At 45.5% G+C, this 141,974-nt stretch overlaps 3 protein-coding genes across 6 annotated transcripts in view; all 3 read left to right on the top strand.

Annotated features, from left to right (window-relative positions):
* The first annotated feature begins 43,739 nt into the window (after positions 1-43,739).
* LOC120021052 (spectrin beta chain, non-erythrocytic 1-like) lies at positions 43,740-109,694 on the top strand. Its single transcript, XM_038964702.1, has 38 exons — positions 43,740-43,848; positions 79,696-79,847; positions 80,131-80,304; positions 80,762-80,853; positions 81,025-81,105; positions 81,850-81,965; positions 82,473-82,585; positions 82,703-82,890; positions 83,020-83,137; positions 83,304-83,462; positions 83,888-84,190; positions 88,811-88,964; positions 89,122-89,516; positions 89,663-89,926; positions 90,249-90,460; positions 90,747-90,884; positions 91,009-91,228; positions 91,423-91,959; positions 92,051-92,344; positions 92,505-92,651; positions 92,751-93,014; positions 93,171-93,401; positions 93,517-93,606; positions 93,724-94,017; positions 94,193-94,323; positions 95,369-95,573; positions 96,380-96,754; positions 97,013-97,257; positions 97,404-97,542; positions 97,750-97,834; positions 98,132-98,328; positions 99,431-99,546; positions 99,655-99,730; positions 103,975-104,064; positions 105,036-105,211; positions 105,509-105,703; positions 105,829-105,871; positions 105,962-109,694. Exons 1-38 carry the CDS (start codon positions 43,740-43,742, stop codon positions 106,178-106,180), a joined length of 7,137 nt encoding a protein of 2,378 aa, XP_038820630.1. The 3' UTR covers positions 106,181-109,694.
* Positions 109,695-125,690: 15,996 nt separating this feature from the next.
* LOC120021662 (cdc42 effector protein 2-like) lies at positions 125,691-133,077 on the top strand. Its single transcript, XM_038965481.1, has 2 exons — positions 125,691-126,154; positions 131,639-133,077. Exon 2 carries the CDS (start codon positions 131,970-131,972, stop codon positions 132,729-132,731), a length of 762 nt encoding a protein of 253 aa, XP_038821409.1. The 5' UTR covers positions 125,691-126,154; positions 131,639-131,969; the 3' UTR covers positions 132,732-133,077.
* An 8,289-nt stretch (positions 133,078-141,366) lies between these two features.
* The window catches only part of LOC120021377 (zinc finger protein ubi-d4-like), a 9,813-nt gene continuing 9,205 nt past the window's right edge, over positions 141,367-141,974 (top strand). For all 4 annotated transcript variants that reach the window (XM_038965122.1, XM_038965121.1, XM_038965120.1 and 1 more), the window contains exon 1: positions 141,367-141,422. In XM_038965122.1, coding sequence (XP_038821050.1) covers positions 141,391-141,422 — 32 coding nt within the window. In that variant the 5' untranslated portion in view covers positions 141,367-141,390. The remainder of the gene's footprint in view (positions 141,423-141,974) is intronic.

The following is a 141,974-nucleotide window of genomic DNA, read 5'->3' as shown; positions in this document are numbered from 1 at the left end:
ATGTACCGCACCGGGCTAAGCACACGTACAGGAGACACCGTGCGCTCTTCCGCATAACACGGTGTCTGCCCGTACTCTCGCTCTCCACGATAAGCCCGGGAAGTTGGCGCAGGTCTCCTACCTGACTTCGCCACACTCTCCTTTAGCGCCCCCCAAGAAATGTTTCTGTCACGGCTGTCTTCCTCTTCTTCCTCTGAAGAGGTGTAACAAGGATCGGACCAATACGCAGCGTGGTAGGTATCCATGTTTTAATATAGAAAACGGAACTATGAACACCAATACAAAACAATAAATGTGAACAAACCGTAACAGTCCCGTGTGGCACAAACACTGACACAGGAAACAATCACCCACAAAATACCCAAAAAACATGGCTGCCTAAATATGGTTCCCAATCAGAGACAACGATAAACACCTGCCTCTAATTGAGAACCAATCTAGGCAACCATAGACTTACATAAACACCTATAATGAACACAACCCCATAACTCTACAAAAAAAACCTAGACAGTACAAACACCCTAGACGAGACAAAAACACACAAACCACCCTCGTCACACCCTGACCTAACCAAAATAATGAAGAGAACAAAGATAACTAAGGCCAGGGCGTGACAAACACAGTGAATGTACTCAGCTACACCTACCACTCCTACACAAACACAGTGAATGTACTCAGCTACACCTACCACTCCTACACAAACACAGTGAATGTACTCAGCTACACCCACCACTCCTAGACAAACACACTGTCTGTACTCAGCTACACCCACCACTCCTACACAAACACAGTGAATGTACTCAGCTACACCCACCACTCCTAGACAAACACACTGTCTGTACTCAGCTACACCCACCACTCCTACACAAACACAGTGAATGTACTCAGCTACACCCACCACTCCTACACAAGCACAATGTCTGTTACACAATAGAACACCAACACTAACTAGTACACCTGCTGTTCACACACATCTTCCCTATACAGTACACTGTTGAGTATTCTAACTTACCCTCTAACATTACATGCTGAGTGCACATCCTAAGGCCAGTACCCAAAACCCTCAGCAAGACCACTTACATAAACAAAACAAGCCGACACGCCCATTCATAACCACAATAGACACTACGTGACAGAAGTCGCAGTTCCTGGTTTTCATCAGTTTGAGCATTGTATTGCAGAGGAACACTAAGCACCTAGGTTGTAAGGAACATACACAAAGGTGCAGTGAATAGAGATGAATGGTTGGGATGGTGAACTTCAGACTGGAAGATAACATAGGAAGGCAGTGCTGCAGCAACAACTTGTTGAGCTCTATTCTACTGTATCTCAAAAACATGCCCTGGCATAAGAACACATGAGATGTTCATTGTGGGTGTTGTCCTGGAAACAAGAGCTTGCAGAGGGTGCGTGGAGACGAATGGATCGGTTTAGTTTATCAGGTTCTATTCTACGACGGGCTGATTCTCCTGTGGCCTGATTTAATCATTGCCTCCCTCCACCCACAAGTGTAACAATGCTCTCAAATCAGGTCATATCCTGGCGAGATCTCTACTACATCCTCACTCTGAAACGGGTTCTCTCTCCGGGCACTTTTTTTCACTGCTGAGCCCAAAAGGAGAGCAATCAGGTTAATTATGTGATGGCAACTGGTATATGGACTAAAATGAGAGCATGCATTGTTTGTTGGAAAGCTTGCTTAGTCATCTCAGTTCTTGGTCAAATGTAATTGTTTCATGGCACAGGAAACTAGGATTCAGGCAAATTTTGGCCCTGTGTCTTTTTTTATTTTATATTTTTATATTTAAATGTTCTGGTCCTGGAGCTAAATCCTTAGTTCTGTCATAAACCAGGATGAATTCACACTGGCCTCAAAAGGAAAACTGAGAGTAAAGGTCTGTTCTGTCCCCTTCAATTGTCAGCTATACACATGCACCTGACTGATCACATGATTGCACCCAAATACCCATCATGCACCTCTAAGATTAAGCTGCCTATTGAGCCATATTGGCAATTAGGGAATTAAATGAAGTGATTTATTTTTTTTAACCTTTATTTAACTCGGTAAGTCAGTTAAGAACAAATTCTTATTTTCAATGACGGCCTAGGAACAGTGGGTTAACTGCCTTGTTCAGGGGGCAGAACGACAGATGTTTTACCTTGTCAGCTCAGGGATTTGATCTTGAAACCTTTCGGTTACAAGTCCAACGCTCTAACCACTAGGCTACCTGCCGCCCCAATGAGGTGAAGATAGTGTTTGTTGCAATTTTTTGTGTACTGTATAAAGAAAGTATCTGTGACATATCCACATCAGATCACTGAAGATGGTAAACAAGCAGCTGAATCCTGCCCACACAGCCCAGACCCCATTGAAGGTGACCTAGTTGCAGTCTATGCAGGGAGGGGTCATAAGAGATGTCGGGAGGAGAACCTTCCCAAATACTGTCCATGTATGTCTCTATTTCTCCTATATTCTGTCTTGTATTTTTAGCCACCATCTCCATTTATCCACTTCTTTGACCCCACACAACCCCTCCTTCTTCTGCCTCACTAGCAAACACATAGGGTAAGATGGTGAGGATGCACAGCCTGAAACTCACTGACTGTTTGAGGTTTAGCCAATCATGAAACAGATGCGTGGTGTGTATAAGTGTCGTCGCCCACATACGTAACCGACCTGCGGCTCTCCTCCCCTGATCTCACTGAGTCACGTTTCCGTAGCGACAGTTCTCCTCCTCACTGTCCTGGTTTCATTCCGTCTAATTATTCTCAAAGTTCAAACTGGAACAGCAGGGTGACCTTCAGCAACTAGTTTGGGGAGGCAGGGAGATGAGGTGGGGGGAGGGCAAGAGGGAAGATGAGCAAGAAAGACACCAGAAATAGGCTGGCCGTCCAAGGGAGATTACTCCAAAAAGCAATAGGAGGAATATAAATATCTTTAAGTAGGTCGTATCAACCAGAGAGCAACCCTTTGGATACTGTTTGATACGGTTTTGCTGGAGACTGCAACTTTGCAAGTTTCTCCTTTTTGGTCAGAGGTATGGGGATTTGGGGGTGACAGATGACAGTGCGTTACTCAGCTCTATCTATACCAATAGCACTGCAGTAGAATTTCAACCTCAATTGGTATGAGTAGCCCTTTTTTGTTATATTTCAGTTTAACATGATGTATATAAAGTGTAATATTGTGATGCAAACTTAAAATTGAATACATTTCAACTCTATATCTGACATGGTACAGGTGTCCTCTTTTTGTTAAGCTCATAACCATGTGTGTGAGGTGTATACTTTAGTTTCAAAGTAGATTTGTTTAAGACTACCAAGAAACACTCTGTGGGACCCTGACTTAGCACACTACAGTAAAAGGTTAATATATGTAACTGACACTGACACATACTGTAAGTCACCTGGAGTTGATAAAATAAGTCATGCTAACGTAACTGGAAAACTTACAGTACCCTCCACCTGCTCAGTTGGATTACATAGTTCTGTAACCGGAACAAACATGCATTCTTTGATTAGAGGACATTAAAGACCTCCATCCACAATCTTGTGCTGGGCTAACACAATGACAAAATGTGTTCCTAGGATCTACAATATATAATGATATAGATGATGAATACATGTATAACAATAATAATAATATATTCACATTCTGTGGTTCCGACCTTGCCATTCAACAGTAGAATTTCAACCACAGAATCCCATTCTGTGAGAGCCCTCATTTTGAGGAAGTTTATTCTTCTGGAGTGAATCCTGGGACTGAATCACACATCTGAGGTAAGAGCTGTGAGAAAAGGCCAGATGAGGTGGGCCTGATGTTGGGAATTGTAGTAGAGGGCTGTGTGCTTTCTGCCACAGCCTCTCTAGGGTATAATCCCACCCCCCCTCCCTGTCTCCTCCTGTGTCTCACTCTCTTTATATACTGTACACCCCCCCCCCCCCCCCCTCCTGGGGTTAGCTGCAGCAGTTAGGCCCACAGGTGATTGAGGGGCCTAAGCAGCGTGGTGGGCCCTGCAACGGTCAGGGCTGGAATCACATGCTTCAAATGCCCTGCCTGAGGATGGGATTATCAACTGCACACACACATACACACAAAAACATAGATACACTAATTATGAGAGCAAACCATGTGCTGTGATCATGGACAGCAAAATGAAAATGGTGTGTAAAACAAACCGTCTAAGTAACAAACAACAATGATTGATTTTGACTACCCAGACCCCGCACAATCAGTGAAACTCATATTGCCCTTCTCCTCCCGCTCCCCCTCTAGGTCCTGTCCATAGTGAGTGGACAGAGGGGGGTTTAGCTCAAACTGCTGCAATCTGCAGAAAGCACCCCTGTGTAAGCACTGTGCCGACCAGTGTCTGGCTGCCAGTAGCACCCTGATATCCTGCACTCAGCTCTTTCCCTTTGTCACAGTGGATTGCGGATGGGCCCTCTGGTAAAAAAGGGGGGGGGGGGGGGGCAGGTAGGGGTGGGACAGAGGCAGGCATGGACTGGAGGGGCTATGAAAGGTTGGGAGGCTCTACTGAATACTTGTCAAATGCTCTAATTTGTTTCAGTCTATAGCACATTGAGGGACAGAGAGAGATAGAGATAGAGAGAGAGAGAGAGAGAGAGAGAGAGAGAGAGAGAGAGAGAGAGAGAGAGAGAGAGAGAGAGAGAGAGAGAAAGAGACCTTGGAGGTAGAACAGCATGGTTGTCTAAAGTTGGGACAGTGGAGCCCATACCCATCTTCTGAAAACATCTGAAACCCTACCTCTTTACAAAAAAAAAAACACACACACACACACACCCCTATTCACACTTCAGATAGATAAGTGGTGGGTCACTCTCTCTGACTCTGTGTCAGTCCTGTTGATGTAGAGGGAGAGTCCAGATGGGGAATGTCTAGCCCTGAGGCCTTCACCTCCTGCCACCCCATCTTCTAAAACCTGGACAGACTGGTAGATTTGACTCTTCACCACCCGCTGTTAGATCTTAGCCCCAGCCCCCTGCCCAGCACAACACACACACCAACAGACAACCGTTTGAGTCATCGCTCATCTCCTATTCACTGCACTATAAGGCTGTAATAAGCTTAGAATGGAGAGAAGTGGGAGATAGTTCACAGACATACACAAGGGTCCCATTGACCAACATACCAACACGAGGACAATAGAGAAGAGTTGGATCATTGTTTTGTTTAGACTATTTTGGCCACACTGACACACACATCTGTAATGTAGGTGTGCTCCTACTAGAGAAGGTAGGTGTGCTCCTACTAGAGAAAGTAGGTGTGCTCCTAGTAGAGTGTGCTCCTAGAAAGTAGGTGTGCTCCTAGTAGAATGTGCTCCTAGAAAGTAGGTGTGCTCCTAGTAGAATGTGCTCCTAGAAAGTAGGTGTGCTCCTAGAAAGTAGGTGTGCTCCTAGTAGAATGTGCTCCTAGAAAGTAGGTGTGCTCCTAGTAGAGTGTGCTCCTAGAAAGTAGGTGTGCTCCTAGTAGAGTGTGCTCCTACTAGAGAAAGTAGGTGTGCTCCTAGTAGAGTGTGCTCCTAGAAAGTAGGTGTGCTCCTAGTAGAGGGTGCTCCAAGAAAGTAGGTGTGCTCCTAGTAGAGTGTGCTCCTACTAGAGAAAGTAGGTGTGCTCCTAGAAAGTAGGTGTGCTCCTAGTATAGTGTGCTCCTACTAGAGAAAGTAGGTGTGCTCCTAGTAGAGTGTGCCCCTACTATTTGTCAAAAACATAGTTGTGCCATATCTTATACCTTTCACTTTATACATTGGATCAAGTCCTGCCCCTCTCTGTCTGTCTGCAGTAATTTTAAAACTGGTTGCTCATGTTCTGGACTTGAAAGATTTTCTTAAATACAGTGATATCCTTGCATATCCTGCACATAGGTCTCTGTATAATAGTTTTTCTAGCTTTCTTTTGTCATGTTCTGTCCTTCTCATGTTCTGTCCTTCTTAAATAGGGTTTGTGTTTCTCATACTGTACATTCACACGCTAGTCTATGGAGGTGTACCGCTAATATTGAGCTATATTGTTCCGTTTCTATTTCTAGGAGGTTGGGGGGATAAATTGCCTAAAGGTCCGATTAAAAAACATATACTTGCCAGGAGGATCATATTGATGTAGGCTTGTCAGAATGACACGATTGGGGTTCCAACACGTGAGTCACATGCGCAATTTGTAGCCTACCTCACTACACTTGCAGTATTATGTAGGCCTAGCTACAATATTCATCCGCCACCATCAAAAACGTAATGTTTCTCAAGTTCACATTTGCAGAAAGGATACCGTGTATGCATGGGGCCCACAAATGACCCCAATATTTCGACTAATAAACGGAATCTGTAAGGTTGGAATCAGCCTGGTATTATGAACCAGTGATAGCACCAGGGACAGCTCCACTGACAAGGAATCCACTGCACGCGCAACCGCTGCTATTGTGTGGAGCCTTTGAGAGTGTCTATACAGTATTTGAATGTAATTGACTGAGAAGGCTCAGCCCCCCACCCTCCCCCTCTCCATCATTCATTATTTTCTTTCTCCCTGTTGAACGAACTGGAGTAGTGGACGGCCGTCGGAGGTTTGTTAGGAGGAATAGGAAGCTAAGGACATCTCTCTGATGCTGATTTATACATATTTTTTTATATCCTTTGCGAGTACCAACATTGCTTTACCTTTATTATGTCAGATGCTAGGGCTGCTTATGTTTCGTAACACGCCGTGCTGCACAATCAGCGTGAACAGCTCTTATTCAAGGATGCGGATTTAACAGAAATGCGCTGTCAACTGGGATTTTAAACATTATCATTAACATTGAATTAAGTCACCAATGCCAGTAACCAGAGACTATATGTATGTTAGTGTTATATGTTATCAGTGACGCGGTAAAAATATAGTGAGTCTCCCACTAACGAAGATAAACAACGAGAACGGGTAAGCGTGATTATTTTTCCTCCAACAACACCACCTCCACCAACCAGCTAACGTTAGCTAGCTAGCAAACATGGGCAAATCCTAATATTCAGGTAAAGACGTTATTGGGATGCCCTTTTTAAAATGGCACATTATTTACAAATATATTATCCATACAGTAATAAAACATTGTCTCTCAAATTGACTAGCTAACAAGATATCTTCTATTGGCCACCTCGCCATGCTGTGTGTTGACTGGCTTTGTTTGAGTCGGTGTTTGCCAGTTAGCTTGATGACTAGCTAGCTCCTCTTGTCCTCTCTGTCTCGAGCCTGCCTGTGTGTCACTATCTGATGTCCCGCTGAACATGACATTAGCCAACGTAGCTGTCTCGCTCTCAATAAATGTTTCGTTCATACCTGACCCTCAAATTCATACACGGTGCTTATATTAAACGTTTTCATGAAATGTTTGTACACCTTTGTAAATATTCTGCTGGACGAGCTTCATAGGAGTTTTGAAATGTCATTCGTAGTTATTGGTAACCCTGGCTTTTGCGCTGTCTCATGAGGCCAAACAAACAACACGATCATTATTCTCTGGGGGCACCCAGGTATTTGCTGCTGGCTCATTATTGCACTGTTATTTGCCTGTGGATATTATAAACTATAAACAATGTCATTATTTGCAAGATAGCTGACCTGCCTGCTTGTTAAGTCTATATACATACTGAACAAAAATATAAACGCAACGATTTTCCCGAGTTTCAGTTCATTTAAGGAAATTAGTCGATTGAATTAAATTAATTACGCCCTAAACTATGGATTGCACATGACTGGGCAGGGGAGCCAGGCCCAGACAATCAGAATGAGTTTTTCCCCCACAAAAGGTTTTTATTACAGACAGAAATACTGCTCAGCCCCCCCCCCAGATGACCCTGCAGGTCAAGAAGCTGGATGTGGGGGTCCTGGGCTAGTGTGGTTAGAGTACTGCCAAATTCTCTAAAATGACGTTGGAGGCGGCTTATGGTAGAGAAATGCACATTCAGTTCCCTGGCAATATCTCTGGTGGACATTCCTGCAGTCAGCATGCCAATTGCACACTCCTTCAAAACTTGAGAAATCTTTTTACTGCACATTTTAGTGGCCTTTTATTGCCCCAAGGTGCACCTGTGTAATGATCATGCTGTTTAATCAGCTTCTTGATATGCCACACTTATCGGGTGGATGGATTATCTTGGCAAAAGAGAAATGCTTACTAACAGATGTAAGAAAATGTGTGCACAGAATTTGAGTGAAATAAGCTTTTGATGCATATGGAACATTTCTGGGATCTTTTATTTCAGCTCAATAAACATGGGACCAACACTTTACAAGTTGCTTTTATATTTTTGTTCAATGTATAATGCTTAAGTGGTTTATTGATGTCCACCTCCTTCCTTCAAATAATTTTTCCTGGACAGAGCCTTTGTTTCCTGTATGAAGAGCATCAGTTTAGAGGCATGCAGTAGCGTAAATAAGATAATGTTATGAAAACACCACATTTATGTTTTAGTAGGAAACTAAACCGGTGTTTTGTCAGCTAAATTCTAGTCACCATTTGAGGTATGATTATGACTGTAATACAAAATAGAACCTGGTTGTTTTCCCCACACTAAAACAGTTTATTTTTTAAACATATGACATTTTTTATTTTTTTTCACCTACGGTGAACCTTTATGGACCAACAGCAAAAACCACCTATCCTATATCTTTCAGAAGCATACCGTTGGGTTCCCAAGCCTAGACAGACCAACTATTTTCTACTCTAACAGTTTTATGAGTACAGTATTGTGTAATCTAGATGGATGTAGCCCAGCCGTTGGTGTTTGGCTTGTTCAAGATTTGTGAAATGAAATGTTTACGTGGTGCATCACTGAGCATAATTGCCAATGTTTCTTATGTTTGATTGCATGTTTGAATTTATGACTAGCTTGAAGGTAGGCTATTAGTCATGCTGTTGGTAACCTGTTTATTCTATACATTTATATGCTTTTGTTGAGAGAGCTAGTGACTACTTCAGATCTGTTGATAGGCTATTGGATGGATGAGCGTCCTGCAGTTGTTGCCTACCTAGGGTGGACGAGGAATGGATGGATGGTTGGAAATCACTAGCTGTAGTGCTGATGCTCAAAATCCCTCCTATATAAGCTTGTTTCAACTCCTGCCACTCACAGGATCATTGTGCTGCAGTCAACCAAATTTTCCATACGTTATTGTCCTTATCAGATGTGCAGGGTCTTCACTCGTCATTAGTTATCACAGCCAGAAAGTCATAAATCCCAGCTATTTCTCTCATTAAAATCTGATTTTAAACAGAACCCTAACCTTAATCCAAACATTTGCTACACTGCTAACCTCATGCCAAACCTTTAATTTAGACCAAAAAGCACATTTTTGTTTTCATGTATTTGAACGATGTAGCCACTTTGTGGCTGGGTTAACTAGTGGGAACCAATGTGCAGGTCTTGAGGCAACAATTACTAATTTTAAACATAAAGTACAGACTTCAGTCTGCCATTGAGATAAAAGGCAAATAGCCTACAGTTTTCCCCTTTCTGTTTCGGCCTATTCTTCGGTTTTAGAATTTGGTGGTTGAATCAACTCGAGCCCCTCTTGATATTTGAGTGTTGCTCTCAGCCTCTTCAGCAGGATTCATTATAATCTGCTCAATGAAGATTGTTGTCCTGACATCTCAAGTTGTTTTTGTTTTTTTCAAGATTGAATGTGGATGTACCAATGTGTGGTCAATAGTCCACAAGCACAGCAAATTTAAACACATTGAAGAGGTTAAGAGATGGAAAAAACATGCATACCTGCAGGCGTAGACTACTTGAGGACAGAGTGATATCATCCTGGTTGGGGTTTTGTATTGAGTCATTGGTTCACTGGGCTTTCCATAATGCTTCAATAAATTGTCCTTTATAATTACTTGACACAACTCTACACTACTCATCTCTACTTGTCTACTCTACATGATGCTCATTGACTAGAGGGATTCATTTTCAAGACCCTTGCTATCTACTGGAGCCTCTTGGGTGTTTCATGGTCTGTCATAGAGAAGCCTCTGTTTGGTCTCATTATAAGCTGTGAGATCCTTCTGTCTTTAATAAGTAGTGCTGAAACACAACTTCTATTGAAGACTGCTACTGTAGGGGAGGTAGCAGTGGTGGGCTGTTATTATATAGACTCATTAGTGTTTAAGGATGGGATTATTTTAGTTTTAGGCCTAAGCATTTCATAGATGGGTTGCCTCAAGTTAGATTACATTGTACTGTGTCGTTCTGCAACGTGTCTCATGTATTGAGCTTGGCTGTAGTGGGAAATGCGGTCCTCTAACAATTTGCTTTGTTTTTGAGATGGTGGTATAAGTTTGTCTCCCACATCATCCGTCCAGTTATCCAAGGCAGGCAGGAGTTTTGCCACTCTGGATAGAGTGGGTGAGCGACGGGGGTTGGAATATTTTGCAAGTTGTGGACACATCCTTGGTCCTTATGATTCCTTATTTTTTCCTCTGGAGTCCATGCTGGGCTTGTGAAATTCATCCTTCCCAGTTTTACTGTAGCTTGGAGAAGTCCGTCAGAGCTCCTTTGAGCCATCTCAAGTAAAGAAGCAACAATCTGTCCAACTGATAAGGTGCACATTGCCTTAAATGGAGAAGGGCCTGAGGTTCAGAGCTGGTACATGGTGTATCCAGAGCTCAGGCTGAATGATTGACTGTAGGGAAATCTGATGAATGAGCCCATATTAGAATCTGTGAGGTTCTCAGTGACTGTGATTAGGCTAAAGGTCTGTTACCCAAGTGGAGAGCCAACCCTGACCCTGACCTTCCCTATAAGTCTCATGACCCGGGCCCTGTGGTATTTGTGTTGAAGGTCACAAGACTGTGAAGGAGTGCTTTGGAGCACATCCCATAACTGACTTCTGCCAGTTTGGCTAAATTACTAATTCAAACACAGTACAATAAGGGAGGGTGATAGAGAGGATGAGAGTAGTGAGCTCACTGGTTTAAAGACCATAGCTTCTGTCAAAGTGACAGTCCATATGGGGCCATATAACAGATGTCTATTAAAGAGCGAGGGTGCTTTCAAGGTTTGTAATTGCATTGAAGTGGGTCAGGCCACAAAGAAATTGGCACTGATTAGCCTATATGAAAAATACTGAAGTCAAGATCAGACAAATAGCTTCACACTAAACTTGACTCCTGTATTGGAATGTAGCCTAAATGCCCAACTCCTGGCCAGTCACTATATAATTAGCCTATTGCACAGTCATGTCATTTCTGTTACCCACTGTAGAGCAATGAAAGATAGCTTCAGTTCGGGCTGGGCGATAAATTCCAATTAATAGACTTTGATATATGTTTTCACACGATATTCCAAATGCCTGTATCGCAATAAACAAGGTTTTGTTATTTATTGTTTTTATGAGTCTGCTTGGTCTCGTGTTGTATTTTTTGTCTTGTCTCTTTCGGTGCACCTCCCCATTTACACCAGAGATCTGTATATAATGAAGAGATGCATCTCCGACCTAACAATGGGAGTCGTTGTCCCAAAGCCTGGAAGGCAGGCGACAAGCTTAGGTCCAAAATAAGCCCGTAGAAACGCATTGGGCTTATTTTGGACAGATGTTTAGCAAGAGTGATACCTAGGATTTACACACACCAAGCCCCTCCCCATTCCTCTCACACCAACACAGCTGAGAGATCACATCTTCCTCTCTGACAAGTGGTCTCACCTCGCTATTTAAATTTGAGGTTTGGTCCAACAGAATGGGTTATATGGACACTGAAACACAGAGACATTATTTTACTGTAAAAGAGGACAAGTTACCTTTTCTAACTATACCCTTTTTATGTCTCAACTACTCAGATTCCACAGAGAACAGACACTACTAAAACGGGAGTATCAATGAACATTGATTCTGGAAAATTAATGCTCAGTTTGTCGCACGGGGCATTGGGGTACCGCTAGCATCATTTTATTCAAAGACTGTTATACTAGCTGTCTAGTCTGTGTTTTATAAATGTCCAATAAACATAAAACACAATTATTAGCAACTCATTCTCATTTTGAGAAATAAGGTAGGCCACTTGATTTCAACATCTGAACAAAGTGGACAGGCTAACATGCTTTTCAAATCGTTGGAGACCGACAGAGGGGTATGTTAATAACATTCAACTGTTCAACCTTGTTAGCTAGTAAATAGATCCAAGTTGGCTAAACTTTAAATATAAAGATTAGCTGCGGATCACTAGTACCTGGGCTTGAGAGATAGTTGATGAGACTGTGTTCAGTTTCTATAGCCTAGTGCATGTTACAAGAAGTTAGTCATTATTAGTGAATGTGCATTATGCATGGTTCTAGTTACATTTGTAACAAAAAATAGCATTTAATAGACTTGAAAGCCAGATCAGTGACTATTGCAAAAAAAAACAGGTTGAACTATTTTGATAAAATCTTTTAATTATTAGTGGGTCTTACGGTTCGAATCCAGGCTGTATCACAACCGGCTGTGATTGGGAGTCCCATAGGGCGGCGCACAATTGGGCCAGCATCATCCGGGGTAGGCTGTCATTGTAAATAAGAATTTGTTCTTAACTGACTTGTCTAGTTAAATAAAGGTTATGGTTGTGGAAGGCTTATATTTAGCCTAGACATAACTTCACAAGCCCAGAATTCATTAGATTATTGCTGACTGTTTCAAATGTAGTGTATTTGACCTTTAATTGTACAACAACGCATATTTAGAGAAAACATTTTTAGAAAACGAGATATACAGTACCAATCAAAAGTTTGGACACCTCAAATATTGTCACGACTTCAGCCGAAGTCGGTTCCTCTCTCCTTGTTTGGGCGACGGTCGGCGTCGCCGGTCTACTAGCCATCGCCGATACACTTTTCATTTTCCATTTGTTTTGTCTTTGTTTCTACACACCTGTTTTTCATTCCCCTAATTATTGTTCATGTATTTAACCCTCTGTTTCCCCCATGGTGTTGTGCGGGATTGTTTTATGTCATGTTCGGTAATGTTGGTGACTGGTTATTTCGACGGGTGCTATTTCTTGCCTGTGCGTAAAAGTTGATGTTTGTGTTTGGGCAAGTGTATTGTTTTATCTTGCACCATTCATTATTCTGAGTAAAGTTACTGTAGAAAAGGCCCATGGAGTTGGTGGAATAATCCTTTAATTCATGGCCACTTACTCAGCTGGGCCAGGGGCGCTTTATTTAGGTCAGGTGGCAATGACCGACAGATCTCATCCACATAAAAGGAGGAAAACGCCATGCCTGATCTCGCTGCTTTCTCTTCCTTAACTCCGTCTGCTCCAGAAGTTCTGTGCGTCCATGAATCAACGTAAGTCCACCGACTCTGTTACCTTTCATCTGAACTATCTGTTGCGATAGGGAGAGTGGGCCATCAGTTATTGTTTATAGTTACTACCGCGGAGCGTGGCTTGGAGCGCACGCTTCAAACATATTGTGTAATGTGAATGGTCAATGATCACGGCCCTACGGATCCTCATAGGCCAATTATGCAATCGATATGGTTAATATGTAATTAAATTAATTACATGTACACATGAAGACAATTGAAAGGGTGAAATGAGAAACGTCATTGTTTGCTAACTGATCGACTTTGATATCAAACTAAAGGGGATTATAGATTGAATGACCATTCACTGTTTGTATTCTTTCATGATTTATGATAAATAGTTAAGAGCCTAAATGACTCACGGGTGATTACTATTGACCTCTTAATGAACTGGATTGTTGAATTCCCTAATTATGTTAATAATGAATGATTGTTATGATTTGATCTTTGTGATTATGAATTTGATTGGATACATGTTATTTTGTTTCCTTTGTTATGCAGCTCAGACTACTCAGTAAATATACCACTTTATGGTTAAAGGAATTCCTGCCTCAGTCTCATCCATTCCTCTGTCACCTTACACGTGACCACCTGTTCACCTTCACTGTCAGTCATCCTACCTGTCCAGCTACCCACACAGATTCCACTAATCTTTCAGTTACGTTGCTCTCTATTCTCTGCTCTCCTGCGCCTGACTGCATACACCAGCTACACCCACCATTCTGACAAATATAAAATATATTTAAAATTTGTTTAACAATTTTTTGGGTTACTATTTGATGCCATATGTGTGATTTCATAGTTTTGATATCTTCACTGTTATTCTACATTGTAGAAAATAGTACAAATAAAGAAAAACCTTTGAATGAGTAGGTGTGTCCAAACTTTTGACTGGTACTGTATATTGTGAATCGCCCATAAATTAGAAAAAAAATAGAGATTTGATTTTTAGGTCATATCGCCCAGCCCTACTGTAGCTTCAGTTATTGCTTGTCCCATGTGGAGAAATGTATTGAGCGATTTTCATGATTATCCAGGTCCGTCCTTTACAATATTGATCTGCTCCGTTCTCTGGGCATTTCATACATTTCAGTTGACATTCTGTGGCTGTAGCCGTCATGGTCTTGCAACTTTTTGCTAAAAGGTGTTCCATTTTAATCACAAATGGGAAAATAGGCCTGATGAGTGACTCTCTGGTGAGTCATGGTCACATTGCATGACATGTATAGGAACTGTCGTTTATGTGGCTATATCTGAGTCTCTGTTCCAGTGTATTGAGCTTGTAGTAGATTGTTCCTGTAGAGGAGGTGGGTGTTCTATATAGAAGAAGGTACGTGTGTGTGTTCCACGGGTGAACGCATGACGTGGGTGAGCAGCAATGGCATGATCACTGTCGTTGAATGAGTGAATCAATCTGGCTAATGAGAGAGGGGTTTGAATGGTCACTGTGAAACAGATTTGATGGAGAGATGAGTTTGGGTGTTAGAGGTGCTGAAGTGATTGAGTTGAATATGAGAGTATGTCATGGAGAGGGTGATCTCTGACGTGTGTGTGCGGAGGACACCGTGTTGGTGAGCAGGCTGCGGGGGGATGTAAGCGCTGGGCACTGGAGTGTTTGATGAATGTGTTGTTACAGGTTGACAATAGGCCGCCGCTACCCTATTCAACAGAGCATTCAGGCCTGGATCAGCCTCTCTGTGATGGCCCTGTGATACATGTGTGTCTCTGGCCGCCTCATTTCTGCAAACAGGAAAGGCGCAAGCTTCTGGCCCCTGTCTCTGCTGACTCCTCCATTGTGTGAGGCCACTGTGGCGGAATAGGCTTTGTGGTGGGCTTTTTGGGGATCTCATCCCCATCTCTGTCCTACCCCATCTGAGCCTGACTGACAGGAGGACATGGAGCCAGAGAGGGGTTACCCCCCCAGGAGAGGAGAGGCGATCAGCTGATGTAAAGTGTGTAGAGGGGGGGTTTGCTGCAGTGATTAACATTCCTGTTTATTAGCATATAGTCATAGAGAAATTCTATCATTCAGTGCTGTGGGGGGGTTGGTCTGGGCGGCCATGCAGCTCCGGGACTGGTAGAACAAAATGATTTGATCAGCAGTGTGTGTGTTATTAAAGGCGTCCGCATGCTTCCCATCCCAAAAAGTTCGGAACAGTTAATTTTGTGACATTTTTGTAAATTTGGTTTTCGGCAAAAAAAGCCTCATTTCGGTAGCCGAAGTCTTCGCCCCTTTGTCATTGGTTAACCTAGGAATTCTTCAATTAAGTGTTTGTCATTAAACTATTGACGTGTTTTCATGCACATTTTTCCACATGAGAAATACGGCACCAAACATCTTCGTTTGATGTAAAATTGCGTGACTAAGATCTCTGCAAAAATGTATTGAGTTATCTTCGATTAATTCTGACTTATCTTGAGGAAGTGGCCACGGCGTCTCAAGATGGACAAACAGTACTATACAAGTGAAGGTCTTTTAAGGGAGTATGCGAATACACTCATTCTGTTCACCCAGTCGAGTTCGGCTAGGCGCCAGCCAAACCAAAGCATGCGAAAGGCTTAAGACTCCCTGTATTCTCTCTGCCTGTCTTGAAAAAGGAGCTAAAGAATTGTTGTGTTGGGGCTTCGAGTTCCTGTCTGTCTTGGTGAGGGAGTGTGGCTCCATCCCCCTGGCGTAGGGTTGCCTGCGTGCCCGTCTGGCATGTTGTGCACTGGGCTAATTCCCTCCAGGCGACTGTGCTGAGCTCCATTTCTCCCTCTCCCTGATTATCTGGGAAAACAGACCAGCTAAGGAGGAATGCAGGTCAGGGAGGGGAGAAGGGAAGGGGGGAGAGTAGTGATTGAGAGAAAGAGAGGTGGCGTTGATGCTGCTTTCTCTGTCCTGCGTTACCTCAAAGCTCACATCATTCTCCTGAAAGTGATGCCCTCTCCTCTCCTGGTGTCTGGCTGGTCAGAGGGATGGGCAGGAGCTTCACAGTTTTTGTTGCCACCAAACACACCAGCCTTCCTCCAATTCTAGAAAGAATAGCCTGTTTCCTTCTAACTGTTATGCCTAAAGCAGGGTTTTTATATTGGGGATTATCTTGTGGGCAGCAGAGCAGGATGAGCGCTTTGGGAGCGTTCCGCCCTCTCCTGTCTCAAATTATTCATTCATTCATTCTGCTCAACATGGCAGGAAGAGACTACTGCTCTCATGTTCCAGTGCTGCTGTGTCACTACACTAGCAATTCTATCTCCAAATCTGTAGCCTACTTTATTACAGATGTATTACCCCTTAATAATACCCTTATTGATAAAGGATTTCTAAGAGCCATTATTGTATAATTTCACATCTTTCAGAGTCCCATCACAAAAGGATATCCTGTTTTTCATGGTGTATAGGATAGTTCTATAGGGCTCAGTGTCTTAGCCCTCCACCATCTTAAACCCCCCATTCCAGCTGTGACATCTTGTTGGTTTGATTATGACCACTACACTGTGTGTGTGTTTGTTTTCCCTCTGATGGCTCTGTTAAACAGTCACAAGGTGATTATCCAGGTCATATTGTAGCACGTTAAAGGAAAACTCCACCCAAAAACAATCTTTTTGTTTCTGTTTCATTAGTCCATTGTTGATATATTCCCAACATGTTTTTCACGTCAGCTATCGAGTTTTCAAGATATATAACTTTCGAAATACAGCCGGTATGATACATTTTGCATCATATAATGCTATGTTTTTCATCATATGATGCAAAATGCATCTTACCGGCTGTATTTCTGTCTTTTGAAAGTTATTTATCCTAACTTGATTGCTGACATGCAAAACATTTTGGGACCATATCAACAATGGACTAATGAAATAAAAAATATAGTTTTTGGGTGAAATGTTCCTTTAACTAAGGACAACCATGACAAATTTAGTAAATCATCCATTATGTGGGTTTAGGGGTCAAAGGTTTGTCCCATAAATCCACTGCAGCGGCTCGGCAGACGTAAACATGCTCAGGCACCATAATGGCTATCAACACGAGGCAGGCGCTCAATGAAGGGGAGGAGGAGAAGAGAGGAGGGGGGTAGGGAGAGGGGGGCCGGGGTAGGGCTTGTGGAGAGGAGGGCTAGGGGGGAGGAGGGGGGCCGGGGTAGGGCTTGTGGAGAGAAGGGCTAGGGGAGAGGGGGGGGGGCCGGGGTAGGGCTTGTGGAGAGGAGGGCTAGGGGAGAGGAGGGGGGCCGGGGTAGGGCTTGTGGAGAGGAGGGCTTGGGGAGAGGAGGGGGCCCGGGGTAGGGCTTGTGGAGAGGAGGGCTAGGGGAGAGGGGGGCCGGGGTAGGGCTTGTGGAGAGGAGGGCTAGGGGAGAGGGGGGCCGGGGTAGGGCTTGTGGAGAGGAGGGCTAGGGGAGAGGAGGGGGGCCGGGGTAGGGCTTGTAGAGAGGAGGGGGGTAGGGAGAGGGGGGCCGGGGTAGGGCTTGTGGAGAGGAGGGCTAGGGGGGAGGAGGGGGGCCGGGGTAGGGCTTGTGGAGAGAAGGGCTAGGGGAGAGGGGGGGGGGCCGGGGTAGGGCTTGTGGAGAGGAGGGCTAGGGGAGAGGAGGGGGGCCGGGGTAGGGCTTGTGGAGAGGAGGGCTTGGGGAGAGGAGGGGGCCCGGGGTAGGGCTTGTGGAGAGGAGGGCTAGGGGAGAGGGGGGCCGGGGTAGGGCTTGTGGAGAGGAGGGCTAGGGGAGAGGGGGGCCGGGGTAGGGCTTGTGGAGAGGAGGGCTAGGGGAGAGGAGGGGGGCCGGGGTAGGGCTTGTGGAGAGGAGGGGGGCCGGGGTAGGGCTTGTGGAGAGGAGGGCTTTGGGAGAGGAGGGGGGCCGGGGTAGGGCTATTGAGAGGAGAGGGGGGCCAGGGAATGGGGGGAAGCATAAAGCTGATCTGATCACAACAGAGAGAAGGTTATACATTAGCTGTAGAACAACATACATTAAGGGTGATTAGAGAGGTCTTGTTGTCTCATTAAGGGTGGTCACGGTCTCATTAAGGTTGATTAGAGAGGTGTTGGTGGTGTGTGAGTCGGATGATTTGTGTGATGGGAATGAATATGACTGTAAAGTAGAGGGTATTTATGGGTATTTAGTTTCTGTATTAAAAGACAGTGTGTTTGTGTGTGAGAGCTGTGGGCTCTCCCCAGTCTGGCTAGTGTGTGTGGAGCAGACTGTCTAACAAAACCCTGTCATCTCATCCCCAGGAGGCAGGCAGACACTCCCCCTGGGTCCTGTGTTTGGCCCTCCCTCCCCAGCTCTAAGCCCTATTGATTTATGTCCCCTCCAATTCATCACCTTATCAGTGACCAGGGGAATATTGTAATGAACCATTAGATAGCAGAGAAGGCCATTTTAAACTGTTGTTTTTTTACATTTATGAATTGGGCTTATCTGAGGCACAGGATGTGTTTTGGGGGATGGTGTTGGTGACAGCTAGGTATCATGGTGAAAAATAGCAAAATAGAATGTCTTTTTGCCTGATGAACTTATGGGATACTGTTTTAGAGGTTGTGAGCCGGTGTGCGACGCTGTGTCGGAGGAGGCTGTGTGTGTCAGAGGCTGTGTTCTGAGGTTGTATCTATTCTAGGCTGCGAGTGGGAGGCTGGCTATGTCAGAGCCTGTGTCAGACAGAGGCTGTGTGTCGTAGCCTACGTCATAGCCCGTGTTGTGTGATGTATGTATTGTAGGCTGTGTCCTGTATGGGAGTCAGTATCATAGTGGGTCAGGGGATTGTGTGTCTGGATTAGGGGTGATTAGTACAGACACTGAGCCCCAACTCCTCCTAGCCACAATGGGGATTACTCCCCCAGTCCCTTAGTCCCCTCTCCTTCCCCCTAGTCCCCTCTCCTTCCCCCTAGTCCCCTCTCCTTCCCCCTAGTCCCCTCTCCTCCCCCCTAGTCCCCCCTCCTTCCCCCTAGTCCCCTCTCCTTCCCCCTAGTCCCCTCTCCTTCCCCCTAGTCCGCTCTCCTTGCCCCTAGTCCGCTCTACTTCCCCTCCAGTCCGCTCTCCTTCCCTTCCAATGCGCTCTGCTTCCCCTCCAGTCCCCCCTCCATCCCCTCTCCTTCCCCCTAGTCCCCTACTCCCCCAGTCCCATACTCCCCCTAGTCCCCTCTCCTTGTCCCTTACACCCCCAGTCCCGTCTCCTTTCCGTACTCCCCTATTCCCCTCTCCTTCCCCCTACTGCCCCAGTCCTCTCTCCTTCCCCTACTGCCCCAGTCCCATCTCCCTCCCCTACTGCCTCAGTCCCCCCTACTGCCCCAGTTCCCTCTCCTTCCCCTACTGCCCCAGTCCCCTCTCCTTCCCCTTCTGCCCCAGTCCCCTCTCCGTCCCCTACTGCCTCAGTCCCCTCTCCTTCCCCCCTAGTCCCCTACACCCCCAGTCCCCTCTCCTTCCCCTACTCTCCTAGTCCCCTCTCCTTCCCCCTACTCCCCTAGTCCCCTACTTCCCCAGTCCCCTCTTTTTCTCCTACTCAAATCAAATCAAATTTTATTGGTCACATACACATGGTTAGCAGATGTTAGTGCAAGTGTAGCGAAGTGCTTGTGCTTCTAGTTCCGACCATGCAGTAATATCTAACAAGTAATCTAACAAATTTACAACAACTACCTTATACACACAAGTGTAAAGGAATGAATAAGAATATGTACATGTAAATATATGGAAGAGCGATGGCCAAACGGCATAGGCAAGATGCAGTAGATGGTATAGAGTACAGTATATACATATGAGATGAGTAATGTAGGGTATGTAAACATTATATAAAGTGGCATTGTTTAAAGTGACTAGTGATATATTTATTACATCCAATTTTATATTATTAAAGTGGCTAGAGATTTGAGTCAGTATGTTGGCAGCAGCCACTCAATGTTAGTGATTGCTGTTTAACAGTCTGATGGCCTTGAGATAGAAGCTGTTTTTCATTCTCTCAGTCCCAGCTTTGATGCACCTGTACTGACCTCGCCTTCTGGATGATAGGGGGTGACCAGGCAGTGGCTCGGGTGGTTGTTGTCCTTGATGATCTTTTTGGTCTTCCTGTGACATTGGGTGGTGTAGGTGTTCTGGAGGGCAGGTAGTTTGCCCCCAGTGATACGTTGTGCAGACCTCACTACCCTCTGGAGAGCCTTGCGGTTGTGGGCGGAGCAATTGCCGTACCAGGCGGTGATACAGCCCGACAGGATGCTCTCGATTGTGCATCTGTAAAAGTTTGTGAGTGTTTTTGGTGACAAGCCAAATTTCTTCAGCCTCCTGAGGTTGAAGAGGCGCTGTTGCGCCTTCTTCACCACACTGTCTGTGGGGGTGGACCATTTCAGTTTGTCCATGAGGTGTACGCAGAGGAACTTAAAACGTTCCACCTTCTCCACTACTGTCCCGTCGATGTGGATAGGGGGGTGCTCCCTCTGCTGTTTCCTGAAGTCCACGATCATCTCCTTTGTTGACGTTGAGTGTGAGGTTATTTTCCTGACAACCACACTCTGAGGGCCCTCACCTCCTCCCTGTAGGCTGTCTCATCGTTGTTGGTAATCAAGCCTACCACTGTAGTGTCGTCTGCAAACTTGATGATTGAGTTGGAGGCGTGCATGGCCACGCAGTCGTGGGTGATCAGGGAGTACAGGAGAGGGGCTGAGAACGCACCCTTGTGGGGCCCCAGTGTTGAGGATCAGCAGGGTGGAGATGTTGTTTCCTACCCTCACCACCTGGGGGCGGCCCTTCTCCTTCCTCCTTCTCCCGTAGTCCTCTCTCCTTCACCCTACTCCTCTAGTCCCCTACTCTCCCAGTCCCCTCTCCGTCCTACTCTCCCAGTCCCCTCTCCTTCCCCCTACTCCCCCATTCCCCTCTCCTTCCCCCACTCTCCCAGTCCCCTCTCCGTCCCCCACTCCCCTACTCTCCCAGTCCTGTCTCCTTCCCCCTACTTCCCCAGTCCCCTTTCCATCCCCTACTGCCCCAGTCCTCTCTCCGTCCCCCCTAGTCCCCTACTGCCGAAGTCCCCTTTCCTTCTCTGACTCCCCTAGTCCCCTTTCCTTCTCCTACTCCCCCAGTCCCCTTTCATTCCCCCCCTTACTCGCCTAGTCCCCTTTCCACCCTCAATCACCATTCCCGCCATACCCCTGGTCCACGTACAGGAAGTTGTGGTCGCCATGGCCACCCATCCGTCCAGGGAACTCTGTCCTCTCCTTTTATTTATTTGTATTTATTTATATACAGTTGAAGTTGGAAGTTTACATACACTTAGGTTGGAGTCATTAAAACTTGTTTTTCAACCACTCCACAAATGTCTTGTTAATAAACTATAGTTTTGGCAAGTCGGTTAGGACATCTACTTTGTGCATGACACAAGTCATTTTTCCAACAATTGTTTACAGACAGATTATTTCACTTATAATTCACTGTATCACAATTCCAGTGGGTCAGAAGTTTACATACACTAAGTTGACTGTGCTTTTAAACAGCTTTGAAAATGATGTCATGGCTTTAGAAGCTTCTGATAGGCTAATTGACATAATTTGAGTCAATTGGAGGTGTACCTGTGGATGTATTTCGAGGCCTACCTTCAAACTCAGTGCCTTTTTGCTTGACACCATGGGAAAATCAAAAGAAATCAGCCAAGACCTCAGGAAAAAATATTGTAGACCTCCACAAGTCTGGTTCATCCTTGGGAGCAATTTCCAAACGCCTGAAGGTACCACGTTCATATGTACAAACAATAGTATGCGAGTATAAACACCATGGGACCACGCAGCCGTCATACCGCTCAGGAAGGAGACGCTTTCTGTCTGCTAGAGATGAACGTACTTTGGTGCGAAAAGTGCAAATCAATCCCAGAACAAACAGCAAAGGACCTTGTGAAGATGCTGGAGGAAACAGTTACAAAAGTATTTATATCCACAGTAAAACGAGTCCTATATCGACATAACCTGAAAGGCCGCTCAGCAAGGAAGAAGCCACTGCTCCAAAACCGCCATAAAAAAGCCAGACTACGGTTTTGCAACTGCACATGGGGACAAAGATCGTACTTTTTGGAGAAATGTCCTCTGGTCTGATGAAACAAAAATAGACCTGTTTGTCCATAATGACCATCGTTATGTTTGGAGGAAAACGGGGGAGGCTTGCAAGCTGAAGAACACCATCCCAACTGTGAAGCACGGGGGTGTCAGCACCATGTTGTGGGGGTGCTTTGCTGCAGGAGGGACTGGTGCACTTCACAAAATAGATGGCATCATGAGGTAAGAACATGATGTGGATATATTGAAACAATCTCAAGACATCAGTCAGGAAGTTAAAGCTTGGTTGCAAATGGGTCTTCCAAATGAACAATGACACCAAGCATACTTCCAAAGTTGTGGCAAAATGGCTTAAGGACAACAAAGTCAAGATATTGGAGTGGCCATCACAAAGCCCTGACCTCAATCCTACAGAACATTTGTGGGCAGAACTGAAAAGGCGTGTGCGAGCAAGGAGGCCTACAAACCTGACTCAGTTACACCAGCTCTGTCAGGAGGAATGGACCAACATTTCCCCAACTTATTGTGGGAAGCTTGTGGAAGGCTACCTGAAATGTTTGACCCAAGTTAAACAATTTAAAGGCAACGCTACCAAATACTAATTGAGTGTATGTAAACTTCTCCACTATTAGTCTGACATTTCACATTCTTAAAATAAAGTGGTGATCCTAACTGCCCTAAGACAGGGAATATTTACTTGGATTAAATGTCAGGAATTGTGAAAAACTGTGTTTAAATGTATTTGGCTAAGGTGTATGTAAACTTCTGACTTCAACTGTGTGTATATATATATTTTTTGTTACATATACATTTGACATACATGGTACTTTTTTTTTTTACACAGTTACATAACAAAGACACTTCATGAGGTAGTTACCTGGAATGCATTTCAGTTAACAGGTGTGCTTTGTTAAAAGTAATTTGTGGAATTTCTCTCCTTAATGTGTTTGAGCCAATCAGTTGTGTTGTGACAAGGTAGGGGTGGTATACAGAAGATAGCCCTATTTGGTAAAAGACCAAGTCCATATTATGGCAAGAACAGCTCAAATAAGCAAAGAGAAACGACAGTCCATTACTTTAAGACATGAAGGTCAGTCAATCTGGAAAATTTCAAGAACTTTTTGTCACGATCGTCTATGGGTAAGAGAGAGGACCAAGGCGCAGCGTGTGCAAAATACATTCTCTTTTATTTAGAGAAGGGAAAAAACACGCAACGAACACTATAACAAAACAACAAACGATCGTGAAGCTATAAACGTAAGTGCACGCACAAGCTACAAACGTACAACATAGACAATTACCCACAAAACCCCAATGCCTATGACTGCCTTAAATATGGCTCTCAATTAGAGACAATGAACCACAGCTGCCTCTAATTGAGAACCAATCTAGGCAGCCATAGACATACAAACACCTAGACAAGACACTGACCCATTTACCATACAAAACCCCTAGACAATACAAAAACACATACATTCCCCATGTCACACCCTGACCTAACTAAAATAATAAAGAAAACAAAGAATACTAAGGCCAGGGCGTGACAGTACCCCCCCCCCCAAAGGTGCGGACTCCGGCCGCACAACCTGACATTGAAGGGGAGGGTCCGGGGTGGGCCTTATTATGGCGGCGGCTCGGGTGCGGGACGTGGCCCCCACTCCACCATTGTCAATACCCGCTTTGGTGGCGCCTCTGGAGCGGCGACCCTTGTAGCAAGTCCCGGACTGAAGACCATCCCAGAGGGCGCCACCGGACGGATGGGTAGCTCCGGACTGAGGGGTAGCTCCGGACTGAGGGGTAGCTCCGGACTGAGGGACGGCAGCTCCGGACTGAGGGACGGCAGCTCCGGACTGAGGGACGGCAGCTCCGGACTGAGGGACGGCAGCTCCGGACTGAGGGACGGCAGCTCCGGACTGAGGGACGGCAGCTCATGGCTGGCTGACGGATCTGGCTGCTCATGGCTGGCTGACGGATCTGGCTGCTCATGGCTGGCTGACGGATCTGGCTGCTCATGGCTGGCTGACGGATCTGGCTGGCTGACGGATCTGGCTGCTCATGGCCGGCTGACGGATCTGGCTGCTCATGGCCGGCTGACGGATCTGGCTGCTCATGGCCGGCTGACGGATCTGGCTGCTCATGGCCGGCTGACGGATCTGGCTGCTCATGGCCGGCTGACGGATCTGGCTGCTCATGGCCGGCTGACGGATCTGGCTGCTCATGGCCGGCTGACGGATCTGGCTGCTCATGGCCGGCTGACGGATCTGGCTGCTCATGGCTGGCTGACGGCTCTGGCAGATCCTGGCTGACTGGCGGCTCTGGCAGATCCTGGCTGACTGGCGGCTCTGGCAGATCCTGGCTGACTGGCGGCTCTGGCGGATCCTGGCTGGTTGGCGGCTCTGGCGGATCCTGGCTGGTTGGCGGCTCTGGCGGATCCTGGCTGGTTGGCGGCTCTGGCGGATCCTGGCTGGTTGGCGGCTCTGGCGGATCCTGGCTGGTTGGCGGCTCTGGCGGATCCTGGCTGGTTGGCGGCTCTGGCGGATCCTGGCTGGTTGGCGACTCTGGCAGATCCTGGCTGACTGGCGGCTTTAGCGGCTCCTGACTGACGAACGGCTCTAGCGGCTCCTGACTGACGAACGGCTCTGACGGCTCGGGACAGACGAATGGCTCAGATGGCGCTGGGCAGACGAATGGCTCAGATGGCGCTGGGCAGACGAATGGCTCAGATGGCGCTGGGCAGACGGATGGCTCAGATGGGGCTGGGCAGACGGGCAGTTCAGGCGCCGCTGGGCAGACGGCAGACTCTGGCCGGCTGAGGCGCACTGTAGGCCTGGTGCGTGGTGCCGGAACAGGTGGTACCGGGCTGGGGACACGCACCTGAAGGCTAGTGCGGGGAGAAGGAACAGGGCATACTGGACCCTGGAGACGCACATTTGGCCTAGTGCGTGGTGCCGGCACTGGTGGTACCGGGCTGGGGACACGCATCTCAGGGCTAGTGCGGGGAGCAGCAACAGGACGCACAGGACTCTGGAGACGCACAGGAGGCTTGGTGCGTGGTGCCGGAACTGGTGGTACCGGGCTGGAGACACGCACCATAGGGCGAGTGCGTGGAGGAGGAACAGGGCTCTGGAGACACACTGGAAGCCTGGTGCGTGGTGTAGGCACTGGTGGTACTGGGCTGGGGCGGGGAGGTGGCGCCGGAAATACCGGACCGTGCAGGCGTACTGGCTCCCTTGAGCACTGAGCCTGCCCAACCTTACCTGGTTGTATGCTCCCCGTCACCCGACCAGTGCGGGGAGGTGGAATAACCCGCACCGGGCTATGTAGGCGAACCGGGGACACCATGCGTAAGGCTGGTGCCATGTAAGCCGGCCCGAGGAGACGCACTGGTGGCCAGATGCGTTGGGCCGGCTTCATGACATCCGGCTCAATACTCAATCTAGCCAGGCCAATACGAGGAGCTGGTATGTACCGCACCGGGCTATGCACACGTACAGGAGACACCATGCGCTCTACTGCGTAACACGGTGTCTGCCCGTACTCTCGCTCTCCACGGTAAGTACAGGGAGTAGGCGCAGGTCTCCTACCTGACTTCGCCACACTCCCTTTTAGCCACCCCCCAAGAATTTTTTTGGGCTGACTCACAGGCTTCCTACCGCGTCTTCGTGCTGCCTCCATTCGCCGGTATCCCTCCTCGCACTGCGCCAGAGAATCCCAGGCGGGCTCCGGCACTCGCCCTGGGTCGATCGCCCACCTGTCGATCTCCTCCCACGTAGTGTAGCCCAGATCCTGCTCCCTTTGCCATAAATCCTGTGTGTATTACTCCTGTTGCCGCTTGACACGCTGCTTGGTCCCGTTTAGGTGGGCAATTCTGTCACGATCGTCTATGGGTGAGAGAGAGGACCAAGGCGCAGCGTGTGCAAAATACATTCTCTTTTATTTAGAGAAGGGAAAAAACACGCAACGAACACTATAACAAAACAAAACAACAAACGATCGTGAAGCTATAAACGTAAGTGCACACACAAGCTACAAACGTACAACATAGACAATTACCCACAAAACCCCAATGCCTATGACTGCCTTAAATATGGCTCTCAATTAGAGACAATGAACCACAGCTGCCTCTAATTGAGAACCAATCTAGGCAGCCATAGACATACAAACACCTAGACAAGACACTGACCCATTTACCATACAAAACCCCTAGACAATACAAAAACACATACATTCCCCATGTCACACCCTGACCTAACTAAAATAATAAAGAAAACAAAGAATACTAAGGCCAGGGCGTGACACTTTTAACGTTTTTTCAAGTGCAGTCGCCAAAATCATCAAGCGCTATGATGAAACTGGCTTTCATGGGGACCGCCACAGGAAAGGAATACCCAGAGTTAATTCTGCTGCAGAGGATACATTCATTAGAGTTATTTGCAGCCCAAATAAATGCTTCACAGAGTTGAAGTAACAGACACATCTCAACATCAACTGTTCAGAGGAGACTGCGTGAATCAGTCCTTCATGGTCAAATTGCTGCAAAGAAACCACTACCAAATGACACCAATAAGAAGACGAGACTTGCTTGGGCCAAGAAACATGAACAATGGACATTAGACCGGTGGAAATCTTGAGACTTTTGGTTCCAACCACCGTGTCTTTGTGAGACGCTGTGTAGGTGAACGGATGATCTCTGCATGTGTGGTTCCCACCGTGAAGCATGGAGGAGGAGGTGTGATGGTGTGGGGGTGCTTTGCTGGTGACACTGTCAGTGATTTTTTTTTTTAATTCAAGGAATACTTAACCAGCATGGCTACCACAGCATTCTGCAGCGATACGCCACCCCATCTGGTTTGCGCTTAGTGGGACTATAATTTGTTTTTCAACAGGACAATGACCCAACACACCTCCCAGGCTGTGTAAGGGCTATTTGACCAAGAAGGAGAGTGATGGAGTGCTGCATCAGATGACCTGGCCTCCACAATCACCCGACCTCAACCCAATTGAGATGGTTTGGGATGAGTTGGACGCAGAGTGAAGGAAAAGCATTCCAGGTAAAGTTGGTTGAGAGAACCTGTGATCAGAAACAAGCTACATGGGGACGATACCAGAATAAATGATCTCATGATTCTGTGTCTTCACAGAAAAATCTGCAGAGCTGAGATTGTTATATAACATTCTGTTTTTGGCAAGAATGTTGTATAATAATTAATAATTGTTGTGCCTAATCAGTTAGTTAGGTACTCCATTTGCTGGTCCCCTTTCATTCAATGTTTAGCTTTAATTTTGTCATTGACTGCTACAATTAATTGGGGTCTCAGGAAATAATTTTGTCTCGGGCCTGGTGTTGAGCCATGAGCCATCTGTCTGTTCACACTGCCTCAGAGGACCCAAAGCTCCCCCAGGCTCCAGCCTTCAGGCTCTAGCAGTGTCCTAGTCAGTCAGTCAGCCCCAGAAGGTCCATTATGGGTGCCTGTCTGTAGGGGGGTTATGGGGTCGGCTGGTTGCTGGGACAGAGTGGACTGTAGTGTCCTGGTAAGTCAGTCAGCCCAAGAGGGTCCATCATGGGTGTCTGTAGGGGGGTTATGGGGTTCTGGGGCAGAGTGGACTGGAGGGAGGGAGGGAGGGAGGGAATGGAAGCATTGCTGACTGTTCCTCCTGTCTTTCTTTGAGGATAATGACTCTGCTGGGTTTCTATTCTGAACCACTTCCTAATCTGACCCTAATGGGATTTACCCTGCTTCTTTCTTTGTTTGGATGTTTACATGTGTGAGGAGCGGTGCAGCGTCCACGCTTGTTACATTATGTGTTGCAGCATGATGTGTGTTCTATCCACTGCTAGGCTGACACATTGATTTTCGCATTTGATTTAGAAATGTGATTTCAGCATAAGGCCATTGAAGTGAGGCACATCGGCAGTAGAATAGATGGTCCTGTGAGTTGTCATGATATCAGTATTGTGACACCACGAAACTCTATTTTCCAGGAGAAAAAATAAACACGAAGCAGAATGAACTCTATGGTTCTTTAAAAACCTGCTGTATGTAAAATATTGTGTGATATATATTTTGTGTGAGGGGGGGCAAATGTAACTCTGGAAGAAAGCAGAAGGCTGTGTGTTTGCAACATTAGAACGTTTTTCTCAACGTTTTTCTCTGCATGTTTTGTAATTGTTTCCTTGTCACGATACTTCAGAGTATCACGATACTGGTATCGTGACAACCCTATTATATGGCATCACCAGGTAGCTAGCTACAGTCCTATCAAATGAAGCCATTACTGGATGGACTGTATTGTCTGGCCCTCTAGAACAGGGGTTCCCACACTTTGTCACTCAGGCCCCCTTTCCAGCATTGGGGAACATCCTGCCCCCCCCCCCCCCCCCCCCCCCCCCCCAGTCACATGCACTGTTCATGACACAAACTGTTCACACCCCTGTTGTTGGTGGAGAGAAAATGTTGCAGGTTTAAAGCGTATTTCCTGCAATTCTACACATTTTGTCATTTCTAATGTGTATTGATGTGATATTTGAGTGAGTCAAACATTACAACAAAATCCAAGGGCTTAAAAACCTAGCTAAAATGTGAGCTGACATGGGCTAGTTGATCTTGACATTTTTGTCAAGTTATAAATAGCTCTCTAAGGTATGCAGTCAGGGCATCAAATTAACCTTTTGGTCCACCAGCCACGGTGGCAGGTAGATGTAAGAAAACCTACTAGCCACTCAAATTTTTTACCAGCCCCAAATATTTTTTTCACGCAAAAATTACAACGGCAAAAAACAGATGAGCATGCTTTATGTTTCTAAAACAATACATGTATTACTAGTAACAAGTAATGTGATATATTGTTTAATTACCTGAGTCTTTTAACCAAAATATCACAAATGAGACAAAAATGTTCACCTGTCCCTTTAAGGTAGTGTGGTAGCGCTACTTGAGTCCTGTTTGTGCCTGTGAGATTGAGTCTGACTAGTAGAAGCGTAGTCTTCTCTTTAGCAGTTGAAACTCAAACATGGAAAAACAACCTAGCTTGTGAACAAAACAATGTAAATAGCCAAGAAACACAAGGACAAAGTATCAAGTTTCAAGTAAATTAGACCAACTTTTATGCCTGTGTGCAGCGCTTCTGAAAATATATTTTTCACTCAGCTCTTCACATGCGCACAGCCCCGAGGCAGGCTGTGTTACAGTGTGAGGTGGAATAGGCTATATAGGAGTAGAGGTCGACCGATTATGATTTTTCAACGCCGATACCAATTATTGGAGGACCAAAAAAAGCCGATGCCGATTTTTAAAAATGTATTTGTAATCAAATCAAGTTTATTTTATATAGCCCTTCGTACATCAGCTAATATCTCGAAGTGCTGTACAGAAACCCAGCCTAAAACCCCAAACAGCAAGCAATGCAGGTGTAGAAGCACGGTGGCTGGGAAAAACTCCCTAGAAAGGACAAAACCTAGGAAGAAACCTAGAGAGGAACCAGGCTATGAGGGGTGGCCAGTCCTCTTCTGGCTGTGCCGGGTGGAGATTATAACAGAACATGGCCAAGATGTTCAAAATGTTCATAAATGACCAGCATGGTCAAATAATAATCAGGAATAAATGTCAGTTGGCTTTTCATAGCCGATCATTAAGAGTTGAAAACAGCAGGTCTGGGACAGGTAGCACGTCCGGTGGACAGGTCAGGGTTCCATAACCGCAGGCAGAACAGTTGAAACTGGAACAGCAGCAAGGCCAGGTGGACTGGGGACAGCAAGGAGTCATCATGCCCGGTCGTCCTGACGCATGGTCCTAGGGCTCAGGTCCTCCGAGAGAGAGAAAGAAAGAGAGAAGGAGAGAATTAGAGAGAGCATACTTAAATTCACACAGGACACTGGATAAGACAGGAGAAGTACTCCAGATATAACCAACTGACCCTAGCCCCCCGACACATAAACTACTGCAGCATAAATACTGGAGGCTTAGACAGGTGGGGTCAGGAGACACTGTGGCCCCATCCGATGATACCCCCGGACAGGGCCAAACAGGAAGGATATAACCCCACCCACTTTGCCAAAGCACAGCCCCCGCACCACTAGAGGGATATCTTCAACCACCAACTTACAATCCTGAGACAAGGCCGAGTATAGCCCACAAAGATCTCCACCACAGCACAAACCAAGGGGGGGCGCCAACCCAGACAGGAAGATCACGTCAGTAACTCAACCCACTCAAGTGACGCACCCCTCCTAGGGACGGCATGAAAGAGCACCAGTAAGTCAGTGACTCAGCCCCTGTAATAGGGTTAGAGGCAGAGAATCCCAGTGGAGAGAGGGGACAGAGACAGCAAGGGTGGTTCGTTGCTCCAGAGCCTTTCCGTTCACCTTCACACTCCTGGGCCAGACTACACTCAATCATATGACCTACTGAAGAGATAAGTCTTCAGTAAAGACTTAAAGGTTGAGACCGAGTCTGCATCTCTCACATGGGTAGGCAGACCATTCCATAAAAATGGAGATCTATAGGAGAAAGCCCTGCCTCCAGCTGTTTGCTTAGAAATTCTAGGGACAATTAGGAGGCCTGCGTCTTGTGACCGTAGCGTACGTGTAGGTATGTACGGCAGGACCAACTCGGAAAGATAGGTAGGAGCAAGCCCATGTAACGCTTTATAGGTTAACAGTAAAACCTTGAAATCAGCCCTTGCCTTAACAGGAAGCCAGTGTAGGGAAGCTAGCACTGGAGTAATATGATCAAATTTCTTGGTTCTAGTCAGGATTCTATCAGCCGTATTTAGCACTAACTGAAGTTTATTTAGTGCTTTATCCGGGTAGCCGGAAAGTAGAGCATTGCAGTAGTCTAACCTAGAAGTAACAAATGCATGGATACATTTTTATGCATCATTTTTGGACAGAAAATTTCTGATTTTTGCAATGTTACGTAGATGGAAAAAAGCTGTCCTTGAAACAGTCTTGATATGTTCGTCAAAAGAGAGATCAGGGTCCAGAGTAACGCCGAGGTCCTTCACAGTTTTATTTGAGACGACTTTACAACCATCAAGATTAATTGTCAGATTTAACAGAAGATCTCTTTGTTTCTTGGGACCTAGAACAAGCATCTCTGTTTTGTCCGAGTTTAAAAGTAGAAAGTTTTCAGCCATCCACTTCCTTATGTCTGAAACACAGGCTTCTAGCTAGTAATAATGACAATTACAACAATACTGAATGAACACTTATTTTAACTTAATATAATACATCAATAAAATCAATTTAGCCTCAAATAAATAATGAAACATGTTCAATTTGGTTTAAATAATGCAAAAACAAAGTGTTGCAGAAGAAAGTAAAAGTGCAATATGTGCCTTGTAAGAAAGCTAATGTTTAAGTTCCTTGCTCAGAACATGAGAACATATGAAAGCTGGTGGTTCCTTTTAACGTGAGTCTTCAATATTCTCAGTTAAGAAGTTTTAGGTTGTAGTTATTATAGGAATTATAGGACTATTTCTCTCTATACCATTTGTATTTCATTAACCATTGACCATTGGATGTTCTTATAGGCACTTTAGTATTGCCAGTGTAACGGATGTGAAATGGCTAGCTAGTTAGCGGTGGTGTGCGCTAGCAGCCTTTCAGTCGGTTACATCACTTGCTCTGAAACCTAGAAGTAGTGGTTCCCCTTGCTCTGCAAGGGCCGCAGCCTTTGTGGAGCGATGGGTAACGATGCTTCGTGGGCGACCGTTGTTGATGTGTGCAGAAGGTCCCTGGTTCGTGCCCGTGTCGGGGCGAGGGGACGGTCTAAAGTTATACTGTTACATTGATGCTGTTGAGCCGGATCACTGGTTGCTGCGGAAAAGGAGGAGGTCGAAAGGGGGGTGAGTGTAACGGATGTGAAATGGCTAGCTAGTTAGCGGTGGTGCGCGCTAGCAGCCTTTCAGTTGGTTACGTCACTTGCTCTGAAACCTAGAAGTAGTGGTTCCCCTTGCTCTGCAAGGACCGCGGCCTTTGTGGAGCGATGCTTCGTGGGCGACCGTTGTTGATGTGTGCAGAGGGTCCCTGGTTCGCGCCCGGGTCGGGGTGAGGGGACGGTCTAAAGTTATACTGTTACACCAGTGTAACAGTATAGCTTCCATCCCTCTCCTCGCTCCTACCTGGGCTCGAACCAGGAACACAACGACAACAGCCACCCTCGAAGCGCACCCCGCTAACTAGCTAGCCATTTCACATCGGTTACACCAGCCTAATCTCGGGAGTTGATAGGCTTGAAGCACAGCGAAGACAACTTAAAATCGGCCCTAATTAATCGGCCATTCCGATTAATCGGTCAACCTCTATATAGGAGATGTAGTTCTTTGACTTTGTGCGATTTAATTTACCAGCTATAAAACAAAACAGTGGAAATACTTTGAAAACAGCTACTGCGGCATTTATTTTACTATAAATGTGATCGTACTTGCCCATTTTTATTCACAAATGCGATTGAAATGCTTGCAATGTGGAGTCCTGACCACACCACCCGGGGCTGGTGAAATAAACATCTTACCCGGCAATGCCAAAATCTGTAAATTTTTAGGCCCTGTATGCAATGACTGACATATTACATCAGACATTACACCTGCCGATCTACAGTCTGCTCTAGGACACAACTTCTTCCTTCGCCACCTCACTAGGAGTTTTGTCTGAAGCTTTCCTGGCTCTCCCTGTCACAGACTCCTTCCACACCTCTCACCCCCTACAGACTAGTTTTAACACCCCATCCTCCCGTCATCCTCCACGGTGTCCCCTCATGAACTCTCTCAGTTCTCCCCATCACACGTGGCCTTTATCTGTTGTCAGTTCATTTAGAGGGACTGGGAAGGACAAATGTTCTTTCATTGGAATAATGTCCACATTTCTCACCATTATGCTTCCTGCTTATATTAGAGGGAATTGAGGGAGGAACTGAGGGAAGACAGACCCAGGAGAAGAGAGACTGTGAATTCTCAATGTGAGACGGTGGATGCTCACTGTCTGCAAGGCATCACATTCTGCTGTATCTGCCGAGTATATGAGCCTGAAGTTCCTCTGTTTTTTCCCCTCACGGTTGCTCAGACACAGATCCACCTGTGCATCTCGGCGTCTGTGTATTAAAGGGGACTCATTGTTGGAGTACGGATTTAGCTAGTCCTAATTTTTATGTCTGAATTAAGGGGTGAGTCATTGTGTGTGCGTACTTACCTCCATGAATATTTACCAGTATTTTAAAATAGCTCTGGTAGAAGGTAAACTGTCCCCTGGCAGGTCACCTTTTCCCTGTTTCCTAGTAGATGTGGTAAAGTAGTGCTGCCACTAGCTCAGGGGACGAGTGGTGTCCTATAGCAGAACATGGAGTAGCAGGCCAGTGACTGATGGAGCTGTCTATCCTGGTGGAGGGAGAGAGGCAGCATACTCTGGCCCAATCCTCTGGATTAAGACAGCCTCCCGCAGGGCAGGAAGAGAGAGCAGAGCCTGCAGCAGGAGGACAGGGGGAGCAGCCTCACCGTCGCTCCACCCTAAAGACCCCCAGCAGCCCTATCACTCCACCCCCACCCCTGGATCCCACTGAGAGACTAACACGGAACCCAAACCGGCTGCGTGCGTGCGCCATCGTGAGCTATCGTGCATAAATTTATTTTGTCCCACTACACCAAACGTGATCACGACACGCAGGTTAAAATATCAAAACAAACTCTGAACCAATGACATTAATTTGGGGACAGGTCAAAAAGCATTAAACATGAATGGCAATTTAGCTAGTTAGCTTGCACTTGCTAGCTAATTTGTCCTATTAATCTAGCTTGCTGTTGCTAGCTAATTTGTCCTGGGATATAAACATTGAGTTGTTCTTTTACCTGAAATGCACAAGGTCTTCTACTCCGACAATTATTCCACACATAAAACGGCCAACCGAATCGTTTCTAGTCATCTCTCCTCCTTCCAGGCTTTTTCATCTTTGAACTTATATGGTGATTGGCATCTACACTTTTACCACGACAAAACAAAACATTTCGTCTTTCAATCACCCACGTGGGTACAATGAGGAGTAAAAATGAGGAGATGGCACGTGGGTACCTGCTTCTATAAACCAATGAGGAGATGGGAGAGGCAGGACTTGTAGCGTGATCTGCGTCAGAAATAGGAATTACTTCTATTTTAGCCCTTGGCAACGCAGACGCTCGTTGGCGCGCGCGAGCAGTGTGGGTGCAATAATTGAATAACATGGATTTCAAAATGTATTTTGCGACGCTCGCGCACGCGATGTGTTCGGTCTGGTCAGCATGTTACGACAGACACAATAGAACAAACAAATAAACAGGCCCTGATCAACACACAATAGACAGATCCAATCTGTTATCTGACCCCTTAAACAAACATGCTGTGTCAGCTAATGGGCCTTTTAGTTAACTGTCTGTCTGGGTGTTTTAATCTGGATAGATCCCTCACGGGAGGGCAGGTGAGAGGGACCAGGCCGTATAGCTGTCGGGGGGGGGGCACTGTAACCAGGGAGAAATCTTGTCCTGTCCTCTCCTGTAGTCACAGAGGGCAGAGAATGCCCCCCCCCCACACACCTTCCCCATGGTGGTAGGGCCTTAACTCTGACCATGCCACAGCTCAGTCAGACCACAGGGGAGTGGATGGGAAGAGGTTCTGGACAGGAGCAGTGCATGGCCATGGTGTGTCTCTCTCCTCTCCTGGCTGTTACCTGATTTTTCTCTCTGGGCGGCTGCTCTGCGGCTCTGCTCTGAAATATTCATCAGCAGTCTCTCCTGATCGGAGTTCAGTCTTTTCTCCTGGGATCTGTCTCTGGCCAGGACGACATGGAGGAGTTAGTCTAGTGCACCCCTCCCCACCCCACACCAACTCCCCACACCAACACCCACACCCCACCCAACACCCCTAACCACACCAACACCAACACCCCACCCCAACACCCCTCCCCTCCCCACACCAACACCCCTCCCCACACCAACACCAACACCCACACCCCACCCAACACCCCACCCCACACCAACACCCAACCCCACACCAACACCCCTGCCAACACCCTTCCCCACACCAACACCCCTCCCCACACCAACACCATCATCAAATTCATGAAAATGCAGTCATTGAATACATATTTAAGCAATAAGGCCCGAGGGGGTGTGGTATATGGCCAATACCACGGCTAAGGGCTGTCTAGGCAGAGTTCCTCTGTCCAGTGTCTGTGTTCTTTTGCCCATCTTAATATTTTATTTTTATTGGCCAGTCTGAGATATGGCTTTTTCTTTGCAACTCTGCCTAGAAGGCCAGCATCCCGGAGTCGCCTCTTCACTGTTGACGTTGAGACTGGTGTTTGCGGGTACTATTTAATGAAGCTGCCAGTTGAGGACTTGTGAGGCATCTGTTTCTCAAACTAGACACTCTAATGTACTTGTCCTCTTGCTCAGTTGTGCACCGGGGCCTCCCATTACTCTTTTTATTTTGGTTAGAGCCAGTTTGCGCTGTTCTGTGAAGGGAGTAGTACACAGCGTTGTATGAGATCTTCAGTTTCTTGGCAATTTCTCGCATTGAATAGCCTTCATTTCTCAAATCAAGAATAGACTGACGAGTTTCAGAAGAAAGTTCATTGTTTCTGGCTAGTTTGAGCCTGTTATCGAACCGACAAATGCTGACGCTCCAGATACTCAACTAGTCTAAAGAAGGCCAGTTTTATTGCTTCTTTAATCATAACAACAGTTTTCAGCTGTGCTAACATAATTGCAAAATATTTTTTAAATTATTAATTAGTCTTTTAAAATGATAAACTTGGATTAGCTAACACAACGTGCCATTGGAACACAGGAGTGATGGTTGCTGATAATGGGCCTCTGTACGCCTATGTAGATATTCCATAAAAAATCTGCCGTTTCCAGCTACAATAGTCATTTACAACATTAACAATGTCTACACTGTATTTCTGATCAATTTGATGTTATTTTAATGGACAAAAAGTGTGCTTTTCTTTCAAAAACAAGTACATTTCTAAGTGACCCCAAACTTTTGAACGGTAGTGTATCTTAAATGACTGCGTTTTCATGAATTTGATGATATACTCTTGAATCCCATTCAAAAACAGCACGGGACATTGGATGGTTTTCCCCCAGCTCCGGTCACCATGATAACCATCTCTCTCTGTTCCCCTGCAGGTTGGATGGTTTTCCCCCAGCCCTGGTCACCATGATAACCATCTCTCTCTGTTCCCCTGGTTGGATGGTTTTCCCCCAGCCCCGGTCACCATGATAACCATCTATCTCTGTTCCCCTGCAGGTTGGATGGTTTTCCCCCAGCCCTGGTCACCATGATAACCATCTCTCTCTGTTCCCCTGCAGGTTGGATGGTTTTCCCCCAGCCCCGGTCACCATGATAACCATCTCTCTCTGTTCCCCTGCAGGTTGGATGGTTTTCCCCCAGCCCTGGTCACCATGATAACCATCTCTCTCTGTTCCCCTGCAGGTTGGATGGTTTCCCCCCAGCCCCGGTCACCATGATAACCATCTCTCTCTGTTCCCCTGCAGGTTGGATGGTTTTCCCCCAGCCCTCGTCACCATGATAACCATCTCTCTCTGTTCCCCTGCAGGTTGGATGGTTTTCCCCCAGCCCTGGTCACCATGATAACCATCTCTCTCTGTTCCCCTGCAGGTTGGATGGTTTTCCCCCAGCCCCGGTCACCATGATAACCATCTCTCTCTGTTCCCCTGCAGGTTGGATGGTTTCCCCCCAGCCCCGGTCACCATGATAACCATCTATCTCTGTTCCCCTGCAGGTTGGATGGTTTTCCCCCAGCCCCGGTCACCATGATAACCATCTCTCTCTGTTCCCCTGCAGGTTGGATGGTTTTCCCCCAGCCCCGGTCACCATGATAACCATCTATCTCTGTTCCCCTGCAGGTTGGATGGTTTTCCCCCAGCCCCGGTCACCATGATAACCATCTCTCTCTGTTCCCCTGCAGGTTGGATGGTTTTCCCCCAGCCCCGGTCACCATGATAACCATCTATCTCTGTTCCCCTGCAGGTTGGATGGTTTTCCCCCAGCCCCGGTCACCATGATAACCATCTCTCTCTGTTCCCCTGCAGGTTGGATGGTTTTCCCCCAGCCCTGGTCACCATGATAACCATCTCTCTCTGTTCCCCTGCAGGTTGGATGGTTTTCCCCCAGCCCCGGTCACCATGATAACCATCTATCTCTGTTCCCCTGCAGGTTGGATGGTTTTCCCCCAGCCCTGGTCACCATGATAACCATCTCTCTCTGTTCCCCTGCAGGTTGGATGGTTTTCCCCCAGCCCTGGTCACCATGATAACCATCTCTCTCTGTTCCCCTGCAGGTTGGATGGTTTCCCCCCAGCCCCGGTCACCATGAGCACCATCTCTCCCACCGATTTCGACAGCCTGGAGATCCAGCAGCAGTACAATGACATCAACAACCGCTGGGACCTGGCCGCAGAGACCAACTGGGACAATGAGAACAGCTCGGCGCGCCTCTTTGAGCGCTCGCGCATCAAAGCTCTGGCAGGTGGGACAACCCAATGTGTTAGCGCATGTGTATTGTGCATACATGTGATGTGTGTCAGGGTATAGGACCAGATGTGTGTTCCTAGTACACCCTCCTGTGCTGGAACATCCAGCCATGCAGGTTGCAGTAGTGTGGAGGGCCCAGCAGAGGGAGCAACAGGCAACCAGAGGTAGCAGCATCAGGCACCTCTGTTTTGCAAAATACTGATCTCTCTGTGGTAGTCACAGTCTCAAACACACCCCACCCTTCACAGACACACCACACCACACTGGAGGAAAAACAACTGAAACAACTCCAGACTGTGAATACATGATAGTACACTGATACTAGTATACTGTTAAAAGGTTAGCCTCACCATCACACATTGAAAAGCAACCACTCTCTCTGTGGTAACAGACCCGTTCAGACCCTGTCACCATCATAATGTCATGTGTATGTTAATGTATGTAGATGTTTAACCACTAACCAAATGCCTTATGGATCAGTTATGGAAAGGAGAACAGAGCTGTAATAGTGTGTTGGTTGTTTGTCATCTTCTCCGACATGACTTCACACACCTCTGCAATAGATCACACTGAACTGACTAACAAACTAGTATGACCCGAGTAGTGGAGGTGTGTGGGTGTGTGGTTAGAGGAGCTGTGTGTGTTTGTGTATTCATACAGTATTTTCCATAAGACTCCATAAGTGTGGGTGTGTGTGTGTGTGTGTGCTCTTTACTCCCTGGGAATGCTGCTGACACGTCTTCTTTTCACAAGTAGGGGCTTGATGTGCACATTCTTTGACACTTTGCAACAGCTACAGTAGCTCCCCCTCCCCCACAGCACCCTGCATTTCTTCTACACTTTTTCAGTGTTTCCCCTAGGATTGTTTTGGGCAGCGGTGGTAAAGTTGGCAGGGTGGGGAGGGTGTGGCCAATGGTGCGGTTGCAAGGTTAGCTTGGGTGGGTGTGGAAAATGGCGCGGTTTTAGAGGCCTCTTGCTGTTTTAAAGCAAGTTTCATGCAATTTTACACATTTTGCCATGGGGTGGAGAAAATGTTGTAGTTTTAAAACTAATTCCCTGCAATTCTACACATTTTGTCATGGGTCTGAGAGAAAAATTGCAGTTTCAAAGCTAATTTGGTGAATTTTAATTTTACATTCCCCCTGACTGTCTAGTTTGTATTTTGGTGCTTGTTACTTCTCCAAGATGATCTTATTTAAAAAATATATAGCTCCATTATCTTTTTTTACATACGTACTTTATATCTGGTTTTAGTTGTTTAAGTTTACACTAAAACCGTTTTACCACCCTCCCCCCCCATAAAAATCCCCTATATATGTATGTATATATATATATATATATACATATATAGGGGATGGTGGTAAAACGGTTTTAGTGTATATATATATATTTAGCAGCCGCCACTAAATCCATATAGGGGAAACTAGGGCTGGCCCCATTTAGTCGACTGGTCGATAGGTTGTTGGTTGACCAAGATTTTTTTAGTCGAGCAGTGGCAAATAGATTATTATTTTTCGTGGCACACAAGACACCTGCCTGATTTGCACCTGTCTCAGTGGACTAATCCATTGAGGAGGCCGCGGGGGTGCCACGGTCCAAGAAAAAGTGGAGTGTGGCTAAGCTGCATAAGGCACGTCGCTCTTCAGAATGCACTCTCTCCCGCTATTTCGTGCATATTCATTGTTTCATAAGTTCATTGTGTGCATTGTTTGCTGTCTATCAATTCGCTTTTACATATATCACCAGTAGTAGCCTACATTTACCATTAGTTCCCATAATTTCTAATCAACAATGTTTGTTTGGTTACGATCATTTCTGTTAATGCATTCAATATATTATTACAGTTGTTTACCGTTGTCATTGTCGGAGTGGACACGTTGTTTGCAGAACTCACAACCTATGCTACACTTGTGAGAAACAAGCTTTTAAAAATGTAATTCCATTTGAGTTTTGTCAATTTATTCATCGTCTTGTTTGAAATGCTCCTGTCAATGTTGAGTAAGGACGCGCACCTGATTACTCATATAGAAGTAGGACTAGCCTGAATGCAAATGTAGGCCTATAAATGTGCCTATTTGAGGATGTCTGATTAGTATTTCTGATTGTCTTAACTCACCACCACTAATTAGCTGTGGAGCATATCAAAGTAATTTTTTCTTCACCACAAACATCAAGTAAACAAAGTCTGTTTTTAGAATCAATTGAGAATAACAATAGTTCCTCAAAGTATTAGAAAAATATTTCCAACTCTCTCCCTTTCGATAACCACTCGGCATGAAAGGGAAAAATCCAGTGGAGACTTCATAAAATACCTGATTACTTTTTATACCTTGCACAAATAGCCTACAGCTGTGTCTGTCCTGAGCTCACTGGCACAGATATTTTATGCAATGTTGCAAGTTAGCTAGTGTGCGTTTCGGGCCGACCCAGTTGATAGTTGATACAATGTTTCAATTTCGTTGTAGACTGGCCATGCATAGCCAATGTGATTTATAGGATATTTATTTTTATCAGGATATTTTCTACCTGCAGGCTGCAATGTTTTTATTTATTGGCTACTGTTGGCTATTTTTACATAATTGTCAATGGCAATGATTTTGAGGTACAGACAATGATTTTGAGGTAAAGATTATGATAAATGAAACTGTTCCACGAAAATAGACTTATTTAATCAAACGGCGTGCTTAAAGCATCAGACAATTTCAGTACATATAGTTGATTTTATTAAAACACATAGGGTGTGCCTAATATATGAAAAATACATTGAGATGAATCGATTGAATGTTGTTGTTGGGGACAGTCCTAGGAGAAACAGCCTTAGCCCACAGGATCTGTGATCAGTCCATCGGTCACAGGATCTGTGATCAGTCCATCGGTCACAGGATCTGTGATCAGTCCATCGGTCACAGGATCTGTGATCAGTCCATCGGTCACAGGATCTATGATCAGTCCATCTGTCTCATCTCTCTTTTCATCCTCTGCTCCCCCTACACAGTGAAGGAGCTGATATCATCTCCTGGGCCCAGGCTCATTTGCATGGATTTGGCTCTCAATTTGTGGACTCCTCTATGCACAGCTAGCTCTAAATGTCCTATCTAGACTTCTGTAGTCTGAGGACAGAGCCCTATATATTATGTGTAGCCTCTAAGGTTCATTACTCTACGAGCTATTAGAACTGTGACTTTGATCAGCAGCTCCCTGGTTACCTGCCTTTTTTCCTGTCATGACCTAGTAGTGCCTCCTTCCCTCAGGTGTTCATTTAAATGCTTCCGGCTTCTGTTTGTGTGTGTTGGTGTGATTCATCCAACTGTGTTCGTGGCCTAATAATATCTGACGTCCCGGGATGTCTTCACATACCTGACTGGTGTATCTTGGCCATGGGGAAGCTGTGGAGTGTGAAATGCCTGGAAGTAACATGGCAGGTAAGAGCCAAGGTAAAACATGACAGACTGAGAGACTCGGGCAGAGAGAGCCATCGGAGGGACGAGGAGAGGAAAACGTGGAGGGTATGAAAGTGCAGGTAATGGCCCTCAGTGTGGAGACTGAACACTGACAGCCTCAACTCGACCATGATGCCTCTTATTGACCTGCAGAGTGTGGTTGTTTCACTCCTGTGGTGGCTGTAACAGACATCTTTATCTCTCTCTTTCTCTCCACATCTCCTCACTGACTGGAATCCCTAAGTGTTCAGTCTGTTCTGTGTTCTTGGGCTGAGAGGAATGTGCAGAAGACTAACCGAGTCGAGCCCCTAACAGCATCACAGTGTACAGTAGAGGCCTATGTGAGAGACACTATGTAGATCCTCCTCCAATATCTTCGCGCCTGGGGGTGGATCCCTCCTCTCCTCTGTTCCCCTGTCAGATGGGTCACTTCTCTCCCTTCCTGTTCTCTGCTCCACTGTCTCACTCATATCCGTAGGCCAGATCATTATCTGTAATTGCAGTGTGCTTCATACAGGAGCTCCTGCCAAATGGTTGCTTGAATACTTTTTTCCCCCTTTGTTTTCAAAAGTTGCAGAAATGTTTTGTTTATCCCTGGTTGTTTATCCAGCCATCTGCACAGCAAGCAGACAAGCTGTTTATAGAGGAAGGAAGCCTCTTCATCTCAAGGTATGAGCACGCACACACACACACACACAGAGAGACCTGCCCTCCTCATTACAGGCCTGCATGTTAACAGGGATGTTTGATATATGGTCTGGGCTGCGATGCGTCCGTCACTGAGCTCTGTGCTCTTCTCATCACCCCTGGCGACTGTGACAGAACCCCTCACCCCCCAGTGAGAGCCCTGCGTCTTGTCTCTGGGACTCATTAGGCCACTTCCTTCTATAAAGTCCTGGTCACTCTGAAGCCCCTGGCCCCTAGATCTTCTGCAGTCCACATGTCCCCTGTACTCTACCGTCTTAACAGACTTAACACAAAGCAGGCCAAACACAGCCTATAAAACAACGGCTCTGAAGACCAGTGCCCCCTGGATAGGGCAGGGCAGGCTGTAGCCTATACCCTAGGGGCTCCTGTATGATTAGCACAGACACTGGCTCTGACCTCTGCGAAACAGGTTTACCCAAACCTTTGCTGTAAGAAAGCTAATTTAATTTTGTCCTGTTTGTTTCTACTGAACAACACGGCTCTGGTGTGCCATATCCAGATCACTAGAGGACATTCTGCTGCTGCAGCAAAATGAGAGCAATGCACACACCTGTTATCTAGACTATTATTTCTGAGGAATGTGTTGACATTTTTATTTTAGTAGCATTAAATCATTGTTTGTGTAAAAAGACATGTTGGAAATCAATGCTGAGAGGTTTTGATTAGGTGGGTCTCAGTGGACTGTGATTACTCAGAGAAACCACACACATGCACACACGTATACAAACGCATACATTCTCTCTCTCTCCCCTGCTCGGGCAGGAAAGAGATTGTTGCTGCTGCTGACAGTTTCTCAACTACTTCCTTCCTGTCTTAACACCTTATTTTAGTCCCATGCAGTAGAGCAGAAAGAGGACTAGAGAGATCAGATGTAAAACAGAGAGAACGAGAGAACAACACAAGTATGGCTACTGTGATACACCTCACTGGCGGACCACACCTCCTACACTACCTACTTGGCATTTAAAAGGATTGGAATGATATACCTTCTGCCTCACCCTATTGTATGTTGCAGAATGGTTTAATCCACCTCTCCACTCCTCCTGTCACCCCTCCTCCACTGATCCAGCCCTCTGCCTGCTCTTCCCTCAGGCTCCTCCCTAAAACACACCTTATGCTAATGCCCCAGCTTTCAGAGAGCAGCAGGCTCTGTTTACACAGCCGTCCGACAGCAGCCGGTTCTCCTGCTGTGCTGAAAACAAGGTGTGTGTGAGGCTGAATGCACGCTCAAAGTTAGGAGGAACCGCAGAGCCAGTGTGTGTTAGTGTGAATGTGAAGAGAACCTGTGCTGCCCTAAAGGTTTCTATTTTGCTGAGAGGAGTGTGGCAAAGACTTCAGAACAAGAGGTGAAAAGAAGAGAAGAGAACATTTTGTTCTTAGTAAATACAACTTTTCCACCCTTGCACATGTTACTGCTTTTTCAGTGAAGAAGTGAGAGGGGGACGAAAACAAAGGAGGAATCATTTTTTGAAAGTGGAAGATAGGATGGCGTGCTCTGCCTTTACACTCTGGTAGAGAAGAAGGACTGGGATTTTAGGAGGAAAAACTGTGTCCATAAAAAGCTGGTTTGGGATTTTACAGAATTTTCTTCAACTGAAACCTATAGATTATTGAGTGGAATCTACGAGTAGATAGCTAGCTCCTGTCCTGGGGACAGCCCTGCTGGCCTTGTGCTATGCTGGAGAGCCCACTGGTGCAGGCACGCTGCAGAGCTCCATACCCGAGGAGGTGATTTAGGCTGAGAAAGGGAGAGCTCCAACATGGAGCTGGACCACCAGAGAGCAAAGGAGCCCTGTCTCTCCCCGGCAGCGTTTGTTAACCAGGTGCAGTACTCCAACATCCTGGAGGGGAGGTTTAAACAGCTGCAAGGTAAGAGCCAACTGCTATACCAGGCTGGATTAACACCTATTCTGGAATCTCCTAAACCTGCTTGAATAAGAAATGAAAGAAAGATGTTAAGAGCTTTTTGGCTCCTGATGTATTATATATTATGTTGGGCTAGAGTGCAGAAAGTCCATCCAATATTCACCAGTTCAGAGAGATGGAGAGTGAAGAAATGTGTCCCCAATGTGTCTCCTTTATTCCTGGTGTGCGTGGTAACCACTGGCCCGCTCCTGGAGAGTGTCCCTGTTTTTGTGGGCTGTGTTTCAGAGGGTAGTTCCAGGTTCCTGTCCCAGGTCTAGCGTCTTCAGGTCAGTTAGAGACACTGACTTGCTTAGCCAACAGATCAGCTCCACTTGATCACCAGGCCACCTGGCATTCCATATCCAATTACAGCCCTGGCCTATGTCTGTGGCCTACGCCATCACCGTGACTATAGTAACGCAGGCACACAGTCAGACGAATACAAGTCAATAGCTGACTAACATCTAGCCTTGGAGGCTAAGGTTTTGCCATATTTTGTGGCAAAGGGGTAGATTTACCCATGCACTTGGTGATTCATTTAGGGCTTATCCCCTTTTGCAAATATGGTAATCCCCTTTTTCAAGATGGCCATAATAGGTTTGAGGTGCTATAGCAGACTAGCAGTAAGGAACAGTGTAGTGTAGGTGTGTGTTGTGTTTATTTTGTCTATCTGGGTTGTGTGTGCCTGGTTGCTATGAGCTGCACTACTCCCTAGTCATGGGCCATTAGGCAGGTTTAGAGTGTTATGCAGTCAATCAATGAAGCAATCACTAATGATCACAACATTGTGCCGGTTTTCTCTGCCTCCTCGTTGTCGTAAAGATTTAAGAAATGTCGTCTGGAATGGAGCGTGTTCAAAGAGTTGACTTGTGGGGCAAGTCAACACACACCCTATGTTTGACATTCTTTGTGTGCTCTAATGATATTTCACCTCCTGGATTGGGCAATCAGTCCAGTGTCACTAAAGGCTCAAACACATGGCACCGAATGTGGACCTAGCGTTCTTCTGCCGATCGCTCAGCGCACTGTGTTTTAGGGACCACCCGATTTAGTCGTTATTGTTATTCATTATTTATTCCTCGTCACTATTTTGTATTTTTATTTTATATTTATCTTTAACTCTACGTTGTTGGAAAAGCACCCGTAAATCAGCATTTCACTGTTAGTCTACACCTGTTGTTTACCAAGCATGTGACAAATAACATTTGATTGGATTTAGACGTCTGACATTTTTCACACGATTCTACATGGAAAATCTCTTCGCAAATTACGTTCAAGGTGCTAAGTACTCTCGGCCAGCAAACTCTATTGGTGTTTCTGAGCCCTAAAATAGAGTTTGGGATTGATTTACTCCTTTAAATTCCCAAATTTGTATAACCTCCTTGACTCCCCCTCCTCTCACCACAGTTCAGTCCTGTGTGTCTGTCTGTGTGAGATCCCCCTCCTCACCACAGTTCAGTCCTGTGTGTCTGTCTGTGTGAGATCCCCCTCCTCACCACAGTTCAGTCCTGTGTGTCTGTCTGTGTGAGATCCCCCTCCTCACCACAGTTCAGTCCTGTGTATCTGTATGTGTGAGATCCCCCTCTTCTCACCACAGTTCAGTCCTGTGTGTCTGTCTGTGTGAGATCCCCCTCCCCTTTACCAGTCAGCATGAAACCCCTCACTTGAGATCCAATCTGTCACTTCCCATGTATTCAAAAGAAAGTCAACATTTGTGTGTGTGTGTGTGTGTGTGTGTGTGTGTGTGTGTGTGTGTGTGTGTGTGTGTGTGTGTGTGTGTGTGTGTGTGTGTGTGTGTGTGTGTGAGAGAGAGTGACACACCCATTCCATCTCCTGATAGGAGCTGATGTACCCAAGCGTAGCTATAGTTACAGACAGGGGCTACACGATGGCTTAGGTGGAGTTAAAATGGCTATGTAATGCATGGTAAGCAAAGCAGAACGATGACCGTTTCCAAATCCTCTGCGGGACCAACAAATATTTTAATCCCAAAGTTGTCTGTCTGACCACCCGCTCGCTCCCGCAGCATGAAAAATGCAGACCACGCTGCAATAATCTCTGTTGTGACCCGCTGGTCCCTCGGGCACCCCGCGGGAATGCAGCCCTCTACCCCCAATGACTTTCTTGAGATCAATGACATGTCAATTTTGACCGTCAAGAATGTGAAATACATTGTTCCCATTGGCAAAACATACTCAGCATGGTAAAGAATTAACCACCAACACTGGGTGAATGTGTAACGGTTGAAAGTACTGTTGATGAGTGTTTGTTGTTTCTTGGGAGAATGCTGCCCCCAGCACCACAGTACAGATCATATCAGCTGTGTGTTCATCATAATAAGATGAGCTAGGAGCCCTGGTTGTTTTACATGGAAAACACTTCTTGTTTAATATGGTAAACAAAACCATCCGATACCAGTCTGGTGACCTAGTGCCTCAACACAGACAACACACCTGCTACAGTAAGTGATACAATCATCACTTTAACCGACCCAATGTTGGTTTAATAAAGCGTTAAAGATATTGAGTGCCAAGGTGATAGGCATGGTGAATTTAGTTAGGTAGTGTGTCATGTTTTAAAGGGTCACTATCCCTGGTGCCAGTCACCTCTGCCTCCACCGCTGTCTGAGTAAACACTGACGTGGGCTTCAGGAGGGACAGCTCAGTAGCCGTTAGTAGTGTGGCTCTATTCAAACAGAAGGAAAGGACAGGAATAGATACACTCATTTTTAGAGAGCAAGACACAGCTGTTGTGTTCGGGAGCTTGTCAAAAGATATATTATGGCCAATTTGGTACCAACGTTTTCAGGAATGTTTTAGTCCAGGGAACAATGTTTTAGTCCAATGTCACTAAAGGCTCGCACACATCACACCAAATGTGGATCTTGCGTTCGTCTGCCGATCGTACCTTCAACACGTACAACTATAGGGTGGAGCTGGTCTACCTGATTGAAACACACATAGGACCATAAAACCATTGACTAAATCCTGCTGTTGACCAGATGAGGTCAGAGAATGTCAGTTTCTTCGACTGGGGTTAAGGGTCATTCCAAAAGTCATTACGCACCTTGTGGAATTGATTTGAAAAGAATGATCTTGCTCTGTCACATCTTACATAAGGGTGAGGTTGGAGTGTGATCTCTGTGATAACAGTGGAATGCTAGTTCCTGTAGGGTAGAATGTAATGGTTAAACTGATAGCATGGTCCATAGAGATATTTGACTAAGTGAAAAGAGCTGTCAAACCAAGGGTCACAGCACAGGGGCTTTTTGAATCCTCTTCAGACCAGATTGGCTGTGTTAGCGTAATTGGAGTTGTTCGAGCAGAGAGAGGCCATCATTGTGGCTAACTTTGGTCTCAGGCAACCTGATGCACTGTAGTAGTGTAGGCTACTTATGTAGATACAGATTAAGTTCTTGTCACCTAATCGCGATTGTGCCCATTTGGAGCATTTAAGCCCTGTGGAGTCTACGTAAATGTTAAGAGATTATGAGACTTGGTCCGGTCTTCCTTCCTCAGGCCATTGGCACGCTTAGGCTCCATTTTCTCAGCATTTTGTTCCTTTACTTTATTTAAGAAGTGAATAGGCACTTAAGGAGATCCATGTCCCATACTAGGGTCACATTACAGATGTAGTAGCAGGCTATCCATAGACTCTATAGTAACTCTAGATGACTAAACCTCCTAGTGAAGGCAGCTCCAGCTAGAGGCCTCCAGCTCAGAGTCACATTTCCAAGGTTAGGATATACTCTACACACACACGATACCTTATCGACAAGAACACTTTTGTTGACACAGTTGTATTTTTATTTATTGTTTCCTACTTGAGAAAGTAGAAGAATAATGACGTTTTGGGGGGCTTGAGGGCATTTAGCTGCTCCCTGCCTGTTGGTTGATGCCCATTTTGTGTCCAGATGTTATTATGACTGAGGGATGCCTCTGCTCTGCCTTCATCCTACGGGACTGGCCTTGGCCGCCCTCTGCCCCTCCTCTCCCCACTAGCAGCCCCTTCTCTCCCCACTAGCAGCCCCTTCTCTCCCCACTAGCAGCCCCTTCTCTCCCCACTAGCAGCCCCTTCTCTCCCCACTAGCAGCCCCTTCTCTCCCCACTAGCAGCCCCTTCTCTCCCCACTAGCAGCCACTTCTCTCCCCACTAGCAGCCACTTCTCTCCCCACTAGCAGCCCCTTCTCTCCCCACTAGCAGCCCCTTCTCTCCCCACTAGCAGCCCCTTCTCTCCCCACTAGCAGCCCCTTCTCTCCCCACTAGCAGCCCCTTCTCTCCCCACTAGCAGCCCCTTCTCTCCCCACTAGCAGCCCCTTCTCTCCCCACTAGCAGCCCCTTCTCTCCCCACTAGCAGCCCCTTCTCTCCCCACTAGCAGCCCCTTCTCTCCCCACTAGCAGCCCCTTCTCTCCCCACTAGCAGCCACTTCTCTCCCCACTAGCAGCCACTTCTCTCCCCACTAGCAGCCACTTCTCTCCCCACTAGCAGCCACTTCTCTCCCCTCTAGCAGCCCCTTCTCTCCCCACTAGCAGCCCCTTCTCTCCCCACTAGCAGCCCCTTCTCTCCCCACTAGCAGCCCCTTCTCTCCCCACTAGCAGCCACTTCTCTCCCCACTAGCAGCCACTTCTCTCCCCACTAGCAGCCACTTCTCTCCCCACTAGCAGCCACTTCTCTCCCCACTAGCAGCCACTTCTCTCCCCACTAGCAGCCACTTCTCTCCCCACTAGCAGCCACTTCTCTCCCCACTAGCAGCCACTTCTCTCCCCACTAGCAGCCACTTCTCTCCCCACTAGCTGCCTCTTCTCTCCCCACTAGCTGCCCCTTCTCTCCCCACTAGCTGCCCCTTCTCTCCCCACTAGCAGCCCCTTCTCTCCCCACTAGCAGCCCCTTCTCTCCCCACTAGCAGCCCCTTCTCTCCCCACTAGCAGCCACTTCTCTCCCCACTAGCAGCCCCTTCTCTCCCCACTAGCAGCCCCTTCTCTCCCCACTAGCAGCCCCTTCTCTCCCCACTAGCAGCCCCTTCTCTCCCCACTAGCAGCCCCTTCCCCCCCTACTAGCAGCCCCTTCTCTCCCCACTAGCAGCCCCTTCTCTCCCCACTAGCAGCCCCTTCTCTCCCCACTAGCAGCCCCTTCTCTCCCCACTAGCAGACACTTCTCTCCCCACTAGCAGACACTTCTCTCCCCACTAGCAGCCCCTTCTCTCCCCACTAGCAGCCCCTTCTCTCCCCACTAGCAGCCACTTCTCTCCCCACTAGCAGCCACTTCTCTCCCCACTAGCAGCCACTTCTCTCCCCACTAGCAGCCACTTCTCTCCCCACTAGCAGCCCCTTCTCTCCCCACTAGCAGCCACTTCTCTCCCCACTAGCTGCCCCTTCTCTCCCCACTATCAGGAGCAGCTGCACATGGCAGAGAGAGAAGCCTTGACCTGGGCAGAGTCCATAGCTCCACCTTCCCCAGTCACCATAAGACTGGCCTACTAAGTCAAGAAAAGTTTAACCTCTCTTACTCTAAATTGCCCTCTCTGTTTCTCGCATTCAGTGTTTTTATTGGGGATTACGTGGACAGAGCTGGCACCAGATCAGGCGACACGCTCCATTTGTTTTTATGCCTGTGCCCACAAACTGTAAAGAATTAAAAATAACCGGCGTCACACGTGGCTAGTCTGTGGTGGAGCAGCCCTACTCTCTGAAGTCTTCAGCAGTATGGGCGGTTATGTTATTGTAGAGGGGAGGAGGTGTGTTTTTGTGTCCTTCTGCGCTTGTCCTTCAGCATGCTATCCTTTTGCAGACATCTTTAGTCTGCTGTCATGCTATAATGTGAATTTCAGGAGAAGTCCTTGCCCTGGCGCTAGTACAGTGAATATGACAGTAGCACACTGTGCCTGTTCAGCCAGCCATCTTGCTGTACTGTCCTTGGCTAACCCACAGAGGACAGGTGAGCCGTGGCTAACAAAGATGTAGCACTGTACTATCAGGGGACTATAAATGGTGGCTGAAGAAATATGCCATCAGTTAAATTGATCCCTGTGCCAATTCTAAGGCTTTTGGGTATGTTACAACCACAGCCGTTGCCACATTAGTCTTGCTCAGAGACTCAGTGTTTTGGTGGAGCCTGTGTGAGGAAGCTGTGTGTGTTTTTCTCTGTGTGTGTGTGTAGGAAGTGGTTGTGTGTGGTTTAGGCTGCCTTTGATCTCAGATATCTGCTTGGGTAGTGACAGTTGAAGCGGTTAGTGTTGACATGAGGGTGTGGTGGTTGCCTGCTATTCCCTCACTTCCTCTAGGTGGGTTTGTCTCCATCGATTTTTATACAACCCAGGTATCATACATAGAGGGACCTGGTTGGATGCAACATTTCCTGTGATGCCTTTATTGCCTAAACTGGTTATGTGAACCAAACCGTTGCTTGACCTAACTGCATTTTCAAACGTGTTTTCCACTTCAGTCTTTTTTTCCCTTTTTTTCCCTTCCCATGTTTACTTTCCATGTTTTTATAGGTGTATCATTATAATGACAAAAAAAGCATTTGTTAAGTCCTCTGTTATATAAGGTAGTGAAAGACAAAATAAAATTCCTCCCAGAACCTAGACACCTGTGTGTTGGTGCCATCAGACATGACTGATTTCTATATGTGTATCTGTTTTATGTTTGATCATATCTTCTCCTGTACGCTTCCTGTGTGTGTGTGTGTGTGTGTGTGTGTGTGTGTGTGTGTGTGTGTGTGTGTGTGTGTGTGTGTGTGTGTGTGTGTGTGTGTGTGTGTGTGTGTGTGTGTGTGTGTGTGTGTTTAATGAGTACCCTGGCTCTAGCCTCTAATCACAGGCTGCATGACAGCAGCTGGAGGGAGCTGGCTGAAAATGGATCCTTCAGCCCAGTTCAGGGTTCAATTACGGAGCTGGAGGATCAGCATTTGACTGCACTAATTCTGCTCTTCTGATGGGGGGGTACCTACACACACACACACACACACACACAGACATGCATTTCGCTAAATATGTGTATTTGACACTAATAAACAAATGATCATACAGTAGGTCTATCAGCACGCTGCGTGTTCCTCTAGCACATACATACGTCTAGCCCAGCATCCATCATGCCCCATTTAAATTTACCAAGGATTACAAGTCAAGGCACCCTTTTTCCAGAACTGAACATTCACATGAATACAGAATAACAAGCAAACACATCAGAAAGCTAAATGTCACTACACAGAACAGAATTACAATGAACAGAATTGAAATAATTTATTAGAATTCAAATGAATGCCGCCAGAATAAAGCCTCTAGTAAACAGATGTCTTCAGTCTAACGTCATGATGTGGTCTTACCTGTCTCCATAAATAATAGCCAGATTCTTTCTCTCCAGGCACCAGAGAGGAATTTATAAGGCCAGGGTCAGCGAGGGCTGTCAGACTGGGGCTGGTGGCGAGGGCCTCCGTAGTGCCCTTGGGCCTTAGGCAGGATCCCCATAATATCAGTGTGGAGTGTGTGACAGATGGCCGTAAAAGCTGACTGACTGACTGATGCTGGTAGTTTCCTTTTGACCAGAGGTGCTGGTACTGGTTAAACAAGCAGGCAGCCTAGTAGTAGTAATACGAGGGAGGTAGGGCAGGGTTAGGCAACTAGATTCAACCACGGTCCAATTTCTGTCTGAGCGGAGGGAGGCCGGAAACATACTTATACAAATTTGTACCTATCAAATTGACCACAAATGAACCCAACGAGATTGTATTTGAAAATAACAATAATTTCATACCTTGATTACATTGAGACACGATCACATATGTATCTCTCTTTATTTGTAGGAATACTTGGGAACAGATTTCCAGAATTTATTTTTCTAACCAAAAACTCCAATCTTTAAAAATATACAATAAGAATAATAATCACTTGCGTGCCAGTTTTGGCAGTAGGGATTAAGTACTGGGTAGGAAGGAACACTGAAGGGTGATAGAGAGAGGGGGAGAGAGATGAAAGGAGAAGGAGAGGATTCAGGAGATTAATGATTAGCAGAGAGCCAATACCAGGCAGGCTGGCTAGATGCTTGTTTTGATTATGTGTGCTGGGTAATGTTGTGAACCAATTCACTGGTCAGTGGTAGTAGGAAAACAGTACTAAGGAAACACACACACAGGACGTGTTGAGTTCTAATCAATTGCTCCAAATATCAATGGTACCTAGATATCTATTGCACTGCCGTAGTAATCTTACCCCTCCCTCAGTCCTAAGTCCACTGTGTGCTCTGTCCTCAAGGCAGCCCTGTGGAGCCATTGGACTGGTGAGAGGTGCCAGGCCTGGAGCACTGAGGGATGCCCTCCTGCTTGTTTAGATCAGTCAGCAGAGACACCTGGCACAGGACTGGAGGGTTACAGCACCAGCACCACTATATGTTCTGTTGCACCTGCCACGGCATGACAGACGGGCTGGACAGAATACAACTGATAAGCCATGACAAGGAGCTGACTAGAATACTGTAGAAGCTGTAAGAAGTGGCAAAGATGTAAATGTTCAATTAGAGGCACTAGACTTTCTGACTGTTGGAGGGAAGTAGACATGATGTACTCATCAGTACTGGCACATGGCTGAAGGACTGTTTTGACATATTGTGTTGGGCCACAGAGAGCGTGTTGTCTGTACAGCGCATCAATAAGTTGGTTGTCAATATGGTGTAAAGAAGACCATTTCAAAATGACACCATTCGTCTTAGACCGTCATGAGAATAACAGACCCTAAAGGGCTCTAGACACTACGCAAACAGAGTGACGGAGCGTAGTTCTACGTATACTGATCAAAAATATAAACGCAACATGTAAAGTGTTGGTCCCATGTTTCATGAGCTAAAATAAAAGATCCCAGAAATGTTCCATACACACAAAAGCGTATTTCTCTCAAATGTTGTAAACAAATTTGTTTACATCCCTATTAGTCAGCATTTCTGCTTTGCCATGATAATCCATCCACCTAACAGGTGTAGCATGATTAAACAGCATGATCATTACACAGGTGCACCTTGTGCTGGGGACAATAACAGGCCACTCTAAAATGTGCAGTTGTCACACAACACAATGCCACAGTTTGCAAATGGCATGCCGACTGCAGGAATGTCCATCAGAGCTGTTGCCAGATAATTTAATGTTAATTTCTCTACCATAAGCCGCCTCCAATGGTAGTACGTCCAACCGCCCTCACAACCAAAGACCACGTGTAACCACACCAGCGCTGGACCTCCACATCCGGCTTCTTTACCTGCGGGATCGTCTGAGACGAGCCACCCGGACAGCTGATATAACTGTTGCTTTGCACAACCAAAGAATTTCTGCACAAACTGTCAGAAACCATCTCAGGGAACCTCATCTGAGTGCTCGTCGTCCTCATCAGGGTCTTGACCTGACTGCAGTTCGACATCGTAACCGACTTCAGTGGGCAAATGCTCGCTTTCGATGGCCACTGGCATGCTGGAGAATTGTGCTCTTCATGGATGAATCCGTTTCAATTGTACCGGGCAGATGGCAGACACTTATGGCGTTGTGTGGGTGAGTGGTTTGCTGATGTCAACGTTGTGAACAGAGTGCCCCATGGTGGGGTTATGGTGTGGGCAGGCATAAGCTACGGACAACAAACACAATTGCGTTTTATCAATGGCAATTTGAACAGATACTGTGACGAGATCCTGATGCCCATTGTCATGCCATTCATCCGCTGCCATCACCTCGTTTCATCATGCATACTCACCAGACATGTCACCCATTGAGCATGTTTGGGATGCTATGGATTGACGTGTACCACAGCGTGTTCCAGTTCCCGCCAATGTCCATCAACTTCACACAGCCATTGAAGAGGAGTGGGACAATATTCAAGATGGCGTAGCAGTAGGATGTGTGTTTGTCTTTGTCTTATCCCATGTAAATAGCCAGTCTTTTTCGTATGTATCTTAATCTCACTTTCTATCTACGAACTAAATACACTTTCCTGCAACCCGCCTCACCCAATGTGGTAGGGATCTGCTATTTTTATTCCTTATAACTTGAACTTCCATCAATGGCCCGGGTATCCTGGAAGGATATTGACCTCATTCCGTCAGTAGAGGATACCTGGTTATTCTTTAAAAGTGCTTTCCTCACCATCTTAAGTAAGCATTCCCCATTCAAAAAATGTTGAACTAAGAACAGATATAGCCCTTGGTTCACTCCAGACTTGACTGCCCTTGACCAGCACAAAAACACCCTGTGGCATACTGCAATAGCATCGAATAGCCCAGCTTTTCAGGGAAGTTAGGAACCAATATACACAGGCAGTTAGGAAAGGCTAGCTTTTTCATCCTGTAGCATCCTGTAGCACAAACTCCAAAATGTTCTGGGACACTAAAGTCCATTGAGAACTGTGAAGTCCTTCTCCAAGCTGGCCACTGCACTGAGGCTAGGAAATACTGTCACCACCGATAAATCCACAATAATTGAGAATTTCAATAAGCATTTTTCTACGTATGGCATGCTTTTCACCTGGCTACCCTGGTCAACAGCTCTGCACCCCCCACAGCAACATGCCCAAGCCTACCCCATTTCTCCTTCACCCAAATCCAGATAGCTGATGTTCTGAAAGAGCTGCAAAATCTGGATCCCTACAAATCAGCTGGGCTAGACAATCTGGACCCTCTCTTTCTAAAATTATCCGCCGCAATTGTTACAACCCCTATTACTAGCCTGTTCAACCTCTTGTATCGTCTGAGATCCCTAAAGATTGGAAAGCTGATACGGTCATCCCCCTCTTCTAAGCTGGAGACACTAGACCCAAACTGTTACAGACCTATGTCTATCCTACCCTGCCTTTTCTAAAGTCTTCGAAAGCCAAGTTAACAAACAGATCTCCGACCATTTCAAATCCCACCGTACCTTCTCCGCTATGCAATCTGGTTTCCGAGCTGGTCATGGGTGCACCTCAGCCACGCTCAAGGTCCTAAACGATATCATAACCGCCATCGATAAAAGACAATACTGTGCAGCTGTCTTCATTGACCTGGCCAAGGCTTTCGACTCTGTCAATCACCGCATTCTTGTCGGCAGACTCAACAGCCTTGGTTTCTCTAATGACTGCCTCGCGTGGTTCACCAACTACTTCTCAGATAGAGTTCAGTGTGTCAAATCGGCGGCCCTGTTGTCTGCACCTCTGGCAGTCTCTATGGGGGTGCCACAGGGTTCAATTCTCAGGCTGACTTTTCTCTGTATACATCAATGATGTCGCTCATGCTGCTGGTGATTCTCTGATCCACCTCTACGCAAACGACACCATTCTGTATACTTCTGGCCCTTCTTTGGAGACTGTGTTAACAAACATCCGGACGAGCTTCAATGCCATACAACACTCCTTCCAACTGCTCTTCAATGCAAGTAAAACTAAATGCATGCTCTCCAACCGATCGCTGCCCGCACCCGCCCGCCCGTCTAGCATCACTTCTCTGGACGGTTCTGACTTAGAATATGTGGACAACTACAAATACCTAGGTTTCTGGTTAGACTGTAAACTCTCCTTCCAGACTCCAATCCAAAATTAAATCTAGAATCGGCTTCCTATTTCACAACAAAGCATCCTTCACTCATGCTGCCAAACATACCCTTGTAAAACTGACTATCCTACCGATCCTTGCCTTCGGCGATGTCATTTACAAAATAAATGGCTGGCCCTCGCTTCATATTCGTCGCCAAACCCACTGGCTCCAGGTCATCTATAAGTCTTTGCTAGGTAAAGCCCCGCCTTATCTCAGCTCACTGGTCACCATAGCAGCACCCACCCGTAGCACGCGCTCCATGTATATTTCACTGGTCATCCCCAAAGCCAACTCCTCCTTGGGCCGCCTTTCCTTCCAGTTCTCTGCTGCCAATGACTGGAACGAATTGCAAAAATCACTGAAGCTGCAGTCTTATATCTCCCTCTCTAGCTTTAAGAATTAGCTGTCAGAGCAGCTTACTGATCATTGCACCTGTACACAACCCATCTGTAAATAGCCCACCTAACTACGTCATCCACATATTGTTATTATTATTTTTTGCTCCTTTGCACCCCAGTGTTTCTACTTGCACATTCATCTTCTGCACATCTATCACTCCAGTGTTTAGTTGCTCAATTGTAATTATTTCGCCACTATGGCCTATTTATTGCCTTACCTCCCTAATCTTACTACATTTGCACACACTGTATATAGATTTTTCTATTGTGTTATTGACTGTACGTTTGTTTATCCCATGTGTAACTCTGTGTTGTTTGTGTCACACTGCTTTGCATTATCTTGGCCAGGTTGCAGTTGTAAATGAGAACTTGTTCTCAACTGGCCTATCTGGTTAAATAAAGGTGAAATTTAAAAAAAATCCACAGGTCTCAATCAACAGCCTGATCAACTCTATCCGAAGGAGTTGTCGCGCTGCATGAGGCAAATGGTGGTCACACCACATACTGACTGGTTTTCTGATCCATATCCTCTGTGACCAACAAATGCATATCTGTATTCCCAGTCATGTGAAATCCATAGACTAGGACCGAATGAATTTATTTAAATCGACTGATTTCCTTATATGAACTGTAACAAAAATCTTAGAAATTGTTGCATTTATATTTTTGTTCAGTGTAGTTCTGTGTACTTTTGTGGCGCTGAATTTTTGGAACTGACCGTATACGACGGTGTAGCAGGCTTTAAGGTTATGAAGATTCTAGAGATGAGTTAGTTACTAAAGCTGCTGTCAAGCAGCGAGATCTAACATGTCAGGCTCCATGAAGCCAAATGGAGGCGTTCCTAAAGACAGACAACTTTATGTTCTGAACAAGTAATACCCTGTTGAGACCATGCCAAGGAACCAGGTAGCAGAGGGCTTATTAAGGAAGGGATCTCTGAAATTATAAACCATATCAGGGCAGTCAAGCATCATGATGTTTTCAAGTGGACTCACTTCCTAAACTTCAGATGATGAAGGTCCCCTTTGCCCTCATCTATAATCGTCCACACGGTTGATAGAGGCTGACAATGGCCGTGACTCCACTCTCCAAGGGTTTCTCGGGGAGTTGGGATACACAGAAACTAATTTCCATTTGAAACAGGACAAATATAAGCACCCAACAAATTATTATTTATTATTATTTTACGGCTTGTCATTATTCTTCCACCATTGCTCTGACAGTAGATGGCATACAGTAGTGAGATTTCAGGGTATAGTCAAAGGAGTCAAACTGTGTTATGTGAACTACATGTTACAATGTACTACTGTAGCTAGCTACCTACCAGGGAGGTTCATTATCTGCCAATCTGAACTGAAGGCTCCAGCCTAGGCTCCAGGCTCAGCCTGTATGGGCCTCACAGACACAGGATTAATATTAGCGGCATTTCTGCCTGGATTATCTCCTGATCACCATTATTATTATCAGCAATACAGATACCATCAGGTTTTTGGGGGGTTAAATTATGAGGGTAGCAAGTCTGACTCAGGCAGTATTGCTATGCAGTGGACACCACACAAGGTACCATTGTGTAACATTTATAGCCTGGAGCAAGGGCAAATACTTATAGCTGCCTGCCTGACACAAACACCACCAAGGTGCCTATACTAGAGGTCGACCGATTAGTCGGAATGGCCGATTAATTAGGGCCGATTTGAAGTTTTCATAACAATCGGTAATCGTCATTTTTGGACACCGATTGTGGACGATTACATTGCACTCCACGGGGAGACTCCGTGGCAGGCTGACTACCTGTTACGCGAGTGCAGCAAGAAGCCAAGGTAAGTTGCTTATCTTATAAAAAACAATCAATCTTAACATAATCACTAGTTAACTACACATGGTTGATGATATTACTCGTTTATCTAGCTTGTCCTGCGTTGCATATAATCGATACGGTGCCTGTTCATTTCTCATCAAATCACAGCCTACTATGATTTAACAAGAGCATTTGCGAAAAAAAACACTGTCGTTGCACCAATGTGTACCTAACCATAAACATCAATTCCTTTCTTTAAAATCAATATACAAGTATATATTTTTAAACCTGCATATTTAGTTAATATTGCCTGCTAACATGAATTTCTTTTAACTAGGGAAATTGTGTCACTTCTCTTGCGTTCCGTGCAAGCAGTCAGGGTATATGCAGCAGTTTGGGCCGCCTGGCTCGTTGTGAACTGTGTGAAGACCATTTATTCCTAACAAAGACCGTAATTAATTTGCCAGAATTGTACACAATTATGACACAACATTGAAGGTTGTGCAATGTAACAGCAATATTTAGACTTAGGGATGCCACCCGTTAGATAAAATACGGAACGGTTCCGTATTTCACTGAAAGAATAAATGTTTTGTTTTCGAAATGATACTTTCCGGATTTGACCATATTAATGACCTAAGGCTCGTGTTATAATTAAGTCTATTATTTGATAGAGCAGTCTGACTGAGCGGTGGTAGGCAGCAGCAGGCTCGTAAGCATTCATTCAAACAGCACTTTCATGTGTTTGCCAGCAGCTCTTCGCTGTGCTTCAAGCATTGAGCTGTTTATGACTTCAAGCCTATCAACTCCCGAGATTAGGCTGGTGTAACCGATGTGAAATGGCTAGTTAGCGGGGTGCGCGCTAATAGCGTTTCAGTCGGTGACGTCACTCGCTCTGAGACCTTGAAGTAGTTGTTCCCCTTGCTCTGCAAGGGCCGTGGCTTTTGTGGAGCGATGGGTAACGATGCTTCGAGGGTGGCTGTTGTCGATGTGTTCCTGGTTCGAGCCCAGGTAGGGGCGAGGAGAGGGATGGAAGCTATACTGTTACACTGGCAATACTATGGTGCCTATAAGAACATCCAATAGTCGAAGGTATATGAAATACAAATGGTATAGAGAGAAATATTCCTATAATAACTACAACCTAAAACTTCTTACCTGGGAATATTGAAGACTCATGTTAAAAGGAACCACCAGCTTTCATATGTTCTCATGTTCTGAGCAAGGAACTTAACCGTTAGCTTTCTTACAAGGCACATATTGCACTTTTACTTTCTTCTGCAACACTTTGTTTTTGCATTATTTAAACCAAATTGAACATGTTTCATTATTTATTTGAGGCTAAATTGATTTTATTGATGTATTATATTAAGTTAAAATAAGTGTTCATTCAGTATTGTTGTAATTGTCATTATTACAAATAAATAAATTCATTTTAAAAATCGGTCGATTAATCGGTTTCGGCTTTTTTTGGTCCTCCAATAATCGGTATCGGCGTTGAAAAATCATAATCGGTCGACCTCTAGCCTATACATACACACCCTAGAATGCATGTGAATACCACACACACAAATACACTTTGAAAACAGGTGATTTTGAGTCATTATGACATGACAGTGGTACAGTTTGTTCTAAAACACAGCTATTGATGGGTTTGTGTGTTCTTAGTGACATGAGGCAGCAGGTCGACTAGTGGTTAGAGCTTTGGACTAGTAAACGAAAGGTTGCAAGATTGAATCCCCGAGGTAAAAATCTGTTGTTCTGCCCCTGAACAAGGCAATTAACCCACTGTTCCTAGGCTGTCATTGAAAATAAGAATTTGTTCTTAATTGACTGGCCTAGTTCAATAAAGGTAAAAATAATAAATAAATAGAAAACGCAACGGAGATGTGTGGTATGCGTGTATCCTCTATGACCGGTCCTGTTATTAGAAGTGGAGCAGCTAGACAATTGGCCTGGTTTCTGTTAGCCCCCTGATACTACCGCCACCACCTCCTCTGGGTGCTGTCACAACATGACCGGTATCTGGAGGAATGTGCCCACCTCCACCCCACAGCCTCCCAGCAGCAGTGTAATCCACCTCCACCCCACAGCCTCTCAGCAGCAGTGTAATCCACCTCCACCCCACAGCCTCTCAGCAGCAGTGTAATCCACCTCCACCCCACAGCCTCTCAGCAGCAGTGTAATCCACCTCCACCCCACAGCCTCCCAGCAGCAGTGTAATCCACCTCCACCCCACAGCCTCCCAGCAGCAGTGTAATCCACCTCCACCCCACAGCCTCTCAGCAGCAGTGTAATCCACCTCCACCCCACAGCCTCTCAGCAGCAGTGTAATCCACCTCCACCCCACAGCCTCCCAGCAGCAGTGTAATCCACCTCCACCCCACAGCCTCCCAGCAGCAGTGTAATCCATCTCCACCCCACAGCCTCACAGCAGCAGTGTAATCCACCTCCACCCCACAGCCTCCCAGCAGCAGTGTAATCCACCTCCACCCCACAGCCTCTCAGCAGCAGTGTAATCCACCTCCACCCCACAGCCTCCCAGCAGCAGTGTAATCCACCTCCACCCCACAGCCTCTCAGCAGCAGTGTAATCCACCTCCACCCCACAGCCTCTCAGCAGCAGTGTAATCCACCTCCACCCCACAGCCTCCCAGCAGCAGTGTAATCCACCTCCACCCCACAGCCTCCCAGCAGCAGTGTAATCCACCTCCACCCCACAGCCTCCCAGCAGCAGTGTAATCCACCTCCACCCCACAGCCTCCCAGCAGCAGTGTAATCCACCTCCACCCCACAGCCTCCCAGCAGCAGTGTAATCCACCTCCACCCCACAGCCTCCCAGCAGCAGTGTAATCCACCTCCACCCCACAGCCTCCCAGCAGCAGTGTAATCCACCTCCACCCCACAGCCTCCCAGCAGCAGTGTAATCCACCTCCACCCCACAGCCTCCCAGCAGCAGTGTAATCCACCTCCACCCCACAGCCTCCCAGCAGCAGTGTAATCCACCTCCACCCCACAGTCTCCCAGCAGCAGTGTAATCCACCTCCACCCCACAGCCTCCCAGCAGCAGTGTAATCCACCTCCACCCCGCAGCCTCCCAGCAGCAGTGTAATCCACCTCCACCCCGCAGCCTCTCAGCAGCAGTGTAATCCACCTCCACCCCGCAGCCTCTCAGCAGCAGTGTAATCCACCTCCACCCCACAGCCTCTCAGCAGCAGTGTAATCCACCTCCACCCCACAGTCTCCCAGCAGCAGTGTAATCCACCTCCACCCCACAGCCTCCCAGCAGCAGTGTAATCCACCTCCACCCCACAGCCTCCCAGCAGCAGTGTAATCCACCTCCACCCCACAGCCTCTCAGCAGCAGTGTAATCCCCCTCCACCCCACAGCCTCCCAGCAGCAGTGTAATCCACCTCCAGTGGCTCATTGACAAGGTTGCACCTACAGCTCCCCACCCTACCTCTGAAAAGGTAACCGCAAGCTTGGCTCAGCTCAGAGGGAAACCCACATGCTATTGTGTGGCGCTTATTGTGTGAGAGAGAAGAAGCTATTATTACCAATCTTGTTTTTGGGAGCGCCAGGGCAGGTATGATGCCGACGGGAGGGGGTAGGTGTGTGTAGAGTTGCAAAATTCTGGGAACGTTCAATAAATTCCCTCGTCTCCCAGAACTCCTAGGTGTGTGACTAGGGTTGCACATTTTGGGGAATATTCAGAGGTGGAAACTTTCTGTGGGAATTAATGGGAATATATGCAAACTAATATTGATACTGACATTGATAATGTTTTTTGCATTGGCTATATTTACCATATCATATGGAGACAAAAACATATACCTTTTACCTTATCATAAGTAACGTAATTGCAAATGATTAAGGGGCGGCAGGGTAGCCTAGTGGTTAGAGCGTTGGGCTAGTAACCGAAAGGTTGCAAGTTCAAATCCCTGAGCTGACAAGGTACAAATCTGTCGTTCTGCCCCTGAACAAGGCAGTTAACCCACTGTTCCTAGGCCGTCATTGAAAATAAGAGTTTGTTCTTAACTGACTTGCCTAGTTAAATAAAAAAAAGGTTAAAAATGTAAGTCGCTCTGGATAAGAGCGTCTGCTAAATGACTTAAATGTAAATGTAATTAAATCCTTCCAATAGAATTGTTAAAAACTATTTAGTTACGAATTGAACTTTAATTAAGTGAGTTGACTCTTCTCATTGAACAACAAAAATAAAGGGAATATTGAATGATCCCCAATGATCCATCGCATCTTCCAAAAACGTTTTCAACATACATCTGTAAAATGATTAGTCTAGAAACTAAAGCTTTGGTTGTCTTCCTCTCAGGCTTCCATGTCTTCTCCCTGGACCTCCTCAATGTTCACTTCTTGAACATCAGACTCTGAGGCATCATCTTAAATGTCACTTTCCAACCTTGTTGAGGATGGCTCGTTGTCAGACTCAAAAAGCCTAATTTGCCCGGATGGCCACCAATTTTTCAACCCATGTATTGGTCAGCCTGTTGCGTGCTTTGTTGTGTGTGTGTTCCCAAACAAGGACCAGTTGCGCTCTGAGGCGGCTGATGTTGGTAGGATTTGGAGGATGATGGAGGCAACAGGGGAAAGAGCCTCAGATCCACAAAGTCCCTTCCACCAGGTGGCTGATGAGATATGATGGCACGACTGCCATATTGCATATTGCCCTTGCTTGGAAGTGTACTTCTCCAGACTGCCAAGAAATTTGCCCTCATCCAGGCCAAGGTGGCGAGACACGTTAGTGTTGACACCATAGGCCTTGTTGATCTCTGCACCAGACAGGATGCTCTTGCCAGCATACTTGGGGTCCAACATGTACACTGGGGCGTGTATGGGCTTCAGGCAGAAGTCTTCGCTTTTTGATGTATTTCAGAACTGCAATTTCCTCTGCTTGGAGCATCAGTGAAGTGAGCAGGGCAGTATGGATTTCTTCTCTTACATCTGCAAGCAGAGTCTGAACATCAGACAGGATGGCATTGTCTCCCTCAATCCATGCAATGGCTACTGCTATAGGTTTCAGGCTGCTTACCACTCTCTCCCAAAATACATCATCCATGAGGATCCTCTTGATGGGGCTGTCCATATCGGCAGATATGGCCATTTCTTGGAGATACTCCTTCCCCTCCGGGAGACTGTCAAACATGATGAGACCACCCCAACGGGTGTTGCTGGGCAGCTTCAATGTGGTGCTCTTAATTTTCTCACTTTGCTTGATGAGGTAGATTGCTGCTATAACTTGATGACCCTTCACATACCTAAAGCATTTCCTTGGCTCTTGTAGAGTGCATCCATTGTTTTCAGTGCCATGATGTCCTTGAGGAGCAGATTCAATGTATGAGCAGCACAGCCAATGGGTGTGATGTGAGGGTAGGACTGCTCCACTTTAGACCAAGCAGCCGTCATGTTCACAGCATTGTCGGTCACCAGTGCAAATTCCTTCTGTGGTCCAAGGTCATTGATGACTGCCTTCAGCTCATCTGCAATGTAGAAACTGGTGTGTCTGTTGTCCCTTGTGTCTGCTCTTGTAGAATACTGGTTGAGGTGTGGAGATGATGTAGTTAATTATTCCTTGCCCACGAACATTCAACCCCCATCAGAGATGGACCTGCTTGACCTTCACTTGAACTCTGTTGAACTCTGCATCCAGCAAATGAATAGATAAAACATGTCTGGTTGGAGGGGTGTATGCTGGGTGAAGAACATTGAGAAATCTCTTCCAATGCCTGTGAGCATCAGAGGTGAACCAGTTGCACACACAGCTCGAGCAAGACATTCATCAGAATTTCTCTGACACGTTCCTCCATTGAGTCCAAAAAGACTTCTGATTCCAGGAGGACCATGAGTTGTTGCTATCGATAAGGTGTCTGATTCATTATTTTCACCTCGAATAGAAGTAGAGGGACTTTTGTCAGAGGTTGCTTTTTGTGAGCGCTGAGGGGACTTTATGCACTTGGCCAGATGATTCTGCATCTTTGTTGCATTCTTCACATATGATTTGGGACAGTATTTGCAAATGTACACAGCTTTTCCTTCTACATTAGCTGCAGTGAAATGTCTCCACACATCAGATAGTGCTCGTGGCATTTTCCTGTCAAGATTATCATTTTTTATTTTTTTTAAACAACAAACACAATTCCATGTACAGATAAATAGTTAAGCAGTTAGATTAAACAACTCCTTTGTAAGACAAATGTTTTAAAATGAAACATGTATGGAAACAGGTGAATTAACACTCCTCAGTTAGCATGCTGTAGCAAGCTAAAACCCACATGGTAGCAAAAACTAACGAGCAGAAATTAACAATTTAGAAATGATTTAAACACACTTTGCTGTAGGCTACTATTTACTAGTTAACAAAAAGTAATGTATGTCATATAAAATATATTCACCCCACCCAGTATTGTAATCAAAACTTGCCAGAAAACATGTAGTCCTTGGCTCAGACAGTGTAGTAGTGTGGGCTCAATAGCATCTCATTAGTGTGCAAGATCTTGAGAATCAGCTGTACATGTGATCAAAGAGTGCACTGCACATGTGATGGAAGAATGCACTGTGCATGCAGAGGGTTGCGATTCCATTGAATTGAGGATAGTTTAACTAAAATATGCCACAAGACCTAGAATTGCCTTATGTGTATCCCACAAAAAAGGTTCACTGTTATAAGCTAACTTTTTTGATGAATTTGAGCAAAATTCCCCAAATTTCGGGGCTTAACTTCCCATGGAAAATTTCCGGAAAAATTCTGGAAGTTTACTGGAAAGTTTCCGACCCTTTGCAACCCTATGTGTGACATGGCAGATGTTCTCACAAAGACTCAGGACAAACAACAATAGTGCCCTCTGCCTTGTGTGCGGTACACACAACCTCCCTGGCCTCTGCATCCATTATTGTATCTCAGTAGCATATTATTCCATCCTATCACAGTGTTTACCTTGAGAGCAGGACAGGCAAGAGTACGTCTGTGTCTCTATGACAACGGTGGCGGCTACGAACCTTGTGGCAGGGCCTTGAGAAAGACTTCACTATTCCTGACTCCTGTGCTCTGATACCAGGCCCCACAGCTTTCTGTCCCAAGTCTCCAAGTACGGCTAGTATCTAATCAACCTTATCTGTTTCCTTGAGTTTGACCCTAGCTGTCTGTGGTCAGAGAACAGTGAGATAAAGTACATGGGTGGGTCTTTGAGTGTTTCTCTATTCAATTCAAGTTCCGTGTTTGTGTGTATTTTTGTGTCAAGTCAGGTCATAGCAGTCATTGGCTTCATGCCTCATCAGATTTGTCCTGTAAAAAAAAGATAATAATAATAATAATAGTTTTAACATTTCTCAACCTCATAACTAGCTACCAAGAAGTCATTTCAGGCTATCAATCAAGTTAGAGTAGCTAGCTTGTCTAACTAACTTAGCAGGTATGCCTGCTGGCAAGGTTGGTAGACAAAAAAGAAAAAGCAATTACTAAATGTACTGAATAAGACTCACATTCCTTTCAATCTTTTATCCAGAGATGCAGAGAAGCATATTTAGTTTATTTTAAGAAAATAACCTCCAGTCAGTGGGATACAGACGGCTCAAGAGGTAAGCTTTGATATCCAGAAAAATAAACGTGTTTTTTTTACATAGAATTAAGCATAATGATTATGGCTCTAGATTGCAGAAAAAGCTGTTTCAGGTGTTTTAAAAATGAAAATTCTCCAACTTATGGACAAGGGGACATAGCCCCCATCCGGACCACCCGCCCAGCCATCCTCACATACTTTGTGCCCCCCTCAGATTTTGGGGGTGCATGACGCCCCTGATAACATCTGTGTTTTGATGTACTGCTGCTGTGTGCCTACCTGTCCTACTCCTCTCTGGCCAAGCCTTGAGGCAAACGCACAAATAAGAGGGGGAGGGAGGAACTTAAGGGTTAAAAAAAGGAAAGACATGCTTTTGCTGCTTGAAAAGGTCACCTCAAAATGTCATGATTCACACTTGAATTACAGTGAGGTACAGCCGCCGCTGTCTGCGTGCCTGATGTCTGCCTGCCTGTCGTTCCTGTCTTTTCCTCTGCTTCGTGTGCCCGGGGAGATAGGGAGGCTTGGGATGTGATGACCAGTATTAAATAAAGCTTTTCATCTAGACTCCTGTTACTCATCGTAGTTGTTCTGTCTGGATACTGTAGAATAGTCATTTAAAGTGTAGAGATGTATTCACCACCAAATATTTTTTTAGGGGGGATGTGCTCAACGCCGTGAAACACCTATAATAGGCTTGTCACTAGTTACCACAGCCGCAAAGTCCACATTGGCTATATAGTAAAAATTCATGAAGACAAAAATGTAAGGTTAGCAGTGTGTTTAGGATTAGGTTTCATATCGGAATTTAAAATGAGAAATAGTAGAAATAGCCGTGGTTTAGACATAATGGTGCATAAAGATGGAGGAATTCAGATATAACATCTTCCTTTTGAGCACTATCCAGACTTTTTAAACTACGGTGCACAACATGTTCCAATATGCCTACAGTATAAATCAGCACAATTGACTTTTTCTTTTTTTCAAATTGACGCTGTCTTGGAGCTCGAATTTGGATCCTGTTTACTGTGCTAATGCCAATCCCCAGAGCACTGCACAATTTGGCAAACTTAGCAGATGAGGCGTTTGTGGTAAGTACATGGAGGCTGCCATCTTTATGCACCTTCGCCATTATGACTTTGTGACGGTGGTAACTAGTGACGACCGGGTTATAGACTACCGTGTAGCCGTGGACTTGTCTTCGTGCCTGTGCCTGCCTGCTGCCAATCTGTCTGCCTGCCTGCATGCCTGCCTGTCTGTCTGCGTGCCTGCATGTCGTTCCTCTGTCTTTTCCTCTGCTTCGTGTGCCCGGGGAGATAGGGAGGCTTGGGATGTGATGACCAGTATTAAAAAAAGCTTTTCATCTAGACTCCTGTTACTCATCGTAGTTGTTCTGTCTGGATACTGTAGAATAGTCATTTAAAGTGTAGAGATGTATTCACCACCAAATATTTTTTTAGGGGGGGATGTGCTCAACGCCGTGAAACACCTATAATTTTTCACTGCAATCTAGACTAAAGGGTGTGGCTGTCACTGAAGCGACAGAGTCCCTTATTTGCATGTTTGTTTATGCACTGTACTGTCTGTGTAACGGCTGTCGTAGTCGTTCTCCTCCTCAGACGAGGAGGAGCATGGATCGGACCAAGATGCGGATTGGTAAGTATTCATATTTTAATGGGAAAACAACAAACACTACAAAATACAACAACCAACAAACGTGACTAACCTGAAACAGTCCTGTGTGGCCCAAACACTGACACAGGAACAAACACCCACAAAACACAAGTGAAACCCTGGCTGCCTCAGTATGATTCTCAATCAGGGACAACGATTCACAGCTGTCTCTGATTGAGAATCATACCAGGCCGAACACAAAATCCCAACATAGAAAATCAAACCTAGACCAACCCACCCAACTCACGCCCTGACCAACTAAAACAAATACATGACAAAGGAAAACAGGTCAGGAACGTGACAGAACCCCCCCCTTAAGGTGCGAACTCCGGGCGCACCAGCACAAAGTCTAGGGGAGGGTCTGGGTGGGCGTCTGTCCACGGTGGCGGCTCTGGCGCTGGTCGTGGTCCCCACCCCACCATAGTCAACCCCCGCTTCCGTGGCCTCCTCCCAATATTCACCCTCCATGTCAATCCCACTATTCCAAAGGGCAGTAACAGACTGAGGGGTAGCACCTGACTGAGGGGTAGCACCTGACTGAGGGGTAGCACCTGACTGAGGGGTAGCACCTGACTGAGGGGTAGCACCTGACTGAGGGGTAGCACCTGACTGAGGGGTAGCACCTGACCGAGGGGTAGCACCTGACCGAGGGGTAGCACCTGACTAAGGGGCAGCACCAGGATAAGGGGCAGCACCGGGATAAGGGGCAGCACCAGGATAAGGGGCAGCTCCGGACTGAGGGACGGCAGCTCCGGACTGAGGGACGGATCCTGGCTGGATGACTCTGGCGGATCCTGGCTGGCGGAAGGCTCTGGCGGATCCTGGCTGGCGGAAGGCTCTGGCGGATCCTGGCTGGCGGAAGGCTCTGGCGGATCCTGGCTGGCGGAAGGCTCTGGCGGATCCTGGCTGGACGGCTCTGGCTGGACGGCTCTGGCTGGTCCTGGCTGGACGGCTCTGGCTGGTCCTGGCTGGACGGCTCTGAAGGCTCGGGACAGACGGGCAGCTCTGAACAGACGGGCAGCTCTGACGGCTCGGGACAGACGGGCAGCGCTGGGCAGGCAGACAGTTCAGACCACGCTGGGCAGGCAGACAGTTCAGGCAGCGCTGAGCAGGCAAGCAGCGCAGGCGGCGTTGGGCAGACGGCCGACTCTGACCTGCTGAGGCGCACAGTAGGCCTGGTGCGTGGTGCCGGAACTGGAGGCACTGGGCTGGAGACACGCACCACAGGGAGAGTGCGTGGAGGAGGAACAGGGCTCTGGAAACGCACTGGAAGCCTGGTGCGTGGTGTTGGCACTGATGGTACTGGGCTGGGGTGGGAAGGTGGCGCCGGATATACCGGACCGTGAAGGAGGACCCGCGCTCTTGAGCACCGAGCCTCCCCAACCCTACCAGGTTGAATGGTCCCCGTAGTCCTGCCAGTGCGGCGAGGTGGAATAGCCCGCACTGGGCTATGCAGGCGAACCGGGGACACCACCTGTAAGGCTGGTGCCATGTACGCCGGCCCGAGGAGACGTACTGGAGGCCAGATATGTTGGGCCGGCTTCATGGCACCCGGCTCGATGCCCAACCTAGCCCTCCCAGTGCGGCAAGGTGGAATAGCCCGCACTGGGCTAAGCACGCGTACTGGGGACACCGTGCGCTCCACCGCATAACACGGTGTCTGACCAGTACGACGCCCTCTCACTCCACGGTAAGCCCGGGGAGTTGGCTCGGGTATCCAACCCGGCTTCGCCACACTCCCCTTTAGCCCCCCCCCCCCCAAAGAAATTTTTGGGTGAGCCTCTCGGGCTTCCAGCCGCTCTGCCTTGCTTTCGCCTCATAAAACCTCCTCTCCGCTTTCGCTGCCTCCAGCTCCGCTTTGGGGCGGCGACACTCCTCTGGCTCTGCCCAGGGTCCTTTCCCGTCTAGGATTTCCTCCCAAGTCCATTCCTCTTTTCCCCATTGCTGTTGTTCTTGCCTTCCTTCTCCAATCCGCTTGGTCCTGTTATGGTGGGTGTTTCTGTAACGGCTGTCGTAGTCGTTCTCCTCCTCAGACGAGGAGGAGCATGGATCGGACCAAGATGCGGATTGGTAAGTATTCATATTTTAATGGGAAAACAACAAACACTACAAAATACAACAACCAACAAACGTGACTAACCCGAAACAGTCCTGTGTGGCCCAAACACTGACACAGGAACAAACACCCACAAAACACAAGTGAAACCCTGGCTGCCTCAGTATGATTCTCAATCAGGGACAACGATTCACAGCTGTCTCTGATTGAGAATCATACCAGGCCGAACACAAAATCCCAACATAGAAAATCAAACCTAGACCAACCCACCCAACTCACGCCCTGACCAACTAAAACAAATACATGACAAAGGAAAACAGGTCAGGAACGTGACAGTCTGGCTATTTATTTTAAGTGTCTGTATTGTGTAAACTGGAGGAAACTACTGTTTATTGGGAGATGATGATGACACATGATTTCTGTCGTTGTCCCTTTTTTAATGCAAAGTCTGTAACGCAAGAAGAGGTGCAATTTCCTCTGCAACAATAACGGTTTCTGCTGCTGCCGATGGTTCATTCAGCACAGAGCCTTGTGAAGAACCTAATTGGTGACAGCAAGAGGTCACTTTAAGGTTAGGAACGAGAATAGGGCTGCATCTAGTAATCCCTAGGGTCATGACATAGATGTAGCTGTATGACCACAAATGTTTGTATACAGGTGTGTCTCTAGGTATGTTTGCTGTGTAATTAATAAGATGGAGTGACCGTCCTTTGTGTTGTGTTGCCTGTTATTCAGACAGTCATTGTCCCTGACACCCCCCCCCCCCCATCCATCCCCCTGAGCAGAGCTGGAATTCTGTGGGGCAGAATGTGGTGTGTGTGTGTCTCCCCCCTCCCCCCCCGCTGTGGTCAGAATGTTCTAGAACACTTTAGAAAATTCAGTTACCCCCTCACTTCACTGTAGCACACCTCAGGACAGCACATTTAGTTTTTTAACACGTTTGAATAGGACATTTATTACAGTTAGACAGTAGTATATTACCTACCCTGACCATGGAACATATTAACTTACGATGACCATTCTACTGGAAAACTCCTGTGAATAACTGATTAAACTGTGGAAAATCTCTCTTCCGTGCTTTGTTTGGAGGTTATTGGCAAATGAGGACCATTTCTTTTGACTGATTGGTCCGTCTGACTGTGAGTAGTACTGTCCCAGTTTCTAGCTGCTGACAGTCACACACCATTTGCATGGCAAAGCAGCCCTGTCCTGATGAAATGGGTCACCACTGCACCGCACACTTGGCCCTTCTCTCTCTCTGTGCTCTGACTCTAGACTGTTTTCTGTGGCCCATCTGACCGTTGCATTTCACAGTGACCTGTTTCTGTCTAGATCTCTCTGCAGAGTGCATTTGTTTTCTCCAGCCAAGTTTTCAACTGCTGAGCTGTGGATTGTTGGCGCTATCAAAACATATCATGGAGACTAATAGGAATGGCACTTGGAACAGCTGATGATGTACAGAGGTGAAGTTCAGGCCACTGCTTGTCTGTCTGTCTGTCTGCTCCACTCCAACAGTTAAGGTTGCCAGATCCAGGCCTAGACTCTGTCCAGGAGGGGTGAGGTTATGATGGCACACACACAAGAACACACACACACACAGACACACACACACACACACACACACACACACACCCACACCCACAAGAACACACTCAAGCCCACCACCTCTCTAAGACCTCCATGAATCCCAGATAACCGTGGCAAGTGTTCTGTTGCTAAAACCCATGCATGAGCAGCCAGATTCACAGCCATTGAATTCCATTTATTTGTTCATTGCTATCTTTATTTAATGTTTAAGAATTTATATGGACGTCAAACATCCCATCATAATCCCAGCCTGCCAAATAGTGACCAACTGCAGTGCATCCCTTGTACCCCTTAGCACTGTTTCTAGAGGGAGAAATAACATTCCAGTCCTCCCAGTCAGGGGTAGTAGTAGTGGGGTATAGGAGGTGTCAGAGCTGCTTCAAAGGGTCAAGCACAGTTTGGGGGAATTTAATTGGGATGGGCTGAAGCAGATTTTCTCACCAACAACCAACGAGCAGAGTGGTCACGCTGGTGGTTTCTGATTATCCAGAATGAGTACATTTTTATTTGGTATCTGGGTTAAAGTTGTTTATGGGACAGCAGACGTTTCAGTCATTTGGGTTGCCATCCGAGCTTGACTACAGGGCAACAACTCACTGAACTAGTTTCTGTCTGAGCTATCAGATAAGACATTTAGCATGTCGTCATGGGACGTGCTCAGTAAATAGGGGTTCAGTTAGATTTAATGGTCCTCCATTATCTTCTGTGCATTTCTGTATCTGGTCTGATAACAACTAACCTCAGTCCATCTCATTCAAAGTAATCCTGCTTTACAACAATAGTTTGCGAAGGCCTGCAAGGAGCTTATGCTCCACAATAGAGCCTTCGGGCATCATACACAATAACTATATAGCGCTACTGTAACATGGTTTAAAGAAACGTTTGGGATGTGTGGACTTTTCTGGTGTGAGTTTGTGTGTTGTCTGTTCTGGTCTAGCAGTAGAGGCCCTGTAACAAAAAGATGTGTATAGAGTTAACATAGTTAGCCGAGCCTAACTCATTATGAAGGGCTCCTCCCAGACCCCACACTTCAAATAAAACACCTGCCACAGCCAGTCTCTGAGTTGGTCTTTGATGAATACATATACAGTGCCTTGGGAAAGTATTCAGACCCCTTCACCTTTTCCACATTTTGTTACATTACAGCCTTATTCTAAAATTGATAAAATAATTTTTTCATGCACAATTTGTGATGGGATAAGATGACACTTATGAGAAGTTTTTACATGCTATGAGTAGTTATTACATGCTATGAGTAGTTGTTCCATGCTATGAGTAGTTGTTCCATGCTATGAGTAGTTATTACATGCTATGAGTAGTTGTTCTATGCTATGAGTAGTTGTTCCACGTTATGTGTAGTTATTACATGCTATGAGTAGTTGTTTCATGCTATGAGTAGTTATTACATGCTATGAGTAGTTGTTCCATGCTATGAGTAGTTGTTCCATGCTATGAGTAGTTATTACATGCTACGAGTAGTTGTTCCATGCTATGAGTAGTTGTTCCACGTTATGTGTAGTTGTTCCATGCTATGAGTAGTTATTACATGCTATGAGTAGTTGTTCCATGCTATGAGTAGTTGTTCCACGTTATGTGTAGTTATTACATGCTATGAGTAGTTGTTCCATGCTATGAGTAGTTATTACATGCTATGAGTAGTTGTTCCATGCTATGAGTAGTTGTTCCACGTTATGTGTAGTTATTACATGCTATGAGTAGTTGTTCCATGCTATGAGTAGTTGTTCCACGTTATGTGTAGTTATTACATGCTATGAGTAGTTGTTCCATGCTATGAGTAGTTATTACATGCTATGAGTAGTTGTTCCATGCTATGAGTAGTTGTTCCACGTTATGTGTAGTTATTACACGCTATGAGTAGTTGTTCCATGCTATGAGTAGTTGTTCCATGCTATGAGTAGTTGTTCCATGCGATGAGTAGTTGTTCCATGCTATGAGTAGTTGTTCCACGTTATGTGTAGTTATTACATGCTATGAGTAGTTGTTTCATGCTATAAGTAGTTATTACACGCTATGTGTAGTTCCATGCTATGAGTAGTTGTTCCATGCTATAAGTAGTTATTACACGCTATGTGTAGATGTTCCACGCTATGAGTAGTTGTTCCATCCATTCTGAGTATATACTATTATACAATGCATTCGAAAAGTATTCAGACCCCTTGACTTTTTCCACATTATTACGTTACAGGCTTATTCTAAAATAGATTTTTTTTTTCTCTCTTTAATCTACACACAATACCCAATAATGACAAAGCAACAACTTTTACTTTTTTTTAACAAATATATTCAAAATAAAACAGAAATACCTTATTTACATAAGTATTCAGACCCTTTGCTATGAGACTTGAAATTGAGCTCAGGTGCATCTTGTTTCCATTGATCATACTTGAGATGTTTCTACAACTTGATTGGAGTCCACCTGTGGTAAATTCAATTGATTGGACATGATTTGGAAAGGCACACACCTGTCTATATTGTTGTCTACCTTCTTACCCTTTGTGTTGTTGTCTGTGCCCAATAATGTTTGTACCATGTTTTGTGCTCCTACCATGTTGTGCTGCTGTTGTTTGCTACCATGTTGTTGTCATGTTGTGTTGCTACCATGCTGTGTTGTCATGTGTTGCCGCCATGAAATGCTGTTGTCTTAGGTCTCTCTTTATGTAGTGTTGTGGTGTCTCTTGTCGTGATGTGTGTTTTGTCCTATACAGTTGATGTCGGAAGTTTACATATACCTTAGCCAAATACATTTAAACTCAGTTTTTCACAATTCCTGACATTTAATCCTAGTACAAATTCCCTGTTTTATTTCAGTTAGGATCACCACTTTATTTTAAGAATGTGAAATGTCAGAATAATTGTAGAGAGAATTATTTATTTCAACTTTCATTTCTTTCATCACATTCCCAGTGGGTCAGAAGCTTACATACACTCAATTAGTATTTGGTAGCATTGCCTTTAAATTGTTTAACTTGGGTCAAACGTTTCAGGTAGCCTTCCACAAGCTTCCCACAATAAGTTGGGTGAATTTTGGCCCATTCCTCCTGACAGAGCTGTTGTAACTGAGTCAGGTTTGTAGGCCTCCTTGCTCGCACACACTTTTTCAGTTCTGCCCACAAATTTTCTATGGGATTGAGGACTTTGTGATGGCCACTCCAATACCTTGACTTTGTTGTCCTTAAGCCATTTTGCCACAACTTTCGAAGTATGGTTGGGGTCATTGTCCATTTGGAAGACCCATTTGCAACCAAGCTTTAACTTCCTGACTGATGTCTTGAGATGTTGCTTCAATATATCCACATCATGTTCTTCCCTCATGATGCCATCTATTTTGTGAAGTACACCAGTCCCTCCTGCAGCAAAGCACCCCCACAACATGATGCTGCCACCCCCGCGCTTCACGGTTGGGATGGTGTTCTTCGGCTTGCAAGCCTCCCCCTTTTTCCTACAAACATAACGATGGTCTTTATGGACAAACAGGTCTATTTTTTTTCTCATCAGACCAGAGGACATTTCTCCAAAAAGTATGATCTTTGTCCCCATGTGCAGTTGCAAACTGTAGTCTGACTTTTTTTCTGGCAGTTTTGGAGCAGTGGCTTCTTCCTTGCTGAGCGGCCTTTCAGGTTATGTCGATATCAAACTCGTTTTACTGTGGATATAGATACTTTTATACCTGTTTCCCCCAGCATCTTCACAGGGTCCTTTGCTGTTGTTCTGGGATTGATTTGCACTTTTCGCACCAAAGTACGTTCATCTCTAGGAGACAGAACGCGTCTCCTTCCTGAGTGGTATGACGGCTGCGTGGTACCATGGTGTTTTTACTTGCGTACTATTGTTTGTACAGATGAACGTGGTACATTCAGATGTTTGGAAATTGCTCCCAAGGATGAACCAGACTTGTGACGGTCTACAATTGTTTTCTGAGGTCTTGGCTGATTTCTTTTGATTTTCCCATGATGTCAATCAAAGAGGCACTGAGTTTGAAGGTAGGCCTTGAAATAGATCCACAGGTACACCTCCAATTGACTCAAAATGATGTCAATTAGCCTATCAGAAGCTTCTAAAGCCATGACATAATTTTCTGGAATATTCCAAGCTGTTTAAAGGCAGAGTGTTACGGCTCTCGTCGAAAGGAGTGGACCAAAGCGCAGCGTGGAAAATGTTCATGATTATTATTTATTTTTTTAACACTCAAACAAAATAACCAAAGTGAAACGAAAGCGCACAGTTCTGTCAGGTACAGACACGAAACAGAAAACATAGAATGCCCACCCAAATCACACCCTGACCTAACCAAATAGAGAAATAAAAAGGCTCTCTAAGGTCAGGGTGTGACACAGTCAACTTAGTGTATGTAAACTTCTGACCCCTGGAATTGTGATACAGTGAATTATAAGTGAAATAATCCGTCTGTAAACAATTGTTGGAAAAATGTATTGTGTCATGCACAAAGTAGATGTCCTAACCGACTTGCCAAGACTGTAGTTTGTTAACAAGACATTTGTGGAGTGGTTGAAAAACGAGTTTTAATGACTACAACCTAAGTGTATGTAAACTTCCGACTTCCGCTGTATTTCATTTTTTATTTCCCAGACCCCATCCCCACAGGGGACCATTTGCCTTCTGGTAGGCCGTCATTTGTAAATAAGAATTAGTTCTGATTTGACTTGCCTAGTTAAATAAATAAAATGTCTATATAAAGGTCCCACAGTTGACAGTGCATGTCAGAGCAAAAACCAAGTCATGAGGGCAAATGAATTTTCCGCAGAGCTCCGAGACAGTATTGTGTTGAGGCACAGATCTGGGGAAGGGTATCCAAAAATGTCTGCAGCATTTAGGGTCCCAGAGAACAGTGGCCTCTATCATTCTTAAATGGAAGAAGTTTGGAACCACCAAGACGATTCCTAGAGCTGTCCTCCTGGCCAAACTGAGCAATCAAGGGCGAAGGGCATTGGAGGTGACCAAGAACCGGATGGTCACTCTAACAGAGCTTCAGAGTTCCTCTGTGGAGATGGGAGAACCTTCCCAGAAGGACAACCATCTCTGCAGCACTCCTTCAATCAGGCCTTTACGGTATAGTGGCCAGACAGAAGCCACTCCTCAGTAAAAGGCACATGACAGCCTGCTTGGAGTTTGCCAAAAGGTACCCAAAAGGAGTTTGGCAAAAGGTACCCAAAAGGTATCAGACTATGGTCTGATAAAACCAAGTTTGAACTCTTTGGCAAATCTGGAGGAAACCTGGCTCCATCCCTACAGTGAAGCATGGTGGTGGCAGCATCATGCTGTGGGGATGTTTTTCAGCGGCATTGACTGGGAGACTAGTCAGGATCGAGGGAAAGATGAACGGAGCAAAGTACAGAGAGATCCTTGATGAAAATCTGCCCAGGACATCAGACTAGAAGGTTCACCCTCCAATAGGACAATGACCAGCAACCTTACAGAGCTTGAGAGAATCTGCAGAGAAGAATGGGAGAAACTCCCCAAATACAGGTGTGCCCAGCTTGTAGCGTCATACCCAAGAAGACTCGAGGCTGTAATCACTGCCAAAGGTGCTTCAACAAAGTACTGAGTAAAGTGTCTGAATACTTATGTATATTTAATATTACAGTTTATTTTTTATAAATATGCACAAATTTCTAAAAACCTGTTTTTGCTTCGTCATTATGGGGTATTGTGTGTAGATTGACGATTAAAAAAAACAATTTAATACATTTTTGAATAAGGCTGTAACGTAACAAAATTTGAAAAAATTGAAGGGGTCTGAATACTTTTGGAATGCACTGTGGAGTGTTTGAAGTTGAAAACCCTCCTCCTTCCCTGATACGTTACACCCATGTTAAAGCAAGGGATGTACACCAATACTATGCCTCCACATGCCTCACTCCATCCTAGTGTCACCCAAAGAGAGCTGGAAAGTCTGCAGGCGGAGTGAGCTGCTGCGGGCCCTCTCCAGACCTCTGAGACCTCTCTGCCTGACCGCCTGACCTGGCTGCCTGCACGTCACTGTCCCTCCCCCCTCTACCTCTCTCCCCTCCTGAACAAACCCATTAGTGTTTGATTGAAAGGATCCTCAGCATGGAGAATGGGCTTCTTTAAACCTTGTAAAGTGGCCCCCTAATCCTTCAAGTACTGCCATAAATCACCACAGGATTACCACCGCTCTGCCACCCAGCCAGCTGCTCCCCGGCCCTGTCATTGGGCAGGGCACTGGGTGGGGTGGGGTGCCGCCTGTCTCTGTCCCCTGCCCCAGCATGGGAGCTGTTAGCTAGGGCTGGGAATTGCCAGGGACGTCACGATACAATATTATCACTATACTTAGGTGCCGATATGTATTGTGATTCTCACGATTCTACATGTATTGTGATTCGATACTGTGATTTTGTGTTTCAATATATATAATATATTATATAATATTGTTCCCCATATGTCTGCTGCAGAGTGAGCCATGAGAGTTTTGATCAGCCATGGAAATAGAAGTGCTGAAAACTAATTGGCTCCATTATTAAAATTGAGTTTTAGTGCAGGTACAGCCAACTAGTGCAAAACTAATATTGTGATTTTGTCAAAACGATACAATATGATACAACATATTGTCAAAGATAATATCCCGATATGTAACTATTGATCCCCCCCCCCATCACTACTGTTAACCTGGACACAGGTGGGGCACGGCTCTGCCTCATTGACCTCTTGCTCGAGGCCCGAGACAGCAGGGTAGCGTCAGTCCAGATGGGACTGGTCCTGGTCATTTATCCTAAGTCACTGTGTGACACGACTTTGCCCTGGGGAGAGAGATTCTGTCAGACATAGCCTATACCTCGATCACAAGTAACATAGGCTACAGTCCTCATGCTGAAGGCTACAGTTGAAGTCGGAAGTTTACATACACTTAGGTTGGAGTGGCGTTCTGTCTCCTAGAGATTAATGTACTTTGGTGCGAAAATAACAACATTCCAGAACAACAGCAAAAGACCTTGTGAAGATGCTGGAGGAAACAGGTACAAAGTATCTTTATCCACAGTAAAACAAGTCCTATATCGACATAACCTGAAAGGCCTCTCAGCAAGGAAGAAGCCACTGCTCCAAAACTGTCAGAAAAAAGTCAGACTACGGTTTGCAACTGCACATGGGGACAAAGATCGTACTTTTTGGAGAAATGTCCTCTGGTCTGACAGAACAAAAATAGAACTGTTTGGCTATAATGACCATTGTTATGTTTTAGAGGGAAAAAGCGGAGGCTTGCAAGCCGAAGAACACCATCCCAACCGTGAAGCATGGGGGTGGCAGCATCATGTTGTGGGGGTGCTTTGCTGCAGGAGGGACTGGTGTACTTCACAAAATAGATGGCATCATGAGGTTGGAAAATTATGTGGATATATTAAAGCAACATCTCAAGACATCAGTCAGGAAGTTAAAGCTTTGTCGCAAATGGGTCTACCAAATGGACAATGACCCCAAGCATACTTCGAAAGTTGTGGCAAAATGGCTTAAGGACAACAAAGTCAAGGTATTGGAGTGGCCATCACAAAGCCCTGACCTCAATCCCATAGAAAATTTGTGGGCAGAACTGAAAAAGTGTGTGCGAGCAAGGAGGCCTACAAACCTGACTCAGTTACAACAGCTCTGTCAGGAGGAATGGGCCAAAATTCACCCAACTTATTGTGGGAAGCTTGTGGAAGGCTACCTGAAACGTTTGACCCAAGTTAAACAATTTAAAGGCAATGCTACCAAATACTAATTGAGTGTATGTAAGCTTCTGACCCACTGGGAATGTGATGAAATAAATGAAAGCTGAAATAAATAATACTATTATTCTGACATTTCACATTCTTAAAATAAAGTGGTGATCCTAACTGACCTAAGACAGGGAATTTTTACTAGGATTAAATGTCAGGAATTGTGAATAACTGAGTTTAAATGTATTTGGCTAAGGTGTATGTAAACTTCCGACTTCAACTGTATTTCACAGTACAGCTACTAAATAGCGGTGTTTCTTTCAAACAGAGCATGGCCTATTGCGCCTGTCCATCACAGAGGCCTGTCTGTGTCACATGGCACATCTCACCAGGAGTTCCATGTATCTCACACACACTAATTCTCTCTCACATGGAGAACCATTTCACTGTGTCTTAGAGATAGCGGGAAGCTTTCCTTAACACAATAAAACCCACCAGGAATTTTACGATTGTGAAGCCATGACCTTTTTCTGATAGGATTTGGAGATGCTCTAATCTTTACTACAGTTAACATCACACAGTTTCACAAATTATCTGCTCTTTTACCTCACTGCTTTCTTACCTCATAGCTCATCTGATTTTTAATTCCATTGTATTACAATTGTAGTTTATTTTCACAGTTAATTTCTTATGTGTGGGCCTCTAGCTACTAGACTGTAATGCTATATTTTGCCCTAGATCTAACTCACACAGACCAAGACCATGTGACCTAGAATTGAGGTCACCTTGTTTGGAGGCATGTTTAGCATCTTACTCTGCTGCATATGTCTGTGCTGCCTCTGCTACTGTTTAATTCATTGTGTCCCCTTTATCTTCCTGTAACATTATAGGGATCTATTCTCTTCAGACCCCAACACAATTCTGTGCTCGTTCCTGCAATATTGCATCATTGATTTTCTCGGTCTTTCACTTATGTGTTGGTTAGCGTCATTGTGAACCGTTAGCTTGGCTATTCAAGACTGGTCTTTTATTCAGATGGTGCAGTCTCAGGCGAATGGCGGACGCCCCGTCAGCAGCCCAGTCACTTTGGTTCAGTTAGAGGCCTAAAGAACCCTCTACTTCGCTGTCTGTCAACGCAGTAATCCCAACGACCTAATGGCGTAGCTCATCTGTGAAATGAAGTGCTGCGTAGCGAAGCTCAGGTCCCCATGATTCACTGGCATCAGTCTGTCTGAGTGGGGATTCAGGCATTTTAATGGCTGTATAAGACTACATAAGTGTTTTTCCCCAACATAATTGCATCCCCACAAAATATTTATTTTGCTGACAGTATTGGAGTATTGGACATGGAATAGGTTATTACAAAGCAATGAATGACTTCACACTTGCGTGCCAGTCCCTATGAGCTGGTTTCTGATTGGTTTACCCTCACATCAACCCGCCCTCCTCTGCTCTCCAGATGATTGGTTTAACATCAACCTGCCCCCCTCTCCTCTCCAGATGAGCGTGAAGCAGTGCAGAAGAAGACCTTTACTAAGTGGGTGAACTCTCACCTGGGCCGTGTGACGTGCCGCATCGGGGACCTGTACACTGACCTGAGAGATGGACGCATGCTCATCCGCCTGCTGGAGGTGCTGTCAGGAGAACAGCTGGTCAGTAACTCACAATCCCTCTTTATCTGTCCTCCTAACCCTGACCCTAACCTTAACCCTGACCAATCACTCATGGCTCAACTTGTTTGTCCTGAACTAACCCTCTCATTCCTGTATTCTCTTGTCCTCTCTCGTTGTTTTTCTCTCGCTGTGCTCCATTCTGCTTAACATGAAATCTATTTTCATTCTTATACCCTCGTCCTCTCCCTCTCTGTTTTCCATGTCACTTTCCATCACTCTCTCACACCATCCTGAATTTCCCCCTTCTCTTGTCTCTGTCCAGCCGAAGCCCACTAAGGGGCGTATGCGTATCCACTGCCTGGAGAACGTGGACAAGGCCCTGCAGTTCCTCAAGGAGCAGAAGGTCCACCTGGAGAACATGGGCTCCCACGACATCGTGGACGGGAACCACCGCCTCACCCTGGGTCTCATCTGGACCATCATCCTTCGCTTCCAGGTACCATGTGACTCCTTGTAATGTTCTGTACAATGCCTTTCTATGGGCCTTCCTAGAGAGTAGAGGGCGCAAGTGAATATTACACATCCCAGCCCACTTGTGTTCCATTCACCACCCTCACCTGGGTCAACCCAACCCCACCCTGCCTAGTTCAAAACTAATGGGAATGGAAGCAATTACCTCTGTTCCGTGGTTTTCTGGGGCGATTTTGGTTTCAGAGAATGTTAATATTCTAATGAGATTTCAGTGTTCTTTTTTCCCCTCATCTTCTTTTCATGACAATTACATGTTTTTATGACAAGCAAAGCTCTCCTGTTAGACGGATGTTCTTCATCATCAAACTTAACAAAGAGCTGTATGTAAGACCGATGATTTCAGTGAGGTCTTAATGAGAGAGAGAGAGAGAGAGAGAGAATGTAGGCAGTGTGTCTGACTGAGATGGTGCTCTGCTTAACAGATCCAGGACATCAGTGTGGAGACTGAGGATAACAAGGAGAAGAAGTCAGCCAAAGAGGCTCTGCTGCTCTGGTGCCAGATGAAGACCGCTGGGTGAGAAGGGGGAGAGGGAGAGATTCTAGGATGTGTCCAGTAATGTGAATGTATGATGAAGATATGTGAAATGATGAGTTCTTTTATTTTAATAATTTCCCGTGTTTGTCAACACCAAAAGAGCCTGGGTACTGAGTTGATGATTAATGAGCTGTTACCTTGACTCTGCAGGTACCCCAACGTCAACGTTCACAACTTTACCACCAGCTGGAGAGATGGCCTGGCGTTCAACGCCATCGTGCACAAACACAGGTCAATTACCTTCCCCTTTGTCCATGTTGCCTGTCACACTATGAAATGCGTTAGTCACTCATGTTAACTGTAGGCCCTGACATTGTCCTTCCCCTGGCACTCTGTCCGTGTGAAGTGATATATTCATTCTGTCCGTGACTAGATGTCCAGTACCTTGGCCTGTTGTCCTTGCAGTGTCGTTGAGGAATAGGCCTGTATCCCCATAAATTGATGAAAATAAAATAGGAGTTAGTTGACCTAGATAACGAATAAAACCAACTCGTTTTGCATCCAAGGCCATGCCTGGTGACTCACCATTGCTCTCTGCTGGTGACTCCTACTGCATTACGGTGGGACTCAGACCGCTAGAGTGTCTGATTTTTAACATGACAAGAACTGTAACAAATGGAAGCCCATGGATGATGCTCATCAGTCAAATACTGGCACATTTGAATGTATGCCTGCAGCTAGTGTATATTGCTCACTTGAGACTCAAAGTACGAGTAGTTTGAAATGTGGACTGAATGAGCTACAAGGCAATCATGTACATTCTGTCACTGCCATTTTCCTTATCTGATTAGAATGGGGTCGCTCTGAATAAGTGGAACAATGTTGAAGTTGACTTTGCCTACACATCTTAGAATGTACAAAATCATGGTGACGTGTTGATGAACTCAACCTGTAGTGGTAAGGATGCTGTCTTTACGCATTATACATGAGATTCCTTTCATTAAAAGCAACACTTGTTTTCCCCTCCCTGTCCAGACCGGACGTGATTGAGTTTGACACCCTGAAGCGGTCCAATGCCCACTATAACCTCCAGAATGCCTTCAACACAGCAGAGAATAAGCTAGGCCTCACCAAACTCCTCGACCCAGAAGGTGAGTCAGGGAGGTCAGAGCTCAGACTGGACAAGTGTCGGATTGTATGTGGCCTCTGCCCTTGCCCTCTGGCTAGTTGTCACCAACACAGTGCTCCTGTCATGTACCAGGCGAGCTGGATGAGCTGGATTGGGTGTGGGAGGAGGATTACTGGAATGAATTACAACTTAAGTGAGAATAGGGTCTATGTGGCCAGGCTGGCCATGGGGCAGGGCTTAATGATGCCCTCTGACATCACAGAGGAAGTCCATACATGGTGAGGGTTTGGCAACGCTCTGGGGCCATCAATCAGGGCACATTTAGAGACGAGCACCATGTGTGTTTAAGTTGAATTGACTGGGTTAAGATGGGAGACAGTTTCTGTGGGCGTGTGTGTGTGCGACTGGATTGGAAGTTTGTGTATGTGCATGTTTGTGTCAGTGTGTGTCTGACTGTGTGGGTATGTGTCTCAGTATGTGTGTGATTGTGTGTGGAGAGGAGATGAGGATCAACTGTCTCTCTTTCCAGATGTCAACGTTGACCAGCCAGATGAGAAGTCCATCATCACCTATGTGGCCACCTACTACCACTACTTCTCCAAGATGAAGGCCCTAGCTGTGGAGGGCAAGCGGGTTGGCAAGGTGGGGTGCAACGACTGTTTAACTATTTATGTGTGTGTGTGTGTGTGCGTGCATGTCTTCCTGTCACTGTCTTTGGAGCTTGTCTAACCCCTCTCTTTCTCCCTCCCTTCCACCCAGGTGCTGGACTATGCCATTGAGGCTGACCAGCTGGTAGGGAACTATGAGAGCCTGGCTTCAGAGCTGCTGCAGTGGATTGAGCAGACCATCCTCACTCTGAATGACCGGCAGCTGGCCAACTCCCTAAACGGTGTGCAGAACCAGCTGCAGGCCTTCAACACCTACCGCACAGTGGAGAAACCCCCAAAGTAAGACGGGGAGACACGCTGGGGGGAAATTTAGAGTTTAAGAACAGGAGTGATGTTCTAGCAGGTTGGAATCATAACTGCACATATTCCATGTTAGGTGTCTTACCTGGCTGTGTTGGTGTTCCTCAGGTTCACAGAGAAAGGCAACCTGGAGGTGCTGCTGTTCACCATTCAGAGCAAGATGAGAGCCAACAACCAGAAGGTGTACATTCCCAGGGAGGGAAAGCTCATCTCTGACATCAACAAGGTATCACCCACAGGGCTCCAGTTACTCGCTGTTTAAATGCATTACTTGTCCTGAGTAGAGCTTCAATAAACAACAGTTAACCCTGCAGGTGTTTAAGATCGTGAATAACACCCCTGGTTTAATTAAGGGACCTCTCTGACTAGCTGTGTTCTGATTGGCTCTGCAGGCGTGGGAGCGTCTGGAGAAGGCAGAGCACGAGCGGGAGCTGGCGCTGAGGAACGAGCTGATTCGACAGGAGAAGCTGGAGATGCTTGCTGCTCGCTTCGACCGCAAGGCCGCCATGAGGGAAACCTGGCTGAGCGAGAACCAGCGGCTCGTCTCTCAGGTAACACCCCTGGCCGAGACCTGGTAATGTATTCACAATGAGGAGGAGGGCGGTTATATTTGTCTCCCAGGTGTCCACAGACCAGAGATAACAGTAATCATAAGTGATGGTTGTGATTACATTATTTTGACGAGACATGTTTACTGCAGACCAGCCAGTCTAATTATCTAGTAATGTGGAGGGGAGTGATAAATGACTACAGACACACTGTAGCTAGCTGATCTCCATTTTAATGGCATTTACAACTATAATTTGCTATCACTGTCATTTCTAGAAGTGAGAGTGGATTTAGCAATTTAATAGACAATTTAATACCCTTGTATGCATTTGAACACATTGACTCTTTCTATCACATATACGTTTATGACCAATGTACACACTGACCTCTCCCACTTCTAACCTCAATCTGTCCTCTTGTCCCTCAGGACAACTTTGGCGTGGACCTGGGAGCGGTGGAGGCCGCCACCCGTAAACACGAGGCCATCGAGACAGACATCGGGGCGTACGGGGAGCGTGTGGCGGCCGTGGAGGCGGTGGCCAGGGAGCTGGAGGCAGAGAACTACCATGACGTGCGTCGCGTGCTGGCGAGGAGGGACAATGTGCTGCGGCTGTGGGAGTATCTGAAGGACCTGTTAGCCGCTCGCAGGGAGAGACTCCACGCACACCGAGACCTGCAGAGACTGCTGGAGGAGATGAGATACATCATGGACTGGATGGGAGAGATGAAGGTACTGGAACATATCAACATGTCAACTCTGCACACACTATATATTCTCCCAGTGTAGAATATGTACTCTTGGTCATTAACAACCTTCTGTAATCCTGTACATTTCACACTATCAACCCTGCATGCTAGTACTCCTTTCAAAATGGTTACTACTCCTGGGTGTAATGGGTTTACAGAGGTTGACTGGGTGAATTAAGTCTGTCTGAGTGTATTCTTAGCTCTTGGCCTCAGCTGATTCCTTTTCCCCTGACTACCTTAAAGGGCAAATCCGCCACTTTCCAATCCTGTATTCATTATCTCCAGCACCATACCAGTGTCTATATAAATTTAGGTGAAAATTAGGGATGTAACAATTCACCGATACACATCTGTCGCTGATTCAAATGTTTAAGATACAAGTGCATCGGTCTGCGGACCCCAAACCGATCCAAATGTAGCATGCATCGGTCAGAAAATCAATTCAAATGTTACGAATCGCCGGTTCCCAAAAATGTCTGGCTCCTAGTACATTCTTTCTACCTTCCGAAAAGACCTCATCTTTTGTGACAGCTGATGTGTCCTCTCTTTCAGTGTCCAACTGCATGTAACTGTGTTGACAGTCATTGATCTGCAAGTCATTTTGCATGTCGAATAACACCAGGCCATGTCAAACTGCACACTATGCCCAGCTTAGTGCGTTGACCAATGTGAGGTATACGGCCTGTTCCTGACCTTGCACATCTGCGCAGCACCTTCAGAAATGTCTTGTGTGATAGTAGGCTTTATTAGTTGAGTGACAACCTATGTAATTTGCTAGGTTATTGTTATCTCTGCGCTGTTGAAGATGGTGTTTTACCGGAATAAAAGTAAGCTATTGGAGACAACACTCATCTGGCTATACCTGCTTACAATAGATTTTATTTAGATTGTTCAGGATCACCATCAGCAGTAGTTTTGGTAGTTTTTCTTTAAGTAATCAATGTGCATATAGTAATTTTTTGATATACAGGGTAAAGTTGATCATTTCATAACAAGGACAGCAATCACTTTTGCGAGGCGCACCACGGTATGGCCGAATCGAGAGAAGAGATGATCACTCCATTAAAAACTTCCAACTGGTCAAAACCATTTGATTTAGAGATGAGGGTGAAATCCAAAGTTGTGCTATACACGCAGTGACCAGTTTATTAGGTACACTCATATAGTACCAGGTCAGAACCCCCTTTGCCTCCAGAACAGACTGAATTATTTGTGGCATGGAAACATTGCGCAATTGGTATCAAGGGACCTAACGTGTTCGAGGAAAACTTTCCCCACACCATTACACCATTGCCACCAGCCTGTACTGTTGACACCAGGCAGGATGGTGCCATGGACTCCTGCTGCTTACTCCAAATCCTGACTCTGCCATTAGGATGATGAAACAGGAACCGGATTCGTCGGATCAGGCAATGTTTTTCCACTCCTAAATTGTCCAGTGTTGGTGATCGCCTGCCCACTGGAGCCACTTCTTCTTGATTTTAGCTGATAGGAGTGGAACCCGGTGTGGTCGTCTGCTGCAATAGCCCATCTGTGACAAGGACCGACGAGTTGTGCGTTCCGAGATGGCGTTCTGCACACCAATGTTGTACTGTGGTGTTATGTGCCTGTTTGTGGCCGCCTGTTAGTTTGCACGATTTTGGCCATTCTCCTTTGACCTCTCATCAACGAGTTGTTTTCACCCACAGGGCTGCTGCTGACTGGATGTTTTTTGTTTTGTTTGTCACACCATTCTCAGTAAACCCCAGACACTGTCTTGCATGAAAAGCCCAGGAAGCCAGACGTTTCTGAGATACTGGAACTGGCGCACCTGGCACCGACGATCATACCACGCTCAAAGTCACTTGGGCCATTGTTTTGCCCATTCTAACATTCAATCGAACAGTAACTCAATGCCTTTCTGACTGTTTTATATAGCAAGCCATGGTCACTTGACCCACAGTCTGTAGGAGCAACCATTTGTGTGAATGGGATGGTGTACCTAATAAACTGTCCGCTGAGCTATGTCATAGCTAATTTGTAAACCACAAATATTGATACATTACTAGCACAAACACTTCATCTGCAAAAATATCAAGTTAATTTGTGGGTGATGGTGATTTCAGAACCAAAAAGTCTGGGACAAAAAAATATACGCTACATCGCCCCTCCTTTATCTGATATTGGTAGATGCCTAGATGCCTAGTCTCCCTTATGGTTCAGCTCAGGTACCTACATAGTACATACACCATAGCCATGCATCATTTACACACACACACACACACACACACACAAACACAGAAGTTGGCTCAGACAGATCCAGCTCCGAGAGGCCCAGCTCATGAGTTCCATCAACAGCAGATTTTAATTTAGAATAGAAAATGTGTTTATGCAACAAATGTTAGTGCATCAAAACGTATTGATTCATTCTGATATCAAACCAAATCACACCGAATCATTTCAAACTAAAACGTATTGTTCCTGTATTGTATCGGAGCCCATGTGTCTAGATGCGTATCGAATCATTTTGAAAGGGAAAGATGCGCATCCCTATAAGAACATGGCGGATTTGTATGACCTGTGGTTAAAAAGATAAGAAGAAAGGTCCTAAAAAAATGTTTCTCTGTGACATCACAGGGCAGGATTAAAAATAAGAAAACCAGTGATTTTCAAAACCTGTAACGAGTTTCTAGCCAGGGTGAGGGTATTTTCTTGCTCCTCACGTCACTGTGAATCTCAGTGTTTGAAAATAACTGTTTTTAAAATGTTTTAATCCCTTACACTTGTGGAAATTGGCCTATATGGATAGGGCCAAATGGATATGCTTCTAACAGAACTACAAAAAGCATATGCATGACCATGGTAGCAATTGAAAGAACACTTTGGAGATTTATGGGGAAATTATCAGAACAAAGGGGAGGACAACAGTTCACCTGACACAAGACTGAATCCAAACATTACACTCTTGATTTTATGTGCATTTAATTTACTGTACTTTTCATTTGTCAATACCGAAATCTGAAAATACTCTGGATACATTCAGTAACATAAAACTAATATTCATTGAAATTTGGAGTGGACGCAAGATAATTTTTAAATGTTTTAAAATTGAGTGAGAGGACTAACTGGTGTCTCCAAGTGGCCACAGACTTCTCCAGTTCCTAAGTAATTTCAATGCACTTTTATGACTCAAGGAAAGAACTATAAAGTGCTATTTGAGCTCTCCTAGATTTGCCATTGAGGAACTGAAGCAAGCACACTTGTAGTTTTTTGTTTGCAACACAGCCCTCACACGCAATCTAAAAACGTTCCATTATAAATTGCAATCTGGGTTAGGTGTGCATCATTTTGGAAGATTATTCCAGTACCAACGTGGCTAGCTAAGTTTTACAAATCTTAGTGTTAGGCTTTCAAAAGGCACTTCAGACAATCAGATCATAATATTGGTGTGCATAGAATGGAGTCAAGTGCATCCAAGTGAGTGTTCTGTTGCTAATCATTTTCTTCACAATTCGACAAACAGGCTCATTCTTCTCAGGACAACCCAGGGTATAACTCATGTCAGCCTTCTAACTGTGGATCTAACATAGCGATCATAAACGTTGATACTGTACATTTTTTAAATGTACGTTTTCTAATATGGAAATGTGAAGTGCACATTTGGACTCATGGCTGTGTGGTTTGCTTGTACGAAGTCAAAGCGTTATTCATTATAATCCTCAATGTCTTGTCTTTCAGAACACATCAAGTCCTTTCAATTCACAGCATTTCCCTCACTCAGACAACAAATGTGCAAAAGTAGCGGAAGGGATGGGGACATCTTCCTGTCGCACGCGGTGCTCAAGTTTATAATGACTGTCAGTCAAAAGCCATACAGCGTTGTAAAGCAGAGAACCTGAGCTCTGACATCATGTATAGCATGTTACTGTACAGCCACTCTGATCCAATTTAGGCACTTACTGTATCAATGACAAAATGTGCCATTTTCAACCCTTATATGGGATTACAGGGACTGGGAGTGGAAAGGGTTCATTTTTGATGACGTCGTCAGGTAGAACTTGTGCCGTTTTCACATATGTAGACACTGGTATTGTGCTAGAGATAATGAAAATGAAGTTGAAAAGTGGTAGAATTGCCCTTTAACAGATTGATGTTATTGTGATTATATTGTGATTTAGGGAGCCTTGCCTCATCAATACCTAATGAGCACTCTGTTTTCTCAAGATAAAGTCTCGCTTATCAGTCACCAAGAAAGCTGGCCCCTCATTTACGATATTGACAGCTTTGCTTAATCTATAACTCTCAGTGACTGCTGGAACCATAATGTCTTACCAATTCTCTCTCCCATTACCATTTCATTAGGAGCATGTCTTCACAATGTAGAGAATTTAGTATTTTATTAGGATCCCCATTAGCTGCTTCTAATGCAGTAGCTACTCTTCCTGGGGTCCACACAGAACATTTATAGACAAGAACAGCTCAAGGACAGAGCTACATACATGTATATGATAATATAAAGGTTCTGTACTGAGATAACAGAGAGAACTATACTATAGGCCTACATAGTCCAGACATGGTGAATGACTGTGTTTCTAACATGTCTCCCTGCCATGTGCTCTCCCAGGGTCGTCTGCAGTCCCAGGACAGTGGGAAGCATCTGCATGATGTGGAGGACCTGCTGCAGACTCACAACCTGGTGGAGGCAGACATCTCAGCCCAGGCAGAGAGGGTCCGCGGGGTCCAGAGAGCTGCTCAGCGCTTCACCTCCGACCAACAGGGTGAGACTACAGACATGCACACAAGTTTTATACACACATTGTTACTGTTTGAGTAATTATGAAAAAGATAACATTTGACTACTATGCAACATTTGTTTGGATGCCCCTCCACTGCTAACTAAATAACTAGCTATTTTTCTCCATCTTTCTCTCTCAGTCTATAAGCCGTGTGAGCCGGCGCTGGTGGGAGAGAAGGTGTCTCTGCTGGGCCGGGCCTATGAGGAGCTGGGCCAGCTGGCTGGTGAGCGGAGGGAGCGCCTGGAGGCCTCACGGCGCCTCTGGCAGTTCCTGTGGGAGATGGGAGAAGAGGCGGCCTGGATCAGAGAGCAGGAGCAGATCCTGTCAGGAGGAGACTGTGGCCGCGACCTCACCTCCGCTCTGCACCTCCTCAGTAAGCATGAGGCCTTCAGGGACGAGATGGCAGCCCGCTACGGTCCTCTCGGCCACAGCATCGCCGCCGGACAGACCCTGGTGGAGGAGGGACACTTTGGAGCCCCAGAGTGCACTGAGAGGATCAGGGACGTACGTGCTCAGTGGGCACACCTGGAGGAGGTCAGTGGGCAGGGGAAAGGAGATGGACAAGTCTAGAGAGTAGTCTGTCCATTAGCAAAATGAATATATAGACTATATATTATTTCAGAAGTTGATGTATTTCCTCTGTTTGTATTCTGATTCCTTCTCTCTCCCTGCGTCCCCAGACGTCCCAGCTGAGGGAAGTGCAGCTGAAGGAGGCGGTGGCCCTGCACCAGTTCCAGACTGACGCCAATGACATGGAGGCCTGGATCTTGGAGACGCTGCGCCAGGTGTCCAGCCAGGAGGTGGGCCACGACGAGTTCTCCACCCAGACCCTAGCCCGCAAGCAGAGAGAGGTGGAGGAGGAGATCCAGAGCCACCGCACCCTCATCGACTCCCTGCATGAGCAGGCCCTCGGCCTGCCCCCGGTCCATGCAAACTCCCCTCAGGTCAGTTACCCCTGGAACAGTATACCAAACCAACTCACACTTTCTACACTAATGCACACACTCCCGCTGTTTCTCTCTCTGATATATACAGACACTGGCCCATACATATTACATACAGACTCTCAATGTCTCCGCTTAATTGAGACATATTTTATTTATCGTTCCCATTCTGTATTCCTTGACTTGTTATTGACTCTGGTCAGAGGAGTGTCTTCTGGCTGACTGGTTGTTATTGACTCTGGTCAAAGGAGCGTCTTCTGGTTGTTATTGACACAGCTAGAAGATGCTCCTCTTACCAGACTGATTGTTGCTGTCTGTGTAGGTGGAGGGGCGTCTGCCTGCTATTGAGCAGCGTTATGAGGAGCTGGAGTCTCTGTCTGCATCGCGGCGTCAGGCCCTGGAGGGGGCCCTGGCCCTCTACCGCATGTACAGCGAGGCGGGCGCCTGCCAGCTGTGGGTGGGGGAGAAGGAACAGTGGCTGGACGGCATAATGATCCCCACCAAACTGGAAGACCTGGAGGTGGTGCAGCAGAGGTGAGCTGGGGAAGGGAGGAATAAGGGAGGAGTGTTAGAATGATGTTATAAGAAGAAAGAAATTATCTGTAGGCAATGATTTAAATGGCCTTTCCTTGATCGATATCGATCTGCGTACTCACTGTGGTAAATGAAGCGGATATCAAACTGAATCTCTCTTCTTTTTAACATCAAAACAACGTTTGAGTATGATAATATTTCACCTTTAGTCTCCATTGTAGAGACAAAGCAATGGAAATATGAGCGATGTGAAATGAGACTGTCTGATGTATCTGTGTGTCTGCAGGTTCGAGACCCTGGAGCCTGAGATGAACAACCTGGGGACTCGTATCTCTGATGTCAACCAGGTGGCCCTGCAGCTCCTGGGATCAGACAACCGCAGCAAAGAGCAGATCCACCAGACACAAGACCAGCTTAACAACAGGTTAGTAGTACTTGACATGTCTCGGACATGAAAAACACACATACCATCTGATACACAGCCAATACTCTGTATAAAGTTAGCACTGGGAACAGGTATTGAGACTTCCCCTTGCTCTGGTCCCCAGGTGGAAGGAGTTCCAGCGTCTGGCAGACCAGAGGAAACATGCCCTGGAGTCGGCCCTCAACATCCAGAACTACCACCTGGAGTGTAACGAGATCCAGAGCTGGATGAGAGAGAAGACCAAGGTGATCGAGTCCACCGAGAGCCTGGGCAACGACCTGGCTGGTGTCATGGCCCTGCAGCGCAAACTCACCGGCATGGAGAGAGACCTGGAGGCCATTCAGGTACGGCAGGGTCAACGGTTATGGAGGTGGACAAAGACTTAGGGTAAACCTAATGAAACCACAGCATCAGATAATTTTAAAGAGATGATCAGTATTGTTGAGTCATTAACTGTTAATGACATCATCAATACTTTGTATAATTTTATGTCAGATGATGTTGGTGACAACCAGGTATATTTTCCATATCTTTTCAGGGTAAGTTGGACGACCTGAGAAATGAGGCAGAGAAGCTGGCTGAGGAGCACCCGGACCAGGCCGAGGAGATCCATGCCCACCTGGGGGGGATCCAGGAGGTGTGGGAGGAGCTCAACGCCACCATGAAGCGTCGTGAGGAGTCTCTGGGCGAAGCCAGTAAGCTGCAGGGATTCCTCCGGGACCTGGATGACTTCCAGTCCTGGCTCTCCCGCACGCAGACTGCTGTGGCGTCCGAGGACATCCCCACCTCGCTGCCAGAGGCTGAGTGCCTGCTCTCCCAGCACGAGAGCATCAAGAACGAATGGGACAACTACAAGGAGGACTATGAGAAGATGCGGGCGGTGGGTGATGAGGTGACCCAGGGCCAGACGGACGCCCAGTACATGTTCCTGGCCCAGAGGTTGCAGGCGCTGGACACCGGCTGGCAAGATCTGCGCCGCATGTGGGAGAACCGCCACAGCCTGCTGGCCCAAGCTTTCGACTTCCAGACCTTCCTGAGAGACGTCAAGCAGGCTGAGGGCTTCCTCAACAGCCAGGTGAGGACCAGGGCACCAGGGAAGGAGAAGAAACATACAAATATACTGTTTATCTTGATATAGTTACTAATAGTTCTCTCTCCCTCTGTAGGAGTATGTGCTGTCTCACACTGAGATGCCCTCCAGCCTGCAGGGAGCAGAGGAGGCCATCAAGAAGCACGAGGACTTCCTGACCACCATGGAGGCCAGCGAGGAGAAGATCACAGGCGTGGTGGAGGCTGGACGCCGCCTGGTCAACGACCTCAACGCCAACTCTGACAAGATCCAGGAGAAGGCCGACTCCATCCAGGAGAGACATCAGAAGAATAGGGAAGCTGCAAATGAACTCCTCTCTAAACTGAAGGACAACCGTGAACTTCAGCACTTCCTGCAGGATGGACAGGAGGTACAAACCATCAACTAACTCTTACTATAATAATGGTGGTGTGATACATTTTATTGAGATGCTGTTTGTCCTGTATTCAGAAATCTGACAAATCAGTAGTCAAAGTAATTAACCTGAGGTACAGGTCATTGAGTAATATCATTCTCCTTTCACTCTGCAGCTGACTCTGTGGATCAATGAGAAGATGCTGACAGCTCAGGACATGTCGTATGACGAGGCCAGGAACCTCCACAGCAAGTGGCAGAAACACCAGGCCTTCATGGCTGAGCTGGCCTCCAACAAGGACTGGCTGGACAAGATCGACAAGGTACAGTATGACTATGAAGGATTAAATATTCAATAAATCAGAAAAGGTGTGTGTGCCAGTATTTTACTGTCTGGCTCTCTCTCCCCTCTCCCCCGTTAGGAGGGCCAAGTGCTGGTGACAGAGAAGCCGGAGCTGCAGCCTGTTGTCCAACAGACTCTTGAAGGCCTGCAGAGCCAGTGGGAGGAGCTAGAGAGCACTACGCGCGCCAAGGCACAGTGCCTCTTCGATGCCAACAGGGCGGAGCTTTTCACCCAGAGCTGCTCTGCCCTGGACATTTGGCTGAAGAACCTGTCAGGACAGCTGCAGAGTGACGACTTCGGAAAGGATCTGACATCCGTCAACATCCTGCTCAAGAAGCACCAGGTGGGTGACATTACACTGTCCAATCCAAGCATCATCTTTACCACTTCAAGTCCTCAGTTGTCATACTCCTTTGTGACCATTTGAATGGATAAGTGTCACTTCAATATAAAAGAGGTATAACAAACATGCTCTCCTTCTCCCCGTGTCTCTGTGTAGATGCTGGAGCACCAGATGGAGGTGCGTGAGAAGGAGGTGCAGTCGCTGCAGTCCCAGGCGCTGGCGCTGTCCCAGGACGATGCTGGTGTGGCGGTGGTGGAGGTGGACGGCCAGCAGAGGAGAGTCACTGACAGCTTCTCTCAGCTCCAGGACCCCCTCAACCAGAGGAGGCAGCAACTGCTGGCATCCAAGGAGGCCCACCAGTTCAACAGAGACCTGGAGGATGAGATTGTGAGTGGGACAACCTGACTCTAAATTCAGAGATTTTAATACTGAATCATCATGTGTGTTGTATACACAGTTTTCTCCTGTTTGTAATTCTTGTTTACTTTCTTCCGTCACTTAGCTGTGGGTGAAGGAGAGGATGCCCCTGGCCACCTCCACAGACCATGGCAAGGACCTGCCCAGTGTACAGCTGCTCATCAAGAAGAACCAGGTGCACAGATGAGGGAGGAAGTCTGGACTTCTATCAGAGTGAAAGGACAGTGGGAGGAAATAATTCACATTGGAGAGGAGATGTTGCATTTGGCTAAACCTTTGTTTTGTCTCCCAGACTTTGCAGAAGGAGATCCAGGGCCACCAGCCCCGTATTGATGATGACATCCAGACCCACCACCGGGGTATGTCCCCAGGGAAGGAGGAGGTGGACGGGGAGTGGCAGTCTGCTCTGGAGCAACGTCTGGTGGAGCTCCGGGACTCCTGGGCCCAGCTCATCGCTGAGACAGATGAGCGCCACGCCCGGCTAGTGGAAGCTAACCGCGCCCAGCAGTTCTACACCGACGCTGCCGAGGCCGAGGCCTGGATGGGAGAGCAGGAGCTACACATGATGTCAGAGGACAAGGCCAAGGTGAGTGGAGAGACGGACTGTAGCAAAGACGGGCTGTAGTTAAAGAGCTTTCTGTGTTAATGATGATGCTAATGATGTCCGTTCTGCACACTCGATTGCTTTGTTTATCCTTTGCTTAATGATGCTGACTCCATATCTGTGATGTGTGTGTCCGTATGTGATGTGTGTGACCCAGGATGAGCAGAGTGCTCTGGTGATGGTGAAGAAGCACCAGACATTAGAACAGGCCCTGGAGGACTACGCCCAGACCATCCACCAGCTGGCCAACAGCAGCCGCACCATGATGACCAGCGAACACCCAGAGAGGTGAGAGAACACAACAGGTTAATAATGTGGGGTTGGGCCAGTAGCCAAGCAAGCGTTGGGCCAGTAGCCAAGCAAGCGTTGGGCCAGTAGCCAAGCAAGCGTTGGGCCAGTAGCCAAGCAAGCGTTGGGCCAGTAGCCAAGCAAGCGTTGGGCCAGTAGCCAAGCAAGCGTTGGGCCAGTAGCCAAGTAAGCGTTGGGCCAGTAACCAAGTAAGCGTTGGGCCAGTAACCAAGTAAGCGTTGGGCCAGTAACCGAAAGGTTGCTAGTACAAATACCTGAGCCGACACGGTGAAAAATCAGTCTGTGCCCTTGAGCAAGACACTTAATCCTAATTTGCTCCTATGGCTGACCTTGTAAAACAACGCATTTCACTGCACATATACGGTGTATGTGACAATTAAAAAAATATATAAAAAAAACTGCTTTAATAGCTCAATACGTAACGCTAAAAGTTTACCATATGATTTAACTACAGTCACAATGTACCTGTCATTGCAACTGGCCTGACTCTCTCATTACAACTGGCATGACTCTCTCATTACAACTGGCATGACTCTCTCATTACAACTGGCATGACTCTCTCATTACAACTGGCATGACTCTCTCATTACAACTGGCATGACTCTCTCATTACAACTGGCATGACTCTCTCATTACAACTGGCCTGACTCTCTTATTACAACTGGCCTGACTCTCTCATTACAACTGGCCTGACTCTCTCATTACAACTGGCCTGACTCTCTCATTACAACTGGCCTGACTCTCTCATTACAACTGGCCTGACTCTCTCATTACAACTGGCCTGACTCTCTCATTTACAACTGGCCTGACTCTCTCATTTACAACTGGCCTGACTCTCTCATTTACAACTGGCCTGACTCTCTCATTTACAACTGGCCTGACTCTCTCATTTACAACTGGCCTGACTCTCTCATTTACAACTGGCCTGACTCTCTCATTTACAACTGGCCTGACTCTCTTATTACAACTGGCCTGACTCTCTCATTACAACTGGCCTGACTCTCTTATTCGCCACTACTATTAGTGAGCGTATCAACCTACGGCAAGCCCAGGTGGACAAGCTGTACGCAGGGCTGAAGGACCTGGCTGAGGAGCGTCGTGGGCGTCTCCAGGAGAGGCTGAGGCTGACCCAGCTGAAGAGAGAGGTGGACGACCTGGAGCAGTGGATCGCTGAGAGGGAGGTGGTGGCTGGATCCCATGAGCTGGGACAGGACTACGAACATGTCACAGTGAGTAACCCTTTTCTACTGTAGATGCTCTACAGACTATCAGTAACATTTCAACTATCTACTAGCCCTAACCCTGAACTTAACCTTTATCCTAACCCCAGCACTAACCTTAACCCTTATTCTAAACCTAACTGTAACCTTAGCAAGCAGTTGCTTATCAACAGATAGTTTGTTAGTATGACCATCTGTAGAGCATCAATTACTGACCTTCAATTACTTAGTAACACATAAACAAACACACACTTAGGAACACAACACACACAGGCACTGATTGCTCACCAACAACTCTTTGTTCTTTGTCAGTATGATGTTCAACCATATGTAATCCCCCTCTCTCCTTAGATGCTGCGGGACAAGTCAGTATGATGTTCAACCATATGTAATCCCCCTCTCTCCTTAGATGCTGCGGGACAAGTCAGTATGATGTTCAACCATATGTAATCCCCCTCTCTCCTTAGATGCTGCGGGACAAGTCAGTATGATGTTCAACCATATGTAATCCCCCTCTCTCCTTAGATGCTGCGGGACAAGTCAGTATGATGTTCAACCATATGTAATCCCCCTCTCTCCTTAGATGCTGCGGGACAAGTCAGTATGATGTTCAACCATATGTAATCCCCCTCTCTCCTTAGATGATGCGGGACAAGTCAGTATGATGTTCAACCATATGTAATCCCCCTCTCTCCTTAGATGCTGCGGGACAAGTCAGTATGATGTTCAACCATATGTAATCCCCCTCTCTCCTTAGATGCTGCGGGACAAGTCAGTATGATGTTCAACCATATGTAATCCCCCTCTCTCCTTAGATGCTGCGGGACAAGTTCCGGGAGTTTGCTCGGGACACCAGCACCATTGGCCAGGAGCGCGTGGATGCCGTTAACGGTCAGGCCGATGACCTCATCGAGTCGGGTCACCCTGAGAACGCCAGCGTGGCAGAGTGGAAGGACGGGCTGAACGAGGCATGGGCCGACCTGCTGGAGCTGATCGACACGCGCACCCAGATGCTGGCCGCCTCCTACGAGCTGCACCGCTTCCACCAGGACGCCCGCGAGGCCATGGGGAGGGTCCGGGAGAAGAAGGATGCACTGCCCTCTGACCTGGGCCGTGACCTCAATACCGTCCAGCACCTCCACCGACAGCACAATGCCTATGAGCACGACATCCAGGCCCTCAGTGGACAGGTAGGCTGCTGCTTTTAACTGTTGACTGCACCATGAATTTCCCTTCAGGGACAATAAAGAAGTTGCATTAAATTTAATTAATTTGGCACCATACAACGGGAGTACAGGGATACTTACAGGAACACCAGTCATTACACACACTCTGAACACACTAAAATATTAGATTTAATGCAGACACTACATGATATTAGCAATTTTTCAGAGCAAAAGGTTAATGGTTTTTAAGCTCCCGTCTGCCCCGTCCCTCTCCATCCCCAGGTGAACCAGGTTCAGGACGACGCAGCGCGGCTGCAGAAGGCCTACGCTGGGGAGAAGGCTGAGGAGATCCACCGGAGTGAGCACTCTGTCACTGAGGCCTGGGAGGGTCTGCTGGGGGCCGGCCAGGCTCGCCGACACCTCCTGCTGGACACCGTGGAGAAGTTCCGCTTCTTCAACATGGTGCGTGACCTCATGCTGTGGATGGACGGGGTCAACCTGCAGATCGACGCCCACGACAGCCCCAGGTCAGACCTGATCATCTCTCACTTGTGTGTCATTGTTGTTCTCCAATGTTAGTTTTATTAAGGTCAATGGTTAGGGCCCCAATATAAAATCCCTTTCACCAATGTATTCCGCTCCCCGCCCCACCCTCCCGTCCTCTCTCTCTCAGGGACGTGTCCTCTGCAGGGCTGGTCATAGCCAACCATCAGGACATCAAGTCCGAGATCGAGACCCGGGCAGACAGCTTCACCGCCTGCAATGAGATGGGACACTCTCTCATCAACAACAACCACTATGCAGCTGATGAGGTATGGGCCTGGGCATGTCACCGTTACACCACATACAGTACAGTACACACTCCCGTCAATTCACACACACTAGTATTTAGTCAAGGGATTAGGACAAAATCCAATGTCAAAGGTGTGTTTATGCAATGTGTGAGTAGGGTTTGTATTGTACCTCAGTGTGTATTGTGCAGTTTGTTCATGTGGTGTTATTGACCTGCCTCAATTCAGATCCGGGAGAAACTGCACCAGCTCCAAGGCAAGAGGGACGAGATCAACAACAAGTGGCAGGACAAGATGGACCACCTTCAGATAGGTATGTGTACTTCAGGCTGTGGTGGTGGTGGTGTTTCTTCATTTGTTTGTGTTTGTTTTACATTTTAAATGTTTTAATTTGAGTCATTTAGCAGATGCGACTTACAAGTGTGTTAGGGTGTGTGTTAGAGTGTGTGTGTGTTAGCGCGTGTGTGTTAGCGCGCATGTATTAGCGCATGTGTATTAGTGCATGTGTTTTTTAGCATCTGTGTTTGGGTGTGTGTTTGCATGTTTGTGGGGAGAGAGGGAGAGGTCCTTTCATGGTTACACATTTTTTTCTCCTGTCCCTCTGTCTCAGTTCTGGAGGTGCTGCAGTTTGGCCGGGATGCATATGTGGCAGAGACATGGCTGGCAGGCCAGGAGCCCCTGGTGCGTGGGGCCGAGCTGGGCTCTAACGTGGACGAGGTGGAGAGCCTGATCAAACGCCACGAGGCCTTTGAGAAGCTAGCCGCCGGCTGGGAGGAGCGCTTCACCCTGCTGGAGAAACTCACTACGGTGAGAGGAGGGGGACAGGGGGCAGGACTGGGAGGAGGAGGGGGACAGGGGGCAGGACTGGGAGGAGGAGGGGGACAGGGGGCAGGAGGGGGACAGGGGGACAGGACTGGAAGGAGGAGGGGGACAGGGGGCAGGACTGGACAGAGGAGGGGGGCAGGGGGCAAGACTGGAAGGAGGAGGGGGGCAGGACTGGGAGGAAGTGGGCAGGACTGGAAGGAGGAGGGGGGCAGGACTGGGAGGAGGAGGGGGGCAGGGGGCAGGACTGGAAGGAGCAGGGGGGCAGGACTGGGAGGAGGAGGGGGGCAGGACTGGGAGGAGGAGGGGGGCAGGGGGCAGGACTGGGAGGAGGAGGGGGGCAGGGGGCAGGACTGGGAGGAGGAGGGGGGCAGGACTGGGAGGAGGAGGGGGGCAGGACTGGGAGGAGGAGGGGGGCAGGGGGCAGGACTGGGAGGACGAGGGGGGCAGGGGGCAGGACTGGGAGGAGGAGGGGGGCAGGACGGAGGAGGAGGGGGACAGGACTGGGAGGAGGAGGGGGACAGGACTGGAAGGAGGAGGGGGACAGAGGGCAGGACTGGGAGGAGGAGGGGGACAGGGGGCAGGACTGGAAGGAGGAGGGGGACAGGGGGCAGGACTGGGAGGAGGAGGGGGACAGGGGGACAGGACTGGGAGGAGGAGGGGGACAGGGGGACAGGACTGGAAGGAGGAGGGGGACAGGGGGCAGGACTGGAAGGAGGAGGGGGACAGGGGGCAGGACTGGAAGGAGGAGGGAGACAGGGGGCAGGATTGGAGGGAGGAGGGCAGGACTGGAAGGAGGAGGGGGACAGAGGGCAGGACTGGAAGGAGGAGGGGACAGAGGGCAGGACTGGAAGGAGGAGGGGGACAGAGGGCAGGACTGGAAGGAGGAGGGGGACAGAGGGCAGGACTGGAAGGAGGAGGGGGACAGGGGGCAGGAGAAAATGGGTCAAGGTTAATTAAGAGGTGGTAAATGGGATGATGGTGAGGTGGACCAGGGCAGGAGTTGGGAGGATTCATGGGCTTGGCATTGTTAGGAAGGTAGGGTAGTGTCTTCTCTAACAGCCACTAACCTGGGCTTCTCTTTCAGCTAGAGGAGCAAGAGATCCAGAGACAGAGAGAGGAGGAGGAGAGGGCGAGGCGACCCCCCACACCACCACCTACAGAAGAGGTGGCCCCGTCTGAGGCTGAAACGCATGATGCCAGGTAAGACTGGAGGAACTCCTAGTAACCAGAGATATTAGATTTTTTTTTTTTTCATATTTTCCCGCTAGATGTCGTTCTCACTCCCTTTCCTCCTCCTGTGTAACCCAGGACCAGCCTGGACCAGACCACACTGAACCAGTCAGTATCAGTGAACGGAATCCACAGCGACCAGGACACCTCACAGGTGAGAGAGGACATTGAGAGACAGAATATCCATATTGAGTAAAATCTAGACAAAAATTCTTACCTCCTGTTTAATATACTCAAATTAAACAATTAAAAGCCCCCCATTAAACTCCGTACTTAAATATTCCAGATTTTCACCACATTATACAGTGCATTCGGAAAGTATTCAGACCCTTTCCCTTTTTCCACGATTTGTTACATTACAGCCTAATTCTAAAATGGATTAAATAAAAAAAGATGTCCTTATCAGTCTACACACAATACCCCATAATGACAAAGCGAAAACAGTTTTTTGACATTTTTGCAAATGTATAAAAATGTAAAAAATAACTGAAATACATTAAGTATTCTGACCCTTTGCTATGAGACTTGAAATTGAGCTCAGGTGCATCCTTTTTCCATTGATCATCCTTGAGATTTTTCTACAACTTGATTGGAGTCCACCTGTGGTAAGTTCAATTGATTGGACATGATTTGGAAAGGCACACACCTCTCTATATAAGGACCCACAGTTGACAGTGCATGTCAGAGCAAAAACTAAGCCATGAGGTCATAGGAATTGTCCTTTGAGCTCTGAGAGAGGCTTGTGTCGAGGCACAGATCTGGGGAAGGGTACCAAAACATTTCTGCAGCATTGAAGGTCCCCAAGGACACAGTGGCCTCCATCATTCTTAAATGGAAGAAGATTATAACCACCAAGACTCTTCCTAGAGCTGGCCGCACGGCCAAACTGAGCAATCGGGGGTGAAGGGCCTTGGTCAGGGAGGTGACCAAGAACCCAATGGTCAGTCTGACAGAGCTCCAGAGTTCCTCTGTGGAGATGAGAGAACCTTCCAGAAGGACAACCATCTCTGCAGCACTCCACCAATCAGGCCTTTATGGTAGAGTGGCCAGACGGAAGGCACTCCTCAGTAAAAGGCACATGGCAGCCCGCTTGGAGTTTGCCAAAAGGCACCTGAAAGACTCTCAGACCATGAGAAACAAGATTCTCTGGTCTGATGAAACCAAGATTGAACTCTTTGTCCTGAATGCCAAGCGTCACATCTGGAGGAAACCTGGCACCATCCCTACGGTGAAGCATGGTGGTGGCAGCATCATGCTGTGGTAATGTTTTTAGAGGGAAAGATGAATGGAAAGATGAACAGAGCAAAGTACAGAGAGATCCTTGATGGAAACCTGCTCCAGAGCGTTCAGGACATCAGACTGGGGAGAAGGTTCACCTTCCAACAGGACAACGACTGTTGGAGCACTCAGCCAAGACAACGCAGGAGTGGCTTCGGAACAAGTTTCTGAATGTCCTTGAGTGACTTGAGCGGACTTGAGCCCGATCGAACATGTCTGGAGAGACTTGAAAATAGCTGTGCAGCGACGCTCCCCATCCAACCTCACAGAGCTTGAGAGGATCTGCAGAGAAGAATGGAGAAACTCTCCAAATACAGGTGTGCCAAGCTTGTAGCGTCATACCCAAGAAGACTCGAGGCTGTAGTCGCTGCCAAAGGTGCTTCAACAAAGTATTAAGTAAAGGGTCTGAATACTTATGTAAATATGATATTTGAGTTTTTTAATTTTAATACAGTTGCAAACATTTCAAAAAAAATGTTTTTGCTTTGTCATTATGGGGTATTCAGTGTAGGTTGATGTGGGAAAAAAACAATTTAATCCATTTTAGAATAAGGCTGTAACATAATAAAATGTGGAAAAATTCAAGGGGTCTGAATTCTTTCCAAATGCACTGTAAGTCCATAAAGTGTTGTTTTATGTCTTGTTCCTCTTCATGTTGTCTTGTCCATATGTTTTGAGGAGATTTGAATGAAAGATTTTTTTTATGTTCTATGTGTGAGAGAATGTATTTAGTATAACTCATGTGCATAACTGGATCCAAACCTTTAAGTATACAGTACAAGTCAAAAGTTTGGCCACACCTACTCAGTCAAGGGTTTTTCTTAATTTTTTACTATTTTCTACATTGTAGAATAATAGTGAAGACATCAAAACTATGAAATAACACATATGGAATCATGTAGTAACCAAAAGATATATTATATTTGAGATTTCTCAAAGTACCCGCCCTTTGCCTTGATGACAGCATTGCACACACTTGGCATTCTCTCAACCAGCTTCATGAGGTAGTCACTTGGAATGCATTTCAATTAACAGGTGTGCCTCTTTAAAAGTTAATTTGTGCAATTTCTTTCCTTACCTGTGAGGTGTCCGCATTTCTTAATGCGTTTGAGCCAATCAGTTGTGTTGTGACAAGGTAGGGGTGGTATACAGAAGATAGTCCTATTTGGTAAAAGACCAAGTCCGTATTATGGCAAGAACAGCTCAAATAAGCAAAGAGAAACGACAGTCCATCATTACTTTAAGACATGAAGGTCAGTCAATCTGGAAAATGTCAAGAACATTGACATTTTCTTCAAGTGCTGTTACAAAACCATTGTTGGGGTTCGTTCCTTGTTCCTTGTCAATCATTTGCTTATTGGAGAAATTAGCATTCAGACAATATCTTTAAGTAAATCAATTATTCACTTATTAATGCAATTGCAGACAGAAGTTGACAACAGGAACATAGCACGCATGATTCCTAGTAAGTTCTGCAAAATAGTAAAGGGTCCAAGTTATTTTATTAAGCCCGAAGTCCAGCCTTAGTGATGTCACTGCCTACGTCATTACCTTCTACTCATGAGACCAAGCCCATGCCTACACAACTATACAAACAAGAGTTTCAGTTTTATCTAAAGGCTCAGCAGTGAATGTCCACTCCCCAAGTTGATTTATAGTGGAATGTCTGACTAGTCTCTTATCTCTTTCACTCCCCTGCAGGGTTCTTTCTCAGACACCCTGTTTTTACATGCCATAACTCACACATCTCTCAGACCGTTTCTTTATAAGAGGCAGAGACTAGAAAATAACTGTGGAACAATATTTAACCTTATAATGCATATATATATTGTTAATCTGTAGTCTAGGACCCTATAAATGTAAAGAGGGAGGGGTCTTATAACCCTTCCCCTTCTATTAATACAACATAAGCATTATCAGTTATTATAATGCATCAAACATTTGGTAGAGCCCCTATCATGACCCCAAGGTGAACCCAACACCATCAAGCGCTATGATGAAACTGGCTCTCATGAGGACCGCCACATAAAAGGATGACCCAGAGTTACCTCTGCTGCAGAGGATAAGTTCATTAGAGTTACCAGCCTCAGAAATTGCAGCCCAAATAAATGCGTCATAGAGTTCAAGTAACAGACACATCTCAACATCAACTGTTCAAAGGAGGCGGCGTGAATCAGGCCTTCATGGTCGAATTTCTGCAAAGAAACCACTACTTAAGGACACCAATAATTATGGACACCAATAAGAAGAAGAGAATTGCTTGGGCCAAGAAACACGAGCAATGGACATTAGACCCCTGGAAATCTGTCCTTTGGTCTGATGAGTCCAAATTAGATTTTTGTTTCGAACCACAGTGTCTTTGTGAGACGCAGAGTAGGTGAACGGATGATCTCCGCAGGTGTGGTTCCCACCGTGAAACATGGAGGAGGAGGTGTGATGTGTGGGGGTGCTTTGCTGGTGACACTGTCGCCAGTGTTATTTATAATTCAAGGCACAACTTAACCAGCATGGCTACCACAGCATTCTGCAGCGATACACCATCCCATTTGGTTTGCGCTTAGTGGGACTATCATTTGTTTTTCAACAGGACAATGACCCAACGCACCTTCAGGCTGTGTAAGGAAAAGCAGACAACAAGTGCTCAGCATATGTGGGAACTCCTTCAAGACTTTTGGAAAAGCATTCCAGGTGAAGCTGGTTTAGAGAATGCCAAGAGTGAGCAAAGCTGTCGTCAAGGGAAAGGGTGGCTACTTCGCAAATATATCGCAAGAATCGCAAATATAAAATATATTTTGATTTGTTTAACACATTTTTTGGTTACTACATGACTCCATATGTGTTATTTCATAGTTTTGATGTTATTCTACAATATAGAAAATTGTAAAAATCAAGCAAAACCTTTGAATGAGTAGCTGTGTCCAAACTTTTGACTGGTACTGTACGTTAGACGTGAGTCACTGTTTGTCTATTTATGATATAAGTGTGCGTCAAATTGTAATATCTATTTGTGTGTGTATGTGTGTGTGTCAGGGTCTCTTTCAAACACGTTAGCATAGTGTAGCATGCTATTTTCAAGCACAAGGACTTCTTAACAATGTCTTGTTGCATCTTTACCTGCAGTCTTTATCAGTATCATCAGTGTCAGTGGGAAAGAAAGAGAAATGTGAACCTGTCTCTAAACCTGTGTCTAAGCCAAAGCATCCGCCGCGTGTGAGTACCTATCCTAGCCAAGCTTCCTCATCCCCCCCGTCACTGCCCTCACTCAGCTCCTGGTCTACTGCAGTACCTCAGCATGGCCAAATAGAGGGCGCCATCAGGCTGTCACTGCTGTACCATTTTGCTTTATTTGATTGTGAAAAAGCACACAGTCCCATTGATGTTCAGGCTTCCATGCCTTACACAGATTACAATAATGATGTCATTATGTCTCAATGAAGGAATCTTAGGCTCTCAAGCCTTTCTGGGTGCTGTTCCGTTTGTGCCCATCTTCAAAAGGACCAGGACATGAGTGTTTGTAAGAGCAGTTAGTTGCTGTAGTAGTTTCAGCACCAAGCTATTGTTAATACGATGTGATGAGTGTTGTCCTAAATTGGAAGCCATAGCTGTTTCCTACATAACAGATCCTTGGGTGGTGTGGGCCTAGCTTGGTTGGGTGGTTTTGAAAGCAGTGTTAGTAGGAAAAGGTTTTTTGACGAGAGGAAATGTTGATTTCCTTTCAAAATGAATTTGATGTTGTGTGCCAGGAAACTAAGATAACAATGCCACACCCCCTTTAAACATTTGAGCATATCATAGCAACACTATTGGAACACGTTGTGCTGCCTTTGTCATGTTCCAAGTCTGGATTGTAAAAATGTAAACATATATTTCAAAAAATGTCTCAGTTGCCCTGTAAGGCAGGATATGACGTCCAGATGAAGGTTGACCCTCCATCTGTGGGCTTGTAGCTGTTCTGTTCTCCATGTGTCTGTTGGTGTGTTTCTGTGTCAGTCTTTGTGTAGTCCTGTATGTTTTCTACACCATGTTCAAAGCTACCATATGAATATGGCCATTTTGCTGGTGTCCCTATAGCATTGATAATTTTGTCAACTTCAGACCGACAGTCAATGACTGGACTTACAGGCTTTTAGTTTGGAATGGTTTTGATCTGACTGCCGTGTGTCTTCCATCTTGGACAACAGGGTTCTGACTCTGACTCTGTGAATGGTCCGGGGAGAGACAGCGGGCTTGCGTCTTCACGCCTGGACCCGTCTGCCACGCTACCCAGCAAGAGAGCTGACCCTGGCACAGATGCCATGGAGGGCATGCTCTACCGCAAGCAGGAGATGGAGTCCCACGCCAAGAAGGCAGCTAGCAGGTGAGACATCAGGAGGGGAATGGGGCAGGGGGCAGAGAGGGCCGTCTTAGAGGGAGAGTGGGAGTTCCCTGAAGGGTAAATGGAGAGCCCTAGTTCATATAGACTTCTGTTGAAGGATGGGATTAATTTAAGCAAATGCAATATCAATTTAAGATTAAGTTAAAGGGAAATAGAATTTATGAAATGTACATGCTTTTGTTTCAGAAAATTACATTTTGTATGTGGTGTGTCGCCATGAACTCTTTGGTGATGTCCCTAACCTTTTCAGGCGCATGCCTGCATGCCTTCCGCCAACAGCTTCTCTCTCTCTTCCCATAGGTCCTGGCAGAATGTGTACTGTGTTCTGCGTAAGGGCAGCCTTGGCTTCTACAAGGACCAGAAGAGCGCCTCCAGTGGGATCCCCTACCACGGAGAAGTCCCCATCAGCCTGGGAGAGGCTGTGTGTGAGGTGGCACACGACTACAAGAAGAGGAAACACGTCTTCAAGTTACGGTGAGAGGAGAGGGAGGGGGAACTGGACGGTTTGAATAGAGAATAGTAACTAAACTTAAAAGCAAGGGAGTGTGATATGCATCTATACTGACCCAAGTTTTCTGTTCTACATTGTGTGTCTGCAGGCTAGGGGACGGTAAGGAGTTCCTGTTCCAAGCTAAAGATGAGGTGAGTGTCACATTTCAAACCAAACAAGATTCTGATGCTCCTCTGGTGTATGTGGTCTACTGAGGACTAACCCTGTGTTGTCTGTCCCAGACGGAGATGGCCTCGTGGATCCACTCCATTCATAGCGCCATCCCAGCAGGGGGATCAGGAGATCACTCCCCCGGAGGCCCCAGGGCCCTGAACCGAGCCATGACTATGCCCCCCATCTCCCCCAGCTCAGCAGACGCTGCCGGGGTCACCATGCGCAACAAGGAGGGCAAGGAGAGGGACCGTGAGAAGAGGTTCAGCTTCTTTGGAAAGAAGAAATAAAACATTTGTAAAACAACAACATCAAGGAAAATTATATTCCTCAAAATTCCAACAAACTGAAACAGGCAGAAATGAAAGCACTCTTGTCGCATAAACGCATCGCTGTCGGTCGGGGTCCTGAGGGGTTTGTCTAATTTCTGGCTCACACAGAGCTTGCTCTTTCTCGCTCTCTACTCTCTATTTTCATTTGTCATCTCTTTCTCTTTTATATCTCTCTTGCCTTCTCCATCTCTCACATTTGGCTTCATCCTACCAATGTAAGCCCTTGTCCATAGCTTTAGTTGCATTTTCAGCCGATACGCAGGGTTTGTTGATCAGAGTCACTAATAAGAACTCTCTTTGACCTCATCATCGGGGGAAACCAAGGGGTTTGTTGGGCGAGGAGAGGGCAGGGGGTGGTTAGCATTAGCAGAACAGAGAGGCTAAGAGGACCCTCAAAGTCAATTCTCTTTCATTCACCCACACTGGATAAATTGTTGGTTTAAATTAGTCCTGGCTCAAACAATCTTTAGACAAGCAAAATACTTTAATGCTATTTTACCAATAACAGAGAAACTGTTGTAAAGAGTGCTGTCCCCAGGTCCCCTCTTCCAGTCTCTCCTTTTCTCTATCGTGCTCCTTGGGAAGCCCCATATCTTTTCTTTTGGTATTGGTGTTATTATAATTATTATTTATCTTTTTGCTGTTGCAGGTTTTGAGGGGGGGAAATTTAAATACATCATTTAAAGAGTATGTCAGTAGATTTCTTGAGTCATGTTGCAGAGCAAAACAAGAGTTTGATCTACAGGACCATGTTGGTCTTGTTCTTTTGTTGAGGAAAGACCGTTATTGAGGTGTTTAAAAAAATTCAGCTCAGTAAATTTTAGCAGTGTGCAGTAAGTGATTTTCACCAGTGGGAAATTATATATATTTAAAGTGGTTTTATTTTAACTTGGATCTTGCCTGTATTTGATTTTGTTCTTCTGAGGGATTATTTCTGATTTTGAATTTTGTTGTTTCTTTTCAAACCAGAGAGAGTTTGTATTCTAGTAAGGGTGAGAGTGGGAGATATGGTGATGTGGGTTTTGCATGTGTTTTTTTTTTGTTTGTTATTCTAAATCCGAAGCGTCCAGTTGGATGCTGCTTTTCTGACTTAACATACACACACACACTCACCATATATATACACACACACACACACACACACACACACACACACACACACACACACACACACACACACACACTCACCATATATACACACACACACACACACTCACCATATATACACACACACACACACACGCACACACTCACCATATATACACGCACACACGCTCAAAGAAGTTGTTGGGATGGCTTTCTTTATGGATTCTTTTTTTGGGGGGGTTTGAATATGTAGATGACAATGCTAATTAATTAAACATTCCTCCTAGATGATTTTCAGACTTCACATACTTCCTCCTGGTCCCTCTGTTGTTTTGAAATGGGATGGCTGGGGCAGGTTAACACTGTTGGTTACCACTGCCATTGCCAAACACTAGTGAGGATTGTAAGCAGAAGCACATCCATGGGGTTGCGGAGGTTGGCTAGTAGGAAGAGGAGGCTGGAGGGTTCATTTCAGATGGAGTAGGGTTGGACGCTGAGGGCTGGGATTCCTTCTATTTGAATAGCGCTTAATCACAAAGGAGGCTTTATCGCTCACAAAACAAATCTCAGAAGAATGTTTAATATGTGCCCCTTGGCATTGACTCAGTGTATGTATATGGATTCTGTACCCAGGTTCCATTGAGCACATACGTACAGGCTCACCCGCATCAGCGGTTGAAGGAAGTGAAATGCTAGCATAGCTGTGTTGGATTGGAAGAGGCGTAACCATGGAGCGCTTTCCTCACTTGATGGTGACCGAGAGAATAGTCTTAAATTGTTTTTCTGGAGGGCTTTGAGCTCCTCCATATGTGGCATGACTTCATGTAGGATTGTACTTGTATGTGTCTCGTTGTTGTCGCCAATTCTCTTCTACTTTGACGTTCTTGGTACATGACATTCACCCGTAAGCGATGTACAGCATGGCGTGATACCATGAAGCCCATGAAGCCCATGATACCATGAAGCCCATGCTGTGGAAGGTGGTGTATTACACCAGAATGCCCAGGTGTATCATTAGTACCCCTCTAGCAGTTTGGTAAGAATTCACATTGGGCAAAAAGAAAATGATTAAATGATATCAAATAATAGTAAAGTAAAGATGACATTGATACCGACGTCGGGTCCTGGCACAGTGAGTGATTTATTTTAGTGTCTGAGATGAGTGGAAGGTTTCTGTACAAGAAACTGTTCAAAACACAGAAAAATCTAAATTTCTTGTAGCCAATGGTATCTGTTACTCAGTGGTAGGCTTATCTGGGGCAAGGGTGTGGCATATCAAAGCCCAGTTAGGGTATTGTTTGACTGAGATGGCTCACCCTAAACCAGAGAGGGAAAGAACCACAGTGAATAAATGTCAGAAATGTGCAGCTTTTCAACAGGCAAGACTATTGGACTATTGCCATTTCAGTCCAGTTCATATGATTTGGGGTAAATAAGCATCAGTAAAGCCATACAAGAGGCTGTAGACTACTTGGTCTGCCTTGGTTTGTATCCCAGCTGTGAGCCTGAGCTCTTGATCACAGTCTAATGTACTGAGCTGACCCTCGGCTCCCTAGTCACAGTTCGAACCCCACTGACCTGTTAAATGAGGCAGCAAAGTCTGCGATGCTCAAGAGTAGAGCTGAGTGAGCCTCGCTCTGTGGTATTCACTGTGAAAAACTACTATCGGGCAGTTGGTGCCAGATCGGCCATAGCACTTCTAAAAGTAGCTTGTGTCGCCCTCTACTAGCTGAACTGCTCCCACAGTGACCCAGTTCAAGTCCTGGGCAGGTTATACACAGACATGAGCAGGTTCCTCAGGCCCATTCTACTATGAATTCTTATTAATGTTAACGGCTCTTAAGATGGGTTGGACAAATTGGTCATGTGATGGACATATGTGTTACTTGGAGACAGTATTTCACATATTTCACCTGCACACTACCTCTCTCTTGCTTTCTCCTCTCTCTCTTACACTCTCTCACACTTACACATATCCACACACAGATATACCAAGGTAGAATGACCCTGGCCTTCCAGTCAAGCAGAAAGATGTGGAGCTGATTGTGATTTGGTGCCAGATTTGGGTGGATGTTGTGCAGTCTGTGTGCTACTGGTGAGCGTTGACCGTAAAAAGATAGACTGTATTATTGATGGTGAGAGAGAGCCTAAGAGGGTTTTGAGCATTTTGGTTTAAAAAGTTAAAGTGGAACACCTAAAAAGGTTTCTTGGTCTCTTATTTGAAGAGATAAAGAAACACAGTATACATTAACCAGAGGACTGATGGCAAATGTGAGCTTCCATTTTCTAGAGTTAGACAGGAGATGTGCTGTCTCACAGGGTTCTTGTATTTTCTCATCCAGTGGTCTGATCTGTTTTGCAGCATTTGATAAACCTTTCCACCCACTGCCATTTCCCTTTTGTTTTATATTGTCAGTTCCTTCTTCTTTGATTTAACTAATTGCAATTTGTGAATACCACTACTATGATTAATTATTATTATTGCTACTGTTACTACTACTACTACTGTTACTACTGCAACATACTTGTTACTACAACTCTAACTGCTGTCCATTTTCAGGTACGTGTCTGTAATACCAGACTCTTCCACAAGATGTCAGTGTGCTGTGGAGCATTTTCATTACAGATCGAAAATAATGTTTGTTGACTTGTGTATCTACATCTAATATTAGGAATAATAAAACATGGTTTAAAGGAAAACAAGAACCGTGTTATCACTAAAGCATTTATTAAGGTATTGTGTATGTTCCTCGAGGTTAAGTCCTGACATCAGTGGCGAGCACATCTAACCTTGGACAGATGGTCTTTGGCGACACCCCTCCAAGGCCTGTAGAGATGCAGGGTGTCCAGGTGAGGATGAACTTTCATCACTGAAACACTAGTACTTTTTGATGTGTGCATTCTGTGCTATATACTTTACTGTGGGGTCCGAAGGAGATTTTGTTTAACAAGTATTAATTATATTTGTCAGAAAGGTAGCGGTCAAAATGATTAACAACCCGGTTTTCAATACCTTTCAATACCTCACCTTGCCAGGATAACGCCACTGAGCCTTTTTCTAAAATGATTTATGAGTTGGAGAACACACTGAGAGGGATCTTAGACCATTCCTGCATATAGAATCGTTCCTGATTGAGCACTTGTAAAAGCAAAGTTGTCCATGTACTTTCAAGGTACAGACTTGGGAAAAAACAGTCATATCCTCAAGTTCACAGCATGCTGACGCAGAGAGCTGAGGGAGGAAAGGGATTTTCGATATATCCTGTCTCACGTTGGCTGGCCTGGAACAAACACACTTCTTGTTCTTGATTTATTTTTTTACTTGGCTGTACTTGCCCTGCTCTGTGTACTCTTAAAGTGGCGTCTTAGGCACTCAGATCAATTTCAATGCATGTCAGAGGCCCAGGTTACCTTACAGGTCTTTCATTATTAATCAAATCAAATTTGTCACATGCGCCAAATACAACTGGTGTAGACTTTATCTTGAAACGCTTGCTTACGAGCCCTTAGCAACAATGCAGAGTTTAAAAGCAATTAAAATACAATAGTAACACGAGGAATAAAATAAACAAGAATGGAGCTATATACAGGGAGTACCAGGTCAATGTGGGGCTATATACAGGGAGTAACAGTACCAGATCAATGTGGAGCTATATACAGGGAGTACCAGTACCAGGTCAATGTGCAGAGGAGGCTGGTGGCAGGAGCTATAGTAGGACAGGCTCATTGTAGTGGCTGGAATGGAATATATGGAACAATATCAAACACATCAAACATACAGTGCATTCAGAAAGTATTCAGACACCTTCCCTTTTTCCACATTTTGTAACGTTATAGCCTTATTCTAAAATGGTTTAAATTAAACATTTTCCTCATCAATCTACACATAATACCCCATAATGACACCGTGAGAACAGGTTTTTATACATTCTTACACATTTATTCAAAATAAAAACATACCTTATTTGCATAAGTATTCAGACCCTTTGCTATGACACTCAATTGAGCTCAGGTGCATCCTGTTTCCATTGATCATCCTTGATGTTTCTACAATTTGATTGGAGTCCACCTGTGGTATATTACATTTATTGGACATGATTTGGAAAGCCACACACCTGTCTATATAAAGGTCCCACAGTTGACAGTGCATGTCAGAGCAAAAACCAAGCTACGAGGTTGTAGGAATTGCTGTGGAACTCCGAGAGAGGATTGTGTTGAGACACAGAGCTGGGGAAGGGTACCAAAAAAAATCCTGCAGCATTGAAGGTCCCCAAGAACACAGTGACCTCCATCATTCTTAAATGGAAGAGGTTTGGAACCACCAAGACTCTTCCTAGAGCTGGCCGCCCGGCCAAACTGAGCAATCAGGGGAGAAGGGCTTTGGTCAGGGAGGTGACCAAGAATCCGATGGTCACTCTGACAGAGCTCCAGAGTTCCTCTGTGGAGATGGGGGAACCTTCCAGAACGACAACCATCTCTGCAGCACTCCACCAATCAGGCATTTATGGTAGAGTAACCAGACAGAAGCCACTCCTCAGTAAAAGCCACATGACAGCCCGCTTGGAGTTTGCCAAAAGGCACCTAAAGGACTCTCCGACCATGAGAAACAAGATTCCAAGCGTCACGTCTGGAGGAAACCTTGCACCATCTCTGGTGGTGTCAGCAACATGCTGTGCAAATGTTTTTCAGCGGCAGAGACTGGGAGACTAGTCAGGATCGAGGGAAATATGAACGGAGCAAAGTACAGAGGTATCCTTGATGAAAACCTGCGCCAGAGCGCTCAGGACCTCAAACTGGGGCGAAGGTTCACCTTCCAAAAGGACAACAACCCTAAGCACTCAGCCAATACAACGCAGGAGTGGCTTCGGGACAAGTCTCTGAATGTCCTTGAGTGACCCAGCCAGAGCCTGGACTTGAACCCGATTTAACATCTCTGGAGAGACCTGTAAAGAGCTGTGCAGCAATGCTCCCCATCCAACCTGACAGAGCTTGAAAGGATCTGCATAGAAGAATGGGAGAAACTCCCCAAATACAGGTGTGCCAAGCTTGTAGCGTCATGCCCAAGAAGACTCGAGGCTGTAATCGCTGCCAAAGGTGCTTCAACAAAGTACTGAGTAAAGGGTCTGAAAACTTATGTAAATGTAATATTTCCGTTTTTTTATATGTTAACTCCTGTTTTTGCTTTGCCATTATGGTGTATTGTGTGTAGATTGATGAGATAAAAAAAATCTATATATATTTAGAATAAGGCTGTAACGTAACAAAATGTGGAAAGGTGAAGGGGTCTGAAAACTTTCCAAATGCACGGTATGGAAACCACGTTTGACTCTGTTCCATTGATTCCATTCCAGCCATTACAAATCTCATTTTATTTGTCACATGCACCGAATACAACAGGTGTAGCGTGAAATGCTTACTTACAAGCCCTTAACCAACAATGCAGTTCATGAAAGAGTGAAGAAAATATTTTCCAAATAAACTAAAGTAAAAAATTATAAAAAGTAACACAATAAAATAACAATGACGAGGCTATATACAGGGGTTACTGGTACAGAGTCAATGTACAGGTTAGTTGAGGTAATTTGTACATGTAGGTATGGGTAAAGTGACTATGTATAGATAATAGACAGCGGGTAGCAGCAGTGTAAAAACAAACGGGGGATGTCAATGTAAATAGTCCGGGTGGCCATTTGATTAATAGTTCAGCAGTCTTATGGCTTGGGGGTAGAAGCTGTTATAGAGCCTTTTGGTCCTAGACTTGGCTCTCCAGTACCTCTTGCCGTGTGGTAGCAGAGAGAACAGTGTTACGGATACAGGTATCCTGTGTGTGTGTGTGTGTGTGTGTGTGTGTGCGTGTGTGTGTGTATCCTGTGTGTTTCTTTTCTCTCCTTCTCCCCTCACAGGTGGCAATCATCATTCCCCAATCAGTCATCAATCAGAAGACACACCTCCTGTTTCCATTACCCAATCACATCCCCTTTCCCTTGGTTTAAAAACCCATTCAGTTGTTTTTTCTAGAGTTCGATCTCTTTGTGTTTCAATCTCTCTGTGTCTCAATCTCTCGCAATATCTCTCTCTTTGAGCTCTCGTTTGTTTTTACACCTACATGTCACTTTGTCCCACTTGTGAGTTTTGGTTATAGTGTTTGACTGTTTGATTGTGGGTAAAGGGGGTACCAAGACAAGTTGGCCATGGGCATACACTACCCGTAGGTAAACTTTGTCTAAATACACTAGTTAGAACTGGGCGGACCACCCTCTGTATTTTTAGTTAGTTAGCTAGCTGTTGTCTAAGCAGGTAGACTAGCTTAGGGGTGTTTTTGAATGCTTATTTATTTCCTTGGGTCCAGCTCACCCCCTTTTTCCGCTCCCCCTTTACCGTGTGTTTACAAATAAACCATGAGTGTTTGACGGTAGATTTTAAGTTGTCTGGTTATTTGTTCTCGCTGTTACTTTTTCACTGTTATAATTTGCATGAGTTATGTTACGGGTCTCGTTGCCATCCCCCCTAGACTGTAGAGTCAAAGGGATTCGTAACATAAGTGGGGCTCGTTCGGAATCTGTCTTTACTGACACCCATGCCGCTCGTGCAGGTTGTTATAGTGGTATAGTTCAGTGTCGTGCGTTATAGCTGATGTAGCATTAGTGTTTGCTATTTGTTGGCTCTTGTGTATTAGTAGTGTTTCAAAATGGCTACTTTTGATTTGAAATCCTTTTTGGATAACCCTTCGTGGGATGTTTTTGACAAATGTCGTAGAGTTGATTTACAGACCTTGGCTGACCATTATTCTGTATTGATTCCGCAGAGTTTAGTTAAAGCGGCGGTTAAACAACTGGTGGTAAATGTTTTGTTGGAAGAGCAGGTGCTTGTATTACCGCTGCCTGAGTCTACTACCCCTGTAGGGGATGTTGCTGCTCCTGTAAGCCCGTTGGTGTCTGAGAACGAGGGCAAGGGCAAGGCTAAAGTTCCAGCCACATTGCCCAGTTTTGATCCACTCTCCCCACTGTCAACCGGTGATGGAGGCGGAAGGGAGCCCGAATTAGGCGAGAGAATCTCCAGTTGGAGATGTGTAAAATTGGGGCAGACAGAACGGCAGTTGGAGTTCAAAATGAGCCAGATGGAACTGGAGGCAGAGACAGCAAGGCTAGCATTCGTTCCTGCTGTGCCTGTTAGTGAGCCGTCCTCACCAACTTGAGCTTCCAACACTTTTGACATTAGTAGACAGATTGCCTTGGTACCTTTGTTCAGAGAGTCAGAGGTTGACTCCTATTTTCGTGTTTTTGAACGTGTAGCATTGAAATGGCCTGAAGAGGTATGGTGCCTATTACTTCAGTGTAAATTAACTGGTAAAACGCAAGAGGTTTTGTCAGCGCTACCTCTTGAAGACAGTTTGAATTATGAAGTGGTCAAAGCTACTGTTCTTCGCGCCTATGAGCTTGTGCCTGAGGCATACCGACAGAGATTTAGGTCTCATAAGAAGTCTTCTAGTAAGAATTATGTGGAATTTGCTAGAGACAAGGGAAATCTGTTTGATAAATGGCATGCTGCTAGCAAGGTAACTTAATTCAACTCTCTCCGGGAGTTAATCTTGTTGGAAGACTTTAAAAATTGCTTACCCGAATGCATTGTAGTTTACCTAAACGAACAGAAAGTATCCTCCCTGTCAGAAGCGTCTGTGTTGGCAGATGAGTTTGTGTTGATGCACAAGAATGTGTTTTCGGCTCATACTGAGAGTAGAGCCACTGAATTGCCTACTTATAGCCCTAGTCGGCCAGCAGTATATCAAGCACGCCAGAAAAATGAGCGTTCCTGTTTCTATTGCCATAAGGTGGGACATATGATTAATGATTGCTTCCTGCTTAAACGCAAACAAGGGATGCCTCTTCGTGCCAAGCCGCCAACAGGTGTTGGTCTAATTCGTACGGTTGTGAGGTCTGAAACTAAACAGGTGCCTCAGGGTAAATGTAATTTGAAAGTCTCAGCCCCCGACCGTAGTTATGAACCGTTCATTTGAGGGGTTTGTGTCCCTAGCGAATGACGAAGCGTCTCAGCGTCCGGTTAAAATGCTTAGAGATACTGGTGCGGCGCAGTCGTTTATATTGTCTGATGTGTTGCCCTTATCCGACAATACATACTGTGGTTCCAGTGTGTTAGTTCAGGGTATTGAAATGGGTTTTGTCCCAGTGCCATTGCACTTTGTGAAAGTACACTGAGTTAATCAGTGGAATATTCAGAGTGGGGGTACGTCCGATGTTGCCAGTAAAAGGTGTGACCTTTATAATGGGTAACGATATTGCCGGAGGAAAGGTAGTACCCGTATTGGATAAGTGACCACTCTCTCTCCAATGAGCTGGCACAGAATTATCCACATGTGTTCCCCGCTTGTGCTGTCACTCGTGCTCAGGCACGACAAGAGGGTGACGTGATAGATTTGTCGAACACTATTCTGTTCAAAGAGTTTGATCAAGAGGATGGGTTGTGTGCTACCTCTGGGAAGCTGATCACCTCTGACAAACAGCCCAGAGAAGAATCGAAGTATGTTGAACTTATTGCTGATGCAATACAGTTACCAGTCACTCGTGAGCAGCTGATTGCTAACCAAAAGGTTGACATCAAGCTTGCTAAAAAAAATTCTAGTGTTGTCTCATTGGAAGAGGTAAAGAAGAAGAACGTGGCTTACTTCATTGATGGTAATCTCCTCATGCGTAAATGGACATCCCATGTTGACGCGGACGGAGACTGGAATGCTGTTTACCAAATAGTGATTCCTACAGCCTTTCGACAAAATGTGTTATCCCTTGCTCATGATCACCAGTGGTCCGGTCATTTAGGAATCACCAAAACTTATGATCGGATCCTTCGACATTTCTTATGGCCAGGTTTAAAACAAGATGTGGCTCAGTTCTGTCGGACATGCCACACATGTCAGATAACAGGAAAACCAAATCAGGTTATTCCTCCCGCTCCTCTTTGTCCAATACCTGTCATAGGTGAACCATTCAAACATGTGGTGGTTGATTGTGTTGGACCGTTACTGAAAACAAAATCGGGTAACCAGTTTCTGTTAACGGTTATGTGTATGGCAACAAGATACCCCGAGGCCATTCCTCTGCGAAGGATTACTGCTCCGGTAGTGAGTAAAGCCTTAATTAAATTCTTCACGACATTCGGGATACCTAAGGTGGTACAAAGTGATCAAGGTACCAATTTCCTATCAAAGCTCTTCAAGCAGGTGTTAAAATCCTTGTCAATTACGCACTGTGTGTCAAGCGCATATCACCCAGAGTCTCAGGTTGCGCTTGAACGTTGGCATCAGACATTGAAGTCTATGCTACGTAAATATTGTTTGGAATCTGAGAAAGATTGGGATGAGGGAGTTCCTCTAGTTTTGTTTGCTGTTCGTGAAACTGTACAGGAGTCCCTAGGGTTCAGCCCGGCTGAACTAGTGTTTGGTCACACAGTGAGAGGACCAATGAAAGTTCTTAAAGAACAGTTTTTGTCCCAAGAGTTGTGTGCGGGAGATGAGAATGTGTTGGACTACGTTAGTCGCTTTCGTGAGCACCTACACCAAGCCTGTGCTCTTGCAAATGAAGCTCTGTCTTCCTCACAGAGGGGTATGAAAATACACTATGATAAACAGGCTGTTTCTCGTCCACTACAGCCAGGTGACCAAGTATTGGTGTTATTGCCTGTTCCAGGATCTTCACTGTCAGCTTGTTTCTCTGGTCTTTATTTAATTGAAAAAAAAAGAAGTGAAACTGATTATGTGCTTCAAACTCCTGATAGAAAACGCCAATCTCGTGTGTGCCACATTAACATGTTGAAAGCATACCACACCCGACCCATCACCCAGTTAGATAGTTCAAAAACAGAGGAAGGTACTGCCTTCTCCTCTGCTTCTACTGCTATGATAGCGGACTGGGCTGGGTTGGACTGTCATATTAATGATGATGGAGATGGATTAGAGTTGCGCAATACTCAGCAGCAGTGCGTTAGATTGCCCAACTCAGAAATGCTGCTGTCTCTCCAGTCAGGTCTGGTTCATTTAATGGACGGACAGGCCGACGATATTGTGAGGCTACTACAGTTTTCCATGTCTCTTTAATGACGTTCCTACTCGCACAAACGTGTTGGAACATGACATTAATGTTGGAAATGCTGCCCCTATCAAGCAACACCCATATCGTATCAACGCTTCCAAGAGGAAGATGAGGGATGAGGTGAGATATTTGTTGGAGAATGACCTGGCTACGCCAAGTTCAAGCCCTTGGAGTTCTCCTTGCATTCTGGTTCCTAAATCTGATGGGTTACGTCCAGGTTATGTACGGATTATCGAAAGGTAAATTCTGTCACAATGCCAGATTCGTTTCCGTTACCCAGACTGGATGACTGTATCGACACTGTCGGTGCTGCTACTTATGTAACTAAGTTGAACCTCTTTAAAAGGTTACTGGCAGGTTCCGTTAACCTCACGTGCTTCTGAGATTTCTGCCTTTGTGACCCCAGACAACTTCCTACAATACTCAGTCATGGCTTTTGGGATGCGGAATGCACCAGCCACTTTCCAACGACTGGTTAACTCCGTATTAGCTGGAGTTCCCAATTGTAGTGCATACCTTGATGATCTGGTGATTTATTCGTCTGAGTGGTCAGATCATGTTAACTCTCTAAGGGTAGTATGTGAACGTTTGGCAGCTGCGTCTCTAACCCTGAACTTGGCAAAGTGTGAGTTTGGGAAGGCTACTGTTACCTATCTCGGCAAAGAGGTCGGCCATGGACAGGTGTGCCCTGTTGATGCCAAGGTCTTGGCTATAACTGCATTCCCTGCACCTACCACCAGACGAGAGCTACGCTGCTTTTTAGGGATGGTTGGCTACTACCGTAGTTTCTGTAAAAATGTATCTGCGGTAGTTGCTCCATTAACCAATTTGCTCAGTCCAGCTAGAGCGTTTGAGTGGTCCCATGATTCAGGTAGCTTTTGAATCTGCTAAAGCACTCTTATGTAATACCCCTGTACTTGCTGCTCCGGATTTTGAGCGACCATTTAAACTGGAGGTAGATGCTAGTGCCAGAGGTGCTGTTCTACTGCAGCAGGACAAGAGTGGAGTGGATCATCCTGTTTGTTATTTTTCTCGTAAGTTTAACCAATGTCAGGCAAACTATGCAACTATTGAACAAGAAGCTCTTGCTTTGTTGTTAGCTCTGCAACACTTTGAAGTATATATTGGTTCCAGTGCCCTACCAGTGATGGTATATACTGACCATAACCCCCTAGTGTTTCTCCACTGTATGTACAACCAGAACCAGCGCCTTATGCGTTGGGCTCTTATTGTGCAAAATTATAATTTGGAGATCCGCCACAAAAAGGGTTCTGATAACGTAGTAGCAGATGCTTTGTCTCGTGTGTATGTTTCGTTAGGTTAACTTTGTTTGTTGGTCTTGTGGGTATTCATTGTAAATTCTTTGTTCGCAATCCCCCCTAGGGTTGCTCCTTTAAGGGTGGGAGTGTTACGGATACAGGTATCCTGTGTGTGTGTATCCTGTGTTTCTTTTCTCTCCTTCTCCCCTCACAGGTGGCAATCATCATTCCCCAATCAGTCATCAATCAGAAGACACACCTCCTGTTTCCATTACCCAATCACATCCTCTTTCCCTTGGTTTAAAAACCCATTCAGTTGTTTTCACTAGAGTTCGATCTCTGTGTCTCAATCTCTCGCAATATCTCTCTCTTTGAGCTCTTGTTTGTTTTTACACCTACAGGTCACTTTGTCCCACCTGTGAGTATTGTTTTGGTTATGGTGTTTGTTTGATTGTGGGTAAAGGGGGTACCAAGACAAGTTGCCCATGGGCATACACTACCCGTAGGTAAACTTTGTCTAAATACACTAGTTAGATGACTTCGGTGACTGGGTCTTCCTCTGACAATGAGCCTGTCCTCCTATAGCTCCTCCCACCAGGCTCCTCTGATGTGCAGGTATTTGTGGAGAAGACTGAGAAGAGCAGGAACTGAGTTTGTTTGATCATAGTTAGTATTAGGGGTCTATATAATATTTGCGCGTTCTCAGTTGATTTTATTATTTAACTGTACCAGTAAGTGAATGACTGATTTAAGTGTGGTGGTCATACATTGGATGATTTCTATTTTGAGTAAGCAAATGAAGACTCTTCATTCTCTGCTTCATAATTCTGATTTCTAAGAGGAGGGTCAATGGCATTTACATGGTGTTCAAAAGAGCTTGTAGGCATGATATAAACTCTAATCTAAACTGTCACTTTTCAATCTTCATTCTTTCTGTTAATAAAGATGTGTCAATGGCCATAACAACCTCAATTAATCAAGTGTCTTGGATACCTTGGCAACTAGCTACAATATATTGAGGCAATTTAAAAAAGCGCCTGAGCCCCCCTTCTTTTAGGTCCCCACTTTATTAACCTAACAATGGCCTGTTACCCAGCGACCGTTAAAGCTCCTAGAGAAAAGACAAGGAGGTCACACTGCTGTGGAAGGATTCAGCTCTCCCAAACAAATTGCCTTTGGCATGGTACTGATCAACCGAATATCAACAATTAAAAACTTTGACATGATTAGAAAAGAACGGGATACATGTTGTATAATGGAGTTAAAAAAGGAGAAGTTGTCTAGTTTTTCATGCCTTCATGAAAGGTTGATGATGAAATGAATGTGTCTTTGACTGGGTTTTGAACACTCAGGATCCTATTCAATCAAACTGGTAAGCGAGTTTAGAGTATGATCATACATAATGTTATTTGTGTGCTTTGAGAAAGCTTCTGTGTTATGTAATTTGCTTTTTTTATCATCTCACACTGAAAAACATTTTTCTTGAGTGTAAATGGATTTATAAAATGTGTTTTGATTTTCCAGAAACCTAGTTAACTGTTTTGATTGAAATGGTTTCATAATCACTCATACTTTCTCTAGTAAGCAAAAATCTGTGGGCTTGTGTTTGCATTTCAAATCAAATTGTATTTGTCACATGCGCCCCAATACAACAGATGTAGTCTTTATCGTGAAATGCTTACTTACGAGCCCTTTCCCAACAATTGAAAATACTTTTTTTTCTTGCTTAAGCTCTTATGCATTATGCATGACAGCAAGGCAAGCACTGGGAGGGGAGATGAACACAGTCTGAACACAGGAGAGCTGAAAGTACACGTCTTTCCCACCAAGGACCTGGTGGGAAAGGAACTAAAAGAACAGATCCTGAAAGGACTAAAGCTCAGGCTACCACATGAACACAGGTTGGTGAAACAAACATTCCCCAACATTTGGGCTGTATGGAAAGGAGGAAGGGGAAAATACAATAATTAGTCTGCCCTTATCCGGACCAGAACTGTTCCTCCTACAGCCTTGTTAGTAGGCCTCTACTCAAAATCTGCTTCAACCCAACCATGTGTAGGCTACACTCAGATTGTATGAACAGCTTTGTTTTTACAGTTTATGAAATCCTTTAAAAAAATGGCCTGCACATGCTTTGGTTGAAGTTCAGATGTTATTAAAAACAGACGTTATGACATGTTTGTTGAATCAATGCCCAAATAGCTTTCAGAGGAGGGTTGTTGCATTTTTTAAATGCTGCCGTCATTGTACTATACCTCTTATGTTCACCACGTGTTTGCTGTCGTTGCTAAAAGAGCACATGGTGGTAATCACTATTCTTATCTTAAATCATGGCTAATGTTTTGAGCTCGTTCGAAACTATCCTATCAACGGGACTTGAAGAACTGTAATATTCTGTTTCACAGAGTCGTGGCTGAACAAGGACATTGATCATATACATCTCGCTGGGTTTTTCAATGTATTGTCAAGACCGGTCAGCAGCCTTGAGTAAGATGAGGGAGGGGTGTTTCTCTTTGTTAAAACCGGTTAAGGATTAGCCCCCTTTTTAAGTAAAAAATGTATTGCCTAAAATGACACCCAACTCTAACTGCCTGTAGCAAGGATATGCATATTCTTGGTACAATTTGAAAGCAAACACTGAAGTTTATGGAAATGTGAAAGGAATGTAGTAGAATATAACACAATAGATCTGGTAAAAGATAATACAAAGAAAAAACCAACCATTCTTTTGTATTTTTTTTTGTAGTACCATCTTTGAAATGCAAGAGAAAGGCCATAATGTATTATTCCAGCCCAGGTGCAATTTAGATTTTGGCCACTAGATGGTATCAGTGTATGTGGAAAGTTTTAGACTGATCCAATGAACCATTGCATTTATGTTCAAAATTTAGTATCAGGACTGCCCAAATGTGCCTGATTTTGTTTATTAATAACTTTTCATGTTAAATTGTGCACGCTCCTCAAACAATAGCATGGTATTCTTTCACTGTAATAGCTACTGTAAATTGGACAGTGCAGTTAGATTAACAAGAATTTAAGCGTTCTGCCAATATCAGATATGTCTATGTCCTGGGAAGTTTTCTTGTTTCTTACAACCTCATGCTAATCGCATTAGCCTACGTTAGCTCAACCGTCCTGTGAAAGGGACACAGATCCCGAAGTTTTTTTAACAACAACTGGTGCACGAGAGTTTTTGCTTTCCTGAGTTAGAATACCTCATGATAAGCTGCAGACCATACTATTTACAAAGAGTTTTCATCTATATTTTTCATAGCTGTCTATGCTGGCACTAAGACAGCACTCAATGAGCTGTATAGGGCCATTAGCAAACAAGAAAATGCACACCCCGAGGCGGCACTTGTTGTGGCCGGTGATTTTAATGCAGGGAAACTGGAATCCATTTTACCAGCATGTCACCTGTGCAACTAAAGGGAACAACATTCTAGATCACTTTTACTCCACACACAGAAATGCATACTCCCTTGCCCTCCCTTTGGCAAATCTGATCATAACTCTATCCTCCTGATTCCTTCTTACAAGCAAAAACTCAAACAGGAAGTACCTGTGACGCACTCAATACGGAAGTGGTCTGATGAAGCGAATGCTGAACTACAGGACTGTTTCACTATCACAGACAGGAATATGTTCTGGGATTCATCAGATAACATTGAGGAGTTTACCACATCAGTCACCAACTACATTAATAAGTGCATCGGAGACATTGTCCCTACAGTGACCATGTATATATTCCAACCAGAAGCCATGGATTACAGGCAACATCCTCACTGAGCTAAATGCTAGAGCTGCCTCTCCGTAGCTGATGTGAGTAAGACCTTTAAACAGGTTAACATGCACAAGAAAGATCCACAGCTGTTGCAACCTCTATTGCACTTCCCTTTCCCACCTGGACAAGAGGAACAGCTATGTGAGAATGCTGTTCATTGACTACAGCTCAGCGTTCAACACCATAGCGCCCTCCAAGCTCATCACTAAGCTCAGGACCCTGGCACTGAACACCTCCCTCTGCAACTGGATCCAGGACTTCCTGACGGGCTGCCCCCTGGTGATGGGGGCAGGGAACAACAAATCCTCCACGCTGACCCTTAACACGGGGGCCCCTCTGTTGTGTGCTTAGTCCCCTCCTGTACTCCCTGTTCACCCATGACTGCTTGGCCACGCATGACTTCAACACAATCATTAAGTTTGCTGACGACACAATGGTGGTAGGCCTGGTCAATGATGACGATGAGACAGCCTATAGGGAGGAGGTCAGTGACCTGGTAGTGTGGTGCCAAGACAACAACTTCTCTCAACGTCACCAAGACAAAGGAGCTGATCGTGAACTACAGGAAATGGAGGGCCGAGAACGCCCCCATCCACATCGATGCGGCTGTAGTGGTCGAGATTCAAGTTCCTCTGTGTCCATATCACTAAGGAAATAACATGGCCCAAACACACCAACACAGTCGTGAAGAAGGTACGACAATGCCTCTTCCCTCTCAGGAGGCTGACAAGATTTGGCACGGGCCCTTGGATCATCAAAAAGTCTACAGCTGCACCACTGTGAGCAGCTTGACTGGCTGCATTATCGCTTGGTATGACACCTGCTAGGCATCTGACCACAAGGCGCTACAGAGGGTAGTCCATATGGCCCAGTATATCACCGGGGCAGAGCTCCCTGCCATCCAGGACCTCTAAACAAGGCACAGAGGAAGGCTCTAAAAATTGTCAGACTCCAGCCACTCAAGTTATAGACTGTTCTCTCTGCTACCACACGCCAAGCAGTACCGATCCACCCACAGGCTGGAACCAACAGGACCCTGAACAGCGTCTACCCCCAAGCCATAAGACTGGCAATAGTTAACCAAATAGCTACCTGGGCTATTTGCATTGACCCTTTTTGCACTAACTCTTTTGACTCATCACATACGCTGTTTATTATCTATCCTGTTGCCTAGTTACTTTACCCTTACCTATACTGTATGTACAGAGCATTCGGAAAGTATTTTAAGACCCCTTGATTTTTTTCAGATTTTTTTTATATTACAGCCTTATTCTAAAATAGATTAAATGATACATTTTCCTCATCAATCTACATACAATACCCCATAATGACAAAGCGAAAACAGGTTTTTAGAAATTGTTGCAAAATAAAAAATAAACGAATACCTTATTTACAGAAGTATTCAGACCCTTTGCTATGAGACTCGAGGCACAGATCTGGGGAAGGGTACCAAAACATTTCTGCAGCATTGAAGGTGCCCAAGAACAGTGGCCTTCATCATTCTTAAATGGAAGAAGTTTGGAACCACCAAGACTCTTCCTAGAGCTGGCCAAACTGAGCAATCAGGGGAGAAGGGCCTTGGTCAGGGAGGTGACCAAGAACCCAATGGTCACTCTGACAGAGTTCCTCTGTGGAGACCATCTCTAGCACTCCACCAATCAGGCCTTTATGGTAGAGTGGTCATACGGAAGCCACTCATCAGTAAAAGGCACATGACAGTCCACTTGGCGTTTGCCAAAAGGCACCAAAAGACTCTGACCATGAATAACAAGATTCTCTGGTCTGATGAAACCAAGATCGAACTCTTTGGCCTGAATGCCAAGCGTCACGTCTGGAGGAAACCTGGCACCATCCCTACGGTGAAGCATGGTGGTGGCAGCATCATGCTGTGGGGATGTTTTTCAGCGGCAGGGATTTGGAGACTAGTCAGGATTGAGGGAAAGATGAACGGAGCAAAGTACACAGAGATCCTTGATGAAAACCTGCTCTAGAGCGTTCAGAACCTCCGACTGGGGGTGAAGGTTCTTCCAACAGGACAAAGACCCTAAGCACACAGCCAAGACAAAGGCGGAGTGGCTTTGGGACAAGTCTTTCAATGTCCTTGAGTGGCCCAGCCAGAGCCCGATCGAACATTGAACCCGATCGAACATCTCTGGAGAGATCTGAAAATAGCTGTGCAGTGACGCTCTCCATCCAACCTGACAGAGCTTGAGAGGATCTGCAGAGAAGAATGGATAAATTCCTCAAATACAGGGGTGCCAAGCATGTGTCATAACCAAGAAGACTTGAGGCTGTAATCACTGCCAAAGGTGCTTCAACAAATTACTGAGTGAAGGGTCTGAATACTTATGTAAATGTGATGTTTCAGTTTTTTTATTTATTATTTTTAAAAACCTGTTCTTGCTTTGTAGTTATGGGGTATTTTGTATAGATTGATTTAAGGTGGGAAAAAAAAAATCCATGTTGGAATACGGCTGTAACTTCACAAAATGTGAAAAAAAGTCAGTGTCTGAATAGTTTCCTTATGCACTGTATATTTCTACCTCAATTACCTCGTACCCCGCACATCCACCCGGTACTGCCGTGGGAGCATGCCGTGGTAGACTAGCTCAAACTTTGAGTTACATAGGTTTACATTGGATTCAGAGGAACCAGGTTGCTTTCTTACACATACCTATGTTAACATAATTAGCTTCAAAATCAAATACATGTGAATATTATAGGCCTGTGAGACTTAATATTACATTTATAAGGTACGTTTAAGGAAATGGCAACTGACCACAGAATATTTCAAAATGACACAGCATAGACTGATGCCCGGTGTAGTCTTTCGTTGGTATCAGAATGGAACAGCTATAACGGTTTCCTTCCCGCCAAATGTGTCATGCACGTTTGGCACAGATTTGGGCACCAGGCACACAGTAGCATTAGTTAGCCCTTTTTGCTCTCCTTCCTTACAGGTCTATTCGTATGGTTTGACTCACTCCTCTTGATCTTATCTTCTATAATAGGCACATTATTTTTTACTTTTTAATGTGAGATTATGATTGCACTATTTCAATTGTTCCAAATGATTGATTGGGGATTCCAAATAAACATATGTGTTAATGAATAGCTCTCCAAAGCCAACTCCCCTGTGTCAAAAAGAGTTGTGTGATTCCACTGACAAACACCGGGTGTAACTGTGAGTCAGTGTGCGCGCACATCTGAACAGCGACGGAAGCGCATGATGTGTCGGAATTTGTAGGAACGAGGAAGACATATAGTCCACCCGAGAAGGAGAAGCCCGCCCTGGATTACAGCTCTTTCGTGGAATGTTCACTGAGGAGAACTGTCGTTTTATTTATTTTTTACCATCGGGAGTTTGTTAAGGTGATATGCGCACTGTGGGACCCTGAGGAATAGGCCATCAAAGTGTTCTGCGCGAAATCCAGTGACAGAGTTTCCAGCTATTCACCATTATTTAAGCGCGCGCTCTAAGCAAAGTGAGAAAGCGATAAGAGGTATAGCGCATCTCTGATTCTACGATATCAGCACATCGTCGCTTTAGCAGCCTATGGACCATGGTATCAAATGAAGAAGCGGTTATTTGTCCGGTGCAGGCACCTACGCTCGCCAAGCACAGGGACTTATGACATTATTTACGCACACTCAAATATCCGACCCCTGCTCTATGTCATATCGGACATCTGGCATCGGTGAGGTAAGCAGATCTAATCTATTCTACCTCCTTGAATGCTGCGTATAGCAACTAAGATGCGTGTAACGAGTAGACATGATATAAAATCTAACCTAGGTATCCTAGAAATAGGAGAGGTACTGCGGAAAACCGTCCTCCGACATTATCTACCTCATCAAACGTCAGAGTTTTACAGACGATGTTTAATGTGACCAAATTGGACTCATCTCTTATTTTGAGTATTCTATATTTCTGTTAGGCCATTAGTCAACCCTTTAGGGAGTGTGTGCGTGTTGTGTTATACTGCAGCACACCTCTATTAAAATATAGTCTAGATACTAGGGAACATTTCTAACAATATATAAAATCATTCATCATCATTGAGAATGACCTGTTCCCTTCTGCTCATCTGAATTTACTCTTCATTTGTCCTGTATTTGTTGACGAAGTATGTGTTGATAGAAACTTGTCCTCTTCTTGGGACAGAGCTGGATTTGGGGTAGTGTGTTTATGCAAATTATACAGTTCTATTATTGTTGACCAAACATCACACAACCCTTTCCTACCCTAGTTGAGCATTCCCAAATGATCCTTAATAGGTAAGGATTTTTGAAAGAATTGTCTGTCTGGTTCTGTTTGTATCATGAGAAAGGAATCTAAAATACCATCCAAAAGACATTCAGCTCCAGATCTACTAATCACTTTCAGGAGTGGCTTGTGAGATGTTTTTTTCTACCACCTGACTTCTTTCAAGCAGACCATAATTCTCCAGCCCTGTAGCAGTTAAACTCTTTCAAACTCTGAATGACATGATCATCCCTTCAGTCGTTGAGGCATGTTGTCTCTCACTGGTCTCCTGTGACAGAGTCATTTGAATGGTGACACTGTGAGCATTGTTCAAAAAAGCACTCGGTTGCAGTCAACAGTATGTTCTGGGTGAACAATGTCCTCCTTAGACCTCTGAGTTCTCTTTGTGTGAGTTCTGTCAATGGCAGCCTGGGACAAACATGTTGTGACAGTATGTCCCATACAATATCTAACAAATGAACAAGCTTTTCAAGGGCTTCACCAAGCATTGTTCTATCTCAGCTGTGGCAGTTAAGAACTGGCTTACAAAGCCTGGTAATTTCATGGATTCAGCTCTCGTCTTGCTTGTTGGAAACAAGAAGAAGCTGTACATTTTTGGAAAATATAGAAAGGGCATGTCAAAACAGACCCTTCAGAATCCTATGTTTATTTTTCCAGGATATTTTTTTTACCTCCTTGAAATTGCGTTGAAAGTGCTTCAGTGAGTTTCTCAGTTCAATCTTATTCTGCCTGTGTTTTCCCCACTTTTTGTGAAAACTGGAACTGAATTACGAAAAATAGGAAAATACCATGCATGATAAAATGTCTGGAAACAAAGAGCTATGTGGCGGCTGGTGCGGAGGAGTTATAGGAGGACGCACTCATTGTAATGTCTGGAATGGAAACCAAGTGTTTGTCTGCATTATATTTATTCCACTGTGGCTGTGGCTCGTTGCTGTGGCTCCTTGATGTGGCACCTCTATGGTCAAGCTCTGGTTGCTTTTTGGAGAAAGACTGTCTCCACAACATGACTCCTTCATCACCTTGGATAATGGGAGCAGTGATGTCACACACAACTCACATGGCCAATGTGTCTGAAGTAACAGCTCAGGTAAGATGTCCCTCAGCTTTGGCTCTTGGCTGGGCTGTGCCAGTGGCTGTATCTGCGGTTGGGGTTTATGTCAACCCTGGTGGTCACCCTGGCCTCCGAGACGGTTGCACTTGAGTAGTCGTCTGTCTTTGTTTCTGAACCGGTGCAAAAAAAAAGCCTATCATGAGACCACGACTAGTCTTTAATCCCACTGGTCTGCCAAGATCTTAGCTGCTTTTTGTTGACAAAGCACTGAAGCACTCTTTCAAATGTGCCTGACAGGCCTTGGAAACTGCTTACTACAGTATGTGCAAGAGAAGCGCTCACTCGGTGAGTGTGCGTGCATACTATGTTTGAGTGAGTAGGCCTATGTGAAAGGGAAAAATAGTTTTGTGTTAAACATACATGATATTTAAACACAGTATGTGAATAAGTCTTTTCGAACCCATTGTTACCAGCATTGAATACTATTGACCTTTGATTAGAGTGATTAACTCTGACAAATACATTTTATGGAGGCAAAGGAATTTCGTTAGTCTGGTCAGCAGATGTATAGCTTTTCCATACGAACAAGACAAGGGATCTGCGACAAGGCTAGAATCTCATTACAATGTTGTTTTTTCCAAACCTTTTCAGTGAATTATCCTACTGCATTATTAAATTCTAATCATCCTGATGCGTCTTCTACCCTGCTCGTGTAACAGTATAACTTTACTCCGTCCCCTCGCCCCGACCCGGGCATGAACCAGGGACCCTCTGCACACAACAACAGTCATCGTTACCCATCGCTCCACAAAAGCCTCGGCTCTTGCAGAGCAAGAGGAACCACTACTTCAAGGTCTCAGAGCAAGTGACGTCACCGATTGAAAGGCTATTAGCGCGCACCACTGCTAACTAGATAGCCATTTCACATCGGTTACACTCGTTTGAATGAAACAGATTGATTGTGTGCTTTAGACCATTGCAAAGTATTCACGTACACAGTCTGGGTCCACAATGGCATGTCTGAGAGACTTCTTCACTGTGGCCAAACAGAATGCAGCTAGAGATGAGGCACGTCTCTCTCTCTGTCATTATTTCCACAGACAAGTGATTCAGTTGGCACTGCTACCCTCTGTCTATCGCAAAGTAATAAAGGCATTTTTAAATGTTATATTATTGGCTACAGTTGAAGTCGGAAGTTTACATACACCTTAGCCAAATACATTTAAACTCAGTTTTTCACAATTCCTGACATTTAATCCTAATAAAAATTCCCTGTCTTAGGTCAGTTAGGATCACTACTTTATTTTAAGTATGTGAAATGTCAGAATAATAGTAGAGAATTATTTATTTAAGCTTTTATTTCTTTCATCACATTCCCAGTGGGTCAGAAGTTTACATACACTCAATTAGTATTTGGTAGCATTGCCTTTAAATTGTTTAACTTGGGTCAAACGTTTCAGGTAGCCTTCCACAAGCTTCCCACAATAAGTTGGGTGAATTTTGGCCCATTCCTCCTGACAGAGCTGTTGTAACTGAGTCAGGTTTGTAGGCCTCCTTGCTCGCACACGCTTTTTCAGTTCTGCCCACATATTTTCTATAGGATTGAGGTCAGGGCTTTGTGATGGCCACTCCAATACCTTGACTTTGTTGTCCTTAAGCCATTTTGCCACAACTTTGGAAGTATGCTTGGGGTCATTGTCCATTTGGAAGACCCATTTGTGACCAAGCTTTAACTTCCTGACTGATGTCTTGAGATGTTGCTTCAATATATCCACATAATTGTCCTTCCTCATGATGCCATCTATTTTGTGAAGTACACCAGTCCCTTCTGCAGCAAAGCACCCCCACAACATGATGCTGCCACCCCCCTGCTTCACAGTTGGGATGGTGTTCTTCAGCTTGCAAGCCTCCCCCGTTTTCCTCCAAACATAACAATGGTCATTATGGCCAAACAGTTCTATTTTTGTTTCATCAGATCAGAGGACATTTCTCCAAAAGGTACAAACTTTGACCCCATGTGCAGTTACAAACCGTAGTCTGGCAGTTTTGGAGCAGTGGCTTCTTCCTTGCTGAGCTGCCTTTCAGATTATGTCGATATAGGACTCGTTTTACTGTGGATATAGATACTTTTGTACCTGTTTCCTCCAGCATCTTCACAAGGTCCTTTGCTGTTTTTCTGGGATTGATTTGCACTTTTTGCACCAAAGTACGTTCATATCTCCTTCCTGAGCGGTATGACGGCTGCGTGGTCCCATGGTGTTTATACTTGCGTACTATTGTTTGTACAGATGAACGTGGTACCTTCAGGCGTTTGTAAATTGCTCCCAAGGATGAACCAGACTTGTGGAGGTCTATAATTTTTTTTCTGAGGTCTTGCCTGATTTCTTTAGATTGTCCCATGATGTCAAGCAAAGAGGCACTGAGTTTGAAGGTAGGCCTTGAAATACATCCACAGGTACACCTCCACTTGACTCAAATTATGTCAATTACCCTATCAGAAGCTTCTAAAGCCATGACATAATTTTCTGGAATTTCCAAGCTGTTTAAAGGCACAGTCAACTTAGTGTATGTAAACTTCTGAACCACTGGAATTGTGATACAGTGAAATAATCTGTCTGTAAACAATTGTTGGACAAATTACTTGTCATGCACAAAGTAGATGTCCTAACCGACTTGCCAAAACTATAGTTTGTTAACAAGGAATTTGTGGAGTGGTTGAAAAACGAGTTTTAATGACTCCAACATAAGTGTATGTAAACTTCCAAATTCAACTGTATGTACTGTGTTTTAACAATGTGCAAATAGTTGAAGTACAAAGGGAAAATTAACTCACTCTCTTTCTCTCTGTTAGTTAACAATGTATTTCTGTGCTATCTGTCACCAACCAGAATGCACTCTGTTCTGGTTCAGCAGAGCTTCGATCAAGTTGGTTCGACCAGTTCCTCTCGCTCTACAGCCCTGACATCATGTGACATATTGTCTCTTCTGGTACCTTTTTGGGGCTTTTATTCAGTAGTACCATTGTTTACTTGACATACACGTTGAGGTCAGGTATTGTGTTTCGTATGCTGGTAGAGGGGAGACGTTGTTTTGTTTTTGTTGCAGAGTGATCTATGTGCACAGTAGCTGACAGCGAACATTAAAGTAAATATTCTGTGAGTGCCTGAGGCTCAAGCTCCTCCTGTGCACTCAGTGGTGCTACTGTAAAGCTATCCCTATCTCATAGCTGTAACCTAAGAAGCAATAGTTAATGTCAAGTCATGCCCTCTCTCTCATACCCAGGTTTTCCTGCTCTGCTTGACCAAGGCCCTCACTGAGCAGCAGCAGCACTTTAATCTGCCTCCTTCAGAACTACTGTCTGCCAGCCTGACACACACCTGCCTCACTAAAGCTCCCTAAATAGGTTTAAACCAGGCTAACTCTCTCTCGTCCACAAGGCATGCTACTGAAAGTGTCCTCTCTTATTCACACTCACATATCGCCCTATCACTCCTCAGCAGTGCATCCTGATTCATTCATTCTGGCATTCACCATATAAGAAACTTTTCCCATGCTGCATTGCCAACAACAATAGACTGAGTGATTATTTTATGTCCTGTTGATATGATACGATGGAAATATTTATTGAATTACTTTCTTTCAGCTCAACTCTATCAAACTAGACCTAAGGGGTCTCTGTTATGTGTCACGGTTGTTTTTTTTTACACTTGAGTGTTTATTTTCCTTACATATTAAGTTTCTGAACATCAGATGTCATGTAATATTGTGAGAGTATTGTTCCTCCATGTTTATATAGCATGCATTTTAGAGCAACGTTTCTATGATAGAATATAAAACTAATGGCTTTCTTCTGCTTGTTTCCGCAGTGGGAGGTGATTGACACAGTGCGCGGACCTCACTAAAAAACCTCTCCAACAGTCGTCGTGCCATCCTCACTTCTTACTCACTGTGAAGCGCTGTTACAAGAGAGTGATGTGGACTTTATTTGGGACTATTCATCAGTAAAGCTGGCTGCAAAAGTAGCAGTCCTCCCTGAGCACCAGGCCTGACTGTTAATAGCTCAGCCAGCCAGCCTGGTTCCCTCTCCTCTTTCCTGTGTCTGATTCAGAGAAGCTCTGCCCAGCCTCCTCTCCCCCCCCACCACCCCTCACGTTGTTGCAGGAGTTGAGTCTCTGCTGCCCAGGGAGGGCTCCAGACATGTCCACCAAGGCGCCCATATACCTGAAGCGGCGGAGCAGGAAGGGTAAGAAAGAAAAGCTGCGGGACATCCTCTCCTCGGACATGATCAGTCCTCCGCTTGGGGACTTCCGCCACACCATCCACATTGGCAGCGGCGGGGGGGAGGACGACCTATTTGGGGACCTGTCCTTCCTGGAGGGGAAGTTCCACCTGCTCCCTGGGCAGCAGGGCGACAGCATATCCCAGCGCTCTTCCATGTACGCAGAGCCCTTCCAGTTCAGCCGTACTGCCAGCATCAGTGGACACACAGCCTCCTCAGAGAGCTCCCCCCTTCTGAAGAACGCCCTCTCTTTGCCCGTCATTGGAGGGTTGCAGGCCATCACCCTGCCTGTCACCTCTGCACCCCCCAGTGTCCCCCACCCGCCTCAGAACGCAGCCCCCCCACCCAAACCTCCTCGACTGCACCTGGATGACAAGATCCTGATGTCCCATCACCCAGGCCTGGACTCCCCCTTGGCCCAGACTCCCAGCAGGACTTCCCAGTTCTGCCCACCCTCTCCCAGATTTCCATCAGACGACGATGTGTGTATCCAGGACCCCTATCTGGATGACCGGGTTCAGGAGCGTCCCTACTTGTCCAATGCAGGCTCCCTGCTCTCCCTGCACCTGGACCTGGGCCCCTCCATCCTGGATGACGTGCTGCAGATCATGGACCGCCAGCGCCTCAACGGCCTCAACGGAACCTGTCTGCAGGGAGGACGGCAAGAGCTCTACACCTGACCATGAGAAGTCCTCCCTCGGTCCTCTGTCCTTTTACTGTCTTTTGTAGTGTAACACAGGAGGTTCTGACCTCAACCAGGCCTTGCTTGATCACAAGGCTGGGTTTGTACAGTAGTTTGCTCATATTAAGTGCTTTTTTTTCTGGAACTTAACATCAGTTTCTGTTAGTGTTTTAATTGATATTGAATATCTTTCTACACTTTTCCATATTTGAATTACTTAATGTAGGAAGTGTTGTCTAATGAGGTGACATGAGCCAAACGCTGACTGTTAAATCTCCTCTGCCCTTCCTCCAAAGAGTACATGAAGAGACTGGGGAAAGAATACACTGCTGGTCAGGAACTGAGGTCAGCATATATATATATATATATATATATATATGTTTGGGGTAATATGTCAGTGGGAAGGATATGGTAAAACCTGAATGTCGGTGTTAGATCATTTTTTTTACTGCACCTGAGCTGTAGACTACTGTACGTACTCCGAAGATCACAGTTTGCTGCGCGTGTCATACAGATTTATCCAGCTTATGAAGCTATTCTATTCAGACTCTACTTGGTTGGGGTTATTGTTCTCAAAGACACACACTTACGGAAAGATGAACTGTACGACAGGGATGATGTCATCTCTGCAAGGACAGAGAGCCAGAGTGGGAGAGGAGGTCACCTCCCTGAGTCTGTCTCAGTTTTCAGCTTTTGTTCATTTTTACTGCAAGATTGTGAAAGTTGTAACTTTGTTTCAGGAGAGACACTGAGTGTTGGAGGGTGCAGTTCCATATCTGTCGTCCTTTCAGCAGATCTACAGAGCAAAGCTCTCTGTTTTTACTGGCTCTCAGGCTCTGGTCATTGACATGTTGGACACGCTTGGAGTACTGTTACGTTTTGATTCACAACCTGAGACTGCTCATAAAGAGATTATCTCACCGCTGTAGCCATCCAAGTCCTTGTGTTGCTCCAACTTTCTCTGTACCAACACAGAAAAGTTCACAATCAGACTATTACCAATGTTATTTGGAATTCTAGTTCCAAGATACTTCAGTGTTTGCAGTACAATACAGCGTAGAGTTGCTGGAACACCAATTGCTGCATGGGGTATATATTTTTCTATTTCAGTATTACATCAATAACAATGTAGCAATCAACTGGATAATGATAACAGGTTAATGATTCTTCACAAACCCAATAAGAAATGCTTTATTATTTGCACCCAGAGGTGCACTGATTCACTTCAACATTGTACAAATTATTTCAAAAGTGAAATGATAATATAATTTAGAACATACGTTGGTTCTTTGATAACGGTGGACAAATGATGTGCAGGTCTACCTTAAGAATGGCAGAAAACGCTGGATACCGTTATAATGTACCCAACAGGGGTTCTATACATTACATGTCCTACTGTAGGCTAACATACACTACATTTATGCATAACGCTAAACAATATCATTATAGTATTATATTTGATTAATCTCATATTAGATCAAATGTTGTTACTTTTACACACTTACTAAAGCACTATTGGCATTGTAACTGCATATAACTACATTAATTACAGCTTTTAAACTGCTCTATAATTTCTGTTTACTTTTGGATATCAACTCATCAGATCAAATCTATCAAAATCTAATGTTCTCACTCCATACATATCCACCCTGTCACAGGCAGCCAGTGGCACCTTAATTGAGGAGGATGGGCTCATTTAAAAAAAAAAAAAAAAAGTTATTTAACTAGGCAAGTCAGTTAAGCAAAAATTCTTATTTTACAATGACTGCCTACCCCGGCCAAACCCTCCCCTAACCCGGACGACGCTGGGCTAATTGTGCGCTGTCCTATGGGACTCCCGATCACGGCCTGTTGTGATACAGCCCGGGATCAAACCAGGGTCTGTAGTGACGCCTCTAACACTGAGATGCAGTGCCTTAGACTGCTGCGCCACTCAGGAGTAAATCATAGTAATGACTGGAACGGAATAAATGGAATGATATCGAACACAGCAAATAAATGGTTTTCACGTGTTTGATACAATTCTATTCACTCCATTCTAGCCATTATTATGAGCCATCCTCCTCTCAACAGCCTCCTGTGCACCCTGTGCATGCTCAAGTGATTACTAAATTAGATGGAAAATAACTTGGGCTCCATAGCTGACATGTTGAGAGGAGGACTGTATTAATAGACATATGTTGCAGAGAGAGAGAGGATGTGATGAGATGTGCTGCTGTGCAATGTTTGGACTCTGAGAGAGAGAGAGAGAGCGAGAGAGAAAGGTTATGGTAAGATGTGCTGCAGTGCAGTCTGTCTGGAGCCAGAGAGAGAGAGGATGTCCTGCAGTGCAGTCTGTCTGGAGCCAGAGAGAGAGAGGATGTGCTGCAGTGCAGTCTGTCTGGAGCCAGAGCCTGCAGTGCAGTCTGTCCTGCTGACTGTGGCCAGGCCAGAATGGCGTTACGTAAGCCTGTGTCTGTTTACTCTGGAGCTCTGCTGACAGTCAGATCTGCAGCCAGCCACTCCGTGACTGGGGAGCTGTACGGTGCAGTACAGTACGTCAGGCTCTCCTGCAGAGTTTGGGACAGCACCTGTTGACAGACTGACATCAACACTACTAACCTTCACTGGCTCCTCCAACTGCTATAAATCCCGATTTTTACAATCTAGTCAGTCGTATGCTGCACCTAATGACTATGGTAACATACTTTGGTGTTACTTTTTAAGTTGTGATATGCATGGTATGCCTCCCACAACAACTGAACTCAAGTTATTTTGGCATGTTTCCTATTGTATCTAGCTACTAGTCTAGACCTCCAAGTAAGTGTTGGTTGTTTTAGAAAGTGATTGCAGCATACGGAGCCAAAACCCTTCATCACTCCGTTTATCATAGTTGCTATGGCACTGGCTTCTGCTAATACCTGAATCACCAGATATGAGGCTCCACTTCCCTACATATTTATTTGGACAGTGAAGCTAAAATTTTTAATTTGGTTCTATACTCCACCATTTTGGATTTGAGATCAAATGTTTTATGAGGCGATGGAACAAAATGTCACCTTTTTTATTTTAGGGTATTTTTCATATACATACTGTTTGTTTTACCATTTAGAAATGAAAACTTTATGTATGTAGTCCCCCCCATTTTGAAGGTATAAGTATTTGGACAAATTCACTTAGTGTATTAAAGTAGTCAAAAGTACAACTCTACTCTAACTTTCTCACTCATCATTATTCACGGTTCATTCATGATTTTACGTAATCATGGTAGCTTCCAAATTAATGTACAAGTGCTCAAACATACTATATTATTTACAATAAAAGTGACTCCAAAAATACATTTACAATTCATTTCTACACAGCTGTCCGGAACACCTGGTGCTCTCATGCATGATTCAGTGTTGCTTGCCTCAAAGTGCACATAGAAGTAATTTAGCTCGTCTTGTAGGCTCGTGTCACTGGGCAACTAACGGCTGTGCTTCCCTTTGTAGTCCGTAATAGATTGGAACCCCTGCCAAATCCGACGAGCGTCGGAGAAGGTGTAGTGTTTGGATTTATTATGGATCCCCATTAGCTGCTGTCAAAGCAGCAGCTACTCTTCCTGGGGTCCAGCAAAATTAAGGCGGTTTATACAATTTTAAAACATTACAATACATTCACAGATTTCACAACACACTGTGTGCCCTCAGGCCCCTACTCCACCACTACCACATATCTACAGTACTAAATCCATGTGTATGTATAGTGCATATGTTATCTTGTGTGTGTTTGTGCCAATGTTTGTGTTGCTTCACAGTCCCCGCTGTTCCATAAGGCGTTTTTTTATTTACTGCTTGCGTCAGTTACTTGATGTGGAATAGAGTTCCATGTAGTCATGCCTCTATGTAGTACTGTGTGCCTCCCATAGTCTGTTCTGGACTTGGGGACTGTGAAGAGACCTCTTGTGGCATGTCTTGTGGGGTATGCATGGGTGTCTGAGCTGTGTGCCAGTAGTTTAGACAGCTCGGTGCATTCAACATGCCAATGCCTCTCATAAATAAAGTAGTGAAGAAGTCAATCGCTCTTCCACTTTCAGCCAGGAGAGATTGACATGCATATTACTAATATTAGCTCTCTGTGTACCGTATTTTTTTTGTGGCACCTGCCCACACGACTGAACAGTAGTCAAGGTGTGACAAAACTAGGGCCTGTAGGACCTGCTTTGTTGATAGTGTTAAGAAGGCAGAGCATTGCTTTATTATAGACAGACTTCTCCACATCTTATCTACTACTGCATCAATATGTTTTGACCATGACAGTTTACAATCTCATGTTACTACAAGCAATTTAGTCATCTCAACTTGCTCAATTTCCACATTATTTATTACAAGATTTAGTTGAGGTTTAGAGTTTAGTGAGTGTTTTGTTCCAAAAACAATGCTTTAAGTTTAAGAAATATTTAGGGCTAACTTATTCCTTGCCACCCACTCAAACTAACTGCAGCTCTTTGTTGAGTGTTGCAGTCATTTCAGTCGTTGTAGTAGCTGACGTGTATAGTGTTGAGTCATCCGCATACATAGAAACTCTGGCTTTACTCGAAGTCAGTGGCATGTCGTTAGTAAAAATTGAACAAAGCAAGGGGCCTAAACAGCTACCCTGCGGAATTTCTGATTCTAACTGGATTATATTTGATAGGCTTCCATTAAAGAACACCCTCTGTGTTCTGTTAGACAAGTAACTCTTTATCCACATTATAGCAGGGGGTGTAAAGCCATAACACATGTTTTTCCAGCAGCATACTATGCTCAATAATGTCAAAAGCTGCACTGAAGTCTAACAAAACAGCCCCCACAATCATTTTATCATCAATTTCTCTCAGCCAATCATCAGTCATTTGTTGTCAGTGCTGTGCTTGTTGAGTGTCCTTCCTTGTCAATTTGTTTACTGTAAAATAGCATTGTATCTGGTCAATCACAATTTTTTCCAGAAGTTTACTAAGGGTTGGTAACTGGCTGATTGGTTTGCTATTTGAACCAGTAAAGCGGGCTTTACTATTCTTGGGTAGCGGAATGACTTTAGCTTCCCTCCAAGCCTGAGGGCACACTCTAGTTGGCTTAAATTAAAGATGTGGCAAATAGGAGTGGCAATATCGTCTGCTATTATCCCACAGTAATTTTCCATCTAGATTGTTAGACCCTAGTGGCTTGTCATTGTTGATAGACAACAATAATTTTTTCGCCTCTTCCACACTGACTTTACGGAAATTCAAAAGTAAAATTCTTGTCTATCATAATTTGGTCCGATATACTTGGATGTGTAGTGTCAGCGTTTGTTGCTGGAATGTCATCCCTAAATTTGCATATCTTGCCAGTAGGATTCAATCTGTCCTGTATTTACACTTTGCCTGTTTGATGGTTCTTCGGATGGCATAGCGGGATTTCTTATAAGGGTTAGAGTCCCGCTCCTTGAAAGTGGCAGCTCTACCCTTTAGCTTAGTCCAAATGTTACCTGTAATCCATGGCTTCTGGTTGGAGTATGTATGTACGGTCACTGTGGGGACGACGTCATCAATGTACTTATTGATGAAGCCAGTGACTGATGTACTCCTCAATGCCATCGGAAGAATCCCGGAACATATTTCAGTCTGTGATACAGTTGCAAAACAGTCCTGTAGCTCAGCATCTGCATCATCTGACCACCTCTGTATTGAGCAAGTCATTGGTACTTCCTGCTTTAGTTTTTACTTGTAATTAGGAATCAGGAGGATAGAGTTATGGTCAGATTTGCCAAATGGAGGGCGAGGGAGAGCTTTGTATGTGTCGCTATGTGTGAATTAAAGGTGGTCTAGAGTTTTTTTGTTTTTTCCCCCCCTCTGGTTGCACATGTAACATGCTGGTAGAAATTAGGTAAAACAGATTTAAGTTTCCCTGCATTAAAGTCCCCGGCCAAAAGGAGCGCCGCCTCGATGAGCATTTTCTTGTTTGCTTAATGCCTTATACAGCTCGTTGAGTGCGGTCTTAGTGCCAGCATTGGTTTGTGGTGATAAATAGACTGCTACGAAAAATTGAAATTAACTCTCTTTGTAAATAGTGTGGTCTACAGCTTATCATGAGATACTCTACCTCAGGCGAGCAAAACCTCAAGACTTCCTTAATATTAGATTTCATGCACCAGGTGTTATTGACAAATAGACTTATCTTACAGGAGGAAGCTGTTCTATCTTGCCGATGCACGTAAAACCTAGCCAGCTGTATGTTATCCATGTTGTCGTTCAGCCACGACTCGGTGAAACATAAGATATTAGAGTTTTTAATGTCCCGTTGGTAGGATAGTCTTTATCGTAGCTCATTCAGTTTATTATCCAGTGATTGCATGTTGGCTAATAGGACTGATGGTAGAGGCGTGTTACCCACTCACCGCCGGATTCTCCAGACCTACGACCGCTATATCTCCGTCTCTTCTTCATGCGAATGACAGGAATTTGAGCCTTGTCCGGTGTCTGAAGTAAGTCCTTCACGTCCGACTTGTTAAAGAAAAACATCTTCATCCAGTACGAGGTGAGTAATCACTGTTCTGATATCAAGATGCTTTTTTTCTGTCGTACTAGACAGTGCCAGAAACATTATGTACAAAATAAGTTACAAATAATGCAAAAAAAACACACAATAGCACAATTGGTTAGGAGCCCGTAAAATGGCAGCCATCTCCTCCGGCTCCATTATTATCTTCCCAGCACAAGGTGCACTTGTGTAATGATCATGCTGTTTAATCAGCATCTTGAAATGCCACACCTGTCAGGTGGATGGATTATCTTGGCAAAGGAGAAATGTTCACTAACAGGGATGTAAACAAATTTGTGCACAATCTGAATGAAATAAGCTTTTTGTGCATATGGAACATTTCTGGGATCTTATTTCAGCTCATGAAACAGGGGACCAACACTTTACATGTTGCGTTAATATTTTTGTTCAGTGTACTTATGACACCTTCAAATGAGGGGACTAGATGCATAAAGTGCTTTCATTTCTAAACAGTAAAACCGATATGTATGAAAATACCTTCAAATAAAAAGGTGCAATTCTGTACTGTCGCCTCATTTGAAATATTTGCTCTCAAATTCAAAATGCTTGAGTATAGAGCCAAATTAAAGATTTGAGCTTCACAGTCCAAATAAATAGGCAGTTTAATATTTACCAAACTTCAAGGTTTTGTAGATATCTCTATTACATCATAACCTTTGCTGATCTTAATGTATGATAATGACTCTTATCGTGCTGCTATCAATTGGCATATTTTACATGTTTGGACAAATTGTTTACTTGCATCACACAATTACAAGCTGTAAATGATTATGAATAAATGCAATGTTATGGATAGAAGAAGAAAGAAATCCTTGTTTAGTTTTTCCCTCTCTGTGTGTGCGTGCGCGCGCTCGCGTTCTCTTGTTTGCCATGGTCCCTCCAGTTTTTGAATAGCCCTGGGAATGGCTCCAACTTGCTTTGTTAACACAGGGCCCTCGACACACACAGCCAGTGACCCTGAGAGCAGGGGTGGTCTGGAAACACCACTGAGAGGGGCCCTGCAGGGGGAGGATCTCAGAGGGGAGGTAGACAGGCGGGTGAAAAAGCCGGGCGGATGAGGAGAGGGAGAGACCAAATATATATTTTTTGCCTTTTTTCTCTTAATTGGTGTATCTCTGATCAGCAAATAGTTGAGGCAAACAAGTTAAAAACATCACTTTCTGTTTCAACTGTGTTTTCAATTTGATTTGCTGTTGAGATTTTGTTCTGCCTCTTTGAGCTTTAGAGTCTTCAAGGAACTTCAGAGATAGGAAGATCTCACTGAGCACACATTGGTTGAAGATTTCCTAGGTGACCGCCAAAATTGATTTGTGTTGATTATGGGACCACCCAGTCTATTCCTCTCTTATTTAATCATACTCTCAACCTCATGCTGTAAGTGGAACGTGTCCCCGCTGGCCTGGATAAATTATGTAACTCCTAATCTAAAACACTAATGACATTCAAAGGAGACCCCTTGTGAGTTCCACAATCAAACAAGTGTGTTGTGCTTCACTGTCTCCCTCATTGGCTGGGAACACCAGCTGTGTGTCTAGGTCTAAAAGCATGGCATACACAGATGTACGAGAGCATAGTCGGAATGGAAAGGCCTGCCTAGAGCAGAGTGACCAATGCCAGCCTCTTTCTCCCTGGTCTGAGTTTGGACCTCTGCTTGGGTGTAATAAGTAATATTGGGCCACTGACAGGCTGAAAGTGGATAGCAATTCAGTGAGTTTGACAGTTTACATATCAGAAAAGCTCCTTGAAATCCATGCCCAGAATGATTCCTTCCATGTGTTTACATCTCCATCTGCTGGACATTTTTGTATATCACTAAAAGTAGTACATTTAATCAGTTTTAATAGCAACACTGAAGTCTAAATGACATGTATGTCATACATGTGTCCTATTTTCCAATAAAATAATGAAGACATGATTTAATCATATTTACTGAAATTGCATGGCTGGCTAATGTACTCTGCCCTAAACTATGAGTGATTGTTAGCTTTTTTTGTGAACTCAATTTGATACATAATTGCAACACTATAACCTTGGTCTTCTTTACAAACTGCAAAAAAATCCTCAGTGGTTTCCTCCTTTCTTGCGCAGGCGCAACCTTTCACGGCAAAGCGAACCAAGATGGCGGCTGTTGTTGAAAATGTTGTAAAACTGTAAGTAGCTATGTTCTTTCCCCCTAGCTAGTTAAAGTATGCACATGTGTTTTACGTTTAAATGTAAAGGTCGGTGGTAACAAACATGTAAATGGTATAGTAAATTGTCTAAGATGTTCGGTAAAGAAACCGAATAACTCAGTTTTCAAACTGTGTCAGTACTCATAGCTAAACTGACCTGCTATGTCAAGTGTTTTTGTATGAAGACTAGTTCATGAACACTTTGAAAATAACCAAGTGTCATCACTATATAACCAAATGTTGGGCACTAGTTAGCAAATGTACACGAATAACTGCATATCCGCAACTCCATCCATAATCCTAATTCCACGCGAGTTTGAAAACACCCACGCTGAGAGATGGGATGGTGACATGTTAGTTTACAATCATTAGCATGTTAGCTGGCAACTTGGTTATTAAGTTTAGTTAGCTGCAGTGCGTATAGCTACTGTTGTTTTACAATGTAGTCCTTCAAGCTAGAAATTAGTTCAAGTCCTGGTGTTCAATCAGTATTATGAATATATCTGCTGACACTGTATGTATTCGTGCTCC

Source organism: Salvelinus namaycush, chromosome 26 (assembly GCF_016432855.1).
Source record: "Salvelinus namaycush isolate Seneca chromosome 26, SaNama_1.0, whole genome shotgun sequence".
NCBI lineage: Eukaryota > Metazoa > Chordata > Actinopteri > Salmoniformes > Salmonidae > Salvelinus > Salvelinus namaycush.
The sequence above is the reverse complement of the archived record's forward strand: the minus strand, read 5'-3'. Positions and strand labels throughout refer to the sequence as shown.

Excerpts from the sequence above, each read along its gene's own strand:
- LOC120021052 (XM_038964702.1), top strand. The coding sequence starts at position 43,740 with ATGGAGCTGGACCACCAGAGAGCAAAGGAGCCCTGTCTCTCCCCGGCA. Across the intron at positions 94,324-95,368 it reads ACCAGCGAACACCCAGAGAG|TGAGCGTATCAACCTACGGC; the intron begins GTGAGAGAACAC and ends CACTACTATTAG. Across the intron at positions 96,755-97,012 it reads TCCAGGCCCTCAGTGGACAG|GTGAACCAGGTTCAGGACGA; the intron begins GTAGGCTGCTGC and ends CTCCATCCCCAG.
- LOC120021662 (XM_038965481.1), top strand. The coding sequence starts at position 131,970 with ATGTCCACCAAGGCGCCCATATACCTGAAGCGGCGGAGCAGGAAGGGT.